At 35.5% G+C, this 121901-nt stretch overlaps 6 protein-coding genes, 3 long non-coding RNA genes and 4 pseudogenes across 66 annotated transcripts; 8 read left to right on the top strand and 5 right to left on the bottom strand.

Moving 5' to 3' along the window:
- Positions 1 to 453: 453 nt before the first annotated feature.
- On the bottom strand, positions 454 to 2783 carry LOC147522011 (uncharacterized). 2 transcript variants are annotated; one of them, XM_086590333.1, is made up of 2 exons: positions 2200 to 2650; positions 1489 to 2000 (listed from the first exon to the last, which is right to left on the bottom strand). In XM_086590333.1, the coding sequence occupies exons 1-2, from the start codon at positions 2510 to 2512 to the stop codon at positions 1651 to 1653; spliced, it is 663 nt and encodes a 220-aa protein (XP_086446459.1). In that variant the 5' UTR covers positions 2513 to 2650; the 3' UTR covers positions 1489 to 1650. The 2 variants fall into 2 exon arrangements, with proteins under 2 accessions (XP_086446454.1, XP_086446459.1); XM_086590328.1 differs by having other exon boundaries at positions 454 to 2783.
- A 3504-nt stretch (positions 2784 to 6287) lies between these two features.
- Positions 6288 to 8834, top strand: LOC147522010 (zinc finger BED domain-containing protein DAYSLEEPER-like). 2 transcript variants are annotated; one of them, XM_086559611.1, is made up of 4 exons: positions 6288 to 6410; positions 7554 to 7922; positions 8014 to 8326; positions 8416 to 8834. In XM_086559611.1, the coding sequence occupies exons 1-4, from the start codon at positions 6408 to 6410 to the stop codon at positions 8463 to 8465; spliced, it is 735 nt and encodes a 244-aa protein (XP_086415737.1). In that variant the 5' UTR covers positions 6288 to 6407; the 3' UTR covers positions 8466 to 8834. The 2 variants fall into 2 exon arrangements, with proteins under 2 accessions (XP_086415737.1, XP_086415728.1); XM_086559602.1 differs by having other exon boundaries at positions 7527 to 7922.
- LOC147522009 (auxin efflux carrier component 5 pseudogene) lies at positions 8603 to 9333 on the top strand (annotated as a pseudogene).
- Positions 9334 to 11325: 1992 nt separating this feature from the next.
- LOC147522008 (uncharacterized) lies at positions 11326 to 14958 on the bottom strand. Of its 2 annotated transcripts, XR_015194846.1 has the most exons (4): positions 14498 to 14958; positions 13398 to 13571; positions 13193 to 13308; positions 12463 to 12484 (listed from the first exon to the last, which is right to left on the bottom strand). It is a non-coding gene; the product is annotated as an uncharacterized LOC147522008 (long non-coding RNA). The 2 variants fall into 2 exon arrangements; XR_015194844.1 differs by having other exon boundaries at positions 11326 to 13308.
- Positions 14959 to 15024: 66 nt separating this feature from the next.
- LOC147522007 (uncharacterized) lies at positions 15025 to 16128 on the bottom strand. The gene is made up of 3 exons (XR_015194840.1): positions 15948 to 16128; positions 15726 to 15800; positions 15025 to 15245 (listed from the first exon to the last, which is right to left on the bottom strand). It is a non-coding gene; the product is annotated as an uncharacterized LOC147522007 (long non-coding RNA).
- Positions 16129 to 21656: 5528 nt separating this feature from the next.
- On the top strand, positions 21657 to 30183 carry LOC147522006 (putative receptor-like protein kinase At1g49730; annotated as a pseudogene). The gene is made up of 9 exons (XR_015199328.1): positions 21657 to 21969; positions 25794 to 25905; positions 26978 to 27036; positions 27157 to 27414; positions 27942 to 27995; positions 28073 to 28139; positions 29260 to 29347; positions 29487 to 29556; positions 29660 to 30183. The product of XR_015199328.1 is annotated as a putative receptor-like protein kinase At1g49730 (transcript).
- A 397-nt stretch (positions 30184 to 30580) lies between these two features.
- LOC147522005 (uncharacterized) lies at positions 30581 to 33710 on the top strand. The gene is made up of 2 exons (XR_015194838.1): positions 30581 to 30898; positions 33008 to 33710. It is a non-coding gene; the product is annotated as an uncharacterized LOC147522005 (long non-coding RNA).
- Positions 33711 to 38624: 4914 nt separating this feature from the next.
- Positions 38625 to 44781, bottom strand: LOC147522004 (uncharacterized). Its single transcript, XM_086590320.1, has 10 exons — positions 44572 to 44781; positions 43667 to 43920; positions 42474 to 43585; positions 42302 to 42381; positions 41989 to 42062; positions 41821 to 41908; positions 41538 to 41596; positions 40735 to 40993; positions 40435 to 40553; positions 38625 to 39955 (listed from the first exon to the last, which is right to left on the bottom strand). The coding sequence occupies exons 2-3, from the start codon at positions 43904 to 43906 to the stop codon at positions 43247 to 43249; spliced, it is 579 nt and encodes a 192-aa protein (XP_086446446.1). The 5' UTR covers positions 43907 to 43920; positions 44572 to 44781; the 3' UTR covers positions 38625 to 39955; positions 40435 to 40553; positions 40735 to 40993; positions 41538 to 41596; positions 41821 to 41908; positions 41989 to 42062; positions 42302 to 42381; positions 42474 to 43246.
- A 1136-nt stretch (positions 44782 to 45917) lies between these two features.
- LOC147522003 (ribonuclease III domain-containing protein RNC1, chloroplastic pseudogene) lies at positions 45918 to 49845 on the bottom strand (annotated as a pseudogene). The gene is made up of 3 exons (XR_015199322.1): positions 49745 to 49845; positions 49189 to 49408; positions 45918 to 46623 (listed from the first exon to the last, which is right to left on the bottom strand). The product of XR_015199322.1 is annotated as a ribonuclease III domain-containing protein RNC1, chloroplastic pseudogene (transcript).
- A 7217-nt stretch (positions 49846 to 57062) lies between these two features.
- Positions 57063 to 64628, top strand: LOC147522002 (signal recognition particle 19 kDa protein-like). Of its 12 annotated transcripts, XM_086590202.1 has the most exons (8): positions 57917 to 58138; positions 58724 to 58902; positions 59032 to 59131; positions 60277 to 60352; positions 62655 to 63084; positions 63351 to 63532; positions 63677 to 63749; positions 64145 to 64628. In XM_086590202.1, exons 2-4 carry the CDS (start codon positions 58729 to 58731, stop codon positions 60288 to 60290), a joined length of 288 nt encoding a protein of 95 aa, XP_086446328.1. In that variant the 5' UTR covers positions 57917 to 58138; positions 58724 to 58728; the 3' UTR covers positions 60291 to 60352; positions 62655 to 63084; positions 63351 to 63532; positions 63677 to 63749; positions 64145 to 64628. The 12 variants fall into 12 exon arrangements, with proteins under 12 accessions (XP_086446286.1, XP_086446278.1, XP_086446340.1 ...); XM_086590214.1 differs by lacking the exon at positions 63351 to 63532 and having other exon boundaries at positions 57070 to 58643; positions 62921 to 63084; XM_086590208.1 differs by lacking the exons at positions 62655 to 63084; positions 63351 to 63532 and adding an exon at positions 61387 to 61554 and having other exon boundaries at positions 57073 to 58138.
- A 14382-nt stretch (positions 64629 to 79010) lies between these two features.
- LOC147522001 (uncharacterized) lies at positions 79011 to 93827 on the top strand. 32 transcript variants are annotated; one of them, XM_086589965.1, is made up of 17 exons: positions 79051 to 79412; positions 80925 to 81042; positions 81132 to 81191; positions 82177 to 82248; positions 84690 to 84808; positions 85015 to 85062; positions 85154 to 85352; positions 85476 to 85674; positions 85859 to 85918; positions 85988 to 86026; positions 86111 to 86173; positions 86305 to 86361; positions 86502 to 86565; positions 87175 to 87385; positions 88352 to 88397; positions 89786 to 89861; positions 92718 to 93827. In XM_086589965.1, exons 8-16 carry the CDS (start codon positions 85525 to 85527, stop codon positions 89858 to 89860), a joined length of 765 nt encoding a protein of 254 aa, XP_086446091.1. In that variant the 5' UTR covers positions 79051 to 79412; positions 80925 to 81042; positions 81132 to 81191; positions 82177 to 82248; positions 84690 to 84808; positions 85015 to 85062; positions 85154 to 85352; positions 85476 to 85524; the 3' UTR covers position 89861; positions 92718 to 93827. The 32 variants fall into 32 exon arrangements, 31 of the variants coding, with proteins under 31 accessions (XP_086446139.1, XP_086446178.1, XP_086446073.1 ...); XM_086589991.1 differs by having other exon boundaries at positions 84903 to 85062; positions 85479 to 85674; XM_086589954.1 differs by having other exon boundaries at positions 84903 to 85062.
- Positions 93828 to 95064: 1237 nt separating this feature from the next.
- Positions 95065 to 117039, top strand: LOC147521999 (glyoxylate/succinic semialdehyde reductase 1-like). 11 transcript variants are annotated; one of them, XM_086590271.1, is made up of 11 exons: positions 95069 to 95410; positions 95533 to 96020; positions 97991 to 98095; positions 98197 to 98256; positions 99271 to 99320; positions 101519 to 101596; positions 101709 to 101827; positions 113682 to 113757; positions 115305 to 115415; positions 115505 to 115606; positions 116159 to 117039. In XM_086590271.1, exons 8-11 carry the CDS (start codon positions 113716 to 113718, stop codon positions 116210 to 116212), a joined length of 309 nt encoding a protein of 102 aa, XP_086446397.1. In that variant the 5' UTR covers positions 95069 to 95410; positions 95533 to 96020; positions 97991 to 98095; positions 98197 to 98256; positions 99271 to 99320; positions 101519 to 101596; positions 101709 to 101827; positions 113682 to 113715; the 3' UTR covers positions 116213 to 117039. The 11 variants fall into 11 exon arrangements, 9 of the variants coding, with proteins under 9 accessions (XP_086446424.1, XP_086446418.1, XP_086446379.1 ...); XM_086590267.1 differs by having other exon boundaries at positions 95069 to 95414; XM_086590253.1 differs by having other exon boundaries at positions 95067 to 96020; positions 101701 to 101827.
- LOC147522000 (uncharacterized) lies at positions 101834 to 106601 on the top strand (annotated as a pseudogene).
- Positions 117040 to 121901: the final 4862 nt, after the last annotated feature.

Below are 121901 nucleotides of genomic sequence, written 5' to 3'. Positions count from 1 at the left end.
CACAGAGGGAGTAAATGATCGGTCATAGTGTGTTCCGTACTATTGCTTTAAACCTCGAATACTTCTGTGAATAGGACCATCTCAAAGTAAGCAAGAATACTTCTGTATTAATCTTTATCATGAGGCGACTGACGATATTAATTTACTTCAAGAAGACGGTTTCTAATTCTGTTTGAAATTTATTTTGACAAAATTCTGCTACTTTGTTGGTGGCTAGCTTCGTATACAGTGGGAATGCATAAAAAACATAGGGATGTTCATCTTTTCTATCTTCCATTGCAAAATGATGGGCAAGTCTGTTCATAAAAAACAGTTGCTTCCATCCTTTTTCCTCTTTTTGTTGTCACGAGGACTGTTTTAGTTAGACTGTTGGTAATCAGGTAACTGGGGCCATGAAAGTGCACCTTTTAACTGGAATGCCAATATACATACTATCATCCAATGCAAGTGCAATAATAAAAATCAGTGAATTAGATTCAAGGAACATGATCACAAGATATCAATGAGCCTACTAAGATGAATCATAAACATGTTCTCATAAATAGACAGGGATAAGAGACGGTGTTTTCCGTTCTTATGCAGCAGGCACCCGTGAATCAAATGAGAAATAGAGACATAAATAAATTTCTAAATGAATTCAAATCAGCTGCAAAGAAGACATCCTTGATATATCTCAAATTATTTCTCTAAAAATTGTCCCGAGTATTAAACACAAGGCCAATAAAGCGGTTGCAACGTTGTTCCCTTCCCTAAAAATAAGAGAGCCATATGGGAGTGAATCGAGATGATGTTTGATGCATAATATCCATGAATCACACTCCAAGTCTCCAAACGTATTAAGCTCCACACATTTGTTTTGAGTTTCGTCAATAGCTGCTAAAATAACCTCCAGTGATTCAGGGAAGGGAACCTGAATCTCAAGGTAAGCAAGAAAAATCCATACCTGTGGTTACTAAATCCACGAGAACAGTGAGAAGCACCATTTGTATTAATCTTCATCATGAGACGACGGAATACAAATGTATTATAAGAGACATTAGTAACCCTGGTCACCCAAATGCTGGAATATTAGCAACTCCTCCATGTTGTGCATACTACCAGTTGAAAAACTATTTGAAAGTGATAGTTAATCACCAAGTACTATATTAGGTGAAATCCAGACCGGTTGAGACTCAAATGAATGAGAACTATCAAGTGGAAAAAATGAGTCAATATGTCCATCTTCTAAATAGAACACACCATTATCTAAACATGTGAGACGGCAATTGGATCGACGAAAGAATTCAAACCCATCATCAGTGAAATAGATGCAGTTACCTCTGAATCCAGGAACACCTTTCGCAGAGATAGATATAGCTGACTTTCTTCCCAAGAATATCATTTGATCACCCAAGTTATCCACTTCGACCCAATTTGGAGCATCCCCATATTTGTCAAGTTTAAATACTAGGAATTTTGTCGTGACAAATTTAAGGGTGTTCATGTCCATAAAGCAATGACGAATTCTATAAACCACCAAAAGTTCACCACATGATTCCACCAAATAACTCCGAGGATTAGTACATCTATTGGGTGTGAGTGAAAATGTGGGTATCATGTTCCTCATTTTATGCGCAACTAGAGGCTTTTGATTCTCTAAATTAAAGCGTACTAGTGTGTACATTTTGGATAAGCCATACAACATCCCCTCATAGAAGATAATGTCTGCGAATGACCATAACAACAGGGGGTCTTCTTCTTCTTCTGATCCTCCTCCTTCTTCTTCTTCTTCTTCTTCTTCTTCTTCTCCTCCTCCTCCTCCTCCTTCTTCTTCTTCTTCTTCTTCTTCTTCTCCTCCTCCTCCTCCTCCTTCTTCTTCTTCTTCTTCTTCTTCTTCTTCTCCTTCTCCTTCTCCTTCTTCTCTTGATCCTCCTTCTTCCTCCTCCTCCTTAGACTCGGAAATTGAGAATAAACGATTGTAAGTTTGAGTACCAAAAACTGACCACTCTTGATCGTCGGGTCTACAGGTTTCAATAAAAACAGTTTCACTACACAAGGATGCAACCACAAGTTCGGAAGTGTTTGGTGTTGGTGACAAAATTGATTTCTTAAAATAAAATGGTAAGTTCTCATGCCGTGCCCTTTTGTAGCTGAGCGGTGGCACATATTGTGGTGGAAGACTGATTTGACGTCCAGAAAAAGGATCACATAGGAAGTTACCTTCGTGATTTGCCATTATCAAGTAGCCTTGGGATGATCCGCAGCAGACACTCCGACTTGCTAATGCGGACAGCTTAAGATTATAGACTTTAGCTTCTGAGAGACTGAAGAATGTTCCAGTTTCCGTCTTTTCATCTCGAGAGATCATCAACCACGGAAGTGGATGAAGGCGATGGATATTCTCTGCTGCAATGGATCTCCATGAATGACAAACTGCAGCAAAATGGATGTAATCTCGTAGGCTTAGTCGGGGTAATATCATCATCTCCCAAATATATTTTGGGAGTTCGAGACACCAACCATCCTCCTCCATCTCTAGGATACGACACAAACCTCAGATCCTGACAACCAATCAAACGATGTGTGAAATACAGAAATCTAATATACCAGTAACAGCTTTAACACGGGCAAATATTTAGTATATATAGACAGAGTCTCGTCAGAGAGAGATGTGCATTAGAAGTAGGCTCCTTTTCCTCCATGAATTCTAATTCTTCTTCTTATATTATACTAAGTTCAACGATTCTACTCGCTTGCTAATTGAAATGAGTGGAATTATTTGCAGTGGATTAATATTTAGAAGCAAACACGACTCTGTTTCCGTTTTGAATTCAAATGGGTGAAGAAGAAGGGAAATGGGTAGAGAAAAAATCGTATGGGTTGGTTTGAACCAAACCCAGTTGTGACTGAAATGGGTGTTGGGCTTGTGTTGTGTTTGGGACTTTACATAATTCATGTACAGCCTAATAGGCGTACGACTGCACAATTGCACCACTTTGGTTAATTAGACTAAACCCCCCATTTTATGTACATGTTTAGACTAAATTTTCTATTTTATGATTCTTTAGACATAAACTCCTATTCTGTTTTCTCCCTATCACACCAATGTCAATATTTTACTTAATACCCTAACTGCCCTTATTGTGTTTAGTGTAAGCTATGACACAAAAGTTGCAATGACACAAAAGTTGTTTTTAGAAAAAAAAAAAAAAAAAAAAAAAAAAAAAAAAAAAAAAGAAAAAGAAAAAATTTTAATTGCACAAGCTCTGAGTTCCCATAGTTCTTCCTCTCCATTGCATCATCTTGCCATTTGCTCCTTTGAAACACAAAACAACAATCATTTTTTATGGCTTACTTAGTGGTTCATGTAAGATGTCTCCATTTTTGAATTTGGGACTCTCACATTATCATGATTAATGGGCTCAAGAAAGTATTTGATGGCTTCATAGAATACATTCAATTTTATGTATGACATCATACGTGACATCAAGCAATATAACACTCTTAATTAAGTTGGAGTATATAGATTCTGTGTATTCCATGTTTGAATGTAAATAATCTATTAGCTTCAATTGGAAGGAGAGTTTGAGTATGTGATTTGTGTTTGCTGTCATGAATATATTATATCACTAGTCATCATTTGACCCGTTGGCCTGTTATATGTGAGAATTCTACAAATGATACATCGAAGACTTTCTTTCATGGGCTCGAGATCTCTACAACCGGGTACAGAGATCATCTCTGTAACCGTGTTATCTCACCGTTGATTCGAATTCGAGATGTGTGTATGTGCCTCGATACCTATGTGTGTGCTCCGAGATGTGTGTGTGCGTCGAGATACGAAATGTGTGTGATCTTTGTACCCGGTTATAGAGGAACCGGACTCTTCTTTCATAATTCATTAGTAATCTTTAAGCGCTATTTGGGTATAGAATTGCCACACCCAGTCCATCTACCCAGTATTAGGTAGTAATGTCAACAAAAGCCTCTAACAAACTTCAAATTTGATTTAAGTAAGTTATTTTTTGTATAATCAAAGTCATTATTAAACACAAGTTCATAGTAACTTTGGTGAGTTCTTGCTCTAGAGTTCCCTCGGATGAGACTTTTAGCATAGTTGGAATTTTCATTTTCAGTAGCTAGGTTACTCCAAGTTCTCTTTTGTGATTTGTCATTCTGAGTGTAGATGTCGGCACATTTGTAGAGTTAGTGTACGAGACTCAACAAATAGATAAATAGGTATGGTCTATAATTGGAGGAAATACAACCAGTGGTTGATTGTTTGCTTTGTAGTATATGTGACTTTCTGTGAGATTACATCAGAAAGGGGGTGATAACTTTGGTAGTATTCTAATGTTCATAGTTGGTTGGCGGAACTTATCTATAGCATGATCATATTAGAAGTGGTGAATTGGCCGACAATTCTGTTGCGTTCTCTATTTTATGCAGTGTATGCAATCATTATTTTTTTGTTAAATGTTCATGTTTGTGAATGATTGTTGTTTGTTCCCTGGGATTTAGTGCAGTGGATAGAATTGTCAGAGGTAGCAAATTTACACGAGTGTGTGCACTAAACACAACAAGGGCAGTTAGGGTATTAAGTAAAATATTGACGTTGTGTGATTGGGAGAAAACATAATAGGGGTTTATGTCTAAGGAATCATAAAATGGGGGGTTTAGTCTAAACATGTATATAAAATGGGGGGTTTAGTCTAATTAACCCTAATAATAATAAAAAAATCACAACTACACCAGTCAGGCAATTAGGGGCATTTTCGGTATTAAAACCTCATAAGGGTACTTTGGTCACGAAATAAAAGGCTACCACTTGACCCAGTCGACCAGTTACATTAGGGGTGCAAAACAAATATCTAAAAAATTGGGGTCTATATCAAATGACTACCCCAATTGGGGGTCTATGTCTAAAAAGCCCTTTCAAGTTTCAACTCTATGAGTTTCTTTCTTTATTCCTCCTGTAGCGATTTTGTTTTATCTCTATTTAAACATCATTAGTACTCTTTGCTTTGGGGGTAAAATAGGTAGACAGGTGTTAATAAATTTTTGTAAGGTATAAAATGTCCACTTTTCCACCCGGGCCGAGAAGATCTGACCTACTTTTGTTTTGTTCACCCTAGGGGTGATAAAAGGGCCGGGCCAGGCCAAGCTAACCGGCCTCTCAAACCATAAAAGCCTTCATGATTGAGGGTCAGGTCAGCCCGCCCCTATTTTGTATTGAGGGCCGAGTCAAGTAGGGTCAAGCAGGAAAACTCAAGCCCTTAACCCGCCCCTCGACCTAGGGGTTGCAGTTTTGTACACGACCCGCTAACTCGACACGAAATTAGCGGGTTTGGGTTGGGAAAAAAGGCTTTTGGGTCATTTAAGGGTTGACCCGCCAAACCTGTCAAATAAATAGGCTGGGTTAGGGTCACACATGTTAACCCGAATAACCCGTTAGTATACCCGATTAGTTCCCGGGTCCAATAGGTCAGGTCATTAATCCGTGACCCGTAAGACCTGTTTTAAGTCCTTAAAATCTTAAACATATATGTTTCCGTATTTTATTAAATATCATAATCCCAAATTCCCAATTACCTAAAAGAAAATACTAAAAAGATAAAGATCAAATAAACTGAATGTCGTACGAAATTCCATCGAAACTTTGAGCTTATTATTTCAAACTCGTTAATGTTCCAAATTGGTCCATAAAAACCAAACTAACGTTTCTCGTCTAGTAACCCAAGTTAAGGTGTGCAAGTACACACCGTGTTCTCTTTCCACAACAAGTCAACAACAATTAATTTACCATAATCTCCTCCTCCTCCTGGATTGAGAAGGATCAGCCGGCAATCCAGCATATAGATCAAATATTATAGATTCATTCAAATAGTCAATAAAAGATATCTTACCCTAGTCTCAATCCTATAAAGAGAACAATGAAGCCGTCAAAGTCACATACTCACATTCAAGTATTCAACCCCAATTCTCCTTAAGCTACTGCCCAAATTCCTCAAACCCTTTACCTTGATTTACTGGTAATTAATTCATCTTTTATTTTTCTATTTACTTAGTTTATTTTATGTGGCTAGTGCAATGGTATGAAAAAGCTTCCAATAACATCTGGAAAGAATAATCCCCCTCTCTAAATTATTAATTAAGTTAATCCTTTTTTATATCATTATGTTAACACTTCAATCAGTTCAATGTAGCGATTTTATAGAATGTGAACAGTATAATATTATTAGATTCACTTTTTGGCATCTCTAACTACGTTGTTTATTCTTGTTGCTTGTTTTTCTTCTTATAGATAGAGTTTGAAGTTGCTGAACAACACAATGTGGTGCCAACTCATATTGATCTTGTAGACGTAGAGACCCAGGACTCCCAGGAACCTGCAGTTCAAGCCACTTGTGCTGAACAAAATACAAACAATGGTAAGCCTCATAAGAAAACTTCGAAAGTTTGGAATTGTTTTGAATTGTTACCGGTTTGTGCTGATGGGAAAGCCAGGGCTAAATGCCGTAAGTGTGGGATCGTTTATTTTTGTGACAGTAAAATGGGGACTGGTAATATGATTCGCCATATTAAGTCTTGCATTAGGAGAAATATCGTTGACTTAGGACAAATGTTTTTGTCTAATTCCGAATCTTCTTTGTCAATGAGGACCCAAAAGTTTGATCTTGAAAAGTTTCGAGAGAAAATGTATATGGCCATAGTTAGACATGATTTACCTTTTCAGTTTGTTGAATATCAGGGAATTAAGGATGCATTGAGTTATATTGATGAAGGAATCAAGTTAGTATCTAGAAATACTACTAAGGACCACATCCTAAATATTTATAAGACAGAGAAAGGAGTTGTTAAAGACTTGTTGCATTCCATTCAAGGAAGAATTAGTCTAACTTCTGATTTGTGGACTTCCATTAGCACTGATGGTTATCTTTCCCTCATTGCCCACTTTATTGATACTAATTGGAAGTTACAAAAGAGAATTTTGAACTTTCATTTCATGCCTACTCCCCACACTGGTATTGCGTTGTCTGAGAAAATTTATAATTTATTGATCGAGTGGGGAATTGAAAAGAAGTTGTTTTCTATGACTTTAGACAATGCTAGTTCTAATAATTCATTTATTGGTTTATTGAAGAACCAACTTAATTTGAAGAATGCTTTATTATGTAACGGTGAATATTTACATGTTCGTTGTTGTGCGCACATTCTAAATCTTATTGTTCAAGATGGGTTAAAAGTAATTGATTCTTCTGTTGTGAAGATTAGAGAAAGTGTAAAGTATTTGAAAGGTTCACAACAAAGAAAGCAAAGGTTCTCTAATTGTATTGCACAAGTTTCTTTGAAACGTAAAAAGGGTTTGCGTCAAGATGTTCCAACTCGTTGGAATTCAACGTTTCTAATGCTTGAAAGTGCTCTTTATTACCGTAATATTTTTATTCATTTAGAGTTAAGTGATTCGAATTATACTCATTGTCCTGTTGGAGAAGAGTGGAGTAGGGTTGAGAAGATTTGTCGGTTTTTGGATGTGTTTTTATAAGGTGACTTGCATATTTTCTGGGACACAGTATCCTACATCAAACTTGTTCTTTCCCCAAGTGTTTATGGTGCAAGACACTTTGGCCAAAGCTATAAAAGATGGTGATTATTTTCTGCAGTCCATGGCTGTTGAAATGAACCTTAAATTTGAGAAGTACTGGTCAGATTATTCTGGAATTCTTGCCATTGCTGTGATATTAGATCCTCGATACAAGTTAGAATTTGTGAAGTGGTGTTACAATAGGCTTTTTGGTAAGGATTCACCTCGATTAGATGATGTTTCTACTAAGCTATCCTCTCTTTTTGCTCAATATATGCAAAATGCTAATGAGTCTGCCAGTACCACTTCAAAGAATCCATCAAATCATTCTCCATATTGCCTTGATAGTGTTATGGAGGTAAAACTACATTTATATAGTTCTTTAAATATATTTCTATCAATTTTATATTGTTGTGACTATATACCACCTATCATATCTTATGATCCAGGATTTTGACACATTTGATGATGAAGAAATGTCTACTCACACCAAAAAAAATCAGTTAGAGTTATACTTGGATGAACCAAGATTGGATAGGAAATTAGAGTTGGATGTCCTTCACTTTTGGAAGGGAAATCAGTATCGATACCCTGATCTCTCTTTGATGACTCATGATGTTCTGTCCCTTCCTATATCAACTGTTGCCTCAAAAGCAGCTTTCAGTATTGGTGGTAGGGTTGTCGATAAGTTTCGTAGTGCCCTCAAGCCTGCAAATGTTGAGGCTTTAATTTGCACTCGTGATTGGATATTTGGACTGTCAGGTGTGTGATTCTTTTCTTTTTTTCTATTGTTTTTTTTATGTCCTGCCATGTTAATTTCTTTAACATCAAATGGTTTCCTTCTAATATAGATAATATGGAGCCTAATGTGGACGAGTTGTGCGAGGACCCACAAATTTGAACGTGACTGATAAGAATGGAATAATTGTGGCCGAGGTTGAAGAAAGTGGCTAATATAAAGGAAGGCTAAATTTTAACTAGTGGCTTTTAATTTGGAGATTGAAGTCACTCTATAGTAGAGTAGTAGCCTAGTGGTGGCGCATATTCACGCCTGAGCAGTGTGATGCTATTAACAAACTTGTTTCCTTCTTCACTCTTCCTCTTTTCACTTTTGAATTCACAGCTCATGTCGATCCTTTTGATGTGAATTATTACTTGTTTATTGGTGCCGATGCAATATCAAAAGTTGTTATCTTTGTAGTGTTGGTCATTCTTGTGGGATAAGTATAGTACAGTAGTAGTAAAGGTAGCGATTGTTGGTTTATAACAAGCTTCTCTGTCTACTCTTACCAATACACTTGTTGTAGGGGTTCCTTTACTTAAGGCCATGTATGGCCCAGGTGCAGTGAACCTTGTTGTGCAGGCTTCGATAGTGCAAGCAATCATATGGTTAACAATTTTGTTGTTCGTGTTAGAGCTCCGTAAGACGAGAAGTGATATTGTATTAACAGCACCCAGCACCACGGATTCTCACATTGTAATATTGTATCATTTGAAACAGCAAAGGACGTGGAAGGAAATAATCAGAGTATGGTAACCAATAGTCCTAGAACTTCATTCTGGTCTCTCATGAAGATTGTGTGGTACTGTGGTTAAAGCTGGCTCTTAATCCTAATTCATATGCTGGTTAAAGCTGGCTCTTAAGTCTTAATCCTAATCCATATGCTAGTATTGTTGGCATCACCTGGGATTTAAATTGCCCACGAGGGAGCAAAGTGGACAAACTGGACATAGTTGTTTCTAGTTTGGTTATGTTTTTTTTTGGCTAACAGGTTGTTTCACTTGTTTGGTTCAGGCGTTCGGCAGATGTGTTTCAACAACTATGCGCAGTTTGCGCACTTTTGCAAGTTCTTTTATTATTTAGATTAATAAATATTCTTTATCCAAAAAAAAAGAACTTAAGGGTTATCTGTTAACCCGATCCGAAATTGACCCGCTGGCTTAGCGGGTCACCCGTTGGGTAACCCGTTACATATGCGGGTTGGGTTTGGGTTTGACAAACTTGACACGATTAGTAATTAGGTTGGGTTTGGGTTTGCTCTCCTAACACGTGACCCGAGTATGACACGACACGAATCCGACCCAACACGACCCATTGCCACCTCGAACCTCATTTTTGAGGGCCGGGTCGGGCCTGATCTAATTATACTTTACTAGTTTACTTTTTTTTTGTGATTTTTTATTTATTTTTATCATACTTTGATTATAAATATCAATTTTAACTAAGTATACAAAACTAATTCTTATGTCTTTAGAAAAAAATAAATAGAGATGGTGGAAGAGATGATATTCTTAAAGCATCTACATTTTTCATACTTAATTAACTATGTTGTTAGGTTGGATTTGCTTTAATGTATGACTTATATACATATCATTAAATCAATTATAGAAGCACATATGTTATATTATGTTCTAATTTATCCCCTATTGAAAACTAATTTAATGATTTTTTTTTATACAATTTAGATAATTATAGTATAATACATAAATATAATGTAAAATAACAAGAAAACGTGGTTTTCTTTTAAGGTTTACACAAATATATAGTATAATACATAAATTATCACCCCTATTTTGGGTTTACACAAAATAATCATAGTTCACTTTTCTTTTTATATTTGACCTCTTTTACTCAACTTACAAAATACCCCATATGATACGTAGTAAACTACCATTATTAAACATCATTTGTAGTGAAAATATTAAGTTCAAATAGGGATAATTGTGGTACCCTATATATATATATATATATATATCTTATGAGTACTGAGGGCCAAGTGAGGGCTTGGAAGGACCAAATGAGGGTCGGGCCTATGCTCCAGAACCTAGACCTTAGTCCGCCCCTAACAAGCATGAGGGCCGGGCCAGCCCGCCCCTCAAATCTGTGAAGGCCAACTTTTGAGGGTTTTGACACGCATTTTTAAGGGCCGGGTTGAGGGCCTGAGGGCCAAATTATCACCCCTAGTTCACCCTACATGGTTTATCGATCACTTTCTCTCAAGTTTGATTGCCACGAGTTTTTGTGGCTGTATTTCGGAAAATTAGTTAGGTGTGGACATGTGGTAGGTGATTTTCGGTGTGCAAGCCTGATATTATATGATTATTATCAACAACATCCGCCGGATGTAAAAAATACCTGTCAGGGCATATAGTGGGCATGGTCCAGTTCAGGGCCCTTATTTTTTGGCAACAAGTTGACTATGGGTTAGAATTGCCCCTGATACCCATAGAGACCCGACCCTAATGGGGTGGGTGTGAGGGGTGCTAAATGGGGAGGGGGTGGGTATGGAAAAAACACAACTCCTCCCAAGTGGGTATGGGACAAGGACAGAGATTGGGGTCTCCTCCCTGACCCGCCGCAATTAAATATATTAGCATAAGTGCGTGTGCCTTGCACGTGACAAAGACCCATCCATTGCCAAAATGTTCATACCACATTATCACTGGAAGACCTGCCGGCTGCCAGATTATCAAAAATATAAAGTTAAAAACGGAAGACCCACCAAAGCAAATCGACCCTAAACAAAAGATGTTGTGACAAAAAGAAGCATGAAGTGACCCTAAACAAAAGATGTTGTGACAAAAAGAAGCATGAAGTGCAAAAGATGTTCATCTTTGATTGGCAGTGTGAAAGATGTTGACAACATATTTAAATCATTAAACAAACTAAACAAAAGTTAATCGGTACCGAAAGTTAATACACAATTGCTATGTTGTGACAATAATCAACGATTTAATGACATTTATTTACATTCATTCGGAGTTGTATACCTAGAAATGATGAAAATTAGTAAACTTGTAACGACTCTTTAGTTACCTAGATGTATATACAATTTCACAATTTATATAAAAGATATATTTGAGACCAGAATCTCAAGTCTCAACACACATTTTACAATGAAACATTCAATACAAAAGCAGTGTAATCTCCAACATTGTGACCATGTCTTTGTAGCTGTCCCAAACCTGCAACACAATTAATATGAATTAGTTGGATTACAGAGTTAGATAACCATGAACATTTATTGACAACTACAAAAGTGTGCATGTTAGGGTGATTATCAACTCTCTCTCTCTCTCTCTCTCCAATCACAACATTACAAATCAAGTCACAGTAATTCCTATTCCATTCCATAGCTCAAAGTATTAGAAAACCCAAAAGATCGAATGCTGAGACAATGGCAGGCTTACCCTATTATAACTAATTTTATTGTTGTTCCAGGCCGTGACTTAGCCAGGTTAGTTATACATCACAGTAGGAGTGCCATCACTGCCTCCATACACACACGTTGGGATTACCATGTATAACTCACTGGCAGATTCGATTTTAAAAGCAGCTAAGCCAACGCGTCAAAAACAAAACTCATACTGACAACTTCTTGATTGCGCTTCCAGTGTGAGGTACCCATAGAGAGCATTTCTCTAGGAGGGAAGTGTGACTTTGATCATATTTAGCGACACAATGGTTTTATCGTACACATGACATTTGGCTGCTCATGTGTTGATTACAAAATTCAGACTTGCTGCATTAGCAATTACACCATATAATCAAATGTGGTAACTTGAATAGCAAACATCTCAAGGCGTGGCCAATTCAATACAATGCCCAACTGGAAGCAATTGGTTTAGTTCATCGACATTTGGACTACTAAGATTTAAGTATGCCCGCACTCATTAATACCTCTATCTCATTGTCCCACACCCCACAAAAAATTTAGTCTTAAAGAGCGATATAAAGAACGGTGCTGAAGAAAAACCTTCAAATAAAGAATTACAACCAACAATATTTAAAAGTAATAAAATCTTAGTCGATTGGAAATGAAACAATGGAAGAAATAGGTATCATGAACAAACAAAATTTGGGACAAAGAATAAAATAAATAAAAAATATTACCGGCCTGTTGATCTGAATGAGTGAATCTGAAAATTGAAGAAGCATAAACTTTAGGTATGGTGTCATGAATCTGAAACCTAATCAAGTGGAACCCATAAAAGTGCTACAGTAACAACACGACACAATCCAAAAACTTTTGCAAAACCAACTGCATGTTATTATAGAAATCTATAGCAAAATCAGTTCGTAGTTTTTGCACTAAGGGCTCGTATACGAATGTTCCTTTTTTATAATCATTGAAACTAAAAAAAGTCTCGGTAAATAAAGCTTGGATGTCGAAAGCAATTATATGCCAACAAAATAAAAAGTTAATCTATCAAAGGCACCTATGCAAATAAAAAAGATTATAGACAGGGAAAAAAGAAGTAAGACCTACAAATTTAAAAAGTAATTTTTCTGCTCCATTTTCTTCTATCCGTCTTATTGATTTTGTATGCATTTCCATCTACCGTGGAAACTTCATAATCTCTTGATCATAGCACCAACATTAGGGAGATAAGTGGAGCAATCATTGGTTACTCCAAGTGACAACTTATTTATAATTATATGCATTGATACACTATCATTTTTTAAAATTAACAATTACAAAAGCTAAAGTGGGTGCTCACAATGAACTTGAAACAAATCTCCAATTCAGAATAACATACACATAAGAATACCACACTGTCATGTAGATAGAGTAGGCAAAAATATATAAAGGGTCAAGAAGATGATTAAAATCCAAAAACAATTACCTGATTTTGGTTCTGTTCTGTTTCTCGAGCACATAAACTCCAATACATTTGTAGCTAATCAGAGAGAGTTTAAAGGAGTTTCCTGAGTCATTAGGTGCCTGACATTCCGTAAAGACCTGCATTAAGATCCAGATTAGACAACTGAATGTATGTACAATGCAAAATGGAAGGGGAAAAAAAACTAAAAAAAAAGTATGTATATTACATGCATGCAGCAAAGGAGACTACTTATGCCCCCTGGTGAAAATAGAGGTATCAAAGCTGGATTATGCTCGCTTGCAATGAGTGGCAAAAGTGTACGCAATCACCATATGTATCGTAGCCCGCTTGCCTTGAATGGCAAATGTGAATTTTGTAGAGTTCCATGCATTACCATTAGCTGCATAAAATCAAAACTCAGAAAGTTCCTAAATCATTATAAACAACCCTTGTAAAGTCACAATGAAATTTAGTATCATAGATTGATGAATTAAATTCTGCATAAACAACAACTTGAAAGAAAGGAGATGGGACAATGAACTCGTATGCAATGTACGCTTATTTAGCTCCAAGAACAATATATATATATATATATATATATATATATATATATATATATATATATATATATATATATATATATTGAGGATTGTCTCCATCGGGTCTCGCTCATTATCACTGAGGCATTGATACAAAAGCTCATACATAAATATAGGAAGAAACAAAAAACTGTCAGGGAACAAAGTTTGGTTAGGGAACAAAAAATTAGCTGATCATTGTATATATAGATCAATGATCACTTTCCCTATGTTTCAGAATTCAAAAGGGGTTCAAATTTGTTATTAAGCAATATTGCCACTTTTAAGCTATTGAAGTCCCGGTCTCGTGTATCCAAAGAGACCAGACAAAGACAAAGCGAGAACAACCTTGTCTGGCTAAGTTTTTGTCCCCTGATCATTATTCACATAATGAGCAAAGGTTGATCATTATTCACGTAAGCAACAAAATATGTGAACACTATATGTTAATTAGGAAGTCCAATCCAGAGTTTTATGACTTGGAAAATAACATATGCATACATATATTGTTAACTTATGATAGATCTAACAAAAAGAAACACACATTATTTATCAAGAACAAACTACCCTAAGTCAATTAAATGTCGAATACTCACATTTAAATGTAAGCGTGGTTTCTGAAAACACTTTATATGTTTTCTTTTTCAAATCTTGTTTCGCTTTAACCTGCTATTATTCTTTTTTCTGTTTTTGAAATAAAATGTACAACTAATATAAACTGATGGTCAGTTTGAGAGAAAGTCCATACCTCCTTTGAAAGTCCTATCACGTACAAACTGCTCGCCCTTTGATCACCTTCGCGAGAGTTATTGAAGCTCCCCACTAAATGATTCATTTGCTTACTCCCAGTTGTAATACACAAACTTGATGGCTCATCTGGTAATGTACAGCTGCCCATGACCTCACTCTGATATTCTTCGACTCCAAGACACTTGAGTGATTTCCTTATTTCAATTGAAGTTGCACGCTTACTCTCATAATTGTCTACATAAGCTCTATGCCCACTCTCCAAATTGATAGAAGAACCTTGTTGTTCACAGTGCACGTTTGCATTGTGTTCTACACTGGACAAATCATCAAGCTCTCTTCCTGAAACTATAGCAGTCTCATCTTCAGAAGTTCCACCAAACTCCTCCACCAATGCTCCCTTTACATTATGTATTTTGAATTCAACTTGTTTACTCGAGTTATTTCTTCCATCTGCGCAATGTATCGTGATCCAAAGACCTCAAACTGTCTAGAATTTTGAGTTATCGCGAAGCGATGATCGATGCCTCCACAGTGAGAGCATTAGAATCATTTCTTTGTTGCAAGGTCACATCCAAAGGGTTTATTAGTGCTAAGAGATCCTGTTCTCTTTCCTTAATTTGATGCTTCTCGGCCGTAGTATCTTCCATCTTTGTTGCGTTTACGCTAGACCCACCCATAGTAACCTCTGTCTTGGTCTTGTTTGTAGGGATTTTAAATTTCGGAGCACTGGCACGTGGTACATGTACCTGGCAAGTTTAAGGATAGCAACCAAGGGAAGACAAATTAATACTGCTGCAATAATAATGACACATACCTGATGCAACCATACGCCTAAATGAAAATTCCTGAGATAGACTACTTTCAAAGGCATTTATCATTTTCCTTACATTGCTAGGACTCTAGGAGTTTTCTCCATTGTCAATTCAAGTATGTACTTAAGTTCCTTGATGTTTAACAATTTTATTGAATGCGAGCATTGGCACATCCTGATTAAGTACATATATAAAATATATACTGACACATCATTAAACTAAACTCTTGCTACAGGGTATATCTCGTTCAAAGATAGCCGTCACTCAAGTTTTTGACAATATGCACTATAAAACACCCAACCGATAGGTAGAATGACAAAAAATGGAGCATCCCACATAACAATCACGCACAAAATCTCAACTCTCACATTAAAGTTAACATAAAAAAAAAAATGGCAGAGAAATAATGGCTACCTTAAGATTCGGAAGCAAGAGCCCTGACAACACCCCTATGATCGTGAGGCCCAATTACTTTTCCCCCAGATGTGCCTATAATGAGACCCATTTTTCATTTTTATTTACACCCAGTCTTGATGAAAAAAAAATCATTAACGAAGAGGACGAAGAGATGCGCAAGAGCTTTAAATCAATATCGATATCGAAATCAAGTAATCAAATACAGGAGAAATATATTACCTTTTGAAACCGAGATTTTTTTTTTTGCTTTACTTATATTAATAATCAGCAGTAGAGGGACAATCAGCGATATATTTTTTTTTTTTTTTTGGCTTTCAGTTTGAGTTTTTTTTTAAGAGAGAGCAGATTTGGGAGAGAGAAATGGGCGCATAAGAAGAGAAGAAGAAAAGAGAGACGGCTGGTTTCCTTGTGCATTTAATTTTGGTATAAATGGTAATAATTTGGCAATTAATGTGAAGGCTAAGTTGCGAACAATTGAATAGTGGCGCGTAGTTGATTTATGACTTGAATTTACACATACGTCATTAAGGTACTATGTAATCTTAAGGGTATAAGTGGTTGTAAATTTTGAAATGACGAAGTAGTCCTTCTTAAAGGCATTGAATCATTTGTTTTAATATTTTATAAAGGGTATTTAGTGGTAGAAAAAAGGCTGGTCCAATTTAAATGTCCATGTTAATTATGGTGTACTCTACTAATTGAGATAGTATATGTAATATGTATATATTATAATGTATATTAATTAAAGAGTTGAAAAAGTAAAATTGTAAAAAGTTTAAACTCAAAACCTCGTTCTAGAAAATTGAAAATTAAAATACATACATGTTGTTCAATAACAACTCTTGACACATGCTTATCGTACCACCTTCTAGACACCGGTCTAAGATGACTGAAATCCATAGGCTCTGCAGAAAATTCAAAATCGACTTGTTGATACTTGATACTGAAACAACAGTGGATCGTCCAGCTCACCTCCCTGGTTTCCAACTCCAGAAGTTCCTAGTTCATCATCTAGATCACTCACGGGATTGCTCCAAACCAGTGACTATTATCACTGTTTTGATTTTCCTCGCCGTCACCACTCCATCTTGATGGGTTATTATAGACATATTCGCTGTCGGAATCCATTTTTTTTAGAACTATAGATACTATATGTTGAAAACAAATTGGTGAAATGACAACAGTCTGACTGTCGCGCGACAGTGCCAATGGCGCGCATGGAAGATCGTGCCCTACATACAAATTTGCGTATGATATTTGCGTCCACCTAGAGTTGGTCAAAATTTGAGGATACTTTCTTCAAATAATTTCAGCCTCAAACTTGCAGGTGATACCACCACCACCTAGAGATGCTCTTAGAGCATTCCCAATACAGATGAGTATGAGGGGAAATTGAGAGTTTTCACCGCTTTGATCTAAAAAACCCTTGCCCAATGCAAGGGTGACAATGACAGTCACTTATCACTAAGTCAAAACAAGGGTAGCACTTGCTACCGAGATTTTCACTAAGTTGTGAGCTTCGGACGGAATGTTTTATTCCGTCTCGTGTGTTTTTTTAAAAATATTTTTTTTTCGGACGCGCGTGTTTTTTCAACTGTTTTTCGTTTTTTTTTTAACTTCGGCGACGGGATGTTTCATTCCGTCCGCACGTGTTTTTTCGATTTCTACATTTAAACGAATCAAACATTCCATCTGAGAGTTAAAGTCACCTCTGCATTGGGCAACCTTTTTTTGTTTTTCCCCACAAAGGTAGCAAGAGGTAGCAAAAAGGGGAAATAGTCCTACGTGGAGGTGGAAAAAAGTTGCTTGCGTTGGCCCAATGCAAGTCAATATTTTCCCCCTTTTATCACCTCCATGTAGGCAGTATTTCCCCCTCTTATCACCGTTTTGGTGAAAAGCAAGGTGAAGCTGCCCAATGCAAAGGTGAAAAAAAATCTCGGACGGGATGTTGGATTCTGTTTGGAGGCTTTTTGATCGAGACGGAATGTAACATCCCGTCTAGTATTTTATAACGAGACGGAATGTAACATCTCGTATGGGCTTTTATAACGAGACGGAATGTAACATCCCGTCTGGGCTTTTATAACGAGACGGAATGTAACATCTCGTCTGGGCTTTTATAACGAGACGGAATGTAACATCCCCTCTGGTGAGTCAAATATAACGAGACGGAATGTAACATCCCGTCTGGTGAGTCAAATATAATAGACGCGAAACAAACCATTTTCACTTTCTTCCAGTGCCTCCATTGCGATTTTGTTGCCGCCATTGCTATTTTTTTTTTCTTCAATTTCTTCAATTCCTAATGACTTCTCCACCCCCCCAATGATTCCCCACCAACCTCACCACATGAAGAGCGTAGTAGATGGTTTGGAAGTTATAAAATATCCAAAAAAAGGGGCAAAAAGGATCGTCGTCAAGAACGCAAAATGTGGGCGAGGAGGACGAAATTGAACTTGGGTTTAATTTTCCACCGCGTTGTGAAATTGAGGAACACCCACCATTAGCGTTAACATTGGTCCAACACGTAGCAAATAGAGTGGCGGAGTCTCAAGTAAGTTTTAGATTTTTTTTTATGTTAATTATTATTATTTATGTTAGTTTATATCAAGTTTGTTGTTGTGTAATTAGTTTGAATTTGTTGCATTGTGTTAAAAAAAATTGAGTTGAAATTATATCGTATTGAATAGTTTGTTGTATTGCGTGTAATATGAATGTAGGAAGTACACCTATGGAAAGTGCGTTGTGCACTTTCAAATGATGTGTCATGGTGGCGTTGTTTGAAATAAAAAACGGGTCCTAATTTTTTCACGGTTACCAACATTATAGCCGCCACACCATTTGGGAACTTTTTGAATTCAAATTTGGGACAAAATGATCAAGCATTGTTGTTTGGGATAGTTGAGCGGTGGTGGAAATCTACCCACACATTCCATTTCCCATGGGGTGAGCTTGGGATTACCCCTCTTGATTTCATAATGCTCACGGGTATCCCAATTGGTTATAGAGATGTCGTTCCTTTTGATGAAAATTTGGAGGTTTTTACTACGGCAATGAGTTTCTTTGAAGGTTTTGATTTGGTAGAAGATGATGAGGAAGACGGGTTCTTGAGATTATCAGCTGAGCAGTTTAAGGGAGGAGCTATAAATATGAGTTGGTTTACTTCAAGATACTTGAATAGGCTAAAGGAGAAGCCGAAAGACTATCATATTGGTGAGGAATCAATCCAAGAATATGTACGTGCCTTCCTCTTCTACTTTGTTGCTGCGGTATTATTCGGATACTCTGATAGTTTCTTACGTATCGGGTGGATGGCCGTTGTCTCAAACGTAGAGAGGATGTGGGATTATGACTGGGGTCAATCCATCTTGGCGTACCTTTACCGCTGGCTAGGCCTCGTAGTTGAGACGAGAGTCGCTAAAAGTAATTTATGCGGCTTTATTTGGATTATACCGGTAAGTCTTATTTATTAAGTTATTGTTTCATTTCATTTATTTTCAGTTTTATTTATCTAGTTATTAATATATATATATATATGATATATATATATATATATATATATATATATATATATATATATATTGATTTAGTATTGGTGGTACGAACATTTTCGTGTGATGCATCCTGTATTGAAGAGGTTGGAAGAGAATGAGACTCATGACCTGATTCCACGTATTCAAGCATGGGGGCTTCATCGTAGGCAGAGGGGGTATGGGGATCTATCGCATAATATTCATAACACTTGTCAACAGATTGAGCTTTTAGGAGCTACCCGAATTGAATGGCAATCCTAGGCCGAGTCCTTCATATTTCAGACCCCTTATGCGAATATTCCAGATGTTCTAGAGAACACTAAGTACCGTAGACTATCCTATATGTGTTATAGAGCAAGGTTTCTTTCTCAGCGGCGAGTGATACTTGTAGGGTCAGTAACTGCATGGTACCTTGGGGACAGATGTTGGCGTCAAGTATATGGAGAGATTGTTATACCTTACCCACCACCCATAGATATAACAGCCTCTGATATTCTTCCTGCAACTCTTACACACTATAGAGCAAACCCAAATTATTGGCCAGACATAGCAACTTTCATTTTTACGGGAGACTATGACTTGTATTGGAAGAGGGTTGGTCGAGGTCTCTTGCTAGGTGCGTTATACCAGGGCACCAATTTTGAAGGGGTTACTTCCGAAGCATTGAGGTCTGACATTCATTTCCCAGAAGGAGTGGAGTTGCCACAGTCACAGCCCAGGGTGTTTCATGATATTGAGATGCTGCAAAGAACTCCACAGATATTTGATGAGTCTAACCTTTGGCACTGGGGCATGATTAATTCTCAGGGGCAAGAGATGAGCATACATATTCCACCAGCAAATGCCGCATTGGTCACAGATTTGTTAGAACAGTTTGAGCAGTTAGCCGTGGTTAGTATGATTTAAATTTATTCATGATTTGTTATTATTATTCACTATAACATGTAACATGCATTTGTTTTGTTAAACAAGAGGAAGTAAGGTCGGAGCTCCTTAACTACAGCTCTCTCAGTTATGTCATGTGTGCGTCGTTCATGGAGTCCTCTCATCAAAGTTTTGAGTACTTACAACAAGAGCAAAATCAAACTTTGCAGCTTCAGAGACGTGTGCAAGAGTTAGAGAATGCTGGAAGTGCCACACCTCAACCAGAGAGGCGACAATGACGTAGGGGGGAGAGCTCTTCGACCAAGCCTTCTCGTAGGGGGAGGAGGTCTCAGTAGATATTTTCTTCTAGTTTGTAATAACTGTGCGCCATTACTTGTAATATGGCGTTTGAGATTGTTGTTTGTAACGACTTCTTTATTAGCAGGTTTATATTGATGAGTTTTGGATATGAATATGTCAATAAAACAAAGGAGGTTATAGCAAAAAAAAATTCAATAATTATAAGTTAGTTTTTTTTACAAAGTTTCTGTGTTAGACTTGGGTGTTTTTCAGGATTGTTGTTTGTCTTATTTATTATTTCCAAAGTATATTAGCAGGTTTTGGATATGAATATGTCAATAAAACAAATGAGGTTATGGCAAAAAAAAATTCATGAATTATAAGTTAGTAGGTTTCCAAAGTATACTGTATAATTTTTTTAGGAATTATAAATTGCATTTCACTCATTTTTCAAGCTTGGTTCTGACAGAAATTATTTCAGGAATTATAAGTTGCATTTTCACTCATTTCCTATGTCTTGGTTATGACAGGAATTTTTCAGGAATTTCACTCATTTTTTCAGGTTTGGTTCTGACAGGTTCTAACAGGAATACTGTATGGTGTAGACTGAGATGGAATGTAACATCCCGTATGGCAATTTAAACCGAGACGGAATGTAACATCCCGTCTGGTTAATAGGTCCATGACACTACGCCTTTCTTGATTCCATACATTGGAATTATTGATGGTGGACCATACATACACATTATTGAGGGTACGTATGTAATCACAATGATACATTTGGATAGAATGTGAATGTGTTGTCACTTGGAGAGTGAACAAAAATTTGATAAAATGTGTTGTTAATTGGAGAGTGGACCAAAATCTAACTATCACATGTCACATATTTCGTTTTATTCTTCTTTCTTTTAGATCAAACAAACAAACAAACAACCATCTTCTTCCCCACAACCAAGCTAAAAATTGAAAAAATGTCTAGAGAAGATAGAATTGCATTCAAGCAAAGTTTAAGGGGAGGATCTAGTAGTAATAATTCATCTTCTGGTTTTACCTGGTCGTCTTCTAGTACTTCCGTTGAAGATGACTACATGGAAAGAGTAAGAGATGAGCATAATGATATGATGAGGCGAAAGAGGAGGAGGAGGTTGCAGTTATTATCCACTGCTAAAATATATATATATATATATATATATATATATATATATATATATATATATATATATATATATTAATGGCTCAGGCAGCCAATGAAGATGTGGATACAGACAAACGCGGTGGATCTATGATGGGCAGAACATATACATTTAGAGATGGTGGTGATTTACGTAAACAACAGATGTTGAGGGATTACTTCACAACAACTTGTAGGTGGCCTCCTCATAAGTTAAGGCAAAGGTACAGGATGAGTCGAGAGCTTTTTACGTATATGTTGAAAACTGTTGCTGCATTCGATGACTACTTCCAAGACAAGGTAGATGGATTGGGTCGACAAGCAACTTCTGGGTTGCAGAAGGGATTAGCTGCAGTTGAACAATTAGCAACTGGTTGTTCATTTGATTCAACTGATCAATATTTTCAAATTGGAGATTCCACAACAGCTGTATCTATGAAGCGTTGGTGCAACGCAATAATCACGGCGTTTGAGGAAGAGTACTTGAGACGACCAACTAAGGCAGACACGGCTAGGATATTAGCTGAAAATACGGCAAGGGGTTTTCTAGGAATGCTTGGATAAATCGACTGTATGCACTAGTTGTGGAAGAATTGTCCAACTGGATAGGCTGGACAACATGTAGGGTACAAGAAGGAACCAACTTTGATACTTGAAGCCGTTGCAGACAAACACTGTTGGATCTGACATTGCTTCTTCGGCTTACTAAGTTCGCATAATGACATTAACGTGCTTCATCGTTCTCATGTTTTTTAATCATTATAGCAAGGTGAGGCTCCTGCTGTTACTTTTAATGTGAATGGTAATGTCTACGATATGGGATATTATCTTGCTGATAGTATTTACCCAAAATGGGGCACATTTGTTCAATCCATTCGTTATCCAAGAAATAAGCATGAAAAGATCTTTAGTCAACGTCAAGAAGCTGCAAGAAAAGATATTGAAAGGACATTTAGAGTTTTGCAGGCAAGATGACATATTGTTAAGGCTTCTGCGCATTATCATAGTGTTGTTGTTCTTGGAGACATAATGAAGGCATGCATTATAATACATAATATGATTGTTGAGAATGAACGTGCAAGTGGAGTGTGGAATTGGAAAGGTCGAGGAAAAGAAACAATACCTGCGCTCGTTCAGGAAGATGATGGTTATCATTTTGTCTATCAGATGATTGAAGCAAGAAATAAAATCAGAAATGAAATTACACATACTAATCTTCAAAAGGACTTAGTTGAGCATGTTTTTAATTGGACTGGTATTGAAGAAACAGCAGTACCGGTACCAATTTATGATCCAAATTGGTCGGATCCAAAGGAGGGAGAAGGAGGGGAAAATTAAAATGGAAATGAAAGTGAATTTCCTATGTATTTCCTAATGTGAACTATGAAATTCCAAAGTATTTCCTATATATTTCCTAATGTGAACTATGAAGTTCCAAAGTATTTCCTATGTATTTCCTATGTAATTCCAAAAGTGAACTATGAAGTTCTTATGTGTTTTATGAGTTGTGTTTTAATGAACTATATTACAATATATTTTAATTTTATTGGTAATTGTATTTCTATGAAAATAATTATATTGGAAATAACATACATAGTGCATTAATTAAAAAAAATATAGTGAAATTAAAATACATAGTTCATTAATTAAAAATACAGTGAAATTAAAATACGTAGTGCATTAAATAAAAAGACAGTGAAATTAAAATACATAGTGCATTAATTAAACTAAAATACTAGATATTACATAAGCTTAGTTAGAGCTAGAACCACATCTAGCCCTTGCCCATTCAGCACGTATTTCAGCTTGTTATTGCTCGATTATAAAAACGGTATCGGGATGGAGGACACTTGTATTGGTCGCTAAAATCTGAGCTTCATATTGTATCTTTTAAAGCCGTTTTTTTTTCTAATTGAACCCGATTTTTTTCCATTTGAATCCGATTTTTTTATTCTCTTGCTATTATAGTTCTTTGACCATATGCAAGCTCCCTTTCCCTAAGTTCTAATCACTTTTGTATTTCATTTGCATCTTTTACAAATGTATCCTCCAAACGTGTAAAGTAACCTTCCAACATACCAACTGATTTTTCTTGGTTCCTCTTGAACTTGGCTTTCTTCGATCCAAGAGGACGCTCCATTTCTTGGTGAGAACCCTCTAATTCAACTCCACCAACACTTGGTGAATTAGAAGTTGAATCTTCACCATCACTTTTGCGACCTTTTCCTTTTGTGGGGCGACTTGACCTTGTCTCAAAAACGCTACTCCACTTTGGATTATCCTTGAGTATAACATAACAATGATCAAGTGAAAAAGACGATTTTTGTTGTTGTTGGTACGTCATCCTTGTCTCAGACAACTAAAAAATAAAATGGTGGTAATTAGACTAAGATAATCACTAAGACTAAGATAGTTAGACTAAAATAATAATTATACTAAGACTAAGATAATTAGACTAAGACTAAGATGGAAATAATAATTAGACTAAGATAATTAGACTAAGATGAAAATAATTAGACTAAGACTAAGATAATCAATAATTAACAAATTAACGAAGTTGTAATTACCCGACTTTGTATTGTTGTACCACTTGCATGTCGAGCCTCCACCGCATTCACAATCGCAACAAATTTGTTCATCATTTTCGAAATATATTTCCATTTACCGCTAATTGAATCAGAAGACCTATCCGACCCATATGTTTGATTGAACTCGTTTGTTATACGATTCCAAAATCTTTTTGCATTTTGGAAAGCACCAACAATAGAGTCTTCACTAATTTTTATCCAAGCAAGACATAGAGCTTGATCTTCGGACATGCTAAAGTGAGTCTTTATTTTTGCTTGAGTGCTACCACTTGCTTGAGTTGTTTGAGATGCTTGAGATGCCATTTGATTTTTTTTTTTTTGAAGAACTGATTTTGAAAACGAAGAAATATGATTGTTGGAAGTGTGAGTTGTAATGGAACAAATGTTGTATATATACCAAAGTTTTTATTTTTGACCATTTTTTACCGTTCTGACTTTCTAATCGTTTGTGAACTAGCCGTTAGGACTCTAGACGGGATGTTCGATTCTGTCTGGAAAAAAAGAAATATAGCGAGACGGGATGTTGGATTCTGTCTGCTAAGTTTTGTAATCTAGACGGAATCCAACATCTCGTATGAAGTTCACAAGTCAGCCACTATCTCGGTTGAAGGTTTCACGTACCCTAGTAATGACTTGGGAAAATAGTCACCCTATTTTTACCTCTGCATTGGGGACTGGATTTGAACAAAAAGGAGGTGAAAATTTTCACATTCCCCTCTTTTCACCTGCATTGGGAATGCTCTTAGGGCATCTCCAATGGAGGGTGTAAAGCGTATAATGTGTGAAATGTACACCCCCACTTTGAAAAAACCATTTCCAATGGAGGGTGTAAACCGTATACAATAGCTATTAGTTGTTAAAATTTGGTGGAAATTCCCCTCCCAGGTTATTAGTTAATAAGAAACACGGATGTAGCTTTAAATGTCGTTGGTGGGTTTTTAAAGTTCGAACGTCACTTCAACAGACGTGGGTATTTAAATATTTCATTTGCGACAGCCCATGACCGTCGCTACTCTTGTTTCCAGATTTTTAAAATACGGACGAGAGTTAAGGTGACGTGCGTTCTCCACTTAAAAATTTATTTTGCAAACTTACAACGGTTAACGTCTGTCGTTTTATTCTTTATTTCCACACCCCCATTGGAAGAGCCATGAGATGTATATTTATTACTTTAGAAATAAGGGTGTAAAATCCTAGTAGCGCCGACATGGAGCCTATGTGGAGGTGTAGATTTACACACTCCATTGGAGATGCTCTTAGGTGGCAGTTTATTTTCACCTTGACTTTTTGGGATAATGTATTAATGAGGTTTGCTTCCATGCACAGGCATTCCAATGTGCACTAATCTCAGCCCCACATCTGATTTTTGTTGGGAAATCCATGATCCACTACAAACTTGTTAACCGGATAAACTGGTTTGGAAAAAAAACAAATACATGAAATACAAAATTTATCCAAAAACTAATCCCAACCTAATAACCATCGTTGAAATTGGAAAAATTGGAAAGTGAAATAAATACTTGGGTATTTACTCCGGGCTTGTTCGAAAAAAAAAAAAGGAAAACAGTTAGCGCCAAACTCTCATTCTCTTTTCGGGTTCATCTCCACTAAACTGAGTTCATCTCCATTGTTTCTCTTTTTCACTATCTTCTAAGAGAAATCCTCTGCATTTCAAACTCTGGATTGGGCATCTCTCAAATACTCCTTCAGTACTCCTTCAGGTTTGGATATGAGTATTTAGTAATTTAGGCTTAGTTCATGAAATTTTTCTATGGATTGATTAGTGAATTAATATCTAGTTTCAAAATATCTGTTATTTACATATGGTGGTGCTTGGTCTTCAATGGCAAACACAAGTTTTTTACATGTATATTTTGGTTCAATGGTTTGCTTTTCTTGCTTGTTTATGACTTTCACACATATATCATGGTTTCCTCTATATAAATGCATCGATGCCATCAGAATCCGCAATTAAATGTGCTAGGCGAGAGTACTATCTACTAAGGCTAAGAGCAGTGATCGCTACTAGACCTGATGTCTTGGCAATCCCCTAACCCTGCTCTGTTGGCCAGCAAAAGCATATTAGATAAGAAACACTTATTTTATTGATGAACTTGGCCTGTTCAGAAATTTAAGTGTAGTAGTAGTTATCTTATTGCACTAAATTTGTTTGTAAACTCTTGAGATGTGCAGTAGACGAATGGGGGGATTGCAAAATTGAGTTAAAGTAGGTACCAGATTATAATCTAGAATATTTATGTGATTGTGCTAAAGTGTGTATAGTAATAATGTGATCAAGTGAAAAAGAGTTGAGAGATACGAACCCTGATGCTTCATGGCAAAAAATGCGAGGAAATAAATGAGCAAGTGGCTGAGAAAAAAGAATTATTAGTTAGAAATGTGATTCGGCATAGGCATACACAGGAGGGGGAGGGTGGATCAGTTAAACAGTGTACCAGTTAAACTGATTTACTTTCATCCTGATATCACTGCTGGCATTGTTAGTCGATCCTATAATTTTAGTGGCACACATGACACATGCAAGAGTAGAAACAATCCTTGAGACTAAAGAAACTGAATTGTCACTTTTTCTAGCATAAATGTAAAAAAAAAATGATGTTGGAACAGTATTACCTCCTCTTTTATAGTTATGGAATCACATCTTGAAAGAACTATAGTACTATACAACATAATAACGAGAGGAAACTTGTTCAAGCTGCTCTTTCTGCTGACTCATCTGGTGGTGTTTCTTCTTCCTTTTCTCTTGTCACTCCTTCTTCTGCTGTCTTTCAGGTTATTGTTGGCGGTGGTGGTGGTGGTGGCTTCATTGGAATGTTTTGTTTTAAGTCTTAGTTATGTGTAGATATTTAACCCTTCTTCATCTGCTGGTTCTTTCCCTCATGTGCAATGTTATTGCTGGTTCAAAATCTGTTTTACAAGTCATTTAACTTTGTTGTACCTATCTCTTGTAGGCTCATTGCCTTTCTTTAGGCGCTTCTCATACGAGGAGATAAAGAGAGCAACTGGAGGATTCAGCAGAATCATCGGTAATCATATCCATGGTGCTGTTTACAAAGCTCAGTTTCAAGATGGTTTTGTCGCTTTTGTGAAAGAAATGAAGGATTTGCATCATGGGAAGGATGTCTTCTATAGAGAAGTGAAACTCTTGGCTGATTTGCACCATCGCCACCTGGTTGCACACTTAGAGGGTTTTCAATGAGACCTGAGAGGTTAACTTTTATTTCTTTTTACTTGATAACAAAAGCTACACTGCGCAGACTGCTGTGCAAGTGAGGGGTTAGAGACGTTGAATTGGATGTCAGTCATGTGTATGACTGACTAGTGGTAATGTCGTTTGAAATTGAGAATGCAAGCAATGCCTCTAACCCCTCATTTACATATGAGTTCGCTTCGGAAGCCAAGGTTTTATAATTTCCGGAATTATATTTACTTCCTGTGCTTGTGTCACTCTCTATGGTTCCAGGAATCGGGAAAAATGAGTTTTAAAGTGTGATATTTTCAATTATTTTGGATTTTGGTGTATATTGTCAAAATTATCAGTGAAAGAATATGACATTTTTTACGATTAGTTGATTAAAAAAAACAAACAAAAAACATCCGATTAGCCTGTAATTAAAATATACCTTTTTTGGCGTTCATTGGTAGTGAATCCAGTCTGAAAACCTTGCCACTTTTGCCTTGTGCATGTTGCGTTTCTAAAATTTCTAATATAGTGTATACTTTTCAACATTTCTAGGTTTCTCGGTGTTTGAGAACTCAGAAAATGGAAGCTTAAAGGATCACCATAATGGTATTGTTCCAAACATGAACCTTGCTGTTATATATTCAACATATGGTAAAGAATCTGATGGAGTGGATTTTGGGCAGACCCACTCAAGACTCCCTTGAGTTGGAGGACTAGGATGGAAATCCCATAGGTGTAGCAGCTGCTTTGGTAGGTGGTTGACTTGCAATATTATCTTAATGCACATGTTCTCTGAAATGCCTGCTTGCTTAGGTGTATGCAGAAGACTTGCCTTCCCAAAAAATGATAGTGTATAGTGTCTTTTATGGTAGTGAAGTTCATATGTAGAAACTCTATTTAATACTTGATGCTGTCTAACACTGACTTGTTGGAGTCTAAAAGTGTTTTTCTTTACTTCCTGTGCTACATTTCCAGAACTTTGTTGTATTATTGGAAGTCAATAAACCTATCTGAGTTACAAGTAAATGCTGAAATTAGTTTTGAAAGGGAAACTTAAAATTATGATGAACGGGGATGAGTAAAATTACCTGAACCAGGTTTTTACAGAACACTTCGCTAGTTATTGATGTAAGCAACATCATTGTTTCTTCTCCAACTGATCTCCATCCAGACCTCCGGTTCTCCAATAAAATACATACTAAATATCTCGTATAATTATATATTAACAATGGATTGCTTGTTTATTTAATATGACCAAGTTGTCGGGACACTTGTGAGGTTATCTAAGCTTTTAGCCTGTTAGGTGCACCCATATGGCAGTCTAAACTTTCCAGTAAATGCACATCTGCGGAGCCTGTTTAAGTATCCCAAACAAGTTGTTACAGAAAGTGACTAATTAAGAGGCGGGAGCGATAGCCAACTCCCTAGCTTACCCTGAGAAATTCCTGGTGGGCGGGCAGGACGGAGGCTACTAGGACCACTCGAAGTGCGGTGAACACCACATTAGCAAAAAAAATAAGAGATTTTGATTGGTCTTTTTGACTTTTGGGCACTTTTAACTGTATGCAAAATGACTTGAATTTGGAAGTTAATTATCTATACTTCCCTTATGACATTTGCTAACCTTTTAATGGAGTTGCAATACAGGAAGCGCTACTATTTATTCATTGTGTTTTCTAACTTTGTTGTTTCTGGTATTAAGTGTGTTTCCTAATGTTGAAATTTCCAATATTGATACTTCTGTGGTAATGACTGATGATCAGTAAGTTCTGTGATTAGGAACTGCAACTTCATTATCTGAAGAAAATAGTCCATGTTTGAGCACATTGTGATCCATAATATCTTTGTCGTTGCCTTATGTAATCTGCAGGAGTATCTGCAATTTTTCTGTGAGCCACCCATGTCTCGTGTCCATCAATTCAAGTAATGTGTTGTTGGACGAGAAGTTTGTCGCCAAGGTGAGGCTCATTCGTGCGTGCACCGTAGGTTTTGAACATTTGAATGACTGAAGGTTCCAGCTGATGTATTGTTTAAAAGAAACATTTTGCTGCCAATAACATTAGTTCTAGAAAAATAACAGCTCCTTGCTTGTCACAGATTTCTGAAGTGGGCCTTTTTTGTTCTACTAAAAGCCATATTGCCTCATCGCTCAACTCATGTGCCAGGGGTAATATTTGCACAGTCCTTGCTGTCACTCGCAGTAATTCATCCAAGTGATCCAACCCTGTGTATCTCATAGCAATTCTCATTTTCAATCCTTCTCCTTGCAGGTTGCATTGATAAAGAAGGCAAAGATGTCGTCTTCCAGCTTGGTGTGCTTATTCTTGAGCTAATCACTGGTCAATCTGAGAAAGAAGGTACTGACTTAGTACTATGGGTTCAAGGGCCTGATTTAGCACATTCTGTGTCTAGAATGATAGACCCAGATGTTGAAAATAGTTACAATTCAAAAGAGCTCAGATGGCTTTTGACTGTAGCAAGATTATGTACTAAATCAAGAGGCAAACAAACATGTTCATTTCAACAGATACTTTGGTTTCTCCAAAGGAAGTTGGAACCATGTATTCCACAGGTATAATATTTGCATCATGGAAACTCTGCTCAACATGGTTTTCATTGTATCTGAAGTTAAGGATTGCTTTGCACGGTTTATCTGAAGTGACTGGAACTCGAGAGCACCTTCGAGAGTTCGCTTTGACATTACGAATGCCATATTTTACATTCTATTTCCATTTGTACAAACCTGCAATGGACGAGAGGTGAACAAAATTAATGCAAGATTTGTTTCTATACAGTTTCTTTGTTGTTTCTGTCATTTACTGTATGTTGGTTGATCAGGTTTTTAGACTGTTGTGCATTAACTGTGAATTGTGTCACGATAGTTCACCAAAATTTGCTGTAGATACTATCAATCAATATATATATATAAAAGCTAGCGCGCATTCTCTCTCCTCACCATATCGCTCCATTTTGACCCCCGAGCAATATGATTGGCTCCTACAAAATTGGATAGAATAATAATTAGTGACACCTCCCCAGATTTGTTTAAATCTCCCTAATCTATTCTTATATTATTATGACCTCCCCAAATTCTAATTTTATAAACAAATAATAATGAAAAAAAGCAAAAAAAAATAACCAAAAAAAAACCTAAACCAACAAATCCAACGCCAAATATAGAAACCTTTGAAAAAAAAAAAAAAAAAAAAAAAAAACTCACGAAGCCCTTTCTTTTTACAACGATCACCATTAGACATCCAGTCTGATTTAGTTTCGGATGATAACAGTGAGTCATTGGTGGAATCTGAGGAAGACGAGGAAGAGAGTGAAGAAGCAGGCTCAGAAGAAGAAAAGGGAATGACATGGGATCAGTTGCTGGATAAAGCTAGCAGAGAAGACAAGGAGAAAGGTGATGAGTCAGACAGTGAGGAGGAGTGACAGCGAAGAAAGTTGAAAGCTTATGGAAAGTCACGCATCCCTGATAAGAGGGATCCCAAGAGGGCGAAGAGGTAAAATGTCATTAGCTGCTTCATCCTTATATAATCTGTCATATTCTAGGCCGACGTAACAGTGGTAATCTATCTGGTACATTGTTTTAACCCTACTTGCAGTTGTACCTAATTCTTAAGATAGAAGACAAAGCAATCTTTCACTTTTAAACCAAACAAGCAGAGATTTGTGGACCAACTATCTCACCATAAAACCTGTTTGAGCAAGCACAACCAAAGGCTTTGGCTTACTATAGGAAATTAGGAACTAGCGCAGGGAGAAATAGAACAGTGAGGAGCTCCAAGTGGCATTTGAGTAGTTTAATATACAATAGTTACTGATCTTTCAAATAACACCTAATCTTTGGTTTGATTTGAGAGAATAAACTTTTGGAGGTCTTTCTATTCATTTTCGGTGGTTTTGAGTTGAGGGAATAACTTTCTGAAATCTTTATGGTCGTTGGATGGACGAATATTTTGTTGTGGAAGAATTCTTTCTCCTAATCATAAGTTATCTCAATTAATCTAATTCATATTTTTCTTCAGTTCAAGTATCTAGATATTATTTATCTTTTACCCAAAATGAAACAAGACAGAGATGTCCACCTTTAAGAAGCATTTCTAAAGTCTAAACAATTCCATAAAACGAAAAACTGGACGAGGCGTTTCAACTTTCACATGAAAAAAATGAATAAAGCAAGGACCGAATAACACAAACAGGACAATTAGAAAAATAATATTAATATATCCCAAAAAGCAGGAGCTAACATGAACTATAATGCTATACAAGACATATTACATGCTGCAAAATACAATAAGCTTACTTCATTGCCCCAAACACAGGGTGAAGCATATTGCTGGTATTTGTTTGAGTGACAATCAAAGCTCTTCATTTGAGTAAGATTGGGCTCGGTATTGGCAGAACCTGGAAAGCCATATGAACGCTTTATCTTAAGGGTGGATGGGTGATCCCCATGTCAGATCTCAAGTTAAGTGCACCTCCATTTTGATGAGGAACTCTGGCTAAACAATACACAGTCAGATGTGAGCATTTTCTGGAGCTTGCAATGGACACGGACAAAGAAAGACCTAGCATCCAATCAATCCAACTATTCTACACAATCAATGTCCACAGAGGTTTTAATTGGTGAAGTACTGAAATTAACGATGGGTTAATTTCTGTTCTTCACTTCTTCCCACAAACCTTTATTTCTATCCCTTGAACGAACGCCGACTTCTTCTGGAAAACCTGAATAACTAAAAGGAAGTTCTTTGCTCATTAAAAAAAATGATTCAATCGTTTCTCTCGCATTTTTCATGTCATCGACTTGCCAAAGATCTTGCACTCGGCAAAGCCAAAGAGGAAAATTTTGTATACTCTCCATATTGTATGCAACTTGCATTGAATTTGTTAGCAAATGGTGCTAAGGGTTCGACCTTAACAAAATTGCTCAGTTGTTTAGAAGTTAAAAGTTTGCAAGATCTGAATTCAGTTGCTAAAGAACAGGTTGACATGTTCACTGGACTGACTGAAGGAGGACCAGTTTTATCCTTTGTTAGTGCTGTTTGGGTTGATCAGTCTCTTGGTTTGAATCCAACCTTCAAAACCCCCATAGCAGAAAATATTTACCAAGGGAAGGCTGAAGCTGTGGATTTCCAAGCATCCAATCAATCCAACCTTTGGAGATCACTTTTTGACTTTACTTCTTCAATACTTCAATTCCATACTCTAGCGGTAAACTTTGGAAGTCAGTGTTATTCAACTACTTACCGTTGTTGTTGTTCATCATGATTGGGCAATACAGTAAAAGGGGTTTGTAAGAATATTTATGTGTATCAACTACTTTACTATGTTCAATCTTTAAGGTTTTACAGATTCATCGCCTCTTTAATCTTGGACTAATTGTATAACCATATGTTAGTGCGCAATTTAATTACTTTGATATTCGATTCTTCATGCATAGTTTTTCATTGGTGGCTCTTTTGTGGTAGGTTCTTCTTTTTTAGATGATATCAATTGGACATGGCAAGGGGATGACATGATTTAATGAACAAAAGTAGATTTGATAGAGAATATTCTTTGGTTTGTCAGTTATAATTTGATGAACCCACCGCAAAAATTTTGTGCAGACTTCTTTTCTAGCGTGGATCGTACATATTCCAAACTAAGGTAATTATTTAAGGTTGGTATATTTGCATTTGATATCGACATAATTTTGCGATATGATTTTTTTTCCCCACTTGCTTTGATAAACAAGAATGGTTACTGTATCATGGTCATTCCAATCTAGAACTTCTAATTAGCAGGTATGTACTGATCATTGTAGAATTTTATGATCATTGAGATCATTTTTAGCTTTAATATTTGTATAGTTTTTTTTCTTTGATTTTTTCCCATTAGCACTACTTCTTATCGTGTGATTATGCCAAGTCTTAATAGATTTTTCATGTTTGACAACTTTCGTTGATCAAGAGGGTTACATTCTAACAAGGATAATCGTTATACAAGTTGTGGAGTTCCTGGTGGCCTTTGTAGGGATTCAAGACATGGTGCATAAGTATGCTGCTTGCCAAAAGCGACAGAATGGTCATGTCTCTGTGACCATAAAGCCCTTTGCAACGTTTCAGGTGGCACTTTAGGCATTGGCAAGCACAAAGAGATGCTAAGAAGTTAATAGAGCTACTGAACTGAATGAACTACACAGTCCAGCATACAACATTGGTACATAGAGACATGCATAATAGTAGTAGTTTGCATAGGTTTCAGAAGATGTATGTACATATCAACAAGACTCAATTGCCTTCAGAAGTTTCAATCTGTAATTTGTATCAATAGTCAATATTTCATATGCATAATACTGAATGAGGCTAAGAAGTTACTTCTATTCTTAATTGGTCAGAAGCACCCATAACTTGACAAATTGTCCTCTACATGTTACTATTCTATATTGCAGTCTCAACACCTTCTGCTTTTAGTTTAGTATATACACAAGGCACAGGCAATACGTAAAATTTAAAGGACCAAAATGAAAACTTTTAAAATAGCAGGCCTGGCCATAAATCTTTTGGAAGGATGGCCTCCAAAGTGCTGTTGAAATGGGGGTTTTTTTTTTTTTTTTTTTTTTAATACAAATTTAGTGGTAGCATACAACAATCAAGCAGGTGGTATAATGAAGTTATTAAAATGTCTCTACAATCGCATAAGGTTGAATTTGTTGCAGTGGTGGTAACTAAAGCCAGACTATAAGAGTCATGCGATAGATATTACACCAAATGTAATAGCAACCTGTTAGATATATCTATTTTATTTTATTTTTGTTGATGTAGCTTTTTAATTGGAAGTCTGAACAGGCATGCTTAAAAATACAACAGACGTCTAAACCTAATATATTAGAGCTTATCATGCATATGGTTTATTTTAATATTTGGAATTTTTTATTTCTTATGTGTAACCGCTAGAACTTAAAACAATTTATGTTGAATTTTAGTATTTTACCAAAAAGTGGAGCAAGGTTGTCAATACGGCTTCAACTGAGGTAAATATATTTGTTTTTCAGTTTTTTTTAAGTACTAATAAAATGTTTGAATTGATTTATGTTTTAACCACAGTTATATTGCCTTCTTATTCTTTGATTGAAACCACTCTCATTGTTTTTATTAAATAGCATTCAGCCAAATATGCTCTGAACACAACCACTTCATGAAAAGGATATGATTCGTATGCAAACAATATTATTAGTGATTTATAATTCTGACAAGTGTTTGATTTTATGAACGATATGTTTGGTTGCATGAGATAGTTTTCATTGGTTAGAAAATTCCTTTTGAATTATTAACTTGCTGTAAGAATACTCCCCTAAAATTTCTCCCCTGCAATTCACTCGGTGAATTTATCAATACAATCATTACCATGTTCAACTAATAATTTAGCGGCTATATAATCCTTCCGTGAAGGCATCAATACATCATATTCAACTTTCGAGCATCAAATTACCTTTTAGGCTTGCATTGAATGATTATTATAGAAGAAACCGAGTATAGATTGAAATTGAATTGGGATGGAAAAAATTTACTTTCTAATTACTCTGACATATGCATTACTTATGGATAATTCAAATTGATTTGCAGTTTAGTTTTCCATTTGGCAACCGAAATTCATTTGTTTCTTCCCAAGCACTTAATTGTTAGCTTTTATGTTTCAGATTGTAGCAATAATTCAGAACACAATCTCAACTATCCAACATCACTTACAGCTATCTAAGATATAATCAAATACGTACTAAAGACCATCGACACGTCAAAAGAGTTATATATATATATATATATATCATATTTATTAATGCTTGAAATAGTATTCATCATGAGCTTGACTTGAATAGGGCATAATATTCATAGGAAATATATATTTTTTTTTCTTCATTCTTTCTTTTTTGCCATTATGGTACATTAGTAGGTATTAAACTTTTTATATGGTAGTCTTTGCTTGAACTTTGGCTAGCTTTAACAGGGATTTACTCTAAGGGTGTCCATGTCAATTTTACTCCAATTTAAAATTCAGGAGGAAAATAAGAAATATTACAATAAATCAGGGGAAGTCGCCTTCTCAATTCCCTATTTTTCTTTAGCTTTGAATATATTTCTTTTGGTTTTCATTACATGCAACACTTACATGACTATATCACTGTAACACTGTTAATGGTTAGATATTTCTCAATCTTCGTTTTTAGTTAAAATCCTATTACTTCAGTTTATATTTGGTAAGTTCAGCAATTGCTCTTACATAACCTATGTCCTCTATGTAATTTTCATAATTGGGTTGAGATTGAAATTTTGATCACGTGAATTTTATTGGTGAGATAAACTGAATCTTGGAGACATCTCATTCAATAGGATTGCTTAACAAATGGCTGCATTTTCTTATTCTTAGTTGTTTTAGTTTACACGTGTGTTTGAATTCACTATATTTCTCCACATGCCACAACTGAAGCTAGCATCCATGTCTGAAAAATTAAGATAAAAAAACAAATAATGTTTTTCCTTTCTTTATTTCCTCTTAAAACAAAGTAAATAAGTGCAATGTTGTGTTTATATGGTTTTGTTTTGTTGAGGTTCTTAGTCTATATATTGTTGTCGTGAATTAGCCGAGTAATACTTTTCTTAACTTTGTTATATTAAAGTAAAACTTTAGCTCAATATATGGAAGAGCACTTGAGTATGGAAACACATCTCAAAGGATGGTGGTTCGAATCCATGAAGGTACTGTGCATGGTAGTCAACTTTTTTTGGGGGCTAATAGCTATCCAACTCACTTTTTGAGGTAATAAGATAGTCAAGCCTTGGAGAACAAGATCAATTCGACACAACTTTAAACCATTTGTTACATGTTCTCCTTTCTCATGAGTCGTTACAAAGATCTGTTTGATTTAAGTTTTGAGCTTATTTTATTTCCTGTCTCTTATGAACACTACAGAAGGATCAATAGAAGTTTGTATTACACACCACCTTAGATAATTAACGATAAATTATAAATTGGATGCAAATGCATTGAACTAACCTCAAAGAACAATTAACAGGAAATTGGAAACTGGATGCAACTGCAATGAACTAACTTCAAAGAATAATTAACGGTTGGATGCAACTGCTTTGAATTAACCTCAAAGAGTAATTATTTCAAAAAAAAACTCAAAGAGTAATTAACGGAAAATAAAAAATTGAATGTAAATGCATTGAACTAATCTCAAAGAATAATTAACAAAAAATAAAAAATTGAATGCAAATGAACTAACCTCAAAGAATAATTAACATAAAATAAAAAATTGAATGCAAATAGATCAAACTAACCTTAAAGAATAATTAACGGGAAATTGGAAAATGGATGCAACCGCTTTGAATTAACCTCAAAAAGTAATTAACGGAAAATAAAAAACTAAATGTAAATGCATTGAACTAATCTCAAAGAATAATTAACAGAAAATCAAAAACTGAATGCAAATGAACTAACCTCAAAGAACAATTAATGGAAAATTGAAAATTGAATGCAAATGCATCAAACTAACCTCAAAGAATAATTAACGGAAAATTGGAAACTGGATGCAACGCTTTGAATTAACCTCAAAGAGTAATTAACGGAAATTGAAAACTGAATGCAAATGCATCGAACTAACCTCAAAGAACAATTAACAAGAAATCAAAAATTGAATGCAAACGCATCGAACTAACCTCAAAGAACAATTAATGGGAACATCGAACTAACCTCAAAAAATAATTAACGAGAAAAAAAAAAAAAAACTAGATGAAAATGCATGGAACTAACCTCAAAAAATAATTAATGGAAAAGCGGAAATTGGATGCAACAACATTTAACTAATCTCAAAGAATAATTAGCGCGAAATCGAAAACTGAATGGGTTTTAACAAAACAAGCCCGACCACATTGAATGAGTTTAAAAAAATCAATTCAACTTTGGAAAATATATTATTTTCTTAACTAAAATTTGGAAATTTAAATCATTCGCTATCAAGGACAACAAAAAATATGGGGCACATTGAATATTTCAAAAACAAATTCATTTTGATCAAAATTTGAATCATTAAAATATTTTGATAAAAAATGCTGCTACGGTGGGGACTAAGGTGCCTTTAATGCTTGAACCGAAGGTAAAAATTTTGATTTTGATTTCACCTTATCAATATAGCTTAGGTGATCATTATGTGTTTTAATTTCCTTTCTTATATGAGTCTATGCTATTTGTTATGGAATTACTTGACTTCATTGTCTCTTACAATATTCAAAATTTAAAAATTACTAAATGTTGCTAATTACTAATTGACTATGCTCTTACAAGTTTTAAAAAAAAAAAAAAAAAAAAAAAAATTATACACAACCTTTAAAAAAAATCGATGATATCACATGTTGCACAAGTTTTACGGATTCTACTTCTAAATTCTAGGATTTGTTAGTGGTTCGGTCATAAATCAAATTAATTATGTTTGTTGAACTATTTTTTCATTTATTAATACTATGTTGTCGTATTTGTGTTTTCATCAAAATTTGAATTATTACAATATTCTATAGTTAAAACTTTTTGGTACATAATAATTCAAAAATTATTAAAAAAAATCAAATCAATTATATCAAAAATTAATTATGTTTGTTAAGCTATTATTTCTTTTATTAATACTATAACCCATGTAGGGTTGTAGTATTTGTCTTTTCATCCAAATTTGAATCATTACAATATTCTATAGCTAAAACTTTTTGGTACAGAATAATTCAAAATGAATTAAAAAAAAAATCAATTTTATGAAAACGGTACCCGTTCTGTGAAGGGTGCTGATTTATGTAATTTAAAAATATAAATAATTCTTTTTTCATGAGTGTAAATTAGGGACAACAAATTATTGGATGTCAAAATATAATCAATTAAAAAGTGTCAATAGTTAAATTTTGAGTTCAATGACTTTTCCAATTTTGATTTGTGCATGAAAGAAAGATAGATTCTACTTTTAAATTTTAGGATTTATCAGTGGTTTGGTCATAAATCAAATTAATTATGTTTGTTGAGCTATTTTTTTTCTTTTATTAATACTATATTATTATGCCTCAATGCCCTTTCTACAAATAGTTAAAACTTTTTTTATACAGAATAATTCAAAAAATATTAAAAAAAAATCAAATCAATTGTATAAAAACAGTCCCCGTTAGTTGAACGGGCACAAAAACTAGTGTTTATCTAATACAATACTAATTAGTCAAAAGATTAGTAGATATTCATTTCAAAATGAGTCTCTCCCCGAGTGAATGAATTTTAACTAATACAATTCTATTTGCACAAAAATCGGATAAATTCCGTGCTCCAAAATTCTATTTACATACAGCAAAAATGGATACCCCTAAAGCAACTATAAGGTCAAGAATCAAAATAGTTTAAAACTAAAACAAAACAGCAATACACCATTACACTTCAAACATCTACCTAACACTTTATGCTTGCCAACATTCTTTAACTTCATTTTGCCCGCGACCAGCTCTAATTAACAATCCTCACAACTTGAGTTCCAATTTGCTTCAGCATATTCAGAATCAAACACCAGCACCCAGGTAAACTCTCCAGCATCAAAAACACAAATGCCTTCTGGATGGACTGAAGAGTAAGTCCCTTCTGTGAGAAATAAGAACAGCCTATCAAACAAAGATGAGGATGTACATGTATTTCACCATAATAACTCCTCACTGCAACAAGCACGGGCTCTCAGTTGGGCATCACATTGGTAACCCACACTGAAGGCGCTCATTCAAAAGGTGCCAAAACAAGAAAGGGACTGCAAAGTGTGCCTCTAATCGGTAAAATCAAGAGTGTTTTGGGGCATGACAAGAAGCCACTAACGAATCTCTATAAAGTTTCATCTCAGTTCATATTTAGCAGTAAGAAAGGCAATTTACTCTGCCTAGAGCCACCACCTCTCATCTTCTAACACCTTGCTAGACTAGAACTTTTGTTCAGACAAGACAGCTTTGACTGTATCCTTTACAAAGGCATAAAAGCATTCTCTACAGGAACTTGGCATTAGATTCGACATATGAAGCTGCTTGGTTTGATTATTATGTATGCATACTGAGTCAGGAAAGGGGCGGACAATGGATTTCTTATGTTCTAATCCACATGCTGCCAGAACGGTATGAGTTGCAAGCCTTGCAACTTCCTTGAATCCATCAACACCTACAGATGCAACACATTTTATGATGAAAATGTTAGATTCAATTCTGAAAAATCAAGTCCATCCCCAACTAAAACAGGCAACACACACACATAATGACAAAACACAAAGTAATTTTAAAAGGTCAATCAATGGCATAATGACAAGAGGGGTGTGAAGATGAATTAGATGGTAAAACAATATCTACATGGTTCACGAATCTATTCCTTACAGTTTGGGGACAATTAAGTCCCCTTCAGCCCTTCTAATGCACAGAAGCCCGTCTTAACTTTAGAAATTTCTTGTCATTTTGTCATGTTAATGTAAGTCAGTGTGTTGGACACTGACGCACGTGTTCATGTCGTTGTTAGATAGACTTTACCTAAACCAAAGGAGTAAATTTCAGTGACAATGCAAGTGCAACATAACTAACTACAATTAAAAGGTAAACAAACATGTAGGGATATAGCAAAAAATAAAGAATCCATCAAAACAAATAGCACATACCTAGCCGTTTATCCTTACTAAGCAATTTTAAATTCAGCTTAACCAATGATTGGACTTCACACTTTGCACCCTTGTCTTTTGGAGCTTAACCAATAAGGTGACCCCAACCTATATTAAAATTTGGGAGCTCTTACATAGACCTTCGCTGCTTTGTCCTCCTCAACAATATTCAAGAGTGTTTCATCCAGAGGAGGTACAAAATAACAACACACTTGCTTAGTGCTTAAACTAACTAAGAGAAAGTTCTGATATTCACCTCTGGACTGCCTAAATTAACAAATCCTGGAAACATATCTGATATACACCTCTGGACTGCCTAATTATTTTGAAAATTCATATGCAAATCATTCTTACCTCAACCTCTCGATTATTCAAAATGCTATTTTCAAGAATGGTGCTTCTGCGGAACTTCTCATCTGTGTCATCTGAGAATACAGTTGTGCTGTTGGTATTGGCATCACTGGGGTCCGACGCTACCATATCAAAGTCATAATTCAAAAACAAAACAGTATGTGATTAGCAGACAACACGAGGTCAACTGGCAGAGCCTGTACATTCCCGTTCTTTTTCAAAAACCAAACAGTACACAGAAGCAGAAAGACCCAACCGAACGTCAAAAAATAAAATAAAAATCACATGGTTGAAAAAACCAACCATTTTCCGCCTTCTCCGCATGTGAGTCCATAAGTTCAATAGCTCATTGGTGCGTAATGGCTTAACAAGATAATCAGCTGCTCCAAGTTTCAAGCACTTCACAACAACCGCCGTAATTATTCGTCACGCATAATGTACTTTAACAGCTTTATTAAGCCTTTGGTTACCGGAAGGTCAACTTCGACAAGTATGATATCGATATCAGGCCCCTCTGCATTAAGAGCATCAATCATCTGTCTGGGTGTCCTCACTGAGGTTACTGAAAGGCACCAAATATAAAATGTCACAAAGAAGTCCCTTCCTATGAAAGCAAATAAAATGTGATCGTACATGCAGTCTGAAAGTATATACTAGAGAAAAGATTAAGAGATGTGGAATCCTCTCAAAAGAAAGAGTTTATACTAAAGCTTGTATAATAATGAAACCATGGGAAGAGGAAACCACCATAAGAGTAATTGAGAAAAATACCAAGAAACAAAAACTCTGAGTGACTTCTCTTTCTCCAAAATACTTGCTTCCGTTTTCAGAGAAAAAGACCCATGGACAAACAATAACCAAAGTTGAATGCAAACAGCCAAATGGCTTACCAAGAAGAATTGATGCCATGCAAATAGTGACCAATATAAATGGAGCAATGAGATTGTTAAGAATTCTAATGGAAAGGGCAAAGCGTCTCATTAGCCACCCTTATCTCAATTACATAAATCCTATAGTGCCATTCTACAAGCCCAGTCGGAGAGATACTAAGAGATAAAGCGGATAACATTCAAGAGAAATCAGAATGCATCATATAGTGATCTCACCTGCATCAACTTAATACTTAGACCCGATTTAGCTGCCTCAAGAGTTCCAAAGAGTGAACCTGCGACATATGATGTGTCAGAAACCAGCAGAAACACACCCTCACCCTCCCCCCCCCCGAAGCAAAAAGCATAGAAAACGAGCACTATTTCCATTAGTTCTATCCCTCTAACTATGATCATAAATCATGTACATGAGAAACTACCGAAATTTGTATGACAAAAGGTTACAACATCAGATCCACGTGAGACAAATTGAACTTGCTTTAAAGTTGTAACAGCATACCAAATATGAAGTAGAAGTCATCAATAATCACGTCTTTCGCACAATTCTTGATGTATAAAACTGTAGCAGAACTCCCGGCTGAATAGTTCTGCATAAATGCAAGGAAGAATGCGCAACTCAGTAAATATTTTTCATGCAAATGGTACTTAGATCTAAACTTTCACCAACTTTTAAATCTTCTTTTACAGAAGCCCCTTCTCTGAACTTCTGCCGCACATCCAGGAAATCGTATTTCTGGTTCCCTGAATCAAGGTTAACCAGAAGGTTAAAAAATTCAACATGAATGACGAGGTCCGTAATCTGTGTTTTCTGACATAAGTACTGCCTGGATGGGCATAATATGTACAGATTGGATAGAAGGAACAGAATCCATACTGTGATCCTAGACTTATATAATTAGTTAGTAAGGATTCCAAGTGATGTATGCAAAAGGGTCACATACAATAAAGTAGATTGAAAGAAAATGTTCTGTGTGTAAGACCTAGAAGCAATTTGGAGTTCTTTGTCTTCAGGATCCCGCCTCAAACCCTCAGAGAATGCATTTGGTGCCAAGTTGAATTTCTGCACTTCCGCAGTATAGATTAGCAAATCCCCAGTTGAGATATGAGCACATATTTTCAAGGATGATGGAAAGATTAAGAAAATTCACTCACTTTTAGTGTAGCCCATGCAACTCCTTTCCTATAGTACGCCTCCGGCCAGTCAAGTCTTAGCCTTATACATGCGTTGAGAAAGGTGTGGAATGCAATTGGATTAGGATTTGATTGGAGGTAGACTCCTATGCTGCAGTGCTAGCGAGTAATGGTGGCTCAATTACAATGTACCTGTAGAAACAGGAGGAATGATAGCAGGCAACAACCTGTAGAAAATATAGTAACAAGGAAAACAGGGTTCTAATACATCAACACTAAAGAAGGACTATATATAAACAAACAAAATAACTCAAATTCAAAAGCATATAATATTGTACTTATTGACTCTAATGAAAGACCACTAAAGAGGACTATTTGTCCAAACACCTAGTTGAAATAAAGATAACATAAACTAGAAACTTCTCTACACCAACGAAATAAGTCTTAAGAAACCAAAACAAGGAAGTAAAATTGCTCCTATCCAGTCCATCAAACTCCACCACTACCACGCTTTTTCCCTCGGGATTCAGGAATTGTACCAACAACCTTCTTGTATGCATCAAAGCGTGGTTGAAAATACGTTTCCCAATCACCGTTAGTAGGATAATGATAGTCAAACCAGAGTTTCGCAATTTCTGGCATCGGATAGTTTGTTTTGAGCTTGAGCTTTAACATTTTGTTCTCGACAAGCCCAATACTTATAACATTAGGGACATTTTTAGGGATAGCTGATCTCAGTGGGAGAAATGTGACGGACTTTGCCTTTGAAAAAAAGACAACGGCAGTATGATACTTCAAGCTGCAAGATAACCCGACCAGGGCATCTTCATAAATTCATTCGTACCAGATTTTGAAAGGTTCTCCACACAATTTTTAAACCCATGAACACTGAACATCTTTACATACTCTTGCTTAAAGCAACTCAACTCTACCAACAGATCTGCTTGTACTTTTATCCAATTCTCTTTACGATAACCCAATGCTAAAGCCAAGGCTATAAAACCACCAGTTCCATCTCCCATTGATTCTTTAATATCCAAAGTGAATGGCCTCACAACTTCTGGAACTTTATCCATATAGTGAAAGTAGCAATGAGTATAGGAAGGTATTTCAACATCCCCGAGATACTCTACCTACAAAAAACATCTCACTATTCAACAATTTTTTACTTTATTAATTCCTACTTAATCATAAAAACCTTTACACGAATTTACCTTCTCTTTTCTTTTCATTGCCTCCTTCATCAGTCCAAGAGTAACGGGTGAAGCATCGCTAGCACCTTGATCTATAATATGTGCATCATTTGCAAATTTCTGTTTTTCTTTAATCAATTGAATTCTTTTCTCAATATTGTTGATATGAGACACTATGCCAATAAAAGCCTCATCAAGGTACTCTTTTATTGCATACAAATTCATCTTCAGACCAGCCACCTCCTCCTCTAGTCGATCCATTGGAACTTGGAAATCTAAGAGAAAAAATAAATAAAGAAACATTTAGGCCTAGGACAATATCAGCATTGCATATACTATCTAGCGAATTTTTAGCACTGTAAAATAGTTAACTAGTTACTCTATTTTCATACCTTATTGAAATTTTCACGGGAATAGTGAGCTAAGTATAGTCTATCTTTCACTCTTAGAATAGATTAGTTATGTCAGGGACAAACATACACTGCACTGAGTTGCTTGATATCTGGTAAGCTTTTCTAGTCTCAAATCATGCTTACTGAAAACAACCTTCCATCCAAATATAAATTCAGGACTTGTTTAAAAGTGAGACAGTATGTAAACATAAATAAAGGCTCTCTTTAAACAAATTACAAGAGTCCTACTCACATTCTCTCAAATCAATAACTAAAAGGAACAAGATTCAGCATAACATCATTACTGTACAGGGCAGTGAATTCCCAAGGGTTCATTGACATAAGATCAGTTCCCAGACTAGAGACTACAACATATAAAACCACTTACAGAACTAGATTACATTTTTGGGTAATATGCTATGGTCTTACATGCATGAATATCAAAATAATTGCAGAGAATAATTGATAACAGGTGTTCATTAACTAAACATGAAGAACTAAAGCATAAAACATATAGAACATAGAAAATATTACCTTTTAGTGTTGACACGCGAGCTGAAAAGAAACAGAAAACAACTGTTGACTGGTTGATGTCTCTAATTGGGAGGGGAGGTAATAAATGGAGTGGAAATAGAGAATGTGCAGTGGAGATCCATTCGAAAGTGGAGGGGGGAACATGGTGATCGTGGGGTTTGGACGTGGTGTGTGCGGATCGTGGGTTTGGACGTGGTGTGTGTGGGGAAGCCGCGAAAATAAATTATCGAATATTTTTGAAGTTTTGAAACTTTGAAAATTCCGATAAACTGAAACAAAATTGAAAATTGCACTTCATCCGAAATGTGGGTAACGGGGCAAATCCACAGGTAAACATGCAGTCTGTTTTTGTTGTATATGTATTGATGTTGTTTTGGACAAAAGTTGGTTGTATACTGTACGGTTTCCAGCTCTAACTTGCAGCTTGTAGAAGAGGTGAACTCTTAAAACTTATATGTTAGTTGTTGGGATTTGTCTGACCAATGTGCTTAACTTGGAACAAACAACAAAAAGCCATGGGAAATGGACCACTTGTTTATTTAGTTTGTATTTGTTTTTTTTTCTTTCCTTTCCTTTCCTAAAATTTTTGCGGACCATGGACTCAAAACCATTTCCATTTTGGTCTTTCCTTTCAAAAATTGGTTGCCACTCTAGATCTAGATCTTTTTATCAATCATGGTCTAATGTTAAATCCTGCTTATGAATCATCAGCCAAATTTATCATATTCATCTTGCTCTGTTTGGTTTCTGCTTGATGCAGCCTCATTTGTCTACTAGCCAACTTCTGAGTTTTTTGTTTTTCAGGAGTGATACTTGTCCAATAGTTGATAGTTGTATTTCAGCACTCTTTTGTTGTCCAGGCGTTGGTGGAAAGAGAAACACAAGATTTTTGAAATCTTTATGCAATTCCTTTCCCGAATGACAAATCAAGAGCGGGATGCGATTAGCAATTTTCTTAATATCTGAATTAACCTCGAATTTCTGATCGCCCTCCTAATGTTTCTTATAGTGCTCACAGAGGCTTTGCAATTTTGCATTGACGTATGGATTCTGTTGCACAATACCATGTAGTCGCCCGTGGCCAAAAATTTGATGGGTACGCAGTCAAAAGTCAAAACTAAACAAGGAGGAGGACCATTTTACTGTCTAGTGGAAACCGCTTTTAGTATATAACCAGGTCGTTCAATTATAGGTAGGTGAGTTTAAGGAATGATAATGGATAAAATGGTTGAAGCTATAAGAACTGATGTGAGAATTCGAATTGGAAGCACAGTACACAATTCCACATAACTTCATCAACCAGAACCACAAGCAAAAGTTTCTGGACCTGCCAATTCTGTTAATGCTAAATTTAACACACCAGGACATATATAATGCCAGACGAATTTTACAATGAAATACATTGGTTAACACCATGTCTACGTTAGAAATGGCAAATAGCTTAGCTGAAGATACAACTGTATAGTGAAGGACATTAAATACATGTTGACATCGGTACAATATATAGACCATGACGATTGACGAGAAGTGTCTCCTAAAACTTGAGTTTATCCTAATGAACATCACTTAAAACACTTCCAAAGATTTTAGACCAGCTTTCATCCATCAATAGAGGATTGTCTAGAGCCACAATCCAGAATTGCAATAAAAGCTGTCATTTGAACTGAATGTGCAACAACAGAGACTTGTGTTCGCCTAGTACATGTGAACCAATTCATTGATAACAAACCAACTTCACACTTCTTTTGGCTGAATTTGCTCGAAGTCAAATACCTCAAACATGAGGCGTCTCACATCTGCCTTCCCATTCACGGTGTAAGAGAGTCCATGGATGGCTTGCTGAATAGCAGTGGTGACAGGATTCATAAGTCTTCGGTTGTGTTCGTACTTGTCCTGGATCTGCTCATCGTAGATGATAAAGCGGTGGAGGTTTTTGTCCCTGAAGTACCTCCCACAGAACTTGTTGAGCAGAAGACGCCGATGCCTCTCCTGTAACCATCTTCCAGGAGCATCGATATGCTTCATGAGTAGCTTCTCGGCCATGACAAGATCCTGAATATGCATGTGGCGTTACTGCTCATAGATAAACCAAGAAAAAGAGAAACAATCAGATAGATATAAACAAAAATGAATGCCTTTGTCAAGCAAGAAGAAGATGAGAAGCTTAACTGGTTAGCAAATGCTGTAGAGGTTAAATGCCTCATTTAGTGACGCTCCCTACAGATGGACAAGAAAGTGTGTAAGTTACAAATTATGTCAACTGAGAAGTCACATGGATGACAAAATAAGATGGGGATATATAGCGTAACCTCAGGGGGCTGAATTCCAAGTAATAATTGGTGTTAAAGAGGATGAGAAGGAACACGATCAATATGAGCATGCATCTCTAACTCTCTAAGTCTTGAAGAACTATTATCTAGTAACACTTTTGTACATGAACGAGACTACGAGAGTATGATCTCGTTTGAACTTCTGTATCTTCACATAATGATGCTCACAACCACCTTACAGTAAATTACATATAACTGACTATAACTAGAAGGACTAAGTTTGGCCATTGTATATGTATTTTAACTTGAAATAAATGTATACTACTAGAAGAAAAATATTTTATTCTAATAATTGTATTTGAGTTTTATCTATGATTTTTAATTGATCAATAAGACTTTTATTCATACATCAAAAAAGAGTACAGGCAATGGGGACCCCAGATGCAAAGTATAAACAACAAAGATAGCCCTAACATACTAAAGGACTATGACACTCTAAAGTCTAAAGTAGGGAGGAGGAGTGGGCATTAACAAAATGGTGGTGGACTATTTCATTTCAGATTTTCCACAAACCTATACACTGCTAGAATTCTAAGTTTCTTCCACCTACTTGTCAGCTCGCCACCTCCTCTTCAATCCTGAGAAGTAAATAGTTTTTAAAGTTCTAAAGTTTTCGATTGCCATCTAGAGTGGAGGGGAAGGTACCATAGGCAGGGGTTCGATCCCAAGCACTAGAAACAAAGATGGAGATTAGCTACATCACTCCCGATAGAATAGAGAATCTAATCAAGTTGGGTAAAAAAATAGTTTTCATTTTTAAACTCATTTCAAGAAAGGTCGTCATCCTCTCTTTTTGGTGTGCTGTTAAACAAGGAAGACTCCCCACTATCCCATCCTACTCTAAAAATAAAGCAAGACCAAACAATTTTCATCTTGGTTGCGACGCATGATAGAAAGTACAACCATGTCCTAGTTGATAACCAAGTCTTTCCAAGTAACAAGCCTGTCATCAAGCAACAGGCAAATACCTTCCTTTGATCTATTTGGTCAGTTTTATAGGACTCACAATCAACTACTAAGGTTTTACCTACCACATATTGAACACTGCTTTTGGGATACATAAACAATAATTCGATGGTATATGATTAGCAAACCTAAGGGTTAGTGACTAGAATTTCTTCAACCTTGTAAAGTTGTAAGCTTGTTATATGCTTCATTGGTTCTTCCACAGTTCCAGTGCGGTTTGAGAAATATTGATGTCACTACAGCTTCAAAATATAGGAGTTCGACTTTGCACATTTGAGACCTCTATGAAGCTCATAGAAAATTAAGAACAAGGGAATCTAATAATTCACTATCGAACCTCTAAAATAATTTTGACTAAGATTTATAAGCGAAAGATGTAGGGGGGGATTAAGTAATCTCTTGTGATGGGATTGCAGATATAATAAGGTGCCGGTTCATAATCATGATTTTCAGGGGAGAAACAAATCAAATCATTAGCAGTACCCACTACGTACATCAAAACATACCCAGCCACATTTAGTTCTAAAACTATGAGTAAAGGCTTAAAGCAGGCAGGCAAGGTGTGAAGGTGAACTTTAATTTAACAAGGGGGTAGACGATTTTGCACAACCGTATACTCTGCAACAGACTTCTAAGACTCTTTCCACCTGCTTGTTTGCTCTACACCTCCTCTTCAATCCCCAAGATACATATTTTGCTTATGTTTCATTCTTCATTTATATCAATTTTGTATTCCTAAGTCATATAATCACTCTCTGTTTCAGATTTGAAGAAGCATATGTATAAAAACTTAAAAGAGTACAGTCAAATGTAAGTTAAGGAGACCTGCTAGGAAAAATAAGTATACAACAAAGAACATGCCTGAATCAGTCACAGCTTAAATTAATTTCCAAATTTAGCATCATGAACATATTGTTTGCACGATAACCATACGATAACCATGAAACATGACAAAAGAAAGACCGCAGAACAAGAGCACAAGGTAAGTAGGGGAAAAGCATCCTTTAATAAAAAAAGGTTATACGAACATATATGACAATAACAATGTGACAATCTGAAAACCATGATCAAACAATCACATAAATAGATCTTGTTACCTCTGTGTATAACCAACAGTCTTGGGAGAAAAGAGGTTCCCATTCAGAAATATTGGAAACAGAATAGAATAGAATAGTACTTGCAATCATATGTGTTGCATCTCTGTGTAATTAAATGAAGTTACATAAAAAAAAAAAAAAACATATGCAAGCCAAAATATAACAACTTGTTGAAAATATTAAATATTTCATTAGAACGGTACACAAAGTTAGGAGAAGCCAACCCTTCTATGTATCGTAGTATGGCCAATGATTGGTTGGTTTGCCTCATTTTCATGATCTGGAAGAAGCCTCAAGTCAGTTAAGAAAGGGGTCTGAAGGACCCTCTGTGGAACATCAGGCCACCTTACACGGCCAAATATATCGGTATATTCAGTTTTATCTAGTTCAACCAACTTCCTCTTGTATGTTGGATGGGCATAGCTTTCCTCAGTTGCGACAAATCTGTAAATAACGGAACAAATTCTAAGGTAAGATCATATCTTTTCTGGCACACCAGTTTAAAGACTGCATGTCTATGTTGGAACCTGGACACTGGTCGCACGATAGCTTCCTAAAAAGCAAAAAACTGAAGTAGTTTAAATGATAAGTGTGTAAATAAAAAAAAATGAAATCAGAACCTGGCTATGAAACCTAAGTGTCGTTCTATACATAGTTTCTGGAACGAGGACTTTTATCACTCTAACTTTTTACTATAAACATCTCCTTCACAGATAGAACAACTTTCATTACAGTGTTGTTACCTTAGCTTCTGTGAAAAAGAACCATTATACCGCTCACCTAGTGCCAAGTCCGATGCCCTGAGCCCCAAGGGCCAAAGCAGCAACATAACCACGCCCATCCACAATACCACATGCATCATATCTTGACCAGCAATGAGATCAACTACTTTTGGCAATAGCGACGTCAATCCATCCTGAAAAAACAATTAGAATCAATGCTAAAGAGGTGAATAATTTTCCTACATACATCTGTAAATTAAAACATCAAAAGTTAAACACATTGTGTCACTTAGTATCCATGAATCGTGATAATTTTCTGTAACATGGCAAACATATTGTTAAACCTCTTACAAAGGGCAAGTAATAATTTTCTGATATTAATTAACATCATACAAGAGAAAAATAATAACTTGCAACACTTGATAATATAAGTCTCAACTATTATTTCAACCAGGGTTCAAGTAAAAGATATACCTCCTTCCATCATGAGGAAGAGCAGTTCGTACATTTTTTGCCATAGGATGTCATAATCCTTCCATCCACAGAAATCCAAAGCTAGCGTGTTGAAGGCCTCAAAGATAAGCTTTGTGTCTTTGTGTGTATTTGTGTTTAGGTTATAAGTTCAATATTATCTTCGTTAGATTGGATAGTACCAAGAAAAGGAAAATGCAAGCAAGCCTATTTGTCAATAGAGACTGGGGAGAGGAGTCTGGGCACGAGTTTATTGTTACAGAATAATGGTAACCTAAACAAAATTTCATCCAGTTTTATGCCGGTCGGTTTCATCCTTAGTATATTTTCTCATCTTTATGCTATAAGATGATAGATGTGTGGTCTAGATCTGTGCTCATTGGGATGCATTTGAAGCTCTGCGCATTGTAGATTTAGTATTAATTATATTCCCTACAAAATTAACTAATTCAAAATACCCCACTTTCTCATTTTAAATCTGACAGATGGCCCCATCTTAACAACCCTTAAATAATAGATCAATGGCTAAGATTGCAAAAAACCATTTAACTAGTGACACATGGCATAATTTGGATCGTCCCTCTTATTGTACCAATCCAATGGCGCAACAGTTATCTTCTTCATCATATCATCATCTTCTTAATATTCACCCACCACCATCTCCCCCACCACCCCAATTGCCGATGCCGGCACCACCATTGTCCAAATTTAATATCCATAAATTTCAACCAATTCAAAGAAACAGTACATGGGCTAGTTTCCCAATTTGGCTTCTTTGATTTGTTCAATCACTCACTCATCTGTTAACATGGTTACTCTTGCTAACATACCCATGAGCTTCAAGGATTGTTACTACTTATTACCCATGAGCTTCAACGAAAAGGATTGTCATCGTTCATGGGTATGGTGCCACAAGCCGACAATTATCAACTTTATCAGTAGAGAACAAGAAACTTACTAGAATTGAAAGTTGTTTTTCCAATAATTGGCACTTCTCCATTTCCAAGAGTATTGCTTGGTGTAACTACTTGTTTGGACCAATTCCAGGTCCACTAATGACTAATGGATTGAAACCTTTTTTTTTCGATAAACCTGGTTCAGTTGTCATGGGTAGAGATGTCTAACATCGAGTTGACAAATTTTGAGTTAGAAGTTAAAACCGGTTAACTCATTGAGCTAACACAGTGTTACTAGTGGCATGACTTCAGACCTCCATTTTTTAATTTGGAAGCCACCAAATAATTTTTGACATGAGCCGTTAGATCAAGTGTGAAAGTGGGGGAAATTCCGAATCAATTAATTTTGAGAGGGCCTCACTAATTCAAAAAATAAGCCAAAATGCACAATTTCCAATTTTAATCGTAGTCTAGGACAGTTGGATTTTGAAACCATTGTTAAGAATATTTTTTGGCTTATAACGACTAGAAAAATCAGATTTCACGTTTTAATTATTAATAATAAGGAAAGATTTGATTTGATTGGATTTTTTATTTTTTATTTTTTATTTTTTATTTTTTTAACCCTTCGATCTATGTTTAGTATGCACTAACGTCTATGCTTACTTCATATACCAAGAGGTGGTATGTACTGACACTTGCGTCTATGCTTACTTCACATACCAAGAGGTGGTATGTAATCGACACGGCATGCACCCATACCATTTTGTGATGTGTGGTATCGACGTCGTCTGTCATTTCACTTCACATACTAAGAGGTGGTATGCACTGACACTTGTGCATACCATTTTCTTTGTGATATGTGGTATGTATTTGTTGGCGTTATACCTCACATGAGGAGAGAAAAGGAGTTGATTTCTGCTTAGAGAAGTTTAAGTGCGACCCGTGCTCCGATTGGTCTTGACCCAAGCGCACCCTGCACCCAATCGCCTGGACATTGTCCAAGGCCAACACAATTCCGAGCGCGCCCCGCGCCCATGCCTATTTTGGCAGAATTCTATTTTTCGGAACCGCGAATTTTGGCTTATATGTTTGGGTTTTTGGCAAAACCAAACACACGAGAGGCAGCACAAAAGTCAGAGAAAACCCAATCTTGAAAGCTATCAAGATTGAGAGATAACCTTTACAGAGAGACAACTCTGTAAAGAGATAAGAGTGACCTAGTAAGATGAGAGACTGAAAGGAGAGATTATAATCTTCCTTCTTACTTTATAAAGAACTAGCTCTTGTGGAAGTATGGTAGGCACCATTGGCCGAACCACGGTAAATCTTTGTGTTATGGTTTGCTTTTACTGCTTTACATTATTATTTATTGTTAATAGTTGTTTAGCGAGTTTGGCATGTTAGTATAGATTGTAGTTGATATTTAGAATTTGTCTGAAGTTGAATTGTGTTCAAATACAAGTTATCTGTGTAGCGGGGGAATCGATTGATATTGGTATAAACCCCAACAGCATTGACGTCTGTGCATACCTCGCATACTAAGAGGTGGTATGCAATGACACTTGTGCATACAATTTTCTCTGTGATGTTTGGTATGCACAGACGTCTGTGCATACCTCGCATACCAAGAGGTGGTATGCACCGACACCTGTGCATACCGGGGCACTATTGTCTTTTTCGGACAAAAGTCAATTATTGTCTTTGAGAGTGTTTTTGAAAGGAGAGTGGGGTTTTGATTTGTTATTTCGAAATTATGTCATTTTCAGTTTTGTCCCATGAAAATATAATGTGAAATTAAACTGCCACGTATGCGCTTGAACGACGTGTTGACGGCTTCCCCTGACCAATTCGTTAAGTTCGTTACCCTAATTAACGGGAAAAAAAAACGTATATTATCTCGATTGAAATTTTGGGTAAAGTTCGCTATCCTTTTTGACTATTTATCCTAATAAATTTGTAATTACCAATGATTTAAAATGTAAAAGGGAAAATCTATATAACAAATAAGGAAAGTGGGGGGCCTGTAGGGCCTCAATCCTACGGTTTTAAGCCTCTAACCCTGTTTTATGGGCTTATGACGTGGACGAATGTGAGATTATCTGGTGGTATGTAGTTTTAGTGAGCTCAAACAGGCTTATAAGATCCCTTATTTTGTTTTCTTCTCCAAAAAAACTAATGAGATGCTCCATCACTTTTTTGCCTCATTCCGACCGCCGTCATCGCTCCTCGCCTTCGCACTAAAGATGCGCGTATCTGTGCCGTATGGCACGGGCAAATACTAGTGTGTAGACAATAGGGTGTAGACCCACTAAAGATTTTTTTTTTTGGATAAACAAACCCACTAAAAAGATCCTATAAACAACGACATTTTCTTCGATGCGCCAAAAGTCAAATGCACTCAATCTGCGCCAATCCACACCCTTCATCCACTCAAACCAAGGGCTGAGGATATAATGCACAAAAAAAAAAAAAATTTGAGCGGCTAAAATTTTCACAAAAACCCAAATCCCAAATCAAAAGCAACAAATTGCGCTCATTCCATTTGAGTCTACTCAACGTGATGCACGTTAAGAAGCACTCATAAATAACTAACAGGGTACTCGACCAGAATCTCCAATTCCAAAGGCCCAACGCTGTCACACAGCAGTACAGCACACGAACAACATATGTGGCTTCTGTTTCCTTTACGTTTACTACTATTACTAGTCACCAAGTCACCCTGTTCTTAGTTACCAAAAGAGAAAGTGACTCGGTTCTTCATCGTCTCAACTTCTTCACTCCTGCACATTCTTCAAAGAAAGACTAGTGTGCGGAGTAAAATAACGTACGTGCATAGACACTTTTTTTTTTTTTTTTTTTGGATAACCAACTCACTAGTTACTACTACATCTAACTCACCGATTCCATTGTCTGAAATCGTTGTTCAAGGCAACAACAATCACAACCACACGCACCACTTTCACTCCTTCCATTGGAGTGAAGATACCACCAATGTAAGTTCTCAGCTTGGAAACTATTCTCTTTCTGTCAATTGTAACGCTGTTTTGATTATTTCACTCTGTATTGTTTGATGGGTATGTTGTGTTTAGATTAGTTTCTTGCAAAGTTCTAATCTTGTTTGAGTTGTTTCCTGTTCACTGACTTTTGTGCATGTTCATCTTCTTAATAGCAAGTAGTTTAAATGGAAAGGCACAAGTAACATTAAAAGCCCATGTAAATAGTTGTGATCCTATTGTCCTTCACTGCATCAACACTCTATCTCACTCTTAGAACTAACTCCGCTACATAACAAAATTAAATTGATATCATGGTCCTAATCGCATATAATGTGATGATCTAGACCAATAACTTTCATTTTTTTTTTTGATCGATACGCAAACGCATGTACAAATTGCTAGCGTCTGTGATGCCCACTTATTATTATTATTATTATTTTTATTATTATTATTATCATTATTATTTTGGTCTGTATGGTCCTGTACTCCTGTTTGTCTCATTTGTTTTTCTAATCTTTATTTGTTGTTTTGGAATTTTTTGACTAAATTACCCAGTTTGTATTCTTTAATGGATTTTAATGGAACATTCTGTTTAGTACTAATTAATAAAATGTATTGAGGATTATTTAATGTTGTCTACTTGTCTCGGGCTCTCGGCTTTAGGTTTCTGTTTACTCATTTGATTCCTTTTTCCTCAGCAGAGATTTGGTTTGGGGACTTTGGTCAATTGACTTATTGCCTAAAGACTCATAAGAACAAATTAATAATAGTAATGATGTTAGCTAATAAGTAAATGAATAGATACTGGGTCTTTTTTAAGCTCATATTATGAATGTTAATTATGACATTTGGATGAATTTCGGTCTTTTCATCTTTTGATGCTTATGGATCCCCAATTGCAACTAATAATAGGGTGTCATCCCTTAGCTTCTCTTTTACAGTGTTATCTGTAATAGATGGAATAAAAGGAATAAGAGAACCGTTTCCTTTAGTTTGTAAATGGAAGTACTTGATGCAAAACTATGTTTGTTCTGGTATGAGGAATTAGATTGAATTATCATGCAAAAATGAAAGTGAAGAGAGCGGGAAAGTCTTAGAAAATACAAGAATAGATAAACAAATTTTGGGATTATGACAGCATCAAAGAGACTTTCTTTCCAAATAGTGGACTGCAACTTCTATATTATTTTCATTTTCTTTTTCTCGAAGAGATCTTAATCCTGCTACGGGAGTTTATATTTCATTTTTCCAATTTGAATTGCAAACTTTTCAGCTCTTGTTGAAGCCCTTTCTGCAGTAGTTCTGATCGCTTTGTTTCTGCTTCAAAAGTTCGGCACTTCAAGAGTGAGTTTCCTTTTTCTCTTCAGTCATGGTGCCTGGACCTTAACTACTCCAGTGGTGGGGATCTATAGCATTATACATTATTTATGTACCCATGAATAGTTATAGCATTTATCACCACATTACATCGTACATTTCATTTCTTCATGAGAAATGGGAAGGAAGGTTGTGGAGGGAAGATATTATTTCATGTATTATCTGAAGTTTATCATTACCTAGGACACTGTTATTGTCTGCCAAGTAATACGATAACGCCCCCCTCCCCCCCAATGTCGTATTTGAATACTTGCAACAATGATATTGCTTGTTTTTTGGATTAGATTCTCAAGGACTGTTGGCAGATCTTGGTCATTTTAGTAAGCACTCAATTCAGGTAAAGTGAATTTCTTGCAGAGTTTATGGTATTTCATGTTATTCTGTCGGAACTTATTGCATCTTCACCATTTGCCCCAACAGCGCAACAGATGGCCTTTCTGTTCACAATATATCCTTCATTGATCCTAACATATGCCGGGTAGAAGACATATCTAATCAAGCACCCCAATGATCACGAATTCACGATTATGCTGTTTACAAGTTTCTACCCTCTACTGACCAATGTTCATTGTTGCCACACTGGCAGCAACTGTACGTTGCAAGCCAGGCATTGATATCAGCCACATTTTCTATGATCAAACAATCAGTTGTGCTGGATTATTTCACTCGTGTTAAGCTGGTGCGTACTTCTACGTACAAAGAAGGGGAGGTTTACTCTCCTGAAGTTAATTACATCCTCATGATTATATGTGCCAGTTTGTTTGGAGATGGGAAAGATCTCGGCAATGCATTTGGTACGTAAACTACCTGATCTTATGGTTTATTCTTGAGTTTCATTCTTTTATATTTTCTATTAATAACATAATAGGATATGCAAGTAGCACATGTGATATCTTATGCTCTCTAGCTATGGCTCTAAGTGTTTGTGGTTGGTTGTTGGTATTAAGGATGAGATTGACCTATGTGGTATACCAGACAATAAAGACCGATCTGATCTGCTCACAGCTGTGGATTTATATGCTTAAGGATCTATTACAGTTAATAATTTGGTGGCTACTGCTTACTTGTTTGGGTGCAGTAGCTGAGTCTAATTTAGTTTTTCCCTCCACAACACATGCTCGCATTCATCCCTTGTGCAATTCCTTTCAGCAGCAATTTCTCCACCCAATGTGTTTGCCATTGTTAGACAATTCAAGTTATCATAAATTACAACTTTGTCCAGTACTAATATTATTCAGGCGTTATTTGATCTTGCAAATGACTAATTGGAATTTCCATTTACAGGTGTTGTGGACATGTGGCCTGTCTAGTTACGCTAATCACCACCATACTACTGGTCCTGCTCACTATATGGAGGACCTCAGTCCTGCTGGTCGCACTTTACTTTGTCACGTTTGTTGAGTTTGGGTTGGATTCAAAATTTCAAGAGGGCAATTGATAGTTTATCTCTAATAAGGTTTGTTTAAACCAGTGCAATTACGCGTTGTCTGAGAGCATATATTTGAGTGTGGGATTCAAATCCGTATAAACCATTCTGACTTTCGTATACGTATATCCATTGCTATATTTTTTACTGAGAAAGAAATGAAGACTTCTATGGCATATATTAAGCAGGGATGTGCACTGATCGAGAAACATAGCACAAAACAAATCTTGCAATTGACACTTCCATACAAGCACCGTAAGACATGAATTTGCTTATTTGAAAAACAAACAAATGGCTATAAAATTATAAAACTGCCTGCATTCAACATAATTGGACATGCTTGAGATTCAAAACAACAGAATTTTTTTATTACTGATACTAATATTGGGTATTGAAATATTGATGACTAACAAGTAACAACAACCATATACCAAATTGATATACAAACCAAAACTTTCAATTCCTTTCCTTCACAGTAAACTCCTAAAACAACATTCCACTAAAAACATCACCTATTCCTTTCCTTCACAGTAAACTCCCTAAAACAACATTCCACTAAAAACATCACCTTGAAGAACTCAAACCAGTCCATCGACGAGATGTACAAGGCTGTAACAAAGACGACTATCGACCGCTCTAAGTTGAGCAACGATTTCAAGATTGCTCTCAATTGCTATATGGTGTGGGTGGTTTCTCATGCTCTTGAGTAGGTGATGTTTTTAGTGGAATGTTGTTTTAGGAAGTTTACTGTAAAGGAAAGGAATAGGTGATGTTTTTAGTGGAATGTTGTTTTAGGGAGTTTACTGTGAAGGAAAGGAATACGTTCATAGCATTGATAACTGAAAGATAACTCTGGACATTGAATCCATAGAAACTGTTAACAGCTGCTCCAAAAAATTTTGTGAAAAGAGAACCTTCCAAACTTGGAAGGTTAAACAGATCAATACCCTCAACTACGGATACCGATCCACCATTGCATACCCCAAGTTTTTCCAACTGAGGAATTGAATAGGGAAGATGACGAAATGAAATATTAATGAGGAGAGAGAATCGAGTGGAGCGGAGTCTTTTTATAGACAACTTTGGGTGTGTGTTTCTTCTTAATGTTATCTAGCCGTCCAAACCGAACAAAATATACGGTCCCAAACAAAACACGTCATCGATCCTTGTAAACTTTAGTTGACCAATCAAATACTAATGTTTTAAAATTCACTCCCAAAAATAAACTGCTCGATTGGGGAAAGTTTTGCAAGGAGAGAAACAACGACATCACCAACAATAAGGTATTCTTCGAATGCGTTCAAGTATCAAAATATACTTTGAGGAAGTTGTTTACTTTCAACAACTGATTTCTTTTACAGTACATAATAAAAACTATTTACTGACTAATATTATTTTCTTACAATATCAGTAGAAACTTTTCAAAAACTTTGTTTTTTCATGTTTTTTTAAAAAAAGATGAATGTATTTATGGGAACGCTGGATGATGTTTTCTTTTTGGCTACAAAAACTAGACAATACATCTTTTTTACAACTTTTTATACCAAAATCTGTTTTACTAACTATATGATGAATGCCTATTTGGGAACGCTAGATTATGATATTCAGTTCTCTTCTATCAAAAGAAAAATAAACAAATGGCCGTATATATTATCACTAGTACGATCTCAGTGTCTCACCCCTGAGTCCCCTTTTTCTACTTTCACAAACACCCTTGTATTATTGCGACTCTATATAAAAACCACGGCAGATTTCGTTTTGCTCTCAACCCAGAGCTTTGACTTTCAGGTTTGAATTTTTTAGTCTGGAACATTGATATGCATCTTTACTTGTTTAATTTTGAATTAATTATTCTTTGTTTATTACAGTTGCCATGGATGAAGTAGTCAATATAAAGAAGTGGATCGTGTTCTACCCTATCTATATAAATTCGAAGAAGACGATAGCTCAGGGACGAAGGATCATTGCGAGTAAAGCATGTGAGAATCCTAAATACGATGAGATCTATGATTGTTGCCGGCATTTACAACTTCGTTGTGCACCTGAGGTTTATATCCTTTTATTTTATTTTTTATTATATATATATATATATATATATATATATATATATATATATAGCTGTAAATTAGTTTCGTTTCTAATTTTATTCAAGGTTACAATGGTTATTTCTTTGCAGAAAGATAAGGCATATCCTCGCGATTTTATGGAAAGAGGAAGAGTGAGAGTTTTGCTGAAAAAGGAAGATGGGACATTGTATAATCCAGCTGTTGCAACCAGTATGTATTTATATTTTTCGTTTTCTGTTGAACATTGCTTGTTGGATGTTGTTCTTGACTTATTGATTGAACGTATAATCAAACACGATTACCTTTTATCAGCATGACACTTTTTTTTTTCTTTTGATAGATAACCTTTATCGAAATAGAAAAGCTGCAGAAAAAAGGCTAAAATAAGAATAGACTCACACAATGATACATGGAGATGAGGGAGGTCCTCATTTGCTGCTAGCTGAAACTTGGACCCATACAACTGAGGGTTTATAAACGGCCTCTAAACCTTGTGGTGGAAGGCCTCCTTCAGGCTCGAAGGTAGCCTCAGAGGCATAAGGCTTAATTTTTTTTTTTTTTTAATTTTTAAAAGAAAATTGCTTGAAAAAAGATAAATAATCCAATAAAAATAATAAAATATTGTGTCTTATGACCAAATTTACTCAAGCAAGTTTAAAAATTATCGAGGCTTTTAGTTTTACCTTTAGAGTGACACTGAGAAGTTGTGAAGAACGGTTGAACAGGCCAAGAGACGTAAGCTTTTTTCCTGTATATATATATATTTTTCAATACTATTTGTGTGCTGGGGGTTTTGAGATTGAGGGTTTACATTTTTTTTTGGTTTACCATTGGAGGCCTATCAGAAATAGTATCGAATTTTTTGTGCTATTTCCCCCTATTTGTCTTAAAGTGTTAGGCCTAAGCCTCTTTAACTAAAATAGAAGTTGTAACCTCGGCATGTTTGAAGTTGTAGTATCAAACTCATTGGACCCCTGAACAACAAGAAAAGAAACTTCAAACTGGCCACGTGAAAGGGAAAAAATAATTGGGTATGATCCAGTAACTCACCATCAATTAAACACAAAGGTCAGAAATTTCTCATCCTGAGGTTATCAATAGTCAAAATACGGACTAAAGATGCACACCACACGGAAAAAGCAACTTTTGACGGGACACAGAAACCCCAGATGCTTCCATGGTTATTATGTCATCAGATAGCTCTCTTTTTAGTAAAGATATAATTTGCTCCCTCTGTATCAAAGTCAAAATCTTTACCCTTTGTTGAAGTTCTCAGTTTGGAGCTCATTTTTACGCAGTTATTGTTGGTGCTTGCTTTGAGTTGAGAGTGCTCAAAATATTATTTTGATCTCCAGGTTACCTTCAATGAAGCACTATATATAATCATCCCCCAGACGGTTCAGACAATTTGGGCTACTGATGAAAGATGAGGTAATTTTTTTTCTCTTAAATCCAAGGAGTTTTGTATATTAGTATTTAAACCTGTTAGTTTATATGTGAAGACTATATGATCAATCTGGTATTTTCAAATATGTTGCGGTTTTTTAATATGGTGGAGATAGAAATTTCTTCCTAAACATTTTAAAATACAATTTGACTACAATTGGCATTGTCTCCCCTATACGGCTATACCTTTCTTTCCCTTGTTTCTTGAGGGTGATGAGCTATGTTATTTTTCTAAATCATAATGTAAAGAGGCTGTGTGCTTTCTCAGAAAATTAGGTTATAATACAATACGATATAAGCTATCTTTCTGTTCGTCCTTTTTAGCAGTATATTCCCATAAAGAAAACTCTTCTTTGATATGAAGATGACACGCAACTTGAAAAAGTTTACTAGAAAGAAATAATTTTTTAGAAGACCTTAATGATCAATTTAACAACTACTTCTATTACTACATCATCCTGTTTCGATTTTTTTTTTTTGTGAAATTTTAGGTTGAGGTTCCTCTTTGCTTTTGTATGATTCCTGAAAGATTCCTCACTTCTAAATTTTCCAATAAAGGTTTTCCTTACTTTTTATTCAGCCCATCTCATAGTCTTATATTTCGATATCATTGTATGTATCTATTTAAATCATTTCTCTTGCTTTCTTTGTGTGGGTATGACTCCCGTTTGTCACTTTTTCTCAAGGTAAAAAATCATCCCCATACACAGGTGAACCCACTTAGGTGATACATGTCTCTGGGTGTGTTCCAATGTGTCAATATGCATTTCGCAGTGAAATAAGCTTTTATTTGACATTCTTATGAGATATGACATGTCTTTGTAAACATTTCAAAAATCAAAATACAATTTGACTACAAAACTGGCATCATCTTCCCTATACCATTCTTTCCCTTGTTTCTGTAGGGTGACGAGATATATTGTTTTTCTAGATTACAATTTAAAGAGATTAGTAATTTATAGGAAAACTAGGATAAGTAAAACACATAATAATGCTGTTTTTCTTTGTCTTTTTAGCAGTATTTTACCACGAACCAAACACTTTTTTTTTATATGAAGATGAAATCGATTTTAAAGTGTTTCTGGAAAGAAATATTCCTGGAGAGGAACTTAAAGACTATTTCTATTATCAACTCTTCATGTTATGATGTGCTTTTTTACGGTGCAACTTCAAGTCAAGGACTCAAGGTTTCTTTTTCCTGGAAAACCATTTCCCAGCTTCTTAACTACTCAAACTATTGTAAAATGGTTCCTGCGTATGATGGTCTCTGTGTGTGTGTGTGTCTGTGTCTCATAATAGGGGTTTGCGAAATAAAGTTTCCTCTTATTCTATTGATACTCCTCAATAGCAGAACATGCTCCTATTTTCACTCCACATCAATATGTTCGTGTTGAATTTCCATGTACTATGTGTATGTATTCTTGAGTTATGCCCTTGCTAAGTGCAAATTTCATTATGCAAAACCTTTGTCAATTTGATCAACAGTAACTGTAACTGTTTCATTCTGGAAAAGCATATATAACTTGTTTTTTGTTTAATACAATTGCGCTCAGTGCTGAGAGTGTCATATTTGTAGATTTTTGTACTAGCATCATTTTCTGGAAATATAAAGTATGCCCTATCTCATCCTGTTTAGTTATGTATCTCTATCCTTGGAATCTCACTAAATGATGTAAATTTTAAGTCCATTTCCTCCATTTCTGGTAGGCAGTTATTTTTTATCTTTATTATTTGGGCTTGGTTTGAAGGCGTTAAGAAGAGTAAAGTAGGCCGAGAAAGCCTACACTTACAATGGTAAAAATAAACAAAACAACCATACCAAATGTAGAAAGTACATCAAGTCATCTTATGTCCAAAAACAAACGACAGTCCCATCTAACCTCAAATTGCTCAACAAGGCAACTCCACTAAAATATTTGTGATTACCTTCGGATTGTTGGTGGAAGTTTTGTTACACTTGAACGCCCTAGATTGCTGTCCTGGGTCCTGGAAATTAGCCTATCCTGAAACGGGGAAAGTAAATTTTTTTACTATCCTCGTTCGCATTTTTTTTATATGTCAAGCAGATTGTTGCTTGACCATTTTATGTTTTCCATTTCCCGTTTTTCTGGGCAGCTACTTTCTTTTTGGCTTTAGTTTCGAATCATTACTTTCATAAGGCTAACTTCAGTATCAATTGGTACGTGTATGTGAACTCTAGGAAAGGAATTATTTGTGAACGGTGGGAAAGATATAACCACATATTGTGAGTGGACACTGATACTGGAACTGTGACTGCTTTCCGCAGATACTGGTCTATACTGGTTTGGTTAGTATAATACAGCCGGTTCGGTTTGGTTTAGTTCCAGAAAAATATAAACTGATAGGGTCGGTTCGGTCGCCGGTTTAGCCCCGCACCCGACCCGTGCACACCCTTACTGGTGAGGACGTTCCATTTTCTGTCTTGTGGTTTGTCTAATGTTTATTGCGAAGTGGCAACAGGATAGAACATAGATGCTATCTGGACTCAAGATGAGCCTAGTAATTTTTCATTTTCTTGGGTTATAAATGCAGTTAATTGGTTTTCTAAGCCTAGTGGATTCAACACTGGGTGTTTGGCTATTGTCATTGATGGTCGTGCATGGGAGAAAGCTAGTAATGTGGAAGCTGTACCATAATGGTTTGCCTTATGGAATCATGATTTTGTCTTGTCAGAGGTGATTTATGGAATGATGGAGGTGATCATCACAACTTTTTCCTCGCGATCTAACTTACAAATTAGGTGATAGGATTGTGCCTCCATCTTTCCATGTTTTTGTGGTGGGGTTTATCAAGATAGAGTTGAAAACCTTCAAAAGAATTTAACACATCGGGCCATTTTGCATTGAAATCTGTTACTGTTATACTGAGCTGGGTTTGAAATGTCTTCACATAAGTAAAGATACATTATGCTTCTTCTATCTGTAAAAAAGTCAAAATCATTAAGCTCCTTTTCTTTTAGCAGCACCGTTGGGTTCTTATTTCTTACTTTGCGTTGCGAGTTGAAATGATTACTATCATCTCCTGGTTGCCTTCTATGAAGCACTGAAAGATTTAACAGAGTATGGGAAGAGGAAATGGTTGCCACATACAGATTGTCATGTTAATAGTTTTTTTGAGGGATTGGTCTTAGGGGTTTTGTTGGCTGTAAGTTTTATTTTTGGCACATGACAACGGATATTTATATTCTGTAGGGGTTGCTACATTCCTCAGCATCTATTTATTGAAGTTTCTAATTTACTATTACTTCATGCATTGAACAATTCTTCATTGTGTTACTGATTCTCACAGACTTTAGTGCATATCTCACTACCGCTTTGGATGTAATTGAAACATGACTCCAAGTACAAGAACCAACTCTAAGGTACAGATCTAATTATATCTTCACAAAACAGTATAGAACCTTGAAATTCTTCTGTCTTGTTACTCTAGATAATTTAACTAATTTCCCCACCATGCTGCCCAATCTACTTGTTTTCTCTTGAGACCTTTATGTTGGATGGTGGCGAATGTTGCTTTATATGCTCAACCTTCCCGTTTCTATTTGAACCTAGGAATGTATTAAGGATTTTAAAAGGCAAAAAACATGGAGTGAACTGGGATATATCACAGTTATATCGCCTATACTTTAGAAATGAATTTTCTGTAATTTGCGAACAAGTTATATTTGACCTTGGTCTGTTGTATGCCTTCTAGATTTTGTTTCTTTCTTATGAATCATCCAATGGAATGTCCTTTAATTCTGTTATCTCTTCTTAGGTACAACGGCTAGTTGAATGCGATTACGAGGATCTGGATGGTGGAAAGTGCAAAGGGCTTGTTTAGTTAGAGGTAGTGTACCCAGGATCATATGGCATATTCCAGCCTCTGCTCTTACTTTCATGGCTGTGGAGTTCCATTTCAATGGTGATATCCATGAAGTTGCAAACTTGTCCGTAGAGAAAAAGGGTTCTACATTAGGAAAGGTGGTTTAAAAGCCATTTTAATCTAATTAATTCTACATCTAACTGTACTCATTTCCCTTGCCTGGGAAAATTCTGATAGAACATGTCAATAGTTCAGTATGATGTCCGTGAAGTTGCAGTCTTTTCAACATAGAGAAAACAAGTTCCACTTTAAAAGAGTTGGTTTTATTCTACTAATGTCCATCAGTTTTATTATAGTGATGGGCTTTTGTATCATATCAGACTTTTTTAACTGTATACTTAAATCAAGTATAGTATTAACAAAGCACATTCAGAAATCGAGAATTGTTTGAATGGCCTGTGTGTATGCATACAAGAAGTTACAGACTCTAGTTTTTTGCATGTTAAAATCGTGAGTAAGCACTTAGTAGTAGCTTGCTTGGTTCTCTGGTGAAGGTTGTGGACTGGACTAAATTTGCGTTGAGATTGAGAGCACAGAGGGAGTAAATGATCGGTCATGGTGTGTTCCGCACAATTGCTTTAAACCCAGAATACTTCTGTGAATAGAACCATCTCAAAGTAAGCAAGAAAACAACCACATACGAACTCCCTGTTAGCTACAAAATATTTCTCTACAGGTTCCAGCACATCTGTATTAATCTTTGTCATGATGCGACTGACGATATACTAATATACTTCAACAATCGAGGGGACTGTGGGAGTGCCAGTCACCCAAATGCTGTAATGTTTACAACTCCCCTATGTTGTGATACCATCAGATGGTCTTAACTGAATCACCAACTACTATAGTTGGCGAATTACCATGAATGGAATTAGTTGCAGTGGATTAATATTTAGAAGCAAATACGACTCCGTTTCCGTTTTGAATTCAAATTTGTAGGATTTAAGGTGGTGATTTTAAGAAGGCCGTTTAAATAAGAAGTTAGAAGAGTGGGCTGTGTTTGGAGGAGAGGAGGAAGAAAATATAGTAAAAGAACAGAGAGAAAGACACCTGCCGTTTTTTTCCTGCCACGTGGACCACTAGTATTTGATTTGGTAATTTTTTATTTTGGTGCTGGATCATGTGTTGTGTTGTAGTCGCGCCTGTCAAAAATAGCCCTCATACAGGAACCAACTCAGACTGACTCCAACTTGGGTCAGTTGGCTCCAGGATAAGCCATAAACCTCCTCAGGTTTCTAACCAACATGCGGAGGGGGGCTATATATATATATTGAGCTACGATTTTAACGCGCGTCATATTCAATTTTCAGTGTAGTTGAAGTGTTGAACTTTCTGAAATATTTCCCATGAAATTATGTTTTTAACTTTTCAAGTTGAATCGAGTTTAATTTTTTACTACTACACTAGTTTCCTAACAGGTGTCTATGCCACGCCACGTGTGCGGGCAATTTTGGGCAGCGGCAATATCACAAATATTTATAAAACTGAGGACAGTGTACTAATTTCCAGAAGAAGCGTCGGAATTTTACTTTATAGTTTTACCCCTCACTCACCCATACTATTACACAGTACTCTTCTTACAATAGTCGTAATAATTAAAACCATGTAGAGTTATAATTAGAAATAGACATTGTTTATGAAATCATTCTCTTTAAAGTAGTTAGATTGATACATGGTTTTGCTTAAAGCAGATAAAGGCAATATCATCAATTGACTAAAAAACAGGGGTATAATAATCAACACAGTGACTTTGCTTAAAGCATAGAAGGGCAATATTGTTAATTGACTAAAAAACAGGGGGTACAATAGTCAAAACATGAACCAAAAGATTTAGAGTTATATTAAAAAAAATACTATTTCACTATTGCGGGACTGGCAATCTTTATAATAGCTTAGATTTATAGAAACTTTTTTTAAATCTTTATTTTCTATACACAAGCTAAAAATAGCTTGTCTACCCTCCCACGGTCCCATATCTCACTTTTTGTTTAAATTTCCACTATTTATTTTTTTTGTTTATTTAAGAGAGTCACTTAGTAATGAATAGTGCTACATGGACCTACTTTTTAGACCTACTATTGTGACTCACTATCTAGATAACGTTGGTTTGCATTGCAATACACACGGGACACATATCTCTATGTAAATCAATAATTGGGACTTTTGACACATAAGTAGGTTCAAATAGTAAGTCAAATAAGTGGGCCGGTATAGTATCAATAGGCTCAATTATATTTTCTATCTTTATACACGTCTTTTGTTTGCCAATATATCTTTAATATATAGAAAAACGAGGGGTCGAGTGAATAGTGAATGTGTGTGGACGTAGGGGCATTTTGGTCATTTCACTTTTTTATTATTTTTTTTAACTTTTGAAGGGTAAAATAGTAATTTGATATTTATAAACTTAAAAAAAAAAGTCTGTAGATCCCACGTGGGTACCACGTGCACAGTAGCTAGTATATATGAAAAACAAAAAAAAATAGGAGAAAGAAAAAAAAGACAAACTTTGACCCAAAAAAAGAAAAAAATGTGAATTAAAAGTTTAAAACCAACGAAGCAAATAAGTAAAAACCTTAATTGAACAAATAAACCGGAGATATATGGTTGCTCCAAAAATAAAACAAATAAACCGGGCGATTCTACTCTCGTCTCCTTTTCTCCAATTCTCCAACTATATTTTTTTCCCCCTCGAAAAAGCCATTGTTATTTTCAGCCTACATCTGTTTCAGCAACTCCGATCCTTAGTAGATAATCATTGTTGATTATTGTTTTTGATTTTTGACTTAATTTTAACTTTGGAAAATAAAAAGAATTGAAGGTTGCTCGTATGCGGTTTTTGTTTTTTGCTCCCGGTAAGGCCCCCACGGTAAGAACTCACCTAGCCCCCGCAATTCAAGGCTGTCCCTGTGTGAGTGAAATTGTGTGTGTCACATTTGCTTACTTTACACGCAACTATAGGCTTTTGATTCTCTAAATTAAAGCTTACTAGCTAGTGTGTACATTTTGGATAAACCATTAACCATATAACATCTCCTCGTAGAAGATAATGCATGTATGTGAAAATTCATAACATCGAGGAGTCTTCTTCTACGTACTTCACTTCTTCATTTTCCAAATCTTCTTTTTAGACTCTAAATTGAGATAAAACGAGGCAAATTGTGAGTACCAAATATTGACCATTCTTCGTCGGGGGCAGGATTTAATAGAAACAATATAACTATATAAGGATGCAACCACGAGTTTGGAAGTGTTTGGTGATGAAAAAATTGATTTCTTAAAATAATACGACAGACACTCATTACACGTGCCCTTTTATATTTGAGTTGTTGTTTGCCATATATGGACTCGTAGTGTGAAATGTGAATTATGCAAAACCTGTTTGGGTCACTAAATAGTTGTACTGTGGACTAGATATGATTCAATATACTTAAACGAGTGTTGCATGTTTGACCTCTTTTCAATTCTTCGGGTTTGTAGTGTTAATGTTGTTCAATGATATCACAACATTTTGTGGAATTTTGTTTAATGCAATATTACATATTACATAAAAGAGAAATGAATACGTACACATGTAATCAGTTACCAAAAAAAAAAAAACTATAGTCAACACATAAACCTAGATGTGCCCACCAATTGATTTTATTTTATTTGTATTGAGATATTTGTTTTCTTAAAAAAACAAAATTTTGAAAAAGCATTTGCTTTCATGGAAAATCTACTGTAAAATAAAATCAGTCATGGAAGTGAATGGAAAAACAATAAACGATCTATCATTTCATGAGGCATTTTAGTAATACTTTATTTTCAAATTCTACTTTCAACTTTTCCAGTAAGAAAATATTTCAATTTTTAATTTTTTAATAAGATAACTTGTTGATAAATTCCACTTTCCATATGGTACACGCTAATACGCTATGGTAGAACTACCAGTCCACCTTCCAAGTTAACATTTTGACTCAAAACCATTTTCCACTTTACACAATTTATATGCATATTACTTTCAAAAGAATATATGGTAAAGAAACTAGAGAAAAAAATGCAAGACATTTTGTTTTGTTTGTTTGTATTTTCTCACAAGTCATGTAGATAAAATAAAAGATAGATAAAATATATGGGAATGAATTTTCTTCGTCGTTGTTGTAAATGTTGGTTTGGTACGTAAGTAAGGATAGATGAAAATGACAAAAAGATGGGAAAGGAAAGAAAAAAATAGTATAATTAATCTAATTAAACAAATGGAAAAAAGAAACAAAAAAAAAATACAAAAAAACGACAAAAAAAAAAAAAAAAAAATAAAAAGAAAACTGTGTAAAAGAAAGAAGAAAACAAACTACTAGGGAAGAAAGAAGTGATCGGCAAGACTCCTAACACTTTCTAGTGGAACAACATTGATAACGCTTCTCATACCCTCCAAATGATATTACATTGCCTCTTACCCTCACAAAGCGGACACATTCTTTTTTCTTGGAAGATTGATGGAGAAGAAGACATGGTTACGTGTACCTGTTTTATAGTTTAACAAGTATGCGAACCGTGCTACACATCGGTGTTTTTTCAAGTCTTTAACTCTGCCGCTCTAACATCTCTCGTGTAGTATGAATTTATGAATTATAGTTCTAATATAAAAAACAATATAAAAATATTATGAGGAATTGATTATAATTTCAGTTATGTGAATAAGGTTTTCTAAATTATTTTAAATAATATGAAAGCTGATTCTAATTTCAGTGAGGTGAGGGAGTTTTTTATAAATTATTTAAAACGGAAGGAGCTGATTAGAATAATTGAGAGAGGTGTTTCTAAATTATAAAACATGAAAAATTAGAAATAGCTTCTTCCGTTGAGAAGTGTGGTTACTGATAACTTGGCTATCAGATAGTGTAGAGAAGAGATATAATATTTAGAGAAAATTCTGCCCATGCACTGATTAATATAAACCGTCGATTTCCCATTGATCTAACTGTTTTATTTTTGGGCATTCTTGACCGTATTTTGCATTCTAACTGTCCATGGACCGACACCTCATCTATCCGCGTCTTAGACCACTTGATCAACTCCTTAGACCTGGGTCCCCGTACGTCACTCTAAATCAACAAATCATATTACTGTAGGGACACTGGCCCAGTTTACTTAGTCGAAAAACGAAAAATTAATACACTGCATTTGACACGTGTCGTACATATTAGATTAAACCAAAAGTTGACCAGAAAATAAAATCCAATTTGAGAAATTCGATTTATTGGCATTTTGAATTGTGGAATGGATTTGGTTATGTTATTTTGAATTGTACATGGATTGAACCATGTGATGACCACCAACTGTACCACAAAATAACTCAGAGACAAACATCTAAAAACAAAGGGTGTGTTTGTCTTGCATGGGGAAAATTTCTCATGAAAACCAGTTTTTAATATAAACTTTTGTGAAATGTGAGGATGAATGACAAGTTTTTCTTCACAATCATCAACAATTAAATTAGGGGAAAGTTGTTCAAGTCTTCAATGTAATCTATCTAATAAGATAGGGTTTTTTTTTCCGCTACAGGACAAAATTATAATAAAGGACGGTCCAGATCATTTCTAGCATGATCTAACAGTCTATATGTACGCTAATTTTAATTGTTAGAATCGGGACACTGACGGGAACAACTCCTACTTGGTTGTTAAATTATATAATTTTAAGTGAGATTGGGGATCTCTGTGTATGTATGATATGGTTATGGACTAATAAGTTTGGAAAGTTTTTGAGTATAAAAATAAGTTGATTGTTTCATTCAAAAAGCACAAAGATTGAGTTTGTTTCATCAGTCTGGTCTTATGGGAATCCCCATGATTCTAGGAGGTACTGTTGTTTGCCACACCCTTTAATAGTAAAGAAATAGTCGAGTCCTACCACACTTAGGACTCACTGATCTTATAAGCTTTAAGCTTTATGTGATTTAACCACGGGTTGGGAGATTGCAGTCCAAATTTTATTTTGCTGAGATTTCCATTAAAATTTATGATGAAACATCACTTTTATTATTTGTGTAAGTTGATTTATAGTCTTCTTCAGATCATTGGTGTTGAATATATTGTATTTTATCCCAAGCGCTAACATAAGTTGATTTATATTATTGGTGAATATATTGTGTTGATTATATTGAGTTTTATCCCAAGTGATTGATGTCATTGAATGTTTTCTTTTCTACCTTTTCAGTAAGCTTGAGAGTGATGTATGTTTCGACCAAATATGATCAAAACACCAAGTGTTGATGAAAAAAGGCGAAGAACGTAGAAAAGTAATTAGAAAAATGATGGTGATCGGGGAATGATGAGGCTATCCTGCGGTTGCTTACGCATCTAAATTATCGGTGGGATCAAGTCTCCCCAAAGCGTAGTTCGAATGAAAAATAATTTGGTATTTATATAGGTAGAGTAGAAGTCCTCAGAGCTCAAGTAATCTCAGAAGCTTGAGTAATTGTGATAGACTATAACTTTCAACCGATAATTGTCTTTTTGATAAGAAATGAATCGGACATAAATCAACGTTACATTAGTGGAAGTTTACGCGTGTGGCTAAGGTTCAAATTTCTTAGCATGAATAATTAAATTCGCCCGTATATTGATCCATGATATTCGCGGTGGGCTTTAGCCTTGTCGGTAAAACGAATAAAGTGGAGACTCTACCAATGGACGTTTGCCCGCGTAGGTGGGGTCGAAACCGCCCTCTTTGGCATCGCGAACAAAGTTCATATGGCAAAAAGAAAGAAAAAAAATGGCGGAATGTATAACGTGTAAATGCGAAAAGAAATAATTGGAAAATTGATGTCGAAAAAAAAAAATCGTGAATTAAGTGAAGCGAAATAATGTCAAACTAACGTATATGGGGACGAATGTAGTTAAATAAAAGATGGCGAAAATGCAAAAAAAATAAAATAAAATAAAATATGCACGTGAAATAAAATTGCAAAAAAAAAATCGATTAAAGCTGTAGACCGAAGCGTCCACGTAATAAATCTGAAATTTGAATTGACGACGCGTGCCAACGGAATAGCGATACTTGGATTATACCGTTGAAAATTAAACGTAGGGGCAGTTTAGTAATAATAGTATTAAAAGTAAATTAAATACTAATTGGACTCAAATGTTTCGGATGAGATAAGAATTGAGAGTAGAGATGAAATTGGAGTTGGAGAAAAATCCCACCAGCACTGAAAAACCGCTCGTAAACCTATATAAGTGCTGTTTGATCCATCCAAAATATATTGTTCTACTTAGTTGTTTGAGGTCCATCCAAAATATATTGTTCGACTTAGTTGTTTGAGGGTGAAACCGCAAAATGTGTATAATGGCATCCATGTGAAAATATCGGATTACGGTTTCCTGCAAAACTCAAAAGGAAAGCTAAAACCAAAAAACAAAAGTTTGACCATCATGTCAAAACCAAAAGCGAAAATGAGTTGGTTTATTGCAAGGCCCAATTTTTCGGGATATTAGGATATATCGGAGAGGCCAAAAAAAGATATATATCGGATATATCGATATGTCGGAGAGATAAATCGTTTTTGCCCATTTTGGTGATAATATTCAAAAAAATCAAAAAATCGGAATATATCAAAAATATCACCGATATATAATGATATATATCGGGATATATCGTTATATATCGGTCAACAGTCAACAAAATCGGTCAAAAGTCAAACTGTCCAACCAAGTCAAACGATATATATCGAATACATCGGAATATATCGCTGATATATATCTTTATATCGGTTTTACCGATATATATCGGTTTAAAAAATATTAAATTTTCGGAGCCGATATTTCGGATTTTTCGAAGTCGGATTGCTGAAAAAACGATATATATCGGCGATTTTTCGATAAATCGACCGATATTTTCGGCCTTGGTTTATTGTATGAGTCCGTTTTTTTTTTTTATGAGTCTAAAAAGTATTTTTGTCTCATTATAAAGACTCCTTTCCAGTTTCTAAATAGAAGTTCCATAATGTTGCGATACCTCCCTGCGTCAATATGAGAATTCTCATTTAGTTCTTGCTTCTTTTCGCTTACAATGATTTCTGCAAACTCTCGAACTTGTGAAATTGCTTATTTTAGTTTCTTTTCTGATCCAATGTCAAGTATCCGTTGCAGCTTCGAGATTACTGGAAAAGCATAATTGAACCGCTCACCGCTTGTCCTCACAGCATTATCGAAAGCAAGGGCAAACTCTGTTTTTGGGAATCACTGGGAAAGATATTCAGGATCAAACCCGAAGGCGACCTTGCAAATATTGTCAAAGGCAAAGGGTTGAAGGATATCTTGAAGATCAACTAGTGTTCTTTTAGCTGCAGCAGCCGAGAGGATTGGAATAAGGTGGTTGGACAATTAAGTCTACTGGAAATTCTCTCTACTACGAGAATTGAATAGGCAACTAAAGATTAACTAAAGATTGACCGGTATAATCTAGTTCAAGATCGATCAGTTTCAAATTGGATCGGCTAGGATATTAAGTTCAAATTATTGAGTTTTAATAAAAATTAAATTTGGCCTGTCGAAGAAGACGAAGAAAACGGAGAAAAGTGCGGAGAATATAACAAAGCGGTGTCGGAAACAGATATGTTAGTATTTTTTTTTATCAGTTATCGTAAAATTTTGGTCAAGTCTGAAAGACTGACAAAAAGTTTATTCTTGTCGTCGCAGGTAGAAATGGCGGTACGACGAGAGACATAAATTCGCGAAAATACCGGAAGAAAAAGTTTCATCCGCATGATCTCAATGCCTTGTAAAAATAAATAAGGTGAAGATAATTTTCAATCCATTTCGAAACTTAACGTAATCGCGATTTTTTTTTGCCGCGGAGAAACAAATGAGTAAAATGTAGCAAAATATATGAGAAAAAAGAGTCGACCGGAGAAAAGTTTTATGCGTAACAAGGTGTCAATTAATGCCGTAGAAAGAATGAAAAAAAGTTTGAAAGAAGTTTAGTTGAGAAAGACCGACTCAATGTCTTAGAAAAAAATAATGGTATTTGTCGGAAAGTTTAACTTCGGAAAGATTTGGGGAAGATTCGGCTCGAAAAAATCAGCATGAAAATTTGTTGAAATTGTTTGCTTGGAAATTTTTCAAAAAAAAAGCGAGAACAATGCCTTAGAAAAAAAATAATTAAAACCGGCATATAGTTTTCGCTTTGAAGCGAAAAAGAGTTATGAAGTTATATTAAGCAAAAATCGATAAGGAACCATTGGCTTTTCCCAAACCAATGATTATGTGATTGTGTGAATGTAATATCATAGAACTAAAAATTCTTGTGAAAAAAATAAAGTATGGGTTTCTTTATTGAATATTGTTGTTATGACGGATAACATACCAGAGAAAAACCGACAATGTTGTTGATTTATGTAGTTGAAATAACATAGAGCGAGGCGCCCATGTAGAGAAAAACGCCCCCAATGCTAACTTCGGCAAAATTAGACTAAGCGAGTGTAAAAAATGTTCAAACTTACCGACAAAACGAAACGCGGTGACTTAGTCGGATATTGTCGTAGTGATAGTAACGACTAAGCGATGATAAAAGCGTTCGAACTTAGACTGACGAAGCTAAACGCGGTAACTTCGTCAGATTTTGTCGTAGCGATAATAACGAACTAAGCGAGCGTAAAAGCGTTCAAACTTAGACTGACGAAGCTAAATATGGCAACTTCGTCAGATTTTGTCGTAGCGAAAATAACGAACTAAGCGAGCGTAAAAGCGTTCAAACTTAGACTGACGAAATTAAACACGGTAATTTTGTCATATTTTGTTGTAGCGATAGTAACGACTAAGCGAGCGTAAAAGCGTTCAACTTAGACTGACGAAATTAAATGTGGTAATTTCGTCAGATTTTGCTCCGAGCGCGATAATAGTAATGAGCGGCGTAAAAGCGTTCATCTTTAGACCGACGAAAAAATTAAACGTGGTAATTTCGGCCGATTTTGTTAATAGCGATAAGTAACGACTAAGTGAGCGTAAAAGCGTTCAACTTAGACTGACGAAATTAAACGTGGTAATTTTGTCAGATTTTGTCGGAGCGATAGTAATGACTAAGCGAGCGTAAAAGCGTTCAAACTTAGACTGACGAAGCTAATCGCGGTAACTTCGTCAGATTTTGTCGTAGCGATAGTAACGAACTAAGCGAGCGTAAAAGCGTTCAAACTTAGACTGACGAAGCTAAACGTAGTAACTTCGTTAGATTTTATTGTAATGATAGTAACGACTAAGCAAGCGTAAAAGCGTTCAAACTTAGACTGACGAAGCTAAACGCGGTAACTTTGTCAGATTATGTCGTAGCGATAATAATGTTGCGATGGAAACATAATTATACCATTATAAAAAATTTTGTCCGGTTTTTTGTTCAACTTGTTAATTTTGTCCGCTCGCTTAGTAAAATAATTTGTTGCGACGAGCAAGAAATGAACACTGTCAAGGGCTGTCGGAAATAAACCAACAATGTCAAGGCCCCATTTCGCAAATGACCAAGGTTTATGGATTGGATGACGCTTCGTCGCGGGAAGTTGACCCATATCATATATCATGTGTTTGACAAGGCACACACTTCTCGGACAAACACTTAACATCCTTTGGCATGTATGGCCACCAATACCATTGGGTCATTGCTATGTGAGCGAGACTTCGCCCCCGGGAGTGGTGTTCACATAGTCCTGAATGAATTTCTTCGAGGCCTAGTAAATTGTTCGTTCTGCCCAAACAACGAAGGATAGGATTGAGACTTGTGCTGCTGTGATAAAGTTTTTATTCATCAGGAATTCCTGAGCATCGTCAGCTGCATGATCGTCGTCGGTAGATACCGAGACATTATCAGTGCCAAGCTCGTTGGAATCATCTTACAGCATAAGTGGTTAATCCAGTGTTGTCATAACAGTGACGACTTAATTTTCCACGGATAAGTATACGATAGAATCAGGATGCCTTACATCATAACGCCGGATATCGTCATGCGGTAATGATAGATATAAAATTTCATGCAATTCGTTGAACGAAGTCTAAATAAACGTTCATTCTATTATTGCGAGCCGCATATTATCATTCAAATTGGCTAACAACTAAGTTAGAATAATTAATCGTAACTTAGTCGCCCCCAGGTGAAGAGTTGTGCGTATACCACAAATGACAATTTCGGACTCAGCCATATTATTTGACGTGTCAAATCCCCAATGTAGAGACCTCTCAATTATGTCTTCATTCAGCTTCAAGATGACACAAACAAGACCGGAGGCGGACTTATTATGCGAACTATCGGTGTAAATCTAGCAATTAGCTGATATATCCGATATATATTTCAAGTCATCGCCCCCGGGAGGTAATGACAATTAGAGATCGACGTTTTCCTCCATCGAGTAATGCTTTCGACATAGGAATATCATCAATAAAAAAATCAGTCATTAACGAAACCAAAGTTTGTCTCTGTTTAATTGTATGAGTGTCAGAGACATTGTTGTAAACGCTAAGGTAACTTTTCCATTCTGCGACTCTATCCGTAGGCGTATGAAAAAAACTTGCGCGCTAAATGGATATTCGACAAGTATAAACTTCGACTATTCCCGCTTTGAAATAAGCTTAAGACGCCCGGACAAAGATGAAACAAGGCCAGTGTAATATTTTCAATACAAGAATGCCTCGAGACATATGACGGACATTATCCGCAACAGATGACGAAGAATCGTCAGAGGCAATAACTTCGTGCTGAATAATTTGGCACTCGGTGGAACGGTAGCCGGGTCGTATGCAATCGGATGTTGAAAAGGAATAGGAGGGAGTAGTTCGATATCGCCAGGTTGACCTTGCACCGCACATTCGCGATGATCGTCAGTAAGTGCATCGAGAACTTAGGCTCGTCGAGTATTCGTCATAACTTTTGTAGAACGTGATCGTCGGTTTTGCATAAGAACCACAGACGGCGCCAATTATGTTTCGACCAAATATGATCAAAACACCAAGTGTTGATGAAAAAGACGAAGAACGTAGAAAAGTAATTAGAAAAATGATGGTGATCGGGGAATGATGAGATCGTACCTTTGCGGTTGCCTCACGCACCCAAATTATCGGTGGGATCAAGTCTCAAGAACGTAGTTCTGAATGAAAAATAATTTGGTATTTATATAGGTAGAGTAGAGAGTCCTTGTAGCTCAAGTAATCTTGTAGCTTGAGTAATTGTGATAGACTATAACTTTCAACTGATAATTGTCTTTTTGATAAGAAATGAATCCGGACATAAATCAACGACATTAGTGGTAAAGCCATGAGGCTAAGGTTGAAATTTAGCCACATGAATTAATGGGCCCATACATTGATCCATGATATTGCGGTGGGCTTTAGCCTTGTCGATTAAACGAATAAAGTGGAGACTCCTACCAATGGACGTTTGCCACGTAGGTGGGGGTCGAAACAATGTATTGAGAGAATGTATCACCCAGATCGTGACTGCTTTAAAGGAAAAAAGAATGTAAATTTGTGGAAACAGTTGAACTTCAGATTGGACTGAATAACTATAACCCACAGAAAGACAAGCGTTTCAGTGGTTCTGTAAGCTTCCCCATATCCCTCGACGTAAGATGAAGGTCTGCATGCTTGGTGATGCTCAACACGTTGAAGAAGTAAGTATTGGTGTACTTGAACAGATAATTTTTTATACGTAAGTAAATTGCTCATGTGTGTGTTATGACTTATGACAAATTGTTTGAGATGCGGTCCCATTAATTATATGTTCGAGACAATTTTATTTTTTTTGCTTTTTTTTAAAGACAACTGCTCTAAGGTGAAATTTTTGTGTAGAACTAGAATTGTGCCAATATATGTTCTATGGATATATGTTATGCACACATTTCTATTGCATAAATCACATTTGTTGTGGTTTTGGTTTGGGAATGACGGTACTGGGTTAGGTATGTTAAAGAGGATGTGAAGCCTCATTTTATTTTTGGTTTGTGATTGAGGTTGAACTAAATAAGGCGTGGGAGGCTCACATGTAATATGCAGAAAATTTAGAATTTTGTTAAAGTTATTTGACTTGGGGCGACGTATACTTTTGATTCACAAAATGGGTTGGATACGAAGGTGGAGAACTCAAGAACGCAATTGAAGGAGAGGAAGAACAGGGCTAAGGAGCTGTGGAGTTATTGTAATTTCAAATATGTGGTTGTACAAGACTCCCTATTTCACCTTTGGCATAATTCTTAAGTCTTTTCTTGTTTTGCTGACCAAGGCTGAGGATGCTGCCAAGAAGAAGTAAAGGGGATGATCAAGATGTGTCTATGGCTACTGTTTTGTTGCATTTGGTTTCATTTTCTTTTTATGAATAGGAAAGACACCTAAATTATAGTTTTGGTAGTAGAGCCCATCTGTTAATTCTTAATTTTAAGGTTTTGCATAACCATACCATCTCAATATTTCCAAGTAAGTTTACTCTTTTGAATTCCATTTTGAATCGCATTATTTTTTAACTTCAATAAGAATTCAGTTATGTTTGTTTTAATTCACAGGGTTTTATTGATTGAAATTTGTACGTAATTGATTGGAGATGAGGTTTTACTTGAAGGTGTAGTAGAGATCGTGTACAATGAATATAAGTAAATGAAATGCTCATGGAAGCTACATTTGAAAACCTCATTACATATTTGTATATTACTATAATTTTTCCTATTGTTGTCAGGTTTCAAGTGAAACCTAAATTGAGGTCTAAAACTAGAGTTTCCTTTTGTTGTCAGGTTTCTTCTAATTGCAACTCAAGAGTGTAGTGTTATCGTCTAATGTAGATATTAGATACCCAGTCAGGTTTGGGTATAGTAGGCTTGCATGAGATGGAAACTGGTCTAAGCCTACGTGACATTCTAAAAGACATGATTAATATCAACCTGATGAAACATGATGGACTAGATTGTATGTTCACAAGACCTATGCGCCACAATTTGGCTCCTGCTTTAATCTTGAGCTGCCAATACCTTATAACTGGAAGGTGCCTTAAAGCGAATGACAATGCTCATAATGCATTTTAGGAAAAAAATTATATTTGTACATTTATTTGACACGTACTTACTATATATCCTCACTTTATCATACAACAAATGCAACTACTGGACAATGCAATTGCACAAGAATGTGTCAAACTGGTAACCACTTAACAGAATACAACACTCCCTATACTAAAATAGACCATAAGGGAGAAAATTAATTAGTTTTATTGGAGCTTAAAACCGAAAGAAACCCTACTCAATATACATATGATTTAGTGAAAAAACCTTAACAACCATGCGATCCAAGCTTGATAGGATTTGTTATTTCATTGAAATTGGGTCCCGGCAATCCTTCAAGTGCGAAATCCATTGTCAAAATTATGAATTGGGATATTTTCCTTTTGAGAACTAGCCCTTTTGTAAACAAAATGCTAAAGGTACTAAGTCTGGAAAAATCATATTTATGTGGTTTGCTTTCATGTACCAAGTTAAATTGCTAAAAGTTTTCAACAACACGTTAGGAAGTTCGTATAGTCATTGTTATGTGTTATGTGGCGCATTTATCCATAGGGGAGGACAATAGTGTGCAATCATATAAAGTTGTTCTAGGACTTCCATATCAATATCAAGTTAGTATCAAGTGAGACGCATGAAATGATTATAAAATATAAAATTACTAGAAATGGTTATACCATTGATCCATTGCTATTTGGAGATAGTCTTTTGAAGATCTTGAGTGCCGATTGGCACGGGCATCAACTAGTATTAAATATGGTATAGAACTATAGTTTTTATTATGTGGAATTGTATATGCAGGAGAGAGTTGCAAAAGCGTTTAGGGTATACATTTTCAGATGTCAACATTCAGAAAGATCTCTCAAAGCAGCCAAACGACTATGAGGCATCAGTTGCTCCTGAAACTGAAGTAGGTGGCAGTGCTAATTATCACCCGCTCGGTTGTTGCTGAGGTGCCAATGGATGATAGGCTAGTTCTGGAGGATGAAAGCTGGTCACTTAATGAACAGTGGGTCAGTCATTTTGAACTACATTTCATCAATCAAATGATGCCCAAAGAAGTATAGACTTAAATGGTTAAGAGAAGAATGTGGTCAGATAGTGAAAAATGGTGGTTCACAATTTCCTGGAGATTCTGACAAACCCAGAGATGAGGTACTGCTTGCGTATACAACTTTTCATTAGAGTCTATTTTACCTAAATAGTAAATACCTTTTCATTGTTGTTGAAACATTTCATGTGTAGTTAGCTGGCAATTTATTAGATCTTGTTGGAGATAGTGCTTTTGAAACAATTCAAGATCTTGTGAATTTTAGAATTGTTGTAGCCATTTTTTAACTGCTTTCATTTCCTTATGGTTTGATAACATGTATAGAATAAGCTCCTTGCTCTTACTATTAGAGATTTGTGCGACGCTTCTCTATGATTAATACCATGAGTTGTGAGTTCTGCTGTGGTTATTGCTTTTATTCTTGGGATTACTATTTTCTCTATTACATCATCTTCTGTAATTGCAGAAAAGGTACTCTAGAATCAAGATTATATAAATGTTTCCTATATCAGTCTGTCTCAGGATCGACAAAGCCCTATTAGAGTCTTCTCATTGATTTTACTTACAGATTGTGAGGTTGTACTTTTAGCTCGAACGTGTTCCTTCAGCACCAAGTAACTGGGTTGTGTGGATACTAGTAAGGATGTCGGAGTCCGACTCAAGTAGGAGTTTTGGGTTAAAAAGCCCCAAATACAATATTAATGGACACGGCAGTAGGTTTGAAATGATCTAGAAAATAAGTTTAGTTACATTGACGCGGACAAGTGTATTGGTGTCCTGACACAGATACAGAGTGTTTGACATGGCGAGCTGTTCAAAACCAACAAGGGTTCACAGCTAGGAATAAGTAATATTTATTTCCTTGATTTCAATGAGATTATTGTAGACGTAATAAGTTGGATATTACAAAAATTAAATGATCAATATTCAAAAAGAAAAGAAAACATATATGAATAGAATCAAGTTAGCAATTAGTATACCAGTGAAAATAGAGTAAAATAGAATAGAATGGAGTTGATTGAAACAGATTAAAGAGACAAGTATAAAATCATATTTATAACAGATGTTAGAATGTAAGTGATAATGTATTATATTTTAGTACTTGTTTTGTGGAATAAACTTGGATACTTATCGAGTGAGCTTTGTAAGAGTGAGATGTATCTCACACTACCCTTGCTACTGGTTAGGAAGGGATTTTTTTTAAAGGGTACATATAGTATTATATAATATAGAAACGAGAAAATTAAAATGCTTGTAAGAGATGATGTCCTTACAGAATCACAACGCGTACTCCACCCTTTTAGATGAGTCCATGCAATATTGATAAGTAATGAGTGACGTCTATTGTAGTTTGTGGATTGTTTTAGATTGAAAGGACACATTAGCACCGTTTAGGTGGCTGATTGGTATGATATATTATTCTGATCTTACAATAGAGCTGGCAAATGTCGAAGAAGTGCATCTGGAACTTCTAATTGGCTGGGTTTCATCACCTGAAATACTAAAATAAAGACTTGGTCTTCACTGGTCATAGTGGTGAATGTGCTCATGGTATATTATGGTCAATTGTACTCACGAAATTTTCCCCTCTTATCTCAAAAATGTACCTATTTCAGATTGAGATACAAGAGTTGGATTGACTTTGCTCAGACTGCTTTCCATGGCTACACATCCCTCAATCGCATCTAGAGTCGTATATTTCGAGCTACGTACCACACTAATGTGAGTATATTGGTGAGTTTCTTACTCCATGGTGCCATATGACGTAATTGTTGAACTTCTCTTTCATTCATTTATAAAGGTGATTTTCTTGATGAACACAGGTTTGTGCTCCACCAGGAGCTGGACAGAAAAATATAGCTATGGTTACTGTTCTACATGAGGTACAAAATCAGTATGCAATAATTAGAAATAGCTATTCTTTTTCTGAAGGATAGGAAAGTTCACTAAACAAGCCTTATGGAAAAAACATGGACATTCTCTGGTGTCTAAGCGAAGACTCTGAGTCCACTGAGAGTTCACTTGGGCATTGACGAATCCTATAAAATAACGAGTTAGCTGGCTAACTTGGCCATACATCATTCATAACCAATGTTCTAAACCAGTAAACCAGAATCACATTGGATGCCCTTAATTCCTAATGCCTTACTTCCCTAATTATATGCATATTCCATTTTACACTTCTTCTCCATGACGAAGTTGTGTACTAAAACTCGGGTGATATTTTTTGAAGAAGGCTTTGATCGTCATTTTATCCTTCTCAACCAATTTCCCTAGTTTCTTTATCCTACATACCATTTTTTATCACAAAAAATGCAATTATTTAGTTTTCCTACTCAGTTCATGAAAAATCTGTCTGGAGGCCTTCATTTCCCTCAATTTTGATACAATCATTTGGAACTGGAGACTGGAGTTATAGTGTATTGGCCAGTACGCGAGTAAGTTTTCTACTCAGGGTGATTCCGTTCCTGGAGAAGTACCTTGAGAGTTGAGATTTCTTAGGTGTTGTTCTTAGATTTTTGTTTGGGGTTTTGTTGGACTTATGTAACTACATCCTTTATGTTTAAGTTATTTTTTCATCTCGAAAAAAAAGAAAAGAAAATCTCAATTTCTCTGACAGGTTGAGTCCAAACAGAGTATGATACGCGTTTTGGGTCTTTCAGCCACTTTACCCAATTATAAGGATGTTCGTGTGGTTTTTTTGTTTTACTTCTACTCATCAATTTGTGTTCTTTGGTGTTTCCACTATACCTCTAACTTCTACTTTTACTTTTACTTAGCCTTGTGGATATCAATTCTACCTTTGTAGACATTCTTACTGGTTTTGGTTATTGTGTTGGTGAATGACACTTCGTGAAACGCTTATAGCTGGTTGTCGGCTCATTAAAACAGGGATATCAGCTCACACACAAGGATATAGGAAAAACTGCAAAACCAGTGGTAAGTTTCGTTCTCTGAAGGAGCCAAGCCTCCATCAACACTGTTGCATCTTTTTTTGCATTGTTTAAAACTTTAAATATATCTTTCTGCGTACTTGTGGACTTTCTCAATGCTTGAGTGACATATGGGCCATTTAAGTGCTCATTATATTTCTAACTCGCATTGACATGGGTATCCACACGGGGACCGATATGAGTAGGACACGGGGATACAGCTAGGGCTGTCAATGGATCGGTTTGGGTCAGATTCTGGGAAATCCGAAACCGAACCGATAAGATAATTGGGTACCCGAAACTGAAGCGAAGCGAAGCGAACCGGACCGATAATATTATATTTCATCCGAAACCGAAGCGAACCGATAAGATATATTACAAACCGAAACCGACCCGAACTGAAAACTATAAAATCAATTAAATCCTAAATCAAATCAATTAATTTTAGACACACAATTGATAAAACCTATACAAAATTAATCATAAATATTATTAAAATGCCATCTTATCGGTTCAGGTTCATATAAGTTCGGTGGAGGGCAAACTCGAAACCAAACCAATATTTTATCAGTTCGGTTCGGTGGAAGGCAAACTAAATTACCAAAACCAAAACCATTTTTTATTGGTTTGGTTCGAGTCGGTTATCGGGTGTTCGAAACCCATTGACAGCCCTAGATACAGCCAGATAAATATAGAGATAAAAAGTGTTACTATTCCTTAGTTACACAACTAATTATTGGGCTCAAGACTTTACAAAGCGTCTCCTAGCAAATATATAACTGTGAAAGTGGCATATCATGGAGTTTTAACTATGTTAGTAGGTTATTTTCTCAGTCTTCTAGGGTATAAAAGAAATTTGAAATTGAATGCTCAATCACCTTAATGTGTCAGTGTGTCCGACATGGCGTTTCTGTGCGTCAGTGTTTCCGATATGGATTTATTTAAGAATATGAAGTGTCCATGTTACTTAGTTATATTTTCATTATTGTAATAAGTTGAGGTGTGGAGTCAGAATTGCTTGGTCCATAAACAGTATATGAGATGGAATAGCCCATGACGAATCTGATTTAAACACCTACAGATTTGCATAGATATGTTCATCATCTGACTAAGGTTGCATTAATAGTGTGGAGTGAAGGGCCTTAGTATTAGTGTATGATCATTGTTAGTGTGCATTATGGTAGGAATTTTTTTTTCCGCTCACAGACAGTTGTCTATAATTCAATATTTATTTGGCATTAAGATGGTCAGTCAAAAGTACTAAAGGTGGATTGGATTTCTTTGGAGGAACAAAAAGATGCAATCTAGAAGAGATTCTCTGAAACTGGTGAAAAGTTAAGAAGTTCTGTTTGGAAGAGATATATGGTCATGATTTAGCAGTTGCTATTAGGTTGGTGACTCTCAAGAGAATAACCAATATGATCTCCAGATTTGAGTGTGGAGAGATTCTGTAGAAAAGCAATACAGTTGTGAATACAGAGACTTGGAAAGTGGGTATGGGAGGGAGGACTGAATGTCTGATTTGAGATGGTGCATCTGGTCATATGGTCTTCAGGGTTCAGAATATAGCATTCTTCTCGAAGTGCTTTTAGAAAAATTAATAACATACTGGTTAAAAATTGGCTGAAGAAGAGAAAACTGCACAGGATATATGTAATCGTCTTTCTACTGCTCAACAGCTCAACATAATGCACGATGCAGTGAAAGCCTTTGAGCTCCTTAAAGAGCTCAGAGAAGCAGATTACCATGTAACTAGGACAGTTCACTTTCTAGGAAGTTGCTTTGTCAGACTATTTTTGCTCTACGTTTTAGACAAACATAGAAAATTTTGAGATGAATGAATCAGGTTTTCCGGGTAGCTTTGACTGACAACACAACTTATTGACCACTTCAAATTTCTTCACGCCTTTCTAGTGTTGGCCATCGGAAAATAGAGCGTTGATGCAAAGGATAATATACTGAGACTCTCTCTTTCCCCCAAAACTTCGTCAGTCAAATTGCGCTAGCTGCATGTATACCACATCCTGCTGTGCTTCGTACACAGAGAAGAAGCTTTAAGATAATTCTCTACTCGATTTAATAATAGTGTCGCAGTGTAGGTATGCCAGAAGTTAAAAGTAAAAACTATAGCTGAAGGTTTAGATAGTTTTTATTTCTTAAGATTATACAATTTGTAGATATGATGTATCTCTGTTTCCTAGAAAGTCGAATTTAGACAAAACTCTAAATCCTGGTTCAATTATGATGGTGCATGTCCAAGCAAATTGACTATGCACGAAGGATGATGAGCTGGATTTATTTATGAATGATACACATCCATAGTTTGCCTTAATAAATGTAAATCTTAAGTCAATTTAATTTCCTTTTCTAAATCTCTCTATCTCATTTCCCATTTCAATTTACTCATGAATAAAAGCTAATTCGTGAATTGCATACCAAGTGTTGCAGAAGGATGTGAACAAATCTAGAAACAGAGAAGTTGTCTATTTGTTTGAATCTGGACCACACTGGGATGTTACGTTGATAGAGGTCTTACTGAGCGCCTTTTCTCTGAAGGCCTCCTGAAGGTACCTTCTTGCCTGTTTGTTCACTGTCATTTCAAATCGTTTCAAAATAGTGTTTAGCTACAGTGGATAACATACATAATTGTGATATTTCTAGAATGAAATGTTGTCTTGTCGAGGATTGCACAGAAAACACTATGTATTTGAAAATTTAAAGAACTGAGCAACAACAGTCTTCTTATGAACACTGAACACAATGGCATTAGCAGAACAGGTACATTATCAAGAAAAGCGGTTGCGTTTTAAGATCATATATTGTAAGAGTTAAAAAAGTTTTCATTCACATTGTTTAGTGTGAAGCAGTTGATGCTGATTCGTTCTTAAAGCTTATCTTGAATGACCATTTAGGTTGAACTGTCCGTAGTGGTCGCTGACTCGCTGAGTTTATTATGTTGATCAGCTGGAGAAGAGACGACATCACGAAAAAATTTCTGACTTCTAGTGCATTTGATTACCTGAATCGTGCACTTTTAGGCCAAACATCCTTAGTTTGTCAAAAATTTATTGGATCAAGTCTGTCTTGAAAAGCTGGCATGGTTTTCTACTTGTAAGAAAATGTACACGTTTGTGCAATGTATTTTGTTGCTGTTCAAAGATTCAAATGCACATCTGTTGGAAGTTGATGCACAAAGACTTAGTGTTATCACTAATTTTGTTACTGAATGTACAGCAGTGGTCTTAGCAGCAGAAATAGCAGGGGATAATAGTTGGACAAATTTATGGATGGAATGGGACTCCATGGCAGTGGTTCTAGCAGTCAAAGAGGGGAAGAAAGAATTGAAGATGACGAGGATGATAATGGAAGAATGGAATGGATCGTCCAAAACAGCTGTCATAACTTCAACTCCATCTTCTCTCTCTCTCCAAAGGTCTCATTTCTCTTTTCAATTAACAATTCTTTCATTTCTTTATACTTTCTCTCTGTTTGTGATTTTTGATGAAGTTTCTAGCTGCATTCTCGAAGCTTTTGTACCCGAGGCAAGTTTGACTTTCTAAATAGGAGAATGAATTTGGTTGACGTGTGTTGGAAATTCATTGGATGTAATTTTACAGGGCTTTCCAACTAGTGTAACTCCAGATTATGTTACTTTTCAAATCTGGGACTCATTACAGGTAACAATTGTTAATTTTTTTACTCATGCTTAATTTTTTTTTTTTTTTTTTTTGGTTTTTCGAGATTAGGGGCGATCGACTTATATATGTACAATGCTCTCTACCCAAGTAAGTATTTTCTGGCGTGCTTTAGATTTCACTTTCAAGTATACTATTTCAGCTGTTAATTGTGCGTTGGTAATTTTTTATTAGGCTCTGTTAAGCGCAATTGGTGTGGGTGAGAAATCAGCTACTGTCATCGGTGTTATGTTTCAGGTGATGGAAACATCTTTGTAGTTTCTTTGTCAAATTGGTTATCAAATCGAGAAGTGTCTGGCAATTTTGTTTTATTTGTGGTTTTTGAATATCTTGAATGACGAGTGAGCTGGAAATGAATTTTGTTGCAGTGGTTTTTGAGGGATTTTACTGGGATGCTTGGTGGTATCTTATTCACATTTTACCAGGTATTTTGCTACTTTCTTATATGATTGTACAAATCTATATACATGCTCACTCTTTGGACTAAGTCGGCCGTTTTAGTTTGCTCCGTAGTCTGTGCTGTATTAGCTGATTGGTGAAATATATTTTAATGCTTTCTCCTCAGGGTTCTAGTCTGGATAGCAATGCTAAGATGTGGCGTTTAGTTAGCGACCTGATGAATGATCTTGGTATGTTACACATTGTTTTCAGTGAGGTGAAGAGTTGGAAACTGTGAATACAAGAATCATTCTTCATATGTTTGTATGTGCGTCAATAAGTTTAGTTTTAACTTCTTCCTAATATACTACTCTCTCAAGTGTTTTTTGGTATATATTCTGCGACTGTTAACTTTTATTTGTTAACTTACTGAAAACCTTGTGAGGGACAAAGGATTGGTCTGCCTTAGTTGTCATATCGTGAATGACACTAAAAACTTATGTTTTTCTACTGCCATGATTGCTTTAAATGGGAGAGCAACATGAATCGATTCTCTCTAGAGCCTAGTAGCATCTATTTTACCTCTTTATAAAATGTGATAGCTGGAGTTTGGTGGTGAGGGATCGATCAGAATAAGAGTTGTATAAAGTTAGTATGATCATGTGAGTGATATATTAGCACTTAACTTCTCTAACTCAATATAGGTGTCAATAAATTCTTTGTCTATACTGTTATTTGCGAATGTCGGAAAAGAGAGGCATGGTAGTTGTTATTTTTCTCCTCATAAGTTCACCATTTGCTCCATGACCAATTAAAAGTAGTCATTTTTCAAAGTCTCATAATATTCTTCTTTGTCCCAGGCGATACACTTGGATCTTTCATATATGTGCCGTGTGAAGTGATGAAGCAACGAATGCAGGTTCAGGGCACCAAAAGCTCTTGGAGTTCTTCTGCCGTGAAAGGAACTGTTTGTCAGAAATCTGGAAGTCAAATGTATGCTTACTATACAGGGATGTTTCAGGCTGGTGGTTCAATTTTTAGAGAACAGGGTCTCAGAGGATTATATGCAGGGTAAGTTTTAAGGCTTTGCCATCCATTGCTGGACGCCGTTTTTTGCATTTTTTTTTTTTTTTTTTTTTTGATCAGAAGACAATAAAATAAGCAAAGTAAACCATGAAAGCTTACACTTTAAAAGGTAAAAAATTTAAGTTGCATTGACACAGACAGGTGTGTCTGTATCCGACATGGATATGAAGAGTCGGACACGGCGAATTTTCAAAAATTGAGGTATATCACATACAATATGTGTCCAACACGGACACGTGGATACGTATCCGACACGGATTATTTTCAAAATATGGCGTGTCCGTGTAACTTAGTAAAAAATTGATAAAGATATACCAAACTTTGAAAGTACATCAAATCATCCTATGTCTAAAAACAAAAGACGGTCCCATCTAACCTCGAAATGCTCAATTGGGCAACTCCACTAAAAGAAGTTGTGATTACCTTCTGATTGTTGGTGAGTGTTCTATTCCACGAGGTCTTAGACTGATGTCCTGGGTCCTAAGACGGTCCCATCTAATCTCAAAATGCTCAACTGGGCAACTCCACTAAAATAAGTTGTGATTACCTTCTGATTGTTGGTGAATGTTCTATTCCACTTGGAGGTCTTAGACTGATGTCCTGGGTCCTGGACATTGGGTTATCATAAAATGGTCCGGACAATGTTCATACTATCCTCTTCTGCCTCTATTGTATGTGATAGTGATTGCTTCTTGACAATTTTATGTTTTCCATTTTCCATTTTTTTGGACAGCCGCATTCGTTTTGGATTTAGTTTCAAAACCTTACTTTGCCAATTTTCTAAGCAGAAATTTCTAGCTGGCTAGCTTTAGTATAAAGTATGTTGATGTACATGAACTCTAGGAAAGCAACAATTTGTTTAATAGAATGGTGAACTACATGCCTACATATAACCAATTAACCACATATTATGGGTGGACACTAATACTGGAATTATGATTGCTTTCGCAGATACTGGTCTACACTTGCAAGGGACATTCCATTTACTGGTCTAATGGTATGTATGTTTAATGGAAACCTTTTTATTTCTCTTGAAGGCAGATAGATGCTAAGTCGACTCCAGATAAACCTAGTAATTTTTCATTTTTTCAAATTTGAAATTCATCTAAGTAATGAGGACATGAAGTAAGTGAGATCATACAAACTCCATCCAGAAGTTTAAATACATGTTTAATGAGTATAATGCAGTAAATTTCTTTTCTAAACCTGGTGGATTGAAAGTAGGTGTCTGGCTATTGACATTGACGGTCATGCTTGGGTAAAGCAAAAAGAGTTTACAATGATTTAATACATCAGACCATTTTTGTGTTGAATCTGTTGCCATATATACCAAGCAGGGTCTGAAATGTCTTCACATAATGGCTCCCATTTTAAATAAAGGGACAACTTCCTCCTATCTGTAACATCAAAATCATTACTCTTCCTTGAAGTTCCTCTTCTTTTAACAGAAATTTTGGGTTCTTACTCTGTGTTGAGAGCTGAAATTATTGTTTGGATCTCCAGGTTACCTTCTATGAAGCAATAACGAATTTCTTAAACTCTAACGCTCATCCAACCGTCCAAACCAATCTACGGTCTCAAATACACCATATCCTACGTCATCAATCCTTCTTAACTTTCAAAAAGTTCAATCAAGAACTTTAATGGAATGCACAATGGGGCAACACCAACCACTGCACACATACCACCTATTTTCTTTTTATATTTCAGCTCCATTTTCTTCATTGTTTTCCCTCTCAATTGTTGAAAAAAGATAAATAAATCACAGTAGTCTCTGCAACAACTTCTGTATCAAATAAAATTTGATGTATGTGATTTACCACAATATCTTAATTATCAACTTTATGACATAGATATATTCAAGATTGTTTCATTTGTTTGTGACATTATTATTGCCTTTTTCTAAACTATAATTTACCACATGTTTACTATCATGTCTTTGTTAAACTACTTTTCCATGGAGTTGCCTTGTGATTCTTGTAGTATTGCATTTATTATGAAATAACACGTCTTGGTTTCCTTTTTTGAATCTTCTATATTTTTTATAACTGGCTGGACCATGTTTTTTGAAATCCATTTTCATTTACTAATAACCAGTTATCCCGGGTGGACAGTAATACTGAAACTGTGATTGCTCTCAGTCTACAGATACTGGTCTACACTTGGAAGGGACTTTCCATTTGTGTTTCCAATGAAGGCAAATGTTTCTTACTAAATGGCAATTGGATAGCTCTCTTTTTAGTAAAGATACAATTTGCTCCCTCTGTATCGAAGTCAAAATCTTTACCCTTTGTTGAAGTTCTCAGTTTGGAGCTCATTTTTACGCAGTTATTGTTGGTGCTTGCTTTGAGTTGAGAGTGCTCAAAATATTATTTTGATCTCCAGGTGACCTTCTATGAAACACTATATATAATCATCCCCCAGATGGTTCAGACAATTTGGGCTACTGATGAAAGATGAGGTAATTTTTTTTCTCTCAAATCCAAGGAGTTTTGTATATTAGTATTTAAACCTGTTAGTTTATATGTGAAGACTATATGATCAATCTGGTATTTTCAAATATGTTGCAGTTTTTTAATATGGTGGAGATAGAAATTTCTTCCTAAACATTTTAAAATACAATTTGACTACAAATTGGCATTGTCTCCCCTATACGGCTATACCTTTCTTTCCCTTGTTTCTTGAGGGTGATGAGCTATGTTATTTTTCTAAATCATAATGTAAAGAGGCTGTGTGCTTTCTCGGAAAATTAGGTTATAATACAATACAATATTCCCATAAAGAAAACTCTTCTTTGATATGAAGATGACACGCAACTTGGAAAGTTTTCTAGAAATAAATAATTTTTGAAAGGACCTTAATGATCAATTTAACGACTACTTCATTTACTACATCATCCTGTTTCGATGTTTTGTTTTTATGAAATTTTAGGTCGAGGTTCCTCTTTGCTTTTGTATGATTCCTGAATTTTCCAATAAAGGTTTTCTTTACTCTTTATTCACCCCATCTCATAGTCTTATATTTCGATATCATTGTATGTATCTATTTAAATCATTTCTCTCACTTTCTTTGTGTGCTTGTGTGGGTATGACTCCTGTTTGTCACTTTTTCTCTCAAGGTAAAAAATCATCCCCATACACAGGTGAACATACTTAGGTGATACATGTCTCTGGGTGTGTTCCAATGTGTCAATATGCATTTCGCAGTGAAATAAGCTTTTATTTGACATTCTTATGAGATATGACATGTCTTTGTAAACATTTCAAAAATCAAAATACAATTTGACTACAAAGCTGGCACCATCTTCCCTATACCATTCTTTCCCTTGTTTCTGTAGGGTGACGAGATATATTGTTTTTCTAGATTACAATTTAAAGAGATTAGTAATTTATAGGAAAACTAGGATAAGTAAAACACATAATAATGCAGTTTTTCTTTGTCTTTTTAGCAGTATTTTACCACGAACCAAACACTTTTTCTTTGATATGAAGATGAAATCGATTTTAAAGTTTTTCTGGAAAGAAATATTCCTAGGGAGGAACTTAAAGACTACTTCTATTATCAACTCTTCATGTTGTGATGTGTTTTTTACGGTGCAACTTCAAGTCAAGGACTCAAGGTTTCTTTTTCCTGAAAAACCATTTCCCAGCTTCTTCACTACTCAAACTAGTGTCAAATGGTTCCTGCGTCTCTCTCTCTTTCTCTCTCTTGTGTGTGTTTTTGTGTCTGTGTCTCATAATAGGTGTTTGCGAAATAAGCGTCCTCTTATTCTATTGATACTCCTCAATAGCAGAACATGCTCCTATTTTCACTCCACATCAATATGTTCGTGTTGAACTTCCATGTACTATGTGTATGTATTCTTGAGTTATGCCCTTGCTAAGCGTAAATTTCATTATGCAAAACCTTTGTCAATTTGATCAACAGTAACTGTAACTGTTTCATTCCGGAAAAGCATTTATAATTTGTTTTTGGTTTAATACAATTGCGCTCAGTGCTGAGAATGTCATATTTGTAGATTTTTGTACTAGCATCATTTTCTGGAAATATAAAGTATGCCTTATCTCATCCTGTTTAGTTACTTATCTCTATCCTTGGAATCTCACTAGATGATGTAAATTTTAAGTCCATGTCCTCCATTTCTGGTAGGCAGTTGTTTTTTATCTTTATTATTTGGGCTTGGTTTGAAGGCGTTAAGAAAAGTAAAGTAGGCCGAGAAAGCCTACACTTGCAATGGTAAAAATAAACAAAACAGCCATACCAAACGTAGAAAGTACATCAAGTCATATTATGTCCAAAAACAAAAGATGGTCCCATCTAACCTCAAATTGCTCAACAGGGCAACTCCACTAAAATATTTATGATTACCTTCAGATTGTTGGTGGAAGTTCTGTTACACTTGAACGCCCTAGATTGCTGTCCTGGGTCCTGGAAATTAGCCTATCCTGAAACGGGGAAAGTAATTTCTTTTACTATCCTTGTTTGCCTTTTTTTTTATATGTTAGGCAGATCGCTGCTTGACCATTTTCTGTTTTTCTGGGCAGCCACTTTCTTTTCGGCTTTAGTTTCGAATCTTTACTTTTGTAAGGCTAACTTCAGTATCAATTGGTACGTGTATGTGAACTCTAGGAAAGGAATTATTTGTGAACGGTGGTAAAGATATAACCACATATTGTGAGTGGACACTAATATTGGAACTGTGACTGCTTTCCACATATACTGGTCTATACTGGTGAGGACGTTCCATTTTCTGTCTTGTGGTTTGTCTAATGTTTATTACGAAGTGGCAACAGGATAGAACATAGATGCTAACTGGACTCAAGATGAGCCTAGTAATTTTTCATTTTCTTGAGTTATAAATGCAGTTAATTAGTTTTCTAAGCCTAGGGGATTCAAAACTGGGTGTCTGGCTATTGTTATTGATGGTCATGCTTGGGAGAAAGCTAGTAATGTGGAAGAACTGTACCATAATGGTTTGCCTTATGGAATCATGATTTTGTCTTGTCATAGGTGATTTATGGAATGATGGAGGTGATCATCACAACCTTTTCCTCGCGATCTTACAAATTAGGTGATAGGATTGTGCCTCCATCTTTCCATGTTTTTGTGGTGGGGTTTATCAAGATAGAGTTGAAAACCTTCAAAAGAATTTAACACATCAGACCATTTTGCATTGAAATCTGTTACTGTATATACTGAGCTGGGTTTGAAATGTCTTCACATAAGTAAAGATATATTATGCTTCTTATCTGTAAAAAAGTCAAAATCATTACTCTTCCTTGACGTTCTCAGATTGAAGTTCCTTTTCTTTTAGCAGAACAATTGGGTTCTTACTTCTTACTTTGCGTTGCGAGTTGAAATGATTACTATCATCTCCTGGTTGTCTTCTATGAAGCACTAAAAGATTTAACAGAGTATGGGAAGAGGAAATGGTTGCCACATACAGATTGTCATGTTAATAGTTTTTTTGAGGGATTGGTCTTAGGGGTTTTTCTGGCAGTAAGTTTTGTTTTGGCACATGAATTTTATTGACGTTTCTAATTTACTATTACTTCATGCATTGATCAATTCTTCATTGTGTTACTGATTCTCGCAGACTTTAGTGCATATCTCACTACCACTTTGGCTGTAATTGAAACATGACTCCAAGTACAAGAACCAACTCTAAGATACAGATCTAATTATATCTTCACAAAACAGTATAGAACCTTGAAATTCTTCTGTCTAGTTACCCTAGATGATTTAACTAATTTCCCCACCATTCTACTTGTTTTCTCTCGAGACCTTTAGGTTGGATAGTGGCAAATGTTGTTTTATATGCTTAGAACCTTCCCGTTTCTATTTGAAGCTAGGAATGTATTAAGGAATTTAAAAGGCAAAAAACATGGAGTGAACTGGGATATATTGCCTATATTTTAGAAATGAATTTTCTGTCGTTTGTGAACAAGTTATATTCGACCTTGGTCTGTTGTATGCCTTCTAGATTTTGTTTCTTTCTTATGAATCTTCCAATGGAATGTCCTTTAATTCTGGTTTCTCTTCTTAGGTACAACGGTTTGTTTAGAGGTAGTGTTCCCAGGATCAGATGGTGCATTCCAGCCTCTGCTCTTACTTTCATGGCTGTGGAGTTCCTCAGAGACCATTTTAATGGTGTTCTCCATGAAGTTGCAAACTTGTCCATAGAGAAAAAGGGTTCTACATTACGAAAGGTGGTTTAAAAGCCATTGTAATCTTATTAATTCTACATCTAAATGTACTGATTTCCCTTGCCTGGGAAAATTCTTACAGACGATGTCAATAGTTGGCAGTATGATGTCCGTGAAGTTGCAGTCTTTTCAACATAGAGAAAACAAGTTCCACTTTAAAAGAGTTGGTTTCATTCTACTAATTTCCATCAGTTTTATTATAGTGATGGGCTTTTGTATCATATCAGACATTTTTAACTGTATGCTTAACTCAAGTGGGAGTTTGGGACATAGTATTAACAAAGCACATTCAGAAATCAAGAATTGTTTGAATGGCCTGTGTGAATGCATACAAAAAGTTACAGATTCTAGTGTATTTGCATGTTAAAATCGTGAGTAAGCACTAAGCACTAAGCAGTAGCTTGCTTGGTTCTCTGGTGAAGGTTGTGGACTGGACTAAATTTGCGTTGAGATTGAGTCATTGAGAGCACAGAGGGAGTAAATGATCGGTCATAGTGTGTCCGCACTATTGCTTTAAACCTCGAATACTTCTGTGAATAGGACCATCTCAAAGTAAGCAAGAATACTTCTGTATTAATCTTTATCATGAGGCGACTGACGATATTAATTTACTTCAAGAAGACGGTTTCTAATTCTGTTTGAAATTTATTTTGATAAAATTCTGCTACTTTGTTGGTGGCTAACTTCGTATACATTCAGATCCGAAGAATTTTTTTATTACAGTGGGAATGCATAAAAAAACATAGGGATGTTCATCTTTTCTATCTTCCATTGCAAAATGATGGGTAAGTCTGTTCATAAAAAAGCAGTTGCTACCATCTTGTGATAATGATCACTAGTGCAAAGTCAGAAGGAATGAATTGTTTAAAAGTGTCGATGACAAGTCAACAAATGTTTAAATATTGAAAATCACTTGTTTTATGTATCCTGATTCTTGATGCTGTTAGTTATTAGGAACTTAATCAAATGTGTTCTGATGAAAATGTTGCACATGCCTACGACGGCTTTCACTCTTCCATTTGTGTTCTTTTATCCAGAGATTCAAACTTGAATTCTTATCTAAATTGTCATTCTCTTTCCTGGAGAAAAAGCACCCGTACATATTTGATCTAAAATTCTCTACGTGACTATTAGAGCGGCATGATTATTATTATTTTAAAACCAAAAAAACACCAGAAAATAAAATCCAATTTCTCGCGGGAAAACAAAATTGACGAATATTCATCAATTGGATGTCAATCAAGGCTTATTTTGAACGCGAAAATCTTCCTTTAAAATCAATTTTTTTTTTCCCCATAATCCTTTAAAATCACAACTCTCAAAGGTCTACTTGTTTACATATTTTTTATGTTAAATGAATTTATTGAACATATTCGGAATTGCTAAAATAATTCGATTTGGTTATGTTATTTTGAATTGTTTATGGACTGAACCTTGTGAGTAGCATAAAATAATAAAATAACAGAGAAATATTTGTCGTTTTGGATTTAGTGAAAAATAGTTTTAGCACATACACTACGATATTTATAAGGATAGCTAAGATTGTGATGGCTATAATCTAAAAACTAAGTCTGTGTTTGTCTTGCATGGGGAAAATTTATCAAGAAAACCAGTTTTTAATATAAACTTTTGTGAAATATGAGGATGGATGAGAAATTTTTATCCACAATCAACAACAATTTTGATGGGGAAGTTTTTAAAAAGGTCCCCTGCATACAGCATGCTCATATGTCATGACATTTATTTTAAACTAAAAATTGGGATTCACACTGGAATCGCCATGAAAATCAAGCACACCATGTGTGTAGGTGGATTCTACAGTACTTTTTCTAGTGACTATTGCAAACGAGTATTTAGTCAAGTCTTCAATATCACATTAAATATGGTATAGAATTTTAGTTTTAATCTGTGGAATTGTATATGCAGGAGAGAGTTGCAAAAGCGTTTAGGGTACACATTTTCAGATGTCAACTTAACATTCAGAAGCTGCTTCGCTCGCTCAAAGGCTCTTCATGCTGGCATACTGCGGCCAAACGACTACGAGGCTTCAGTTGCCTCTGAAACTGAAGTAGGTGGCAGTGCTAGTTATGTGCCTGAATTTGGCAGTGAATTTGTTTTCAATGCACCCGCTCGGTTTGTTGCGCTGCTGAGGTGCCAATGGATGATAGGCTAGTTCTTGAGGATGAAAGCTGCGTGACATATCATCTACTTCACTTAATGAACAGTGGGTCAGTCATTTTGAACTACATTTCATCAATCAAATGATGCCCAAAGAAGTATAGACTTAAAAATGGTTGAGAGAAGAATGTGGTCAGATAGTGAAAAATGGTGGTTCACAACTTCCTGGAGATGAACTAGCTATAGCGCTTTCACCGCTTTGTCAGGTGCTTGATTCTGACAAACCCAGAGATGAGGTACTGCTTGCATATACAACTTTTCAATAGAGTCTATTTTACCTAAATAGTAAATACCTTTTCATTGTTGTTGAAACGTTTCATGTGTAGTTAGCTGGCGATTTATTAGATCTTGTTCGAGATAGTGCTTTTGAAACTATTTTTTTTTTGCAGGCAAAATGTGAATATATTATATACTAGTATACTGCTAAGCAGTGGGGGTGAGTGGAGTGGGAGAGGAAGATGGAGGAGTGGAGATGGAGAAGGAGGAGTGGAGATTTAGAGTGTCTGAATAGGGAGAGGAAAAGGGAGAGTGAGAGAGACGAAGAGAAAAAACAGAAGGGAAGAGATGAGGACAGACAGACAGAAACCAACCAAGTTGGTTTTTGTCCGCATAACCCCCCCTTCTCCCAAAATGTTCGCTCCGCTCACGGATAATAATAAGTTTACAAACTAAGGGTTAAGCACCACCCGGGCTGGATTAAGTTCCCACTCTGAAACCAAAAAATAAATTCCATGAAAGTGATAAAGCCTTCATTCCAAAGTCTAAACCATGGATTAAGTTCCACTTTGTTGGAGATAGTGCTTTTGAAACTATTTAAGATCTTGTGAATTTTAGAATTGTTGTAGCCATTTTTTAACTGCTTTCATTTCCTTATGGTTTGATAACATGTATAGAATAAGCTCCTTGCTCTTACTATTAGAGATTTGTGCGACGCTTCTCTATGATTAATACCATGAGTTGTGAATTCTGCTGTGGTTATTGCTTTTATTCTTGGGATTACTATTTTCTCTATTACATCATCTTCTGTAATTGCAGAAAAGGTACTCTAGAATCAAGATTATATAAATGTTTCCTATATCAGTCTGTCTCAGGATTGACAAAGCCCTATCAGAGTCTTCTCGTTGATTTTACTTACAGATTGTGAGGTTGTACTTTTTCGCTCGCACGTGTTCCTTCAGCACCAAGTAACTGGGTTGTGTGGATACTAGTAAGGATGTCGGAGTCTGACTCTAGTAGGAGTTTTGGGTTAAAAAACCCAAATACAATATTAATGGACACGGCAGTAGGTTTGAAATGATCTAGAAAATAAGTTTAGTTACATTGACACGGACAAGCGTATTGGTGTCCTGACACAGATACAGAGTGTTTGACATGGCAAGCTGTTCAAAACCGACACAGGTCACAGCTAGGAATAAGTAATATTTATTTCCTTAATTTCAATTAGAATATTGTAGACGTAATAAGTTGGATATTACAAAAATTAAATGATCAATATTCGGAAAGAAAAGAAAACATATATGAATAGAAAGAAGTGAGTAGTTAGCATCAAGTTAGCAATTAGTAAATTAGTATACCAGTGAAAATAGAGTAAAATAGAATAGAATGGAGTCGATTGATACAGATTAAAGAGACAAGTATAAAATCATATTTATAATGGATGTTAGAATGTAGGTGATAATGTATTATATTTTAGTACTTGTTTTGTGGAATAAACTAGGATACTTATCGAGTGAGCTTTGTAAGAGTGAGATGTATCTCACACTACCCTTGCTACTGGTTAGGAAGGGATTTTTTTAAAGGGTACATATAGTGTTATATAATATAGAAACGAGAAAATTAAAATTCTTGTAAGAGATGATGTCCTTACAGAATCACATATGCGTACTCCTCCCTTTTAGATGAGTCCATGCAATATTGATAAGTAATGAGTGATGTCTGTTGTAGTTTGTGGATTGTTTTAGATTGAAAGGACAGATTAGCACCGTTTTGGTGGCTGATATGATATATTATTCTGATCTTACAATAGAGCTGGGAAATGTCGAAGAAGTGCATCTGGAACTTCTAATTGGCTGGGTTTCATCACCTGAAATACTAAAATAAAGACTTGATCTTCACTGGTCATAGTGGTGAATGTGCTCATGGAATATTATGGTCAATTGTACTCAGGAAATTTTCCCCTCTTATCTAAAAAATGTACCTATTTCAGATTGAGATACAAGAGTTGGATGACTTTGCTCAGACTGCTTTCCATGGCTACACATCCCTCAATCACAGCTAGAGTCGTATATTTCGAGCTACGTACCACACTAATGTGAGTATATTGGTGAGTTTCTTACTTCATGGTGCCATATGTCGTAATTGTTGAACTTCTCTTTCATTCATTTATAAAGGTGATTTTCTTGATGAACACAGGTTTGTGCTCCACCAGGAGCTGGACAGACAAATATAGCTATGGTTACTGTTCTACATGAGGTACAAAATCAGTATGCAATAATTAGAAATAGCTATTCTTTTTCTAAAGGATAGGAAAGTTCACTAAACAAGCCTTATGGAAAAAACATGGACATTCTCTGGTGTCTAAGCGAAGACTTTGAGTCCACTGAGAGTTCACTTGGGCATTGACAAATCCTATAAAATAAAGAGTTAGCTGGCTAACTTGGCCATACATCATTCATAACCAATGTTCTAAACCAGTAAACCAGAATCACATTAGATGTCCTTAATTCCTAATGTCTTACTTCCCTAATTATATGCATATTCCATTTTACACTTCTTCTCCATGACGAAGTTGTGTACTAAAATTCGGGTGATATTTTTTGAAGAAGGCTTTGATCGTCATTTTATCCTTCTCAACCAATTGCCCTAGTTTCTTTATCCTACATACCAAATTTTATCACAAAAAATGCAATTATTTAGTTTTCCTACTCAGTTCATGAAAAATCTGTGTGGAGGTCTTCATTTCCCTCAATTTTGATACAATCATTTTGGAACTGGAGACTGGAGTTATAGTGTATTGGCCAGTACGCGAGTAAGTTTTCTACTCAGGGTGATTCCGTTCCTGGAGAAGTACCTTGAGAGTTGAGATTTCTTAGGTGTTGTTCTTAGATTTTTGTTTGGGGTTTTTTGGAGTTGTGTAGCTACATCCTTTATGTTTAAGTTATTTTTTCATCTCGAAAAAAAAAGAAAAGAAAATCTCAATTTCTCTGACAGGTTGAGTCCAAACAGAGTATGATAAGCATTTGGGGTTCAGCAACTTTACCCAATTATAATTTATAAAGATGTTCGTGTGGTTTTTTAGTTTTTACTTTACTCATCAATTTGTGTTCTTTGGTGTTTCCACTATACCTCTAACTTCTACTTTTACTTTTACTTAGTCTTGTGGATGTCAATTCTACCTTTGTAGTCATTCTTACTGGTTTTGGTTATTGTGTTGGTGAATGACACTTTGTGAAACGCTTATAGCTGGTTGTTGACTCATTAAAGCAGGGATATCAGGCCCCACACACAAGGATATAGGAAAAACTGCAAAACCAGTGGTAAGTTTCGTTCTCTAAAGGAGCCAAGCCTCCATCAACACTAAAACTTTAAATATCTCTCTCTGCATACTTGTGCACTTTCTCAATGCTTGAATGACATATGGACCATTTAAGTGCTCATTATATTTCTAACTCGCATTGACATGGGTATCCCACACAAGACCGATGTGAGTAGGACACGGGATACAGCTAGGGCTGTCAATGGATTGGTTTGGGTCGGATTTTGGAAAATCTGAAACCGAACCGATAAGATAATTAGGTACCCGAAACCAAACCGAACCGATAATATTATATTTCATCCGAAACCAAACCGAACAGAACTGAACCAATATATTACAAACCGAAACCGACCTGAACCGAAAACTATAAAATCAATTAATTCCTAAATCAAATCAATTAATTTTATTGATAAAATCTATACAAAATTAATCATAAATATTACTAAAATGTCATCTTATCGGTTTGGGTTCATATCAGTTTGGTGGAGGGCAAACCCGAAACCAAATCAATATCTTATCGGTTCGGTTTGGTGGAGGGCAAACTAAATTTCCAAAACCCAAACCGTTTTGTATCGGTTTGGTTTGGATCGGTTATTGAAACCCATTGACAGCCCTAGATACAGTCGGATAAATATAAAGATAAAAAATCTTACTGTTCCTTAGTTACACAACTAATTATTGGGCTCAAGACCTTACAAAGTGTCTCCTAACAAATAAATAACTATGAAAGTGGCATATCATGGAGTTTTAACTATGTTAGTAGGTTATTTTCTCCATCTTCTAGGGTATAGAAGAAATTTGAAATCGAATGCTCAGTCACCTTAATGTGTCAGTGTGTCCGACATAGCGTTTCTGTGTGTCAGTGTGTCCGACATGGATTTATTTAAGAATATGAAGTGTCCATATTACTTAGTTATATTTTCATTATTGTAATAAGTTGAGGTGTGGAGTCAGAATTGCTGGGTCCATAAACAGTATATGAGATGGAATAGCCCATGATGAATTTGATTTAAACACCTACAGATTTGCATAGATATGTTCATCATCTGACTAAGGTTGCATTAATAGTTTGGAGTGAAGGGCCTTAGTATTACTGTATGATCATTATTAGTGTGCATTATGGTAGGAAAAACAAATTCACTCATAGACAGTTGTCTATAATTCAATATTTATTTGGCATTAAGATGGTCAGTCAAAAGTACTAAAGGTGGATTGGATTTCTTTGGAGAAACAAAAAGATGCAATCTAGAAGGAGATTCTCTGAAACTGGTGAAAAGTTAAGAAGTTCTGTTTGGAAGAGATATGGTCATGATTTAGCAGTTGCTATTAGGATGGTGACTCTCAAGAGAAAAACCAATATGATCTCCAGATTTGAGTGTGGAGAGATTCTGTAGAAAAGCAATACACTTGTGAATACAGAGACTTGGAATGTGGGTCTGGGAGGGAGGACTGAATGTCTGATTTGAGATGGTGCATCTGGTCATACGGTCTTCAGGGTTCAGAATATGGCATTCTTCTCGAAGTGCTTTTAGAAAATATTAAAAACATACTGGTTAAAAATTGGCTGAAGAAGAGAAAACCTCACAGGATATATGTAATCGTCTTTCTACTGCTCAACAGCTCAACACAATGCACGATGCAGTGAAAGCCTTTGAGCTCCTTAAAGAGCTTAGAGAAGCAGATTACCATGTAACTAGGACAGTTCACTTTCTAGGAAGTTGCTTTGTCAGACTATTTTTGCTCTACGTTTTAGACAAACATAGAAAATTTTGAGATGAATGTATCAGGTTTTCCGGGTAGTTTTGACTGACACCACAGCTTATTGACCACTTCAAATTTCTTCACGCCTTTCTAGTGTTGGTGATCCGAAAATAGAGCGTTGATGCAAAGGATAATATACCGAGACTCTCTTTCCCCCAAAACCTCTTTAGTCAAATTGTGCTAGCTGCATGTATACCACATCCACATGTGCTTCGTACACAGCAAAGAAGCTTTAAGATAATTCACTAGTCGATTCCATAATAGTGTCGCAGTGAAGGTATGCTAGAAGTTAGAAGTTAAAACTATAGCTGAAGGTTTAGATAGTTTTTATTTCTTGAGATTATACAATTTGTAGATATGATGTATCTCTGTTTCCTAGAAAGTCGAATTTTGATGAAACTCTGAATCCTTGTTCAATTATGATGGTGCATGTCCAAGAAAATTGACTATGCATGAAGGATGGATGAGCTGAATTTATTTATAAATGATACACATCCGTAGTTTGCCTTAATAAATGTAAGTCTCTAAGTCAATTTCATTTATTTTTATAAGTCTCTCTATCTCATTTCCCATTTCAATTTACTTATGAATAAAAGCTAATTCATGAATTGCATACCAAGTGTTGCAGAAGGATGTGCACAAATCTAGAAACAGAGAAGTTGTCTATTTGTTTGAATCTAGACCACACTGGGATGTTATGTTGATGGAGGTCTTACTGAGCGCCTATTCTCTGAAGGCCTCCTGAAGGTACCTTCTTGCCTGTTTGTGTTAGGAATTTGAATAAGTATTGTTATGCTACGTGTCTTAGTTAAGTTTAGTTGTTTTGTGTTATGTAACTGAGTCCTAGTAGTTGTTTGTATATTGGTCCACTACGTCCACTACGTTAAGTTATTTCCCTTCTTCAGCAATTAGCTTGTATTTGGTTATAAGAACCAGAGACTTCATTGAATAATTAAGTTCTTTTGCCATATCTTCTTCTTAGACTAACCGTGGTATCAGAGCCACCATATTTAAACAATTAGAGCCGAAGCTCTTCTCTGTAGAAAAAGAGTGAAGTAGAGAGTCTACTACTTGTTTGAGAGATGGCTATAGAGAGTTTCCTTCAACCTTCCATTCCTCGTTCGATGGTCATTATGACCATTGGAGCATGCTAATGGAGAATTTCCTTCGATCAAAGGAATATTGGCATCTAGTTGAAACTGGATTAGCCGAACCAGCGAGTGAAGCTGCATTTCGGGCGTTAACAGACGCTCAAAAGAAGACGTTGGAAGAACGTCTTAAGGATTTAAAGGTGAAGAATTACCTTTTCCAAGCCATTGATCGTTCGATTTTGGAGACAATTCTTAGCAAAGATACCTCCAAGAAAATTTGGGATGCAATGAAGAAGAAGTATCAAGGTACTGCAAAGGTAAAATGTGCACATTTGCAAGCACTTTGTGGAGAATTTGAGACTCTTCGTATGCAATCGACAGAGTCTGTTTCTGATTATTTCTCCAAAGTCATGTCTATTGCAAACAAGATGCGAATATATGGAGAGAAAATGGAAGACATCACTATAATCGAGAAGATTCTTCGTTCAATGACGTCAAAGTTCGATTATGTGGTTTGTTCCATTGAGGAGTCCAAAGATCTAGATGCACTTTCCATTGATGAGTTGATGAGTTCATTGATAGTTCATGTGCAACGAATGAATCAGCATGTACCAATGGAACAAGCATTGCAATCACAACTCACTGTTTCCACTCCATCTTTCAGAAATCCAGGACGCGGTCGTGGAAGAGGAAGAGGTAACTGAAGTAATCACTCTCCTCATTAAAATTCAAGAGATAATACTGCTATTGAAACTAGAGGGAGAGGCAGAGGACGTGGCCATTATAGGGGTCGTGGCCATTATCGTAGAAGTGAGCAGCATTCAAAGCCGATTGATAAGTCAGAGATCGAATGTTATCATTGTGGAAGGTATGGACATTATCAATCAGATTGTTGGGCTAAATTGAATACTGAAACAGGTGAATTATCCAATTTTGCTGAAAAAGAAGATGATATTTCTCTTCTTATGGTTTGCAATACCACAGAAGCATCTCATCAAAATATGTGGTACTTGGATACTGGGTCCAGCAACCATATGTGTGGTGATAAATCCATATTTTCTAACATGGACGATTCTTTTCGTGCTGCAGTCAAGTTTGGAGATAACTATACTATTGCTGTAATGGGAAGAGGTACTGTGAATATCCGAACTTCAAATAATTCTCAGCAAATTATTTCAAATGTCTTTTATGTCCCAGGTTTGAAAAACAATTTATTGAGTGTTGGACAGTTGCAAGAAAAAGGTTATCAGATTATTATCAAGGAAGGAATGTATCGTCTTGTGCATGCGACAAAAGGGTTGATTGTTGAGGTTCCTATGACAACAAACCGAATGTTTCCTATGTATATCAAAAGTGATATTCCTTGTTTTTCTGCCATGGTGAAAGACAAGCTGGATATGGCATCTTCGGTATGGTCATTTAAATTTCAGTGGTTTAAAGACTCTACAGCAGAAATGTATGGTGACTGGTCTTCCGCAGGTTGATCATGCCTTAGAAGTTTGTGAAAGTTGTGTTGTTAGTAAACAACACCGAGATCCATTTCCGAAGGGGAAAGCTTGGAGAGCCAAAAAAGTTTTGGAGTTGATTCATACTGATATTTGTGGGCCGATTAATCCGTGTTCTAATGGCAATAAAAGGTACTTTATTACTTTTATTGACGATTTCACTCGGAAAACATGGGTTTACTGCTTGCAGGAAAAATTAGAAACTTTTTCCATATTTCAACAATATAAGGCCCTTGTTGAAAAAGAAGTTGGACTTCCCATCAAAGTTCTTCGATCCGATCGTGGTGGCGAATATACTTCTCATGCCTTTGCCAATTTCTGTGAGATAAATGACATCAAGAGGCAACTCACTGCAGCCTATACACCGCAGCAAAACGGTGTTGCAGAGAGGAAAAATCGCACAATTTTAGACATGGTGTGCAGTATGTTGAACACATCAGGTGTTCCCAAGACTTTCTGGCCTGAAACAGTTTTGTGGAGTATTCACATCTTGAATATGAGTCCTACAAAAGCTGTCCGTAACATGACACCTGCTGAAGCATGGAGTAGACGCAGACCAAGTGTTGATCACTTACGAATCTTTGGGTGCGTAGCATTTGCACATGTACCGGATGAAAAAAGAAAGAAACTGGATGATAAAGGTCAGAAGTGTGTTTTCCTTGGGGTTAGTGAGCAGTCCAAAGGGTATAAGTTATATAACCCAATTTCTAAGAAGCTTCTCGTCAGCCGTGATGTGATTTTTGATGAAGAAAGGACAAGGAGGTGGTCTCTCACAAGTGCAGGGCAGCACATTCCCGTGAGTTTTGATGATGGAGCTGAAGCTCCTGCTCAACCTACTGTTGGTGAAGAACACTCACCACACATTACCTTCTCAAGCTCACCAAGTCCTTCCAGACTTATAATGGGAACCCAACAGCCACTGATATCTTCTCCATCACGTCAAAGAAGTCCTTCAAACCAAGACACACAACCTGAATCTCCAGTAGCAGCAAGGTCTCAACGCAATAGGAGCCTACCAATCTGGACGACAGACTATGAAATGAGCAAAATGGCTTATTGCGAGATGGATCCACTTGTTCATTATGCATTGTTTGCAGATTGTGATCCCATTTCCTTTCAAGATGCGGCAAATGATCCTATTTGGCAGCAAGCTATGGATGCAGAGATTGCTGCAATTGAAAAAAATAATACTTGGGAATTGATTGATCTTCCCAAAGGCCATAAATCAATTGGGGCTAAGTGGGTCTATAAGACCAAGTTGAATGCAGATGGCAGTGTGGACAAGTACAAGGCACACTTGGTTGTCAAAGGCTATAAGCAGGAATATGGCATTGATTACAAAGAAGTGTTCGCACCTGTTGCCAGACATGATACCATCAGAATGGTACTTGCTTTGATAGCTCAGAATTCATGGCCCCTCTTTCAATTGGATGTGAAATCAGCATTTCTCCATGGCAATTTGAAAGAAGATGTCTATGTCGAACAACCTCCTGGTTATGTGAACAAAGACAATGCGCAAAAGGTGTACAAGCTGAAAAAGGCACTATACGGATTAAAACAAGCGCCTAGAGCTTGGTATAGTCGCATCGATGCATACTTCTCTAAATTAGGTTTTCAAAAGTGTCCTTACGAACATACTCTCTTTATCAAGTTTGGAGCTAATGGAAAGTTTCTTTAGTGTGCTTGTACGTGGATGACTTGATATATACAGGCAATGACAATGGGATGTTTGCTGAATTCAAACAGTCCATGATGACCGAGTTTGATATGTCTGACCTTGGGCTAATGCACTACTTCCTTGGCATTGAAGTAGACCAACCTTCCGCTGGAATTTTCATATCTCAAAGAAAATATGTTAGTGACATTTTGAACAGGTTTCATATGCAAGATTGCAACTCAGTTGGTACACCAACTGATTTTAGCTTGAAGCTAACTAAAGACTCTGCGGGGAAGAAAGTTGATAGCACTCTGTATAAGCAAATGGTTGGAAGTTTAATGTATTTAACAGCAACAAGGCCTGACATTATGCATGGTGTAAGTCTAATCAGTCGATACATGGAGCACCCTACAGAGTTACACCTCCTTGCGGCCAAGAGAATCTTCAGGTGCTTGAAAGGTACTAGAGATTATGGTATCCTCTATAAGAAGGGAACAAGGTCTGGTCTAATCGGTTTTACCAATAGTGATTACGCTGGTGACATTGATGACAGAAAAAGCACATCCGGTCATGCTTTCATGCTTGGGTCAGGAGCCATCTCATGGTCCTCCAAAAAGCAAGACATTGTCACTTTATCCACCACTGAAGCAGAATATGTTGCTGCTGCATGCCTCTTGTGCTTGTCAAGCAAAGTGGTTTAGGAATGTTCTTTCTGAAATGCATTTTCGTCGCGATTGCGCCACTCCAGTTTATTGCGACAACAGTTCTACAATTAAGCTCTCCAAAAATCCTGTTCTCAATGGCTGCAGTAAACACATTGATGTGAGATTTCATTTCTTACTAAATCTCGTCGAGTCCCAAACAATTGGTCTTATCCACTGCCGCAGTGAAGATCAAGTTGCAGATATTCTAACAAAGCTCCTCAAACATGAACCTTTTGTAAAGTTGCGTAGCTTGCTTGGTGTATGCTCCATGGCTAATCCAGTTTGAGGGAGGGAATTGTGACGATGGTGTTGTATCTTTCTAAGCTGATTGTTAGCAGCACAATTCAACTTAAGGGAGGGAATGTTAGGAGTTTGAATAAGTATTGTTATGCTACGTGTCTCAGTTAAGTTTAGTTGTTTTGTGTTATGTAACTGAGTCCTAGTAGTTGTTTGTATAGTGGTCCACTACGTCCACTACGTTCAGTTATTTCCCTTCTTCAGCAGTTAGTTTGTATTTGGTTATAAGAACCAGATACTTAATTGAATAATTAAGTTCTTTTGCCATATCTTCTTCTTAGACTAACAGTTTGTTCACTGTCATTTCAAATCGTTTCAAAATAGTGTTTAGCTACAGTGGATGACGTACATAATTGTGATATTTCTAGAAAGAAATGTTGTCTTGTCGAGGATTGCATAGAAAATACTATGTATTTGAAAATTGGGTTAGTTAGTGTTGCCCCCAACTAGATGAGCCAATTAGGATTCCCCCACTAAATGGGCAATTAGGGTCTCCCCCAAATACACACAAAATAAATATCCAAGGGGGTAATACTAGTTAACCCTTGATAATTATGAACACTGAACACAATGGCATTAGCGGAACAGGTACATTATCAAGAAAAGCGGTTGCGTTTTAAGATCATATACTGTAAGAGTTAAAAAAGTTTTCATTCACATTGTTTAGTGTGAAGCAGTTGATGCTGATTCGTTCTTAAAGCTTATCTTGAATGACCATTTAGGTTGAACTGTCCCCGTAGTGGTCGCTGAGTTTATTATGTTGATCAGCTGGAGAGAGACGACATCACAAAAAAAATTCTAACTTCTAGTGCATTTGATTACCTTAATCGTGCAATTTTAGACCAAACATCCTTAGTTTGTCAAAATTTTATTGGATCAAGTCTGTCTTGAAAAGCTGGCATGGTTTTATACTAATAAGAAAATGTACACCTTTGTGCCATGTATTTTGTTGCTGGTCAAAGATTCAAATGCGTATCTGTTGGAAGTTGATGCACAAAGACTTTTGTTACTGAATGTACAGCGGTGATCTTAGCAGCAGAAATAGCAGGGGATAATAGTTGGACAAATTTATGGATGGAATGGGACTCCATGGCAGTGGTTCTAGTATACCCCTCGTTCTAGATTCTTGTTATAATGTACCATACTTTCAAGGCGATTTTGTATTTTGATTATCAGGCTGTTTCCTTGGGTAGATGTTTTCGTGGAATGTGGCATATGTTTGAAGTTGTGACTTCGAAAATCTTGGTAACAATGGATATACCTAATATTTCCTCACAACATTACCAATTCTTGGTAACTTTAGAGATAGAAGGAGATAGAAGTTGGCATAGCATAAGAAGTGAAGGGACTTTTGCTGGAGATCGGTGTTCAGGAAAAATCGGTCTAAAAAGTTATCAATTTTTGTTAGAGAGACGCAGGGTTTTGAAACTTGCACTTGAATTGATTAGTAATCCTTAGATATATATTAGAGAAATATTGAATTGATTAGTAATCCTTAGATATATATTAGAGAAATGCTAGCGTCCTGCCCAATTTGGGGGTAGGACCATCCTACCCAGCTAAATACCAAAAAGAAAAAACTGAACACCGGAATGAATTTAGACCAAAATGTTGGTTTTTTAAGTAACTAAAACTACTGCCAAGGGTAAATTTGGTAAAAGACAAAGGGAATAAAACCAACTTTCACTAGTCTTCTTCTCCAACCTTCTCTTCCCACTTTCCAGCTTCCACCCCTATTTCACCTAACGAAAAAACTTGGAAATTGAGAGGTTTAATTCGTTCAACCATCCCTAATTACTTTGCACTATTTGCTTATTTATGAACATCAAGGCTATTGCCTTTTGAGATTAGATTGGTTTGCCCCATTTTTAACAGTGTTTTCTTCTTTTCCAATGATAGTATCCTTTATCAATGTCAACAAAATCTACTTCAATGTTCACTAAACAATTTTCTATGTTAGAATATTTAATCCCAAACTAATTTTGGTCCTCTTCAACACCAAAATTTAATTTTGTGACGGAAGATTGAGGTTTGGTTGCCAAAAAAAACAGTGTGTTGAATTTGATTCTTGATATTGATTTTGTAGTGACTGGTGAGCAAGAGCAAAATAAAGTTTATAATTTCAATGAGAAAGATGAGGTTATGTTTCTAAAGGTCTGTGTGGTGTGGAGGAAAAGTCGGTGAAGTTTAAAGTTGGTTTTTGGGATATTTTCAGATTGTGTGAGAAAACTCAGAAAAAAAGTTAACAAGTCATTTTTTTGTCTGTTAGAGGGGAAGGATGGTCCTACCCTCAAAAATGGGCAGGACGCTAGCAATCCTCTATATATTATAGCTATACCCTCTTGGCTCTATTTTTCAAGGCTTCATAGAGTCTCAAATTTTTTGTAAACTCTAACACTAATTATGAAAAAGTAGAATATAAATAAATAAACAATCTCATCTAAAGTTTCACAGTCTCCAACTTTTCCTAAATAATATAGCTAATTATAGAAAAAAATTGTGACGGACAACTAAATTGCTAAAAACAGTAATTTCAACAAAAAACGATTTTTCTAAAATCTTTACGCTACAAAGAATAGTTTCCTACACTAATCTCAGATGAAGTTTAACATAATAAAGTTTTTTTCTAGAAAATGACAATAAATCTATGAAAGAACAAAGGGAAAAATGAATTGAGTTGCTTGAACATTTACCACACATATGACTGGAAAAAAATAAAAAAGTCAACGAATCATAAAATAAGTAACAGTGTACACCCAAAACAAATAAAATTGTATTGTATGCACTATATATATGGGCCTAAAAAATAAAGTTGGATCAATTTAATGTGTTATCCACTGTGGGATTTAAACATTTAGTTATAGTTAAGAATTTTAAAAACCACAACTCTGGCCACAATAATTACAACATATTCCAATTAAATTTATGAATTTTATAATTTCCAATTTTAACGGTTTAGTTAAAGCAAACGTTGGCTTAAATAAATTATATAACTATGGATTTAGTTAAAGTGGAAGTTGGGCTTAAATAAATTATATACCAAACCAAAACAAATTACTATACATGTGGAAAATTAAATTATACAAAAAATAACATCACAAAATATATAATAAATAAATAAATAAATAAATAACGGCAAACCAATAATGACAAATATTTTAAAATATATATAATACTACATGAAACTACCGTCAAAGAACAATTAACTGGAAACAGAAAACTAGATGCAAATACATCGAACTAACCTCAAATAATATTTAACAGGAAATCGGAAATTAGATGCACATGCAAGCATTAAACTAATCTTAAAAAGTAATTAATAGACAGTCGGAATATGGATAGAATTGCATTAAACTACCCTCAAAGAATAATTAACGTTTGGTTATCGAAAAAATAATAATAATAATTAACGTGAAATCAAAACTTGGATGCAAATACATCGAACTGATATCAAAAAATAATTGTGGGGAAATCAGAAACTTGATGCAAATGCATTGAATTAACCCTCAGAGATTAAATTAACGGAAAATCGGAAACTAGATGCAACTGTATTGAACTAACCTAAAAAAATTAACTATAAATTAGAAACATAATGCAAATGCAAGCGTAGAACTAATCTTAAAAAATAATTAACTGGAAATCGGAAACCATATACAACTACAGTACTACACTAAACTAATCTAAAAAAAAAAAAAAATAGATGCATATGCATTGAACTAACCTCAAGAAATAATTAACGGAAAATCAGAAATTGGATACAAATTCATTGAACTAACCTCAAACAATAATTAATGAAAAATTAGAAACTAGATGCAAATGCAACTTTATCGAATAATAAATGATAAATCATAAACTGGATGCAAATGTATTAAACTAATCTCAAAGAATAATTAATGGGAAATCAGATGTTGGATGCAAATACATTGAACTGATCTCAAAGAATAATTAACATAAAATTGGAATGCATTGAACTAATTACAAAAAAATAATTAACAAGAAATCAGAAACTGGATGCAATTGCATTGAAGTAACCTCAAAAAATAAATAACATAAAATCAGAAATTGGATGCAAATGCATTGAGCTAATCTCAAAATATAGTTGTATTATATGTTGTGAGAATGTCTCGATAAGTATAGTTTTGTATTTAAAACGGTGTTTTTCTTATCTTTTTTCGTATGATTGGGAACGCCTTGCTATTCAAATAGCTTAAAGTAGCTTATTAGACAATCTCACAAAACTTCAATCAAACTTCCATTATTAAACAACAAAATGAAGTTGAAGGGTTTTATCAATGGTGATTTTTTTTTAGTGGAGAGTACGTACGTAGGGTTTTCATGTTATAAGAAATTTGGATGAGTGATCAATATAAAATTTGTATATAATAGTTTCGCATATATAGTTGCATATATTTTTAAGAATAATTAATATGACAGGATCTGTTCGTAGATAATCTTTGAAGATCCCACATAGTGAGTCAGATATAATTTAAAGAATAACTAACGGAAAATCGAGAACTGGATAATCTTTGATAATCCCATATAATAAATCAAGCATAATTTATTTTTATGTCATGTTTGCAAGAACACTATAAGTGGATTAGTATAAAGTTAGTATTATACACTACATTGGATAATTAAAAGGAAGTCGAAAACTGGATTCAAATACATTGAACTGAGCTCAAAGAGTAATTAAAGGGAAATCGGAAATTTTATGCAAATGCAATAAACTAAACTCAAAAAATAATTAACTAGAAATCGGAAACTAGATGCAATTGCATTAAACTAACGTCAATAACTAACGGAAAATTAGAAATTGGATGCAAATCCTTAAAAAATATTTAATGGGAAATCGGAAACGGTATGCAAATGCATCAAACAAACCTCAAATAATAATTAACGGTGAATTGAAAGCAGGATACAAATGCATTTAACTAACCTCAAAAAATAATTAACATGAAATCAAAAACTGAATGCAACTGCATTGAACTAACCTCATAGAATAATTGGCGGGAAATCAGAAACTATATGCAAATGCATTGAAATAATTTCAAATAATAGTTAACGGGAAATCAGAAACTGGATGAAATTGCATCGAACTAACCTCAAAACATAAATAATTAGAAATCATAAACTAGATGCAGATGTATTGAACTAACCTCAAAGAGTTATTAATGACAAATCGGAAACTGGATACAAATGTAATTAACTAATCTTAAAGACTAATTAACAAAACATCGAAGACTAGATGCAATCAAGACCGAACTAACCTCAATGAATAATTAACGGAAATTGAAAACTTGCTGCAAATGCATTGAACTAACCTAAAAGAACAATTAACGGGAAATCGAAAATTGGATACAACTGCATTGAACTAACCTCAAAGAATAATTAACTAGAAAATCGTAAACTGGATGCAATTGCATTAAACTAAAATCATAGATTAACTAATATGCTAGGAAATCATAAATTGGATGCAATATCTTTGAAGAATATTTAACGAAAAATCGGAAATTGGATGCAAATGCATTGAAATAACCTAAAAAAATAATTAACTAAAAATCAAAAATCGGATGTAACTGCATCGAACTACCCTCAAAGCATAAATAACCGGAAATTGGAAACTAGATGCAAATGCATTAAACTAACCTCAAAAAATAATTAACAGGAAATCAGAAACTGGATGCAGATATATTGAACTAACCTCAAAGAGTAATTAACAAGAAATTAAAACCTGGATGCAAATGCAATGAACTAATCTCAATGAGTAATTAACGAAACATTGAAAACTATATGCAACTACACTGAATTAACATTAATGAATAACTAACGAGAAATCGTAAACTTGGTGTAACTGCACTGAACTAACCTCAAAAAATAATTAACGGAAAATCAGAAACTTGATACAACTACATTGAATTAACCTAAAAGAATAATTAATGGAAAATCTGAAACTAGATGCAACTACATTGAACTAGCTTCAAAGAATAATTAACGTAAAATCGAAAACTTGATGCAAATGCATTGAACTAACCCCGAAACATAGTTTTATATTAAATTGGAAAGTATACTTTTACATTTTGAGTAGTATTTATTGTAATTCTTTTATTATGATTGAGAATGTTTTGCTATTCAAGTAGCTTCAATATCATCTTCGCCATATTGGGCATTCTCAGAAAACTTCAATCAAACTTCTATTATTAAACCTAACAACAAAATTATGTCGATGGATTTTATCAAGGTTTGGTGCTTTCTTTTTATAGAGAGTGGTGATATAAATTTGAATGAGTGATTAATATAATTTCCATATCTTATAGCTATGCATAGTAGCTAATATTTTTTAGAATAATTTAATATAACGACACCCGTTCGTAAGACGGGTTCGAAAACTAGTAAATCCTAATTAATAAAATTCCAATCGTGCTAATTAACTCTATTTTTCTAGTCGTGCTTAATTAACTCTATTTTTCTAATTTGGCCAACACTGCACTCGAGACAATCTCAACCACCACTCAGTCCGTAGGATAGAATTCCAGCCGTTGGTCATAAAACTTCTTTCTCTTGTTATATTGAAAATATATATCTTCTATTATAATAAAACACAATGGCAGGACAAAGGGTGGTTGGGATTGTCTGGGGATCTGAGTTAGATTGGAACAAATATGCGATCTAGAGCATTTTGAAACTCTTTAGGAGATGGGATTGCTTATTTAATATCTAAATTAGTAAAACACTAAAACCATTAAATTACTAACATAAATTCATTTAAATCCTAAAAATGTTCAAAAGGAGGTGGACTGGGCTCTAGTAATAAAGTAAATGACAAATGGGTGTTTTAAATGGCGAGTCCTCTTTATAGATTTGCTAGACCAACGCCCTTCTTCATCTTGAAAGGCATTAACGCCTACCCATTTCTTACTCTCCCTTAAACCCCCTTTCTCAAACTCCACAAATTACATCTTCAAGTTCCCATCTGTTACTCTCTCATTCTCTCCCATCATGATAGATTTCCTTTTATGGTGCTTCTTCTCTAACTATAAATTTCAATATTTTGACTTCTTCCATAACAACTATACCTCTCCGCACACTTCTACAGGGCAGGTTCTATATTTCTATCTTTCACCCTTTTATACTTTTGTTTATTTTTTGACAAATCGAATAACTATTACTTTCTGGATACGATAGGATTTGTTGTTCAGAGCATTACATATTTTTTGTTTGTTTGCATTATTACTATATATTGTTATTAGTATTATAATTACTCATTATAGTTTTGACAATTAACATTTTTGAAGTTTCGTTTGCTAATGGTTAACTGCCACTAATAGTTACAAATTTTCATGCCTACAGGATGAGTTGCTTTTAGTCTACGATTATATTCTCAATGGACAATGGTAGACGGCGTTCTCTTTTACGTGGTATCACAGTAAGATCTTGACATCTGTGCAATCAATTTCCAATGATTTTTTTTGCCCATCATAAGGTGCGTTAGGTGTTTGATTTATTTTGATTTATGTGTAGGTGTTTGAAATTGTACCGTCGGGTAACCACTTAATTAATTCATGCTGACAATGACTTCACATTTTATTTCATATATAATTAATAGAAAAGCAAATTAGTTTGCAACATTAATTGAACTACAAACAATAACTGCCCAACCATCAGCATTGCACGCCTTCTTAACATTTACTCAGCGTGTTAATGCATGCCTTTGGCAAGAATGTGAGAAATATATAACCTACCAAACCTTATAACCAAAAAAGAAAAAAAGAAAGCATTCTATTCTAATTTGTGATGACGAATATCAATTAGAAGGATAAACAATTATAAGGAGGACCCAACCACAACAAAAAGAATGAATGAATATTAGGTATGTGTGTTTGCAATTGAGAAATTTGAAACCTTCATTTTTCCAATAGAATTACGCAGAAAGATCAAATTAAGGGTGATTCATTCCCTAAGAATTGCTCTTTACATTGTATATATACTGTAATTTAATGGCGTTGGTTGTATCTGAACTATATAGTATGTTGTGCTGTCAGGTTTTGTTTTAAGTTAAATTTTGCTTACTCTGGTCATTGAGACACTGAATTAATTTTTTTAAGCTTAGTAGAGGACTACCTTTGTTATGTATATACTTTGTGTGATTTATGAGCATGCATAAGAAATTGCAGCATACTTTTGGCATGAACCAAAAGTTTGCATGTACATGATTTTGATGGAATTTGGTCTGAATCTACTTCATGTTATGATGTTGTAGTTGTATGGATATATACCAAGATGGCACCGTAACAACTCTGAAAGACAGAACATAATATGTACGTGTGTTAATTAAATGCTTTTTAACAGCGCATCGTATGTGTCAAAGTGGAACATGTTGGACTATCCATGGTCTCTACTTATCTGTTTCGTGAACTTGACCAAGTGGATAAAAGTATTAATTACAATGATTTTGGGAGTTTAGCAGTTTGTGTTTGGTTGTAGAAGTCTTGGAAATATGAAGTTGTAACTCTTAATGATTAGCAAAAAAAAAAGTAACTTCTAAAGAGATATGCTAGAATAATAATTCTCAAAGAATGTAGGATAGGTAACTCTTTGTACAGTTGTAAGTCACCAATAATTTAGTCTATCATGTCACAGTCCTGGAGTTGCAATGGTGGTTATATTAAACATGTGTCGGAGAGGGATGGGGGGATTCAATGAGCAGTTGATCTGTAGGTCGTACATGAAATGCTAAAAGTTGTGCAGTTTCATGTTTGAGCTGTAAAAATATTGAAGGAATAGTATGCTATTTAATATAATAACCAATGTGTTACTTTAGTTTTTTTTGCTTGAAGTACATCTTAAGCAATGTTATCGTCAGCAGAATGTTCGCTTTTATGTACGTACCCAAATATCATTGTTTATATTTTTATGGAGTCGTTTTTCCTTCTTTCATCAAATCATCTTCACAACTTTATATAACTTTTGCAGTGCGACGAGCCTCTCGAGCATGGCGCTTCTGTTGGAACAACCCCTGCAGAAGTAGTCAAGAAGTGTAAGTACACCATTGGAATGCTCTCTGATCCATCTGTTGCTATCTCGGTTAGTGAGAAATTATTTGTTTTCTACTTTTTGTCACAACAAATGTTTTTGTACGGGTCACCAAGTTGCAACTTTTGGAAGATTTGCAGGTGGTTTTTGACAAAGATGGTGTGCTTGAGCAAATAAGAGAGGGAAAATGCTACATTGACATTTCAACAGTTGATGCCGATACTTCATCAAAAATCAGTGAGGTAAGACTTGCATACCAATGGCAATCCTAATTTGGTCTGATTTTTTAAAGTCTTTAATTCTCAGATCTTCTATATTACACTATTATTCAACTTGCCCTTATATATTAATTTGAGGGTTAACGAGTATTAATCCCCTATCTCCCGGATGGGAAATTATGGTCTCCCCCCCTAAATACACCAAAAAAAAAAAAGTCAAATTTCAATTCCATTGTCGGTCGATCAGTTCTACTATCTTATTTATTATATTGTCTATTTATTACATTATTAATTTATTTTTTTCATTTTAATAAAACAAAATGGCATACTCAAGCCATTTTATTATAATAGATATAATAAAATGTGCATTTAATGGCACATTATTATAGGACTCCCAACAACTGATTTTTTTTACGTGATGGCTATTTAATTACATATGACACTGTTATTTGGTTCAGTAACTAATGTGCTTATCTAACTTTATTTGCCCTCATTTTTGTGGGTTGTTGATTTGTTTAATTAGATAGCTAGAAATGTTTAACGTGTCTGTGTTACTTCGCCCAAACTTCATTACAGGAACACCAAAACGTTGAATGTCTGGTGTTGGTGGATTTTAAGGTACGACTTTGAAACCCCTTATTTATCTTTCATTAATATATTTTTCTATTAAAATTTTATTTGAACTATCATTTGGATGAGAAATTAGGTAGTTATTGGAATGCGGTTGTGATCCTTTTTGGATATTGGCTGGTAAATTTCAAAATTTGGTCAGTTATTTCATATCTAATCGTTGGTTATACACACTAAACAAATTTTGGTATTGTTAAGTGCCTTGAGTATATTCATAATAGGGGATCATTAACTGAGCAATGATTGCATTGCCAGGCTATGGTAAATCTCTCTCACGTCTCTTTTTTTGTTCTTTATTCTATAAAGAGTTTGCCAAGGATAGATTTGTTTACTGCTCATTTGTGTGTGTACCATAGTCAAGGTCAAGGAGATTAAATGGGAGCCACCTAACCAATCAATGTAGACGGGTCAGCAAATGACAATTCTGGTGTAGCAGGTTTAAAAGTGATATATAGAGATCGTGATTGCCATATTTCAGGTGTTGTGCATGAATATTGGTATTAACACAAGCTCTGTTCATGGTTGAGTGTTTGGCGATTTTGAAGTGCATCGAGGAGTGCGTCCTGAAAGGGTGCAGGAGACTATTGGTGGAATAAAACTCTGTGGTTGCTGTGATGGCATATGGATTTTCAGGCTACTATAGTTAGTTAAGCCTAAATGGTTAAAGTGTTATAGATTGCTAGAATTCTCTTTTCTGTCAAGTACTTAGCGTGAAGCCAACTTTACGGCTACCACACTCTTCATCTTCTATATTCTTCACCAATTTTCAGAAATTTCAATTCCTCAAACCAAATATAGCCTAAATGAATTTGAATAAATTCATCTTGACTTCTTATTGTTTAATAACAACTTGAAATTTGTTACAATATTTGCACATTCCCCCCCCCCTTTTCTACGCGGAGTTAATGGCGTACAAGACTTGCAAATGTATTTCGTAGAAGAATTTGATGATTTTGTTAAGTAGATTGCATATGTGATGAAGAGTGGAATTCTAATCCAGTAGGCAGTAGCATGTGCTGAAGGTAGTAGAAACAATTTCTGCCCTACTCTACACCAGTATATAATTCAGTTAGCCAGTCAGTTTTGTCAGACATTTACTTCCAAGTTAAATTAACAGAGATATTTTTTTGTGGTTAACGCAAGGCATTTATCTGTAATGCTACACGTACAAAAGGAACTTAAAGATCTACATGCCACCATGCACACCATTTTGTAAATAGAAACGACATCACAACAGAAACAAAACATTTACTGCATATATTTTTTTTGCTTGGCAAGTTTAAATTATATTAAAAGGTCAACAACCTGCCCCTTCTAAGGTTCAATCTAAATATGCGCTATCTAGCTACTCCCATTCATAAAGGTTCTTTAGCCTTGATTAACATTTACTGTGTATTGAATGAAACACAATTGGAATAAACCATGCAACTTCAGTTCCATAATTTTATCAAATGAATTATGAAACCTATTGAAGTGGTTCCTAGAGAAGAAGACATGTCTATACTCATTACTCAATTCGATAATCTAAGAACAACCAGCAGAACACGCCTTGGTAGTTCATGTTCGTTTTGTCCTTGGGGATCTGAGTTAGGTGTGCGTCGGGATCTATGTGATCTCTTTGGAGCTTTAATCATTGATTTAATGCACATTTATGCCTATTCCATACTAAATATACCAAATTAATCAATATTTACCAAATTAATAAATATTTATGGACCTGGGCTGGGCTGCGAAACTCCCCAAATTTGCTACGCGAAATTGCACCGTCTTTGATCGCCTCTCTCCTCCTTCATTCCCACTTTCCAAGCTCTCAAAGAAACGGAAGTAGTTAATATCAAAACAGAAAATGATTATCCTCAACACTGAGTTAAAGGTTAGTCATGCAAATTACCACATGCAAACGTTTTATTGCTCGAGCCAACTTTTGACTACCAAAGAGACAAGAACCACTGAAGCAGTTATCTTTCTTAATAAGTACTTCAAATCCCATTTTCGTTGCTGCGGGTGTTATTTTTTTAAATTAACAAGTTTTAAATGAAAATGTTTTTTGACCCTTGGGGATTTAATATAACTTTACACTATAAATTTCCGTTACCATTTGGTTATTGGGGTTTTTCTGCCAAAGCAAAACAGCTAGATACTTTGTCACTTTCACTGCATCTACCACTTCATTAACTTCTTAAACTATCCACTCTCCTTAAATCTTTCATTCCAAATTATCTTATAACTTCTTCCCTCCTTTCCATTTGGTATAAATTTTCTTTAAATTGTTTGCTGGAACCTTTTAGAAAAACTTCAAAAAGTACGAAATAACATACCCCTATATGTATTTCTTTAGTGGAATGTTCATATTATATTTAACGTCTTTATCATCTAGATAAGAAATTTTGTTTACTTGCGTTATTAACGTGTTTTCTCGGTGTTTGTTTAAGATTTTTTGTCAAAACTAGGTGTTTGAACCGTCAGTGATCGACTTCAGTCAGGCATCTCTTCTCCGTCTCTAACCAGCAAAGTCTCAGGCAACTTTTACATTACAGATTACTTATTACGTATCCTTCTTCGTCGGCCACGCTTGACGAAATGAAGTTTTGCTTTGTTTCTTACTGTTTTCCTTTATGTTGATCGATGTTGTTAGTCTATTTTTTCCCATGTCCAATAATGATTGTCGTCGTGAAACTTTGATCCAGTATACGAATCCGGTGTTAGTTCGGTGTTGCGAAATATCTGTAGAAAATGACAATATGGTAGTTGATGCCACTTTCGTGAAATTTGATTGATCCAATTTGCTTGACCACTAGGAAGATTTTTTTTTTTTTGAAGTAATGAGCAAGCACTGAGATAGAGAAAAGTCTCTGCGGTGTTATGTTTCTGCGAAGTATCTGCTATTATGTTTCTACCATTATTTTGGTTAAGGAAAAAGTCATTCTACCTATTGTAATGCTACACTAATCAATATTATTCTTAATAGGAAAGAACTTACCTTTCTTGATGTTATGACCGAAAAAATTGACTCAGTAAGTATTGCATAGTTGCGGTTCATTAATGTTTTTATGCAGTCTTATGCTGACGAGTGTTGGGCCTTGAATCCTATATGATATCACCCACGTAAAAATTCTGCCCCTACGCATATTTTTCTGTCTTCCTTTGATACCTTCACAATTTCTATTCCAATCCCTTGATCAATAATTCAATATCCATAGTTGCTTCAAATTGACTAAAAAAAAGTGTATTTATTTAATCACTTCTTATTTCACATTAATGAGAATATCTAATTTTATGGGTTAGGCTTTACTGTATATATCACAAACCTCAAAATCTAAGCCTGAAATGAATCTTTTCAGTGGTAATGTATCATCTATTTCTTTAGAAAATATTATGGTGTGACATAAATATTTGGTCTCAGTTTCTGAAGACTTAAGCAATTTACGCTTGCATGCTATATTTCTTTACTTCAGTTCATAACATGCTCATTCGGGATTTCTCACTCCACTCAGAAGCTTAATTTATATGCATTCAGCGTTTAGTATAGTCGTTTAGTGATATTGAAATATTGGTGTTACACCTGTTGCCCTGATCTTTTTGTGTGTCTCACCCATTAAGGTTTTTTTAGTATTTCTTTGAATTTGCACAAGAGTTAATTAGGAAAGAGTCCTAGAGCATGGTCTTCAAACTAAATGGGTTGAAGTTGAACTAATACGTACTTAGCATGTTTTAAGACATAGTTGCTTATAAAACAAATGCCATTTTTGTTGCTAAAAAACCCCGTAAAAAGCTATCCGTTTATATTTAACCAAGTATTAAATTGGTATCTCTAATTTATGTTAATTGATGACCCTCCTAATGATCATGATTTTACCACTGACAAGTGGAGTAGCATCTTTCTTGAAAGTGGAGTAGTATATACTTCAGCAGCAACATGTTAAAATACCTAATCGAAGTAGCTTAGTTTTCCATCTTTTCTAACTGTTGCTTTCCCAATTCATGTTCTCTGTTTGTTTGTTCTAATTTAGATTGGTCCTTTATAGAACGAGCTTTGTTTCACAAGCTCTTACATAAAAGTTGTGAATGTGCCACAAAACATGCTTTGCTACGCCTTCCAACTATTATGTTATTAGAAGTAGCGTAACAGAGTTAGTACAAGAGCCTCCTAATATAATCTTTATAATGATGCATGCTACTATACTTAAGACCCTTTAGAGTAACTGTTTTTCCTATTCTTGAAACTTTTACAATACCAAGACCAAGTTTACAAACTGTCAGCCACACTAACGGATGCTCGCCAATAGTTACTCAGTTTTTCAAGCAAATGAGGAGGTGAATAAGTGCATGTACTTCCTCATCATATAATTTTTTGTTCTTATACTCTTTTACAAATATGCAGCTTTTAATTAAGAGAAAAACAATTGTAGATCAATTGAATTTCATATAATTCATTTTTCTACTATATTTGTTTTTTTAACCATTAGTGTAAATCAAGAAATTCAATGAATGGGGGACATGTGTACAGTAGATATCGTTTTGAAACCCCTTTGAGGCTAATTCTCGCTAATTCTCATTGACACCGTTGAGGTTTATTTAATGAATTAAATGTTTTGTAAATGAATTAAGAGTTCCCATGAATAAAATGGTTTGTAAATTAAATGAATTATTACATTTGGAATCCCAATAGTTATCTTTAATTAATTGTAGCTCTTTAATCTTGACCTCCTAGCAAACTCCCCATTACAAACTCCCCATTAGCCTGCATCTTCCTCTGTCTTTTCAGTTCATGTTCGTCCTATTAGAGTAAAAGTCAAGTAAACAAAAGTACAAGTATATTCGTTGTAGTTGGGTACCTTATGCTTACTCAACTTGCCGAATTGTTGTGAGGTTTTATTGCACCTTGGTTCATTACAATTTTTTGGTCCTGGATGTAGGTTAGAGACGCCGTCTTTTTCTTATTTTTCCCATGAATATAGGATTGTGAATATAAAAAAAGACAATGCTTACTACCTATTCACCGTGTAATATATATTTAAACTACATATACATTTCCTATGTTTTCAAATGATATTGAGTTGTAAATTGCAATTTTTTTAGACATCAGGTTGTTAAGTTAAGGCAAGGCCGGATTAGGTTGAGATTTTGTTAGTGGGTAGACAAGTGTACGGTGGGTATTGAAACACCATTGCGGAGTTGAGCGCATTAAAACCAACATTATGGTGGTTTTCCATTTTTTCACTTTGTTCCTCTTGGGTTTAATGTTTTAAATTTACGTTGTGACTCTTATAAGTGGACGCCATGTTTAGTTAGTTTCTTTGTAATGTTTATGGTCTATGTATTTGATTTATGCTTGATCAGTTTGCCGAATAGTTATGAGTTTTTATTGCACCTTATGCTAATCGTTTATGAAACTGAGACGGATCTTTTTCCTGTTCAATTTTAAGGCATTTTGACATGTTTCCCATTTTCCTGGTTTAATTAACATATTGAATTTTCCAAATAATAGCTTCCGGAGAAAATGTCAAATCAGCAATTCACCGATCTCGACAAACTTCACACTAGAACGAACCGGTGGAAGATTAGGGTTCGAGTCACACGGATATGGAAACCAATTAATTTGAAGAAGAATTGCGCCATTAGCATTGAATTTGTAATGCTGGATTCTAAGGTAATGATTATCCGTTAGACTTGGGTGAAAAAAATATGA

This window comes from Coptis chinensis, chromosome 1 (assembly GCF_015680905.1).
Source record: "Coptis chinensis isolate HL-2020 chromosome 1, ASM1568090v1, whole genome shotgun sequence".
NCBI lineage: Eukaryota > Viridiplantae > Streptophyta > Magnoliopsida > Ranunculales > Ranunculaceae > Coptis > Coptis chinensis.
Note: the sequence above shows the minus strand (reverse complement) of the source record. Positions and strands in the feature narration are given on the sequence as shown.

Excerpts from the sequence above, each read along its gene's own strand:
- LOC147522010 (XM_086559602.1), top strand. Across the intron at positions 7,923-8,013 it reads GCCTTGATAGTGTTATGGAG|GATTTTGACACATTTGATGA; the intron begins GTAAAACTACAT and ends CTTATGATCCAG. Across the intron at positions 8,327-8,415 it reads TTGGATATTTGGACTGTCAG|ATAATATGGAGCCTAATGTG; the intron begins GTGTGTGATTCT and ends CTTCTAATATAG.
- LOC147521999 (XM_086590292.1), top strand. The coding sequence starts at position 113,716 with ATGGACAATGGTAGACGGCGTTCTCTTTTACGTGGTATCACA. Across the intron at positions 115,416-115,504 it reads ATCCATCTGTTGCTATCTCG|GTGGTTTTTGACAAAGATGG; the intron begins GTTAGTGAGAAA and ends GAAGATTTGCAG. Across the intron at positions 115,607-116,158 it reads CTTCATCAAAAATCAGTGAG|GAACACCAAAACGTTGAATG; the intron begins GTAAGACTTGCA and ends ACTTCATTACAG.
- LOC147522001 (XM_086590013.1), top strand. The coding sequence starts at position 85,525 with ATGGATGGAATGGGACTCCATGGCAGTGGTTCTAGCAGTCAAAGAGGG. Across the intron at positions 86,027-86,110 it reads GTACAATGCTCTCTACCCAA|GCTCTGTTAAGCGCAATTGG; the intron begins GTAAGTATTTTC and ends ATTTTTTATTAG. Across the intron at positions 86,174-86,304 it reads TCATCGGTGTTATGTTTCAG|TGGTTTTTGAGGGATTTTAC; the intron begins GTGATGGAAACA and ends ATTTTGTTGCAG.
- LOC147522002 (XM_086590160.1), top strand. The coding sequence starts at position 58,729 with ATGGATGAAGTAGTCAATATAAAGAAGTGGATCGTGTTCTACCCTATC. Across the intron at positions 58,903-59,031 it reads AACTTCGTTGTGCACCTGAG|AAAGATAAGGCATATCCTCG; the intron begins GTTTATATCCTT and ends ATTTCTTTGCAG. Across the intron at positions 59,132-59,261 it reads TAATCCAGCTGTTGCAACCA|ATAACCTTTATCGAAATAGA; the intron begins GTATGTATTTAT and ends TTCTTTTGATAG.
- LOC147522004 (XM_086590320.1), bottom strand. The coding sequence starts at position 43,906 with ATGGATCGACTAGAGGAGGAGGTGGCTGGTCTGAAGATGAATTTGTAT. Across the intron at positions 43,586-43,666 it reads CAATGAAAAGAAAAGAGAAG|GTAGAGTATCTCGGGGATGT; the intron begins GTAAATTCGTGT and ends TGTTTTTTGTAG.
- LOC147522011 (XM_086590328.1), bottom strand. The coding sequence starts at position 2,512 with ATGGAGGAGGATGGTTGGTGTCTCGAACTCCCAAAATATATTTGGGAG.